This window comes from Rutilus rutilus, assembly GCF_951802725.1.
Source record: "Rutilus rutilus genome assembly, chromosome: 1".
NCBI classification, from domain to species: Eukaryota; Metazoa; Chordata; class Actinopteri; order Cypriniformes; family Leuciscidae; genus Rutilus; species Rutilus rutilus.
This window is the reverse complement of record NC_140209.1, coordinates 55,656,030-55,762,061: the sequence shown is the minus strand read 5'-3', so window position 1 is coordinate 55,762,061 and position 106,032 is coordinate 55,656,030. Positions and strand designations below refer to the sequence as shown.

Below are 106,032 nucleotides of genomic sequence, written 5' to 3'. Positions count from 1 at the left end.
GTGTTGGTGTAAATAATTTATACCAACTATTAAACCAAACACGTGACCAATCAACTTGTCTTGTGCCCTGTAGCTTATTGGTTGTGTTTGTGGTGTATTGTTGTCATTTGAAAACATTTTTGTTGTCCAAAAAGGACAGAACAATCAGTGTTTAAGATTATAAGAGACATGCATATACATCTTTAAAAAACACAAAAACTATAACCAGTATAAATCATAAAAAAATTATCTTCTGTTGAAACTGTGATTCCTATGCTATATGATGCAACTCATGCAGTCAAAATCGATGTCATGTATTTGTGTGGGGTGGGGTGTTTGGACAAGTGAGTGAATTCAATTCCCCATGTCTCCAGGCCATATTCCATCCAGTAGAGCTTGTCCATTATCAACAGAGATGAGAAAACTAATGTAATGTGGTATCTGACTAATATAATTTTTTAATACTAAGCTCTTAGCATCAACAACAATAAAACAAAGAAGCCTCTGGAAACATGCCTAAAAGAGCAGGTAAGTTTGAAATTACTTCATAACATGCAGCGGCTAATCTTTGTGAAAAAGAAATGTGCTTTATAACAGTACTTGCAGATTATATAATATTATTTAAAGAGTCTGTACTTTCATGTCTATGTATCTTAATTCATTTAAGTACACTTTTAAAAAGTGAACTGTGTAAAAATGTCAAATTAAAAAACTTAAATCATTTGTTGTTAACATTTTGTCATGCTTTAGAAAAGTTCAATTATTTTGATATGTTGATTAACATACTAAAGCACATGAAATGTACTTGATTATAGTTTTAACTGTAGAGTGTTATTTGATATTGCATTTGAAGTTAATATATTTTAAATGTACTTAAAATGTATGTATAATTACAAATATATTTAAATTCGACATAAACAATTTCAAAAGAAATGACATGAAAGTATATTTTAGTTTACCATAAATGCTTGTCAGTACATTCAGCATAACTTTAACCATATTTTAAAGACAATAGAAGTAATTATGAAATTATAGAAGTAATTATGAAATTACATATAAAGATGTTAGATGTACAAGTCAGTGGGTTCAACTAACTGCATTTCATATACATTTATAATACTTTTAATTTAATTGTAAATAGCATGCAATTAATTTTTAATCTGAAAACATTAAATTATTTATCATTAAATTATAATATTTCTGTATTAAGTTCTGCTTTTAAAAGTATGTTAATGTTACATTTTTTCACAAGGGTATTCTGACTCTAAATGCATCTAGATAAATATGAATTTTGAACACATGCACTGCATATTTTTTTTTTTTTTTTGTTATTTAATCAAGAAGTCTAATTTAGTGTTATATTATTACAAAATATACATGTATAACAAAACAGAACAATATTATTTAAAAATTATTATTATAAACTATTCAACTTGTTGGTAACATCACTTTATAATACTGTATGGAAAAATATAAATTCTGTCATTATTTACTCGCCCTCATATTGTTCCAAACCTGAATTATTTTCTGTCTTCTATTGAACACAAAGGGAGATGTTTCATGCTGCTCCACACCTCGAAAAAGTTTCAAATAATACAAGAAAAAGACCCATAAGAGTAGCCCAGTGTGCGCTATACTCCAAATCTTCTGAAGTCATATACAGATATTTTGTTAATAAACCAAAATGATAATAGAAATGTACAGAAAATATTCCCTTCAACTGCAGCTCTCAAATGCCATTCTGCATTTGAACTGGAGTGTTGTGTACTGTTATTGCCAAACATATTCAAACCAGATTTTTTTTAAATCTGGCTCTGGGGGTGTCAGGCGTTGCGGGAGTAAATCCAAAAGGAGAAATGCACAATGCAGAATGAACAATAAACACAGTATTTAATGATCCAGGAAGCACAATACAAAGACACAACAAACATAACTTTAACAAAAAACGGAGGAGAACACAGGACTTAAATACACAGAGTATGATGATTAACAGAATGGAGAACAGCTGAGGCTTTAATCAAAAACCATAGTAACAAATGAGATCTCAGGCAGTGACAATGACAAAGAAACTAAACAAGACATTGAAACCATGAATGACAGTAGCTCCCCCTCCCGGAAGGCATGTCCTCGCACTGATGAAAGTTCCAACTGTTGATGGAGGAAGGGTGGGGGGATTAGAAGAGGACGAGGATCTGACTGAGGAAGACACCACAGAGACAACGATCCTAGGAACTAGGGATTGAAAGAGGTGGGAGAAGCCAGGGCAGAGGTAGGGTGATAATCAAAACCCCAGCCAGGACGAGGGCCCACAGCAGAGTTGACGGAGGGAGGAGCCATGGTGGAGATTTGGCCATCGACACCAGAGGGATGATCGACGGAGGTTGAGCCGAAGGATGTGGAAACCTGGGCACAGACGTAGAGCCAGTGACAAGCATCCGAGGTGAAGCCAGGGTGCCAGAGGACTAAGGTGGAGCTGGAGGGAAGGCGGAGCCTGATGGGGCTGAAGGAGTGGAGGGATGAAGCATATCTGAAGACCTGTAAGTCCATGGCACAGGCAGAGCGGTGTCTTACCAAGACGGAGCTGGAGAGACGTGAGAGCCCAGTGGTGCCGCAAGGACGATGGTCCCCGATGGAGCCGAGGGATGGAGGAGCCAAGGTGAGCGGACAGGTTGACGGGCCAGGTAAAGTGACGGGATAGACGGCTGGAGATCCTTTTGATTAGGCAGAGCTGGAGACTGGAAGACCCGAGGCAAATCCACTCAGCAGAGTGGCGTCAGGGAAGGAGCAGAGGGATTGAAGGGAAACAGCCAAGGTGGGGCCAAGGAACTGGCTGACTTTGGAAGAGGAGGCAGGAGAGGGAGACTGGGTGGGATCTCTGGAGACACAGGAGACTTGAAGCTGGGCGGGACCAGTGGTGACAGGAGACTTCAGAGATAATCCTCTTCCAAATCCTCATACACATTTACAGAGGCAAGCTGCATCGCACTTTCAGCAGCAGGAGTGTGGGCGGGGCTTTCCTCCATTCCTCCTACTCCACTAGCACTCCCACTAGGACGGACTGTGTTGGACGCTCAGTCCATTCTTCTGGCTCATTCATCGTGGCAGGCCCTGGCTCCACGTCTGCGATGGGCTCAGGTTTTCTCTCTGTGCAGAATGGGGTAGCGGGCTGGCTGGGCTCTGGATCTGGAGGGGGGCTGATGTCGTCCTCAGTGGGACAGATGAATGCTAATCCATTATTCACCAGCACCTTCTCCACAAACTCTCGAAATTCTCTCGAGGACCAATACCAGCCAGGCATACCTTAAACTGCTAATTTAGGCTGGTTAGAAAAAGAAAAAGAAAAACACACATGGAGCAGTTGGGGAAGGTGGTAAGACAAACCAGGTAAAGAAAGTCACTGGTATAGTCCTTGAGATTCTTGTTTCCTTACTCTAGAGAGAGCAGCTTGAAGGCCAGCAAGTCCAATCCTTATATAAATCCTTAAATCCTTATTTCAGTCTCGTGTTCTGTCAGGCATTGCAGTAGTAAATCCAAAAGGAGAAATGCACAACACAGAATGAACAATAAACAGTATTTAATAATCCAGGAAGCGTGATACAAAAACACAACAAACATAGCTTTAACATGAGACAAAGAACAGAGAACACAGGGCTTAAATACACAGAGGATGATGATTAACAGAATGGAGAACAGGCGAGGATTAATCAAAAACCATAGTAACAAACGAGAACTCCGGCAGTGACAACGACAAAGAAACTAAACAAGACATTGAAACTGAACATGAACGTGACATGGGGAAGATTTTCAGTGAATAATGACTTAAATTTCAGCCAGACTTCAGAAGAAAGAAGAAGACTTGGAATATAGCGCACAAGACATATGGACATTCTTTTATGGTGTTTTCATCCTTCTTGACATGGTGTTTTTGAGTTCCACTGAAAAGAAAATAAAGCAAATGGGTTTGAGACAACATGAGGGTGAGTTAATAAAGACACCATTTTCATTTTTAGTTCAGATAACTTGTGTTCAGATAACTGTGTTTTTTTCCCCCCTAGTGTTTGGTGATGTGGAACTAAGGATATTGGTTATCGGGAGCAGTGGTACATCTCAGTTCCTTCTCACCAACTTCATTTTGGGAAGGGAGGTGTTCTCCGAGAATGTTTATAGCATTACAAGCAGCCAGAAAAATGTGGGAGAGTTTGTAGGAAGACGGGTTGCAGTAGTCAACGGACCGAACATGTACAACAAAGACCTGTCCAAGACCAAGATGAGGAAAGAGCTGAGAAGATCGATGTGTTTGTCGTCTCCTGGACCTCATGCCGTACTCATCGCATTCGACCTGGAGAAGATCTCCCCTAATGACATGAAGACTCCCAAGCTGGTTACAAATAAATTTGGGCAGAATGTTCTAAATTACACAATGGTCCTCTTGGTTTACGACGGGCATCTGAGAGACAGAGCGCTTAACGAAAAAGTCTTGCGAACCGACTGGCACCTGTGTGAGCTTGTGGAGCAGTGCAACGGCCGCTATCACGTCTTCAGTAAGAACTGGAGGAACCAAGCTGGGAACAGGGAGCTCCTACATAAGATCGAGCGGATGCTGCAGGCAGTGGGTGGACACCATTACATTAACCGATCTTACAAGAGGGCAGAGGACAGCATCAGAACTGAGGAGAGAAAGCTACGCAAGAAGAGACACTCTGAGATCAAGAGGACGTGCCGGGAACTGGAGGAGCAGTTTCGGGGGGATGAGCTGCGCTGGCAGATGGACAACTACAATGCGAGTGTTGGGGCAGAAATTAGGGACAAGGCCGAACTGCAGAATAGCCGGCTCAGGACTACACTGGCTGTGGGACTAGGACTGGGGTTTGTTGCTGGAGCAGCCATGGGAATGATTGTGGGCTCTGTGGAAGGGCCAGCAGGAATGGTAGTGGGAGGGGCAGTGGGAGGGGTTGTGGGCGGGGCATCGGGTGCCGCTGCACAGCTGGCCATTCAACACTTGGATGACAGAGTGGGATCCCAAACAGCCAACTTTAATGCAGCTTTTATTAACCGCTTCTTTCGGGCACCTCCGGTCTGAAAACAGAAAGATGAAGTTTGAGTGTCTGGAACTGCAAAAAGAATCCCTGCATCTAAATATGCCTACTTCCTTACTATATTCACCTTATTCCGGAAGTAGCACTGGGTGGCGCCATCCGCGTAATCTCACTTCCTGGTTTAGCTACTTAGCGCTTTGTTTGCCCTGGTCCAATCTGTTATCTGTCTTGATATAAGTAGATAGACTATAATATTATAGCCAAATGCGTTGGCCTATGGTTATTAACAACTGCTGCAACGTACTAAAGTACATTTCACTTGAAGCTTTTGAAACAATGCCACAATCAAATTATTGAATAGCTGTGTCTTTCTAATAGCTATTACTTAGTTATGAAGATGTGCACAAACACTACTACATGTAAAGTTTGAAACATTATTACACCACAGTTTGTTTGCTTAATCACCAGATACATTTGCAGTGTATAGCCAACAGATGAGAAAAAAATAGCCACGAACTGGTGTAGAAAGTAGAGCCTCAACTAGATGAACAAGAGGGTAACGTTAGCTTAGCTAACTGCTAGCTGCAATTTCTTATGGTTTGATCTCTAACACAAGTAATGGCTGTAAAATAAATCCAGCGACTGAATTCTAGAGGACCATAGCTTTCAAACAAGGTATAGCATGTGTATGTGTCCTGTAGTGAGACCATTACAACGTTAGTTTGTGGCTAATGTAGGCTAAACACTACACATCGGCCGGGCTGCGATCAAACAGTGCATTGCTGTGCTGTTGGTACACACGTACATAGCACATTTGGCACAAATTAACTTATCTTATGTGACATTTTATCAGTGAGACTTCTCTGCAGTTCTCCTCGAAATTGAATGAGGGTCCGCTAAACCGGAAGGTGGTTTACAACGGAAGTACTGGACAGAAGTAAAAGTGGGCGGGGCGGAATAAGGTGAATAGTATGCAGATAACAGTATGTGAGATGTCGGAATTCATTGTATTCATAAATTATAGGTGAAAAGTACCCGGATGACCTACTAGTTAAGCAGAGATTCTGAAGTGTGTATCTGATGGTTACTTTACTATCCCATGAGGAGTTGTGAATAGAGTGCAACGGCCAGGTTTAGGAAGTAAAAGCTCCATTTATTTTCACCATAGGGTAATTGATTTTTTACAATAACTTTTAAACCTTTAATGACAGATTTGTTGTGACCTCAGAGGTTGTTAATTGGTGGTATAAGCATTTGTTCAAGCCATCTGTTCACATTATTTCAGCTTATTTTTTGAATAATTGTTTTTAACAGCAGAATTCGTGGTGGGAGAAAATTCCACCAATCAGAGTCGCGGCAAGCAAATCGCACAAAAAGTTTGCAGGGAACACCCACTAACCCACTTTATGGCAGTGAAGCAAGGCAGTGAGGTCGGAAGTAGTGACAGATTTGTCTTCCATATTGTGACAAACAATATTGTTAGCCTAGAAATCTAGATGCACCCTAGCGGCAGCAAATTTAATTTGCAGCCAGTGTCGTCTAGCAACTCTCCGTTGGCCGTCAGGCCAATCACATCGTGTATAGAGTCGGTGGGCGGGTTTAACATAATGACGGCAGAATTGTGACAGTTCTGCGTGAATTCCCTGCTACTTGAAAACAAAGAAGAGCTGCTGCTGCTGGCAAACAGCGGTGCTTCGAATTGGCTTTGGCCGTGACTCTGGAAGACTTGGAGTTAAGCTTTTCTTTGAGAAAAGAACAAAGAACAGCACTAAAGTCATTCTTAAAAAAAAGAAGATGTATTCGGAGTTTTGCCGACCGGATACGGCAAAAGTTTAATCTATCAACTAAGTTAGCTCCGCTGGTGGGAAAACACGCTGGTTGGTTTTAGTGCTTTTCTTTTGCATGCAGAGGGAATTTGAAAGACAACCGTTTATCCCGTCCCTCGGATTGAGCCCTGCCAATGGGGTGTTCCCAGACCCAACATCTTTATGTGGGTCTGGCTTGTCAGGCTAACGTACTAGCTAATTGATCATTGATCGTTAACACCCAGCCCTATCGGCAGAGGTAACACAATTAAAATGGGACTTGTTTTCAGTACTTGTATATTGGGTGTAAACAATGAAGACAATAAAACAGCAGATATAAAATAACATATGTATTCAGATATGTGTCACAAACAAATGACACATAAATAAACAACACAATATATGTAAAGAGTACTTAGACTATTCAAAGTATAGAGTCCGTTGGTTCCATACCAAAAAACAGTCCTGAGGAAACTCAGTGTATAGATTTATGTATATGTATATGTGTATGTCCACCAGTGTATAAAAAATCCAAAGTGCAAGTGCTAGTTCTGGAAGGGTAGGTGTCCACAAAGAGTCCTTCACAATCCAAGCAGTAGATGATCATCGACCTGAGTCCCATTTAGGTGTCAGGCCTTGATAGTCCTTCTTCTTCTTGCTTAGTGGTTTAAGGCATCTAAAAAGTTGCATTACTGCCAAAGGCCTTAATATTAGGCCATGCTGCACCTTTTATACTTAGCGTGTGAGAGGCTGCTTCCAACTTCCTGTCATGTGCTTGTGCACAAGAGTCCCATTCCTTAAAGACACACTAGGGCTGGGCGATATATCGGATGACATTGTTATGCGCATCTCGTCAGTAAAGCCGGTTCCTTGATTAGTAGTAAATCGCCATCTCCTGCTTTCAGATGGAGCGGCATTTACTACAGAGAGCCGTAGTTCACTGACAAGCTGAGCCATATCGCATTAATTATCACGGACGTCTCGCCTGCGATAATTAATGCGATATGGCTCAGCTTGTCAGTGAACTACAGCAGTCCAGACAATCACAGGGCACGGGGACACAGGCAAATAGGAAAATCCAAGAACAGGCAGAGATCAAAACCATGAACAAGGGACCTACAGACAGAAAGCTCAGAATCACAGTAGTAACACTAAACAAGACTTTGCAATGAATGATTGAGATAACCAGGCTTATATAGGGTGAGGTAATGAACTAATGAGCTAATGAGACACAACTGTTATGGTTGACTAGTCCGGGTAGTGGGTTATGGGTAATGTAGTCTGAGATGGTGTATCAATAGTTTGGGGTGGAGTGCCCTCTGGTGGCTATCAAGGGCACTTCAGCTGGTGATCGTGACAACACTTCTGGATATGCAGTAACAGTACATAGCTACTTTAGTGGTCATTTGACTGTATAATGTTGCGTCAAGTAGAATAAAATATTAAATAATTATAAAAATATAATATTTTTAATTACATATGTTATAAAAATTTGAATTGGTCAATTGTATTGAATTGTACATTCTGGATTGTCTTTTGTGGATTATCCTCCTTTTGCTTTGCTTTTTGCTGATGATTATGTTGTCCAACACTTTTCTGTTTTTAATAAAGCTACCTTGCATTTATTGCTGTGTGTTTCAAGACAGTAGCAGATATGTTTAAGGCAGTATTTTGAATTAATATTTTGAATCGAACAATTTTTTTTACATTTTTAAAGTTTTATAAACAAATTTGCTATTTCACTCAAAGTAGGGGCCAGGGGTGTGTCTAGGGGGAGGCTGGGGTAGGCAGTGCCTCCCCTAGGATAAGCCCTGGCTCCCCTGAAAAATTATCTGTCCATCTGATGATAAATTAGCTAAGAAAAATGTTCACTATTTTGCTAATCGCTAATTCTGATCTAAGGTGATGTCTTGTGTTCTCCTTCAGATCAAGGTTCATAAGGGACCATTCAGTATTAATGGAATGGACCAACTGAGGAAAATAGGGGAGGGTCATGTCTTTTTATTCTTTGTTGAGGGGAAGGTCATCCAATTTTTTAGTCTAGGGGGAGGGTCACCCAACTTTTGTATTCATGAAAACAGCAACATTTCGAAGTGGCTTGTTTTGTGCATATTTTTCCATCGCTAGCAGATGGGTCTGACCCAACAAAAATCCAGTTTGGCGCTGTTTGACAGTGCGCGCGTGCTTCAGGCGTACGCGCTCAGAAAAAGTGCATCATGTCAGAACAGAACGAAAATTAAATGTTTACCCGGTAAAGCTTTAAAGCACGAGCAAATAATAAGTGCAGTGTCCTGTGAGTGTAACTCTACTGCTGCATTAACATGTGATGTGAATGTACGTCGAGTTTTACAGTATTGGGACTGAGGTGCCAGAACTGAAGCTGAAAGAATGTGCGCTGTTGCACGATACTACAATATTTTAGTTTCCATGCAGTGGAGTGTGATGTGTAAGATGAGAAAGCAGAGGATAACGCCTGTTTCACACATAGGCCTACACCATCTGCAGTGCGTATGCGGTACAGGAGCAGCACGTGCTTTAGTGCTTTCACATGCTGCGTTTGCAGTGCGTAACTGATCCATGGCTGTACCACAAACACATACTCATCATTTTTATTTCAAATCCAGAAGTTATCAGCAACTTTTATAAAAAAAAAAAAAAGGTTTTGTCAGCATTGCGATTCTCTTTGTACACATACACTCTTTAATAGACGTATTCACGTTTAAACACAATTTAAACAACGTATTATTCAATGCCTTACTTATATATATATTTATATATTAAGTTGCTCAAGCAAGTGGTAAAATATTTAACCATGTACTTATATTAAAATCGCAAACATTTTAAATTAAAACTTAAAATTGATAAAAACAGCCGACTCTCATGCCTTTTCTTTTGCATTTAAATTTTAATACAATAAATCTTGCATGTCACAAAGAACTTCTTTTTCCACCTCCACGAATGAGACGAGTGTTGTTCATTATGTCGCCTCGATGAGGTAAATTGTAGTTTTCCTTGCTTTACCCCGGTCTTAAAGTAAAAAGGTGACTTTGAACTTTAAAGTCCCCACCCCCCCCCCCCCCCCCCCCCCCAAACATGACATCCTGGTAACCCCTCTGGTAGGGTCTTTTACTTTAAGTGACGCTACAGTGACGCAACTTCAAAGGCAGCACTCCTCATATAATTGCGAAATACATAGTAGGCCTACTATAGGACTACAGTATAGCCTACTTTCATTTTTACACGTTGTGTCGCGTACTTTTCTCCAAACAACTTTTTTGTCGCACATTCATCAAGTTGTAGGCTACTTTGGTGAAAACATGGGTATGTACAAATCTATTTTGCATTTGTTACAGAAGAAATTGTTTGAGGAAACGTATCATGCAAAAACGAAAGTATTCACTAAGGGACTGTTCTAACACGAGAACACACATTTTGATTAGTAAATAATTGTTATGGATATTGGCTGCGAATGAACAAGCGCGTTTAATGCTGCACTTTATAGGGCTCGTCTGAGATTAATCTTGTGACAGCTGTTATGTTAAATACTAAATGTATTAAGGAGAGTGACAACTCTGAATATAATATTTTGAACCCAAGGCCACCGGAATAGTAACAATAGCATTTTTTTTTAATTAGTAGTAATTTTCAAAATAAAGTATTGAAAGGCGCTTTTGACAAAACCTATATATATTTCAAAACCCAAAAAATCTTCAAAACGAAAGCTGTGGAAAAAGCAGGCAGGCGGTCTGACCAATCAGATAAGGAGCCCGCCCTAAAGGGACATTATGGTGTGGTGTGGGAAAAACAATATGAGATGTGAGGAAACATAATAAGTCAATGCTTTTGCGTTGTCTCGCAATTTGCTCTAGTATTTTGTTGATCAAAGAGGTGTTGTTATAAGCATTTGTTTATGGAGGCTGGGTCGGATTTAAAAAAAAAAAAAAGTTATACATATTTAAAAAAATAATCTCTATGATTCCACTGTATCCTAAATACACCGCGCTGGGGTACATAAATAGGTAATAAACCAGAATTAGGAAATAGGCCTACCACGTAATAAAATTGCATCTGTATGCATAATATTTGTTGCTTTTTTTAGTGGGATGCTGCTGGGTTGGTGTGCCATGGACATGATCTTCAGAGGTAAGTTTCAGAGGTTATTGTCTTTCTTTTTATATATATATATATATATATATATATATATATATATATATATATATATATATATATATAAGTTATTATATACATGCTTTGGTATGGTTGCTACTTTTAGATCTTGTGTTGTTGTAATTCTGTAGTAAATATAAAACTTAAAGGGATAGTTCACCCGAAATTTTAATTCTGTCATCACTTATTCATATTCACAGTCACGTATGTCGTACCAAATCTATAACTTTCTTTCTCCTGCATAACACAAAAGATATTCTGAAGAATGTTGGTAACCAAACAGTGTTATTTTAGTGTCATTCAGATAGTATTATAGTTTTTATGAATATTTTGAATTTAGAAGATCTTGACCAAAAATTGATGCACCTCTTTATGGAAATAAATGTTTTGATGCTTTTCCATCAAGAGGTGCATGCATGTTTGGTTAAGGTCTGAACTCAGAGGTGCCAATTCATCTGTGAAAATGATTATTCATGCTCCCTCACAACCATTATTTCCCAATTTGAGCCTGATCATGATGGTCATCCTGGAATATGACCATGTTGTGTCTTCTTACATTGTTAAGGAAATGAAAAGCTACAATGTTCATCCGTTAGTGTTCCATCAGTTAATTAGAATAATTATTCTCAAACATACAACATGCTAGAAACAAAAAAAATCACTGCAATAATGATCCAATCATAGACTCTTAAGCATTTGCCTAAATTTAAATCCAAACAGTGACTTTTTTAATCAATATACAGTATATATTTTAGCAACTTGCTGAAAATATCTTCTTTTGTGGTTAGTTATTTTAGTTATTTTATCTATGTATAAATATTATTTGTCTTTCAAAATGTATTTTTCTTTAATAGATTAGCATATCCTGAATTTGTGAACCCCTGTCAGTGCTACTCTTAAAATGGCTGGAGTCAAAGGGAAACCTCGGAGAAGAGGGAGCTCTGAACATGAAAGACCTAACCGTGAGTTCATGAACAAATCAGAACATTTGATAAATTACGGTTAATATGATAAATAATTTTTTATTTTTATTTTTTAACTTCACCTCACAGTGAGCAGTGAAACACCATTGAGGATGCTGGTCTTTGGCAGCTCAAGTCGTGATCAGATCTCACTGACACACTCTGTGTTGGGGCCAGACGTCTTTACGGCAGATGAAGTCAATATTTCAGCAACCAAGAAAAGTTCAGGGGTTGTGCAGGAGAGAAACATAACCCTGGTCAACACACCAAATCTTCAAGACAACGACTTGCCGGAGAGTGTGCTTCATAAGGAGCTCAGGAAGGCGGTTTGTTTCTCTTCTCCAGGTCCTCATGCTGTAGTGATTGTTCTAGACCCTTTTAATTTGACCTCTGACACTATGAACATACTGAAGCCTGTGGTGCACTACTTTGGAGATCGTGTCTTGAAGCACACATTGATTGTTTTATATCATGAGAGAGATCTGGCAATTCTGTCCATAGAGGATGAGGTTAAGAAGAACAAGAGCTTTAGAGAGCTTGCTGAGAAATGTGTCCAGAACTACCTCTTCTTCAATGAAGCAAAAAACCAGACTGAAGGCAGCCAGAAGCAAGCATTGTTTGCCAAGGTAGATGATATGGTCTCGGAGCATGGCATGTTTTCAAACCTGGAATTTAAGGATGCAGAAAAAAGAATTCAGATAGAGGAGCGTTTCCTCAGAAAATCAAAGGAGAAGGAGATCAGTGAGATGTTTAAGGTGCTGGAGAACGAACATTCAGGGGAGGCACTTGTCAGTGAGGTTATGAAGTATGAAGAAAAGATACAGTTGGAGTGCAGAGAGAAAGCAGAGCTGGCTGTCGCAGACAAGCTTGGCTTCACTGTCAGAGTTGTTGATTATGCTGTTGCAGTTGGAAAAGGAGCATTTGTAGGCGCACTTCTTGGATTTGCGATAGGACCTGAAGGTATGGCAGTTGGAGCTGCTATTGGCGCTGCTCTAGGTGGTGTACTTGGAGGTGCAGCTAATGCAGCGTGGAGCTACATTTACAATTCCTTTGGAGATGCCCACAAAGGGACTGCATAGTGCACAGAGTCAGCCTCTGACACCGCTGGATCTTCTACAGACTGTATATGGCTTTTCACACTGGACTTAACCCTGGGTTATTGTCGTTCTAAACCCCACTTTTAACCCTGGGTACAGGAGCGCTTCACTTGTAATTCAAAAGCGGGTTGGCACCAAGTTATACCCGGAGTTATGAAACCCTGCTTCGGAGCAGGATTAGAGGGTACTGCTTTACAATGGTTCATTTCATATCTTAAAAACAGGTAATTTTCTGTATCGTTGGGTGAGTTTTCCTCTTCTTCAGCTCCTATTATTAGTGGTGTACCTCAGGTCTCCATTCTGGGCCCTCTTCTCTTTAACTGATATATGCATCCGCTGGGAAATATTATTAGAGAGCACAATATCTTGTTTCATTTATATGCTGATGATACCAGTTGTACATACCGTTGAAAGCTGGCGATTCCATTCAACCGTTGTTGGACTGTCTTGATGATGTTAATGGTTAACCACTTTCTCTAACTTAATGAGGACAAAACAGAAATAATTGTCTTGGGTCCCCCGAGATTGAGAGATGGTTTCATTAATGAGCTTGGCCATCATTTCCCCTCAATTTCTTCCCAGGTCAGGAACCTTGGTATCATCCTGGACTCAGAATTATGCTTAAGCAAATTAATTCGGTTGTTAAGAATAGTTTTTATCAAATACAGATTTGATTTTCTAAATTTAAATCATTTTTGTCTTTCTAAGATTTGGAGAAGGTTATTAATGCTTTTATCACAAGATTATTGCAATTCATTGTACTTGGGTCTTCCTCTGTCATCTGCTGTTGACCAGGGCAAAGAAATAGGACCATGTCACCCCTATTTTAGCATCGCTCCAATGGCTCCTGGTTAATTTTAGGATCCAGTTTAAAATTTTGTTGTTTGTTTTTAAAGCTCTTAATGATCATTAACAATGTAGAATTTACAGACTGTGAGCAGAAGAGTTATATACAGATAAAAAAATTGTTTTTGAAGGAGAGAAGGGTGGATGTTTGATGGATGTCTTGAGGAAGAGCATTCCACAACCTCGGAGCCACAATGCTAAAAGAGTCCCATGGTTACCAGACTATTGAAACCAACTTAAAATGACACAGCCCCACCTAAGATATTTTTCACCAGCCGCTGGTGTTTTTTCACTGCTGTATACAGAGTCGGCAATATGAAAAATGAGGATTTGGAACAATGCTAGAGGCTTTATGACCAGTCAGTGGCACTGACACCGCAATCATGCAAATAAGAACTTTAACCCAGGGTTTAGGAATGTATAGAGTTTGAAATGTCAGCTTATGAAACCCAGGAATAATTGTTAACCCTGCTCACTTAAAAATGTTGGGTTAAAAATAACCCAACTATGGGTTGGTATTGCACCTTCCCAACTGTGGGTTATTTTAACCCAATGCATTGGGTTAAACTCCAGTTGGGTTAAAATAACCCAACAATTGATTTGAGTTATTTATGACCTTATTTTAATAAATAAAATACACATTGTTTTCAAATACAGATTGTTTATTTGTATAAAACAATACATATGTATACAAATATATTTTTAAATTACAAACTATATATTGGGGAGTCTAGCATTAATTGTGTACATAAATTCAAAATACACAAGTGCATACAAAACACATAGTAAATTCAAAACCTATGCAAATATGTACACATTCACATTCAAAGTACACATTCAAAACCTATACAAAAATGTACATAGAGTACAAACAATTGTACAGCATACAGCACACAAAAATGAACACTAAATTTAAAACTACACATTAATAATAAACCTATAAGTTTAATTATGAGCAGTGTGAAATGTAAAGCAAGATAACCCAGGACTCCATTTAAACATAGTAGCCTATGACGCAGGGTTAATTATTTTATGTGTGAAAAGCTTTAGACGTCGTCTTGACGTAAAGAAAATATGTTTTTAATCTGATACAATGAGTGATTTTGAGTCAGTGATCCTGAGTTCTAGTGGTCCACAAATGCTTTAAACTGCAGCACAAAACCCTCCCACACCCAAGCTAGTTTGACTGTGTTATGATGATAGGGGAATAGAATGTAACATTCAGATATTAAATTGCACTATAGATGTGAGTGGGTGAGCAGAAGCAACCATGACGTGTAGATATATGTGGCAAAAGACATTAGGTTTTATTTATGTAAAGCTGAAGCCACTAGACTGAGACGCAGCATTGAGCTATTTACAGTATTTATCATAGACAACATTTTTTTTTTTTATGGTAAATCAAAGAACAAATATTTTCCTTTAATCCGTAATCCTTCTATCCTGTCTACCAAAAGAAAAATGTAGAAAACAAAGAAATTCTTCGGTGTACACGTCGCCCTAAATAATCTACTCTATATCTAGCTAAGGAAAACACAAAAGTACAAGGGGTGGCACACACTCCTTACCTAATGCGCATAACAGACACTACTGTCTATGTCGTGCAACCAGTTGTAACTTTCTATTTCAGGTTGGATCTCTAGTTCCCAGCATGCTGTTCTGTTTGACGCTAAAAAGAGTTGATGTTGAAGTTTTTGTGGTTACCATTGTGCTGAAGAGTAGTGCTGTGATTAGGTTGTGTTTGACTGCCTGAAGGTATGCCCTGCATTGACATATGAGCAATAACTGTTCTAATATTCCATGACAAGTCATATCTTACTTATTCAGTAAATTTACATGCTAAGTATGTTATAATCTCCATGTTCTTTTCTAGCTGTTGAATTTAACTAATTGCCTGGTCCACAACTCAATTACTTGGAACAAACTTTTTCTTTTTGAGTAATTAACTTGATGTTTATGATAAATTAAGTTCCTCAAACTCAACATAATTTCATAAAAAAAAAAAAATAATTGAGTTTTTTTTTTTTAAGTGTAGAAAAACATTTGCAATTATACTGAGTTCAGAACAGAGAAAAATATTAGAGCTATTTATAAATCAACTGTGTTCAATCAGTTCTGAATGGTCTGATATTGTCAGTCAATCAGTAAACCAATAAAAGTGTTATGACCCAATAATCTTTACTGCTGCCAAATGGCCATATCTGATTGTGACGTGTATATATAGCCATTATTTTGTAATCAAACCGGAAATCATGTTTGCTGCATGGTCTTTAGCGATAATAATGCATTTATGTCAAAATGTAATAAGGATTTATGCTGTGAAATGACACAGTGAGAAATTTACACTGTGTAAATACATATTTTTGATACATAAACTATAAGTAGAGACTGAATATATGAGATGTTGTTTATTTCTTTTGTTACTTTTTACTGAAATATTTTTTACAAAGTTGTACATTTGATATTTTGTCTAAATAATAATAAGAATAAAATCTACTGCAACACTTTAAAGCTGTCTGATTGCATAATGTGGATGACTCAGTGTAAAGTCCAAGGCTCCTCCCCTTGCTGAAAACACACCTGTGTACTTTATGATCCAGTTCACTCTATGAAACTCACCGTAAGAGACGTGAACAACTCTCTTCATACGCTGAAGTACAGGTAAGATCCAATGAGATTACTGTAACCTTTGCCTTGTACCATTAAATGTTAGCTCACAATGTAAAGAGCAACAGCTACAATACAGATTTAGAAAAAATATCCAACTGTGTGATAAATATTTTAATGATGTAAATATAATAGAGTTCCAGTTTGAACTGTGCAGTTCATTCTTAATTTCAACCAATTACTAAATGGTTTTAGCTACTGAGAAACATGTCTGAAAATCTGTCCTGAAACCTGCTAGATAAATATTTTGTCCTGATGACGACAGGGGTTTCTGGTTGAACTTGTTCTTCCCCATACCACACTGTGTTGACTCTGTATAGAGGCCAGTGAAGATCCCAATTACACTGAATGGAATGCCACACAGACTCATTATATACGCGCTTGCAAATATTTACAATAGCTGAAGCTTTGCTCTTTACATGATAGTCAATGCAGAAAGTCAAGTTATAGAGGACAGCAGAATGTGTTTTTACCCTGGTATTTTGTGTTAAATGAGTCTGATTGCTTATTGACAATAATTTTCTGATCTCTGAACTTAGCTAAAGTTTTCGTTCATTAGATCATCACCAGGCCCTTAAGTACTGGGATAAAACAGGCTATACAGATGTCCTATTTGGCCACACTTTAAATGAGGTGTCTTTAGTGCTATGTACTTGTAATAATTATAGTAAAATGTAGGCTAATTATTGTGAATAAATGAGGAATATGCACTCATTTCCGAGTACATTCAGCATCTGGCTCATATTCGCGATCTCAAACATATTCTCAAAACTATAATTTTCAACATCTTCAAAATCAAAATTTTGATCGCTGACAGCTTCTTCACCAGATCAAGGTGAAGAACGGCCCTATTCATTTTTTTACACAAATGGGAAAACAGGCATTCTTTTATAATTTTTTTCTTGTTATGTTGTTTATAATAAATTGATTGAGGAATAATAAGAAGGTTGATGTCTAACTTTAAAAAATGAATGCGGTGGAGGGTAGTTATAATGACATCCCGGGTCACTAAAGACCCTCTTTTTATAATTAAATGTGATTTGCAATACAGAATTGTGATCTTTCAGGGATGGAATCTAGCATGAGTCTCCTGTCCGAGAAGCACTTCTTGTGCTCTCTGTGCGAGGACATGTTCAGCAGCCCAGTGACAACACCCTGTGGCCACAGCTTCTGTAAAATGTGCCTGCGCACGTACTGGAGCCGCAGCGGGACAGAAGAGTGTCCGCTCTGTAGGAGGGCCTTTGGCTCCAGACCACGTATCAGTGTGAACCGCATACTGGCGGACGTCACCGAGAACTACAGGAAGACACGTATGGCTGCTAAATCAAAGTTTTTCAGTATGGATGAACTTCAAGATGAACCTGTGAGTGCATCATTTAAATCATTTTAAATGATACCGCATTCCTAAAAACTACTTAACATTTTTGTGGTTTTGTTCTTCACTCGTGTACTGCAAACAGAAGAATGCAGGAGAGGTGGATCAAATGATTCAGGAAAGAGTTCAAAAGATTGAGAAACTTCAGAATTCCTTAAAGGTCCTAAAGGTACGTGACACGGCGTTTAAAAACATGATAACAATAAATGAAGAGCAACTGTGTGAAACTGGCTTGCTAATCTCATTTTTTGAACCCGATTTATTACAATTATTTCTAAAAGAAAAACTGTTCTTTCTCTAAACAGAGCTCATGTCTCCGAGAGGTTCAGGAAAGTCAGAGGGTGTTTTCTTCTCTGTTGAGCGCCTTAGAGAACGGCCATAAACTGGTAGTGACAGCAGTGGAGCAGAAACAAAGAGAGGCGGAGAAAAGGGTTGAACGACTTGTAAAAGACCTGGAGAAAGAAATCCTTGAACTGGACAATGGACACGCCAACCCAGAGCTCTTGAATGACAAGGAGCGTCTTAAAAAGGTAATCACATTTCTTGTTTTGTTTGCTAGCAGTATTCTTTCTTTTTGCTTTGTGTTCATTTGTCTAGTCTTTATGTTATGTCATTATGTTAATAGCAAAGGAATTGTTCTCCCCCAAAAAAATGTAGTAAACATTTACTCACCCTCATGTTGTTCCAAAACCATACTCAAGTATTTATACAAGTATTTATACAAGTACAAGTTTTTCAGTAGAACATGAATTTTTTTTGAAGACTCTTTATTCTGCTTGCCACACAACTACAGTTTAATGATCACGTCTGCTCCAAAAATAACCACAAAAAGTCATGCAATAGCTAAAAGCGAAGAACAGACGGCAATTTACGCTGTTCTTATCATTAAATCTTCCCCTCTGCCATAACTCTCATGTCTCGTTCTCCATCCCATAAACTGTCACATCGCATTTGGTTGTGTAATCAGCACTTTGATTTACAGTGAATCATGTATCAAATATCAGTCTGAGCCTCTCACAAATCTCACGGCTTCAGGAGGCTTGGAATATAATGCATGAGTCATAGTACATGTACTAACGTAATTAAGAAACCATCAAAGCAATGGCTCACACATAGTTTAATGCTTTAATGTAAAGTGCAGTAGTCTAATAGTCTCTTGGCCCTTCCTCAATCTAACCACAGGCTCTACTCTTCAGATAAGAGGACAACATAACAGAAACCCCTACAAAATCCCAACAAAACAGAACATTATAAACTAACAGATCTCCTCCAAAAACACACAAAAAGGGTTTTGTTTAGTTTTGTTTTAGTTTAGTTAAGTTTTTTTGTTTGTTTGCCTGTGTTCCCGATCCTTATTAGTTTCCATGGTTTATGATTTTCTGAATTATTTTTTAGAGTGTTGGTATATGAACCTTGAACTTTCATTTTATGGAAAAGAGCATTGTGAAATTCATCAAAAGTTTTCCTTATTGTTACAAGGAAAAAAAAATGGATTTGAAACAACATGAGGGTAATGGCAATTTTCATTTTGGGTGAACTATTCCTTTTAACATTGCATAGTAAAGAATAATTGATCTATTTTCATCTACAGAGCTTCAGTCATATACCGCGAGCAATGAGAGACTGGTCTAAAGTCACACTGGAGACTGATCCTTGTGTTGGCGTCACCAGCCAGGCTGTGGTTGACTTCATGGATAAGGTCATGGTGGAAGCTAAAAGACTTTCTAAAGCTGGTATGATTGAAATAACACTGATTTTGCCTGTTAGTACTAAACATTTTTCTCACAGCTTCTTCCATTTATCAAGCTTATGTTTTTTTTTTTTTTTTGCAGTTAGAAATTTTAAAGGTGAACTAAGTAACTTTTTTACCTTAACTGAACAGCTTCGGAGTCATTGGAATGGTTATATTACTTATTTCGGGTTGAATGGTGGTCGTTTCGCACCCCCCTGGTGCCCGTGAGTGGAAAATCCACACTTGCAACTTTGAGCCGCCGCGTCAGGAAGTCTCGCGTGATATCAGGTCTCGCGATGTAAACAACTGCTTTACGGCCAAAAGAAATCTGCTAAAATGCTGTCATTATTGCGCTCCCTCACGCTGTCCGAACCTGAATGAAGAAGACGTTTTAAAGAATATCCCATCTGCTTTGATGTCGTTGATCTACTAGCCTCTGGTGTCTGAGAATCACCAACGAGTTTTTACAACAGTGTTGTCAAATATCTATTCCGAAGCTGTGGGGGGAGCTCTAGAGAGAAACCTGCGAGCAAAAAGCGAGAATACAGCGAAGAAATCCCGAAGCTACTGAGTGCTGCTTTAAACTTCCATATTTTTGGGTCAAAAGCTGTATAATTTCAGCTTTTGCTTCTTAAAATGGCCAATAACTATAGAAGCCTGTTTCTGCCACGGAATAAAAAAATTCATAACATAAAATAATACTTTATATCGCACAATTCTAACTTTTTGTTCCGCAATTGCGAGTTTATATCTCACAAATCAGACCTTTTTTTCAGAATTGTGAGTTATAAACTTGGAATAGCGGGAATTAAAGTCAGAATTGTGAGATATAAACTCGCAATTACAAGAAAAAAAGTCAGAATTGTGATATATAAACTGACGTTTTTTCCTCAGAATTGTGAGATACAAAGTCGTAATTGTAAGTTATAAAGTCTGAACTGTTTAAGATAACTTGCTAAACTGTGACCTTTGAATGCAGCTAAGAATGTAATACTTTAGCAAGCTAGCAACATTTGTTTATGCCATTTATGATTCATGTGCAATTAATTACTTTTCAGAACTGAAGAGGCTGCAGAAGTACTCAGGTGTGTTTTCATTGATGTTTTTATAGAATTAGTTTCCTGTCATTACGAGTTTCTCTGGAAAGCCAATCGTCTGTCTTCCTTTTCAGTCGATGTTAATATGAATCCCCGGACAGCTCATGCTTACCTCTACATCTCTGAGGACCGAAAGGAGGTTAGACACGCCAATAAGCGACAAGAAGTCCCAGAGAACCCCAAGAGGTTTGACCGGGTGGCCAATGTAATGTCCAAGGAAGCCTTCAGCTATGGAAGACACCTTTGGGAAGTGGAGGTTGGAGACAAGACTGACTGGGATTTGGGCGTAGCCAGACAATCTGTCAACAGAAAGGGAAAATTCACAATAAGTCCAGCCAATGGCTTCTGGACGCTTAGCTTAAAGAATGGCACCCAGTATGTTGCTAACACAGTCCCACCAACTTCCTTTAGCCTCAGTCACAAGCCCAAAAGAGTGTCTATTTACCTGGACTTTGAGGGGGGACGCGTGTCTTTCTATTGTTTGGATACCGGGACTCATATCTACACTTTCAAAGATACTTTCACAGATAAGCTCCACCCCATCTTCAGCCCGGGACGACCCCATGGGGAAAAGAACACTGCTCCCCTTATCATCAGCAGCAGCTGTTGCAGCATCTGAAACAATATGCCAGCCATTACAGCTTTCACTTCCTTTACCACTGCCGTTATAGGGTGCAATTATTATAATTATTATCACACATATTCCTTTTTATTTATTACATGGTGCTTCTTAAAGCCTTATTTTAATTGCAGACATGAAGGATACCTCAAACTGTGCAAGTTTTTCATGAGAGTTGGATAATTTTTTCTAGGTGATCAAATTCACGCTTGACCTGCTGGACAATATAACAAGCAAAAAAACAAACAAAAACAAGAACAAACAAAAAAAACAATCCCATTGACTTGCAATAAAAGAGGGACTGAAGACTGGAATATCACTGAGACCTGGGGTAATAAGTACCTTGTATATCCTAGCAAAAATAAGTGCTCTTAATATTACTGAACGTGCACTTATATTGTACGTAAAATCTTAAAAGTATATTTTTTTAAACTACTTGCAGATATTATAATATTAACAAAATAAAAGGCCACAGCATAGTATGAGCACACTTTCAAGACTTTTAAAAATGTTTTACTTTGTAATAATGTCAAAAAGCATAGCAATGCCCTGCAACACCGTAGCACGTTTTGTGCGGGCAAGTACCACTGAGATGTTCTCTGTAAAATGTAAAAAAAAATTATGTAATTTATATAAGTTACAATAATCAAATGAAGTTGATGCATTTCTTTAAATGAACAAAATGGTTTGATCCAAACTTTTGAAAACATAAAAGTTTCTATAATTCAAAATGTGCAATAGCTACAATTGTACTTTCTTATTTATTTATTCCTTAAATGTTATTTATAACTTCACACATATTCCATTGTCACATAGACATGAAAGTAAGACGTTAACATACTTGTACTCGCTCTGTGAACTTTTATGAAAGTGAAATGAATGAAAGGTAGTAAGAAACGATAAAGTTTGCTTCAAGGAACAAGAAGGCGAAGGATGAAAAAGAGGACTAGATGGACGGGTTGGGGATCGAGGAGCGCGAGGGCGAGAGAACAGCGAGTCATTGTGCTGGTACACCAGGCACTGGGAGACACACTCAAGACACATTAACGCATTCACACGCTGACACGAACGCGCACATAAGCGCATGCTTCTGCCCACCGCTACACAGACCCGAGCTGGCATCCCAGAGGGCAGCACTTCACTCTCAAACATACAACCCAAGTGACATTAACCCAGGCTGAGCCTCTCCAGAGGTCTGAATCTGTAGGTTTCACCTCCATCGCAGGTTTATGGCATTTCAGGTCAAGCTCTGTTTCCAGATCGAAGGAACCCAACACAAGAAGATAGAGGATTAGCAGATGAGTGGCTGTGGAAGGAGTTCAACTTCAGGGACTTCATTGTTGTCACTCAGGTAACAACAATTTCAGTCATTTATCATGGCAATCAGAAGTTAATGGTTCAGTAAATAACTTGAAATGTTACTAAAAGGCTATTTTCTTAAACAGCATTTGAGTGTTTTTTGAGGTTTATCATTGAGACCAAGTGCTTATGCAGCACGGCATTCAGATTGGACATAAACAGACTCAAGTCTGCTTGGCCCACTCTGAACGTTTCAAAGAAAGCTTCTTGTGTCCAGAGGCTCCTCATGTTTTTCTGAGATAATCCACTCACCCCACCAGGCGTAGCTCTACACCCACCACAGTGTGAAAAGGACCCATTCTCTCCGATGTACATTGAATCCAGTAATGCTCACTGTACATAACAGTCCCTAAATATTTATGTGTAAAACCACATGAATATTTAAAGGAATGTTCTGGATTACAAGTTAAGATGCATAAACAGCATTTGTGGCACAGTAACAATTTCGTCTGAAAATTATATTAAAAAAAAAAAAAAAAAATTCTATTGAAATTCCAGCTAGTAAACCATCAAATAAACACCATTTTAAAGGTAATGCCACAAGTTACTCTACACAGTTTTAGCTCTGATTTTCCCTCGCCGACAGTTTGCTGTCTGTATTTTCAAAAACACACAATCTGAGAGATTCGCAGATGTCTGAGAGGCATTTAGCAGGTTAAATATTTAGATATGCCTGCTATTCTGCTCCTGCAGAGTGAAATGCGTTTTGACAGCAGAAGACATCAGTGATGACAGACAGTTGTGTTGTGTTAAAAGAACAGCAATCTTTGAAAGTCATATAGTGTGTGGGCGGCAGCAGACATTACGCTTGTTAGCATGTGACTAGTTTGATGTAATCACGTCATAACGTCATAACCACATAACACCACTAAACCAGATTAACGACACACGCATTTAATACAAGAAAAAGGAAGCTGTTTACCTGGAATTCTACTCACAGGGACAATACCCAAAAAGTTCACCTAGTAAAGTAGTTCCACTTCAAGGTCGATTTAGATAGCTTGCATAATGACATGTTTATTGAGTAATTCATAAGTATCTTAGCAAAAAACTGAGCACATTTCTGATGGAATGCTGAATGTTTACTCATTTACATATTACTGTAACAGAAATATTTGCTTGTTTTAAAACAAATTGAGAGACCAATTGAAATGATCTTCTGTTATAATTGACAATACTCTCTCAGAAAGTAAATTGTACCTTTAGTGGTGCAATAGCTTGACAATAGTACCCTCAAAGGGACATCGTTGTACCTCATTTACCCCTAAACAGAACATACCACTATGAGTACTTATATCCACCTTTTAGGGGTTGATAGTGTACAAAGTCCCTTTGAGGTACAGTGTCAAGCGATCACACCTGAACCAGATAATCAAGATCTTCAAGATCAAGTGTGTGTATGTGTAGGTTGGAGTAAAGGGCGTGCCGAAAGGTCTTTGCAATTGGTCTCGAAAAGCTGCCTGTTGGGGAGTAGGGTAGGGTTAGGGGTTAGTTTCTTGTTGTAGCATTGTGTTCCTTTTTGGCACGCCTCTACCTTTTGGCAAGCCCATAACTCCAATCAGCAGCTATCCCAGTCTCTTCCAGATTACTAGAAACTTTCAGGCTGGTGCGTTTTGGCAGGCTGGAACTAAATTTTGCAGGACATTGGCCCCCCAGGAGCAGGATTGGACACCCCCGGTTCAAGAAAGGGGTTTCCAGTCCTGCAAATGTGAGGGGCACTTTTCTGAAATTTAGCTCCAAAACACCTGCCTGGAAGTTTCTAGTCATCCCAAAGACCTTGATTGTCTGTTTCTGGTGTGCTTGTTTGGGGATAGAGCTAAACTCCGCTGTAAACACCCTCCAGGAGCAGGAATGGGCATGCCTGCTTTAAGACCATGAATGTTTAGAAATGATTTTGAAGAATCCATGTCAAGACTGCTACTTCTATCAGCACGTGTTCTCAGAGTTTGGCTCCTGTAAACAGTAACTTACTGTAACTTATACCCTTTCCTCTGTTCCAATCTTTAGGTCCACTTGCCAGTCTACTACGCTGTTTCTTTATTGGAACTCACTTACGAAGAAAGGGAAAGGACTTTATTTTTGCCCTTCTCGCTGACCTTGAAGTGTATCGAAGGATTCTGTCTGTCCCCATCCATTGGACTCTTCCAAGTGATCATTCTTGGAAAAGATTCATCATGGCAACCACCGGCATGCAGCTGCTCGGCCTGGTCCTGTCCATCATCGGCTGGGTTGGTGGGTTCTTGGTGTGCATCCTTCCCATGTGGAGGGTCACTGCCTTTATTGGGAACAACATTGTTACGGCGCAGATCACATGGGAGGGCCTGTGGATGAATTGCATCTGGCAGAGCACAGGAGAGATTCAGTGCAAGGTGTATGACAGCCTGCTGGCTCTTCCGAGTGACATGAAGGCCGCCCGGGGTCTTTTGGTTCTCGCTTTGCTCATCTGCACCCTGTCGCTCACGCTGGGTGTCCTGGGTATCAAGTGCACCCAGTGCGTGGGCCTCCCAAGCCTCAAGGCGCGTTTGGCCCGCGTGTCTGGCGTGCTCTTTGTCATCGCAGGGTTCCTCATCCTCGTACCCGTCTGCTGGACGGCCCATTCCATCATTAAGGATTTCTATGACCCCTATGTGGCGGCCCCTCACAAACGTGAGCTCGGCCCCGCACTCTACCTGGGCTGGGGGGGTTCGGCTTTGCTGTTGATCGGTGGATCGCTCCTCTACGCAGGGTCCAATCCGCCCGGGATTCCCTCCTCTCCTACGTTTAGCAGCGGCGACAGCAGCCCACGCCGAGCGGGTGGAGCTGGCCAGGTCAAGGGTTATGTTTAATGACCAGCAGCGACACGCCGGCCCCAGAAAGCCTTCTCTGCTAGAGTTTCCCATTGTGATAGATTCAAGTTAATTCTCATCTATTTTTTATCATTCAGAATATTTCTGTAGTATGATGGAGGTAGTGAATAGAAATGTGAAATCAAGTTTCCTTGCCACATCTAATGTCCACTTATAAGTCTGTCTTTTTCTGTATTTGTCGGTTATGTTATTCAATAATAAAACTTTAAATCCTTTATGATGTCTCCTCTGAATTCTTTGGATGTCCGTCTGTTCAAGAAGATGCTGATGATTCCACTTAGTATCTGACATTCTGTGTAACGCAGACACGTTTACTCATGTTATACAATAAGATGGATATAGCTCACACAAAAATGAAAATTCTCTTATCATGATAACTCACTCTGATGTCATTCCAAACACATATTACTTTCTTTCAGCTTTAAAACACAAATTAATGAAACATATCTGTCTCTCCATTGAAAGCTCAACCGTGCTTGCCTTAGAACAAACCTTAGTGGATCTCACACATCAAGCAAAGTACATTTGAGATTGTATGTATGCTTTGATCAATATTAATATGTAAATAAAAGCCTATTAAATCTGTTCATCATATAAAGCGTTCTTGCCTCTTCAGGAGACTTGTATTAAACCGCTTGATTCATATGGATAACTTTTGTGATGTCTTTAAGAACTTTATAAGGAATGGAATTTCAATGGAGAGACAGAAATCTCTCCAGTTTCATTAAAATATCTTCATTTGTGTTTTGAAGATGAACAAAAACTTATGAGTTTGGAATGACATGAGGGTGAGTAAATGATGACATTTTTCATTTTTGGGTGTACTATCCCTTTAAGGTGTTAATATTATTTAATGGAATACCATACATACAATCTTAGAGGTGTCACTTTAAATAGTTGTTAAAGGGATTATTTTTTTTTTTTTACAAAATTGTTCCAACCATGTGTGATTTTCTTTCTTCACAAAATAGATATTCTGAAATAGATATTTTTGTCCAAACAACATTAGAGTGGACTATAAAAATTCTATCAATATTGTGTTGAATATCTCGGGTAACTGATAGGATATGTTCATAATTTAATGATAGCAAATCAGATGTACCAAAATAGTTCAAATTAAATTAACCCTTATTTTACAAGGATTAACCCTTATTTTACAACTGTTAATCGGCCAAAGAAGATAATCTAAAACTAGGCCTGACTGATATATTGGTCTTTTAAAACAGAAGCTCCCTTTGATAACAACGGAAGGCAAAGTAACAGCTGGAATCAACCAATCACCTTTTGATTTTGCTCATTTAATGAATTCAAGACTGAAATACAGAATGCAGATTCTCATTTAATCTGCTTAAAACAATACATAAATCTTACATGGGTCTTTTTAAGGTCATTAAGTTAAAGATCATTCACAAAGTTTGGGAGAGAATATCTGATACACATTTATGTAATCTACAATTGCATTTAAATCTCATGTAAACAGTCCAGCTGATGAAGACATTCTCGGCTCATGTTGTCTTGACTCTCTGATGGGGGCTGCTCTGCGTCTATAGACCACAGTACAATACCACTGTATGCTGCAGCACAGCATTTACAATAGCTGCATTGTTTACTGCGCCAGGTAGTGACTCATGTATGACCTAATGCTACGAGTGAAAATCCTGGGTTGTAAAATATAGAAAAGTGCTTATTGTTGTCTTGACTGCTAGAGAATAAGGGATGGAGAAGCCTATGGGGTGGTTGGCACAGGGGCTTATTTTTTATACATGGGACAACATGTCTGCCAGGGTGACATAAGTTGTGCCCCAGTTGACCAACTATACATGTACTTATACTACGCATTCTCACTGTAGGCTGTTCTTCCATCAAGTGTATGAAAGTTATTGAAAATATGAAGGTCATTTTGTCATCCAGCATCAGTCTGATCGCTCCTGCACTGCTACATAAGTAAAGCTGTGACAGTTGAGTGCATGAAGTGTTCAACATTCTTGTTGGAATGTTCAGAACACTCACACTATTACAAAATGGCTTAGAATAGTGCATAAGTACACAAATTGGGACACACCTGTTACATTCAGGGCAGGTCAGGGCATTGTCACATTCAGGTAGGCCTAGCTCTTTCACAGTACTTTACAGAGGGTTGGGGTAACAGTTGGTTTCATGCAGCAAATGCACTGCATCATATAACAAAAATGACTGGCACACTGAAATGTTCTGCTTATTCTCAGTTACCTTTATGACCAATAAAACATTCATTTGTTGTAGCTATTGTGATAGAATGGGTAGAATGGGCAAAATAATAATAAAATATGGTACAATTTCTCTCTCTCTCTCTCTCTCTCTCTCTCTCTCTCTCTCTCTCTCTCTCTCTCTCTCTCTCTCTCTCTCTCTCTCTCTCTCTCTCACACACACACACACACAGAAAACCAGATGCAGTCCATGGCAGACGACAGACACGGAGGATATGTTTATTATTACATCTTTTATTATAAATACTAATGTCATTTAAGAACAAAGCAGAGCCTTTGTTCTCACTCTGGCTATACAGGGAGTGACTATGTTGCTGTAACTTGGACTTTTATTTGACATTCGCGTCTTTCTTGTGCGCATGCGCGTGTTACCCGGCAGTGAAACTCGCTTATTCACACAGGTGAACAACAGCAAAACAGACTCAGAGATCGTCCCGATATCAGAGATTAGACATGGGCAAAGGCGGCGGAACATTTGAGAGACTGTTGGGTATGTATTATATTTGATGTTTTCGGTGTTAATTCTGACTGACAGACCGATGAGTCTGCTAATGCTAACGCTAGCCCAGCTTCAGTAGTCACGGTAATGTTAGCTCTAAACATCTATTGTCTTTATTTTTCCCATCGAACATTCAAACACCAGTGACACGAACTTAAACATGGCATTGCGACTATCCTTTTCAGTTCAGTTCAACTTTATTGTGTTGTTATTGTCTTAAAGAAATCAATTAAGTTATCTTATGTAAGCTAGTTAGCAGCGCACCGGAGCTAAAGCTATTTTCGGGCCTCTATTTCACAAGCTACAAAAATCATTAAATAACAAATCATGTGTGTGTTTTTCCATTTATGTACTCTGTCGTGTGTGTCTGATGTCATTGGCAGTGAATTTTGTTTGTCATTGACAAAATTCGCTGCTGACAAGGCAATTATACCGCACATTTAATTTGGCATATTGTAATTGCGTTTCAAATAAATGTTTATGTTTTCAGTTGCTCACACCTTTTGGAAAAGTGTCATTTGAGGATTTTGGAAGGTGTGAGTTAGTGTATTCCCGTTAGTCACGGTTGGTTCTTCCTGTTTTCTCATGTAGTCGAGAGAGAGCGAGAGAGAGAGAAATGTTTTGGTCCACTTAACTTGTACACAGATTCACCACAAAACAGTAACTTCCTATTTCACACATCAGCTCCATTTCCAAGACTTCACAAAGATCTATCTATCTATCTATCTATCTATCTATCTATCTATCTGTCTCTATATATACATATATCTATCTATATATTGTAAATGTGAAACATTGATTAAATTGTGTAACGTTACATTTCTGATTTTGAATTAGGCAACATGTAAAATCATTTTACAGTGAGATATCGAACAACAACAAAATAATCAAAGTTTTCTTTCTTTTTTGTGTGAATATTGTGTAATTTGTATTTTAAATATGTAGGTAAATGCTGTTTGTATTGTTATATTATTGGTGCCTATATATGAAGAACATTAAATATTGTTATTCCTTGTGTTCATTTAGTGAATAAAAAGAATAAACATAATTTTTTATAGCGCCTATCAAAGTTGCACCTCGAAGTGCTTTAAAAGAATAATAACAAAAAAAAAACATTTAAATACTTGATGAAAACATGCTATCAAATAAATGTAAGCACATAATATAAAAGATAATCGCATAAAATTAAGCAAACCCAAAAAGTAAAAAAAAAAAACATGCGTCTATTATTTATAATCCAATTTTATCTTAATGTGTAAGGTCACTCACTGTGCAGGACCACGATTGTTATTTGCAAAAGTTAATTTTAACGTATTCTATAATGTATTCCAGATACAGCAAATAATTTTTTTTTAACTTTATGTATTTGATTATTCTTTCTTACCAGGTACTTCAAAAAGTCTAGTCACAATCAATCACAACAATGTATACAATTATAGATGATTCACAAATAATCACAATAGTTTAGAAAACATCATGCGATAAAATTTTTTATTGGAGCCTGTACTCCGTCGATTCTTGCACCCAACAACACAACATTTTAAGGTCCTTATGTAGCCAAATCTGTGCTGGTTTGTATTGGCCTCCAGTTTTCCCTTTGTTTTGCCTTCAGCCAACGCCGTGACGTAATTGTGACGTCGGCGCAAAAAGGGTCTATACTGTCCTGAACGTGGTCTTTTCCTTTTCCTTTTTTTTGTTTTCAGTAAACAGACCTTGAGAGAATTGATTCTGATCAGACATGTGATCCTCCAATCCTTTACAGATAAGGCTACCAGCCAGCTGCTGCTGGAGACCGACTGGGAGTCCATTCTGCAGATATGTGACCTCATTCGGCAAGGCGATACGCAGTAAGAGCATAAAACATTTGGCCATGTTTGCATATCAGTGTAAAAGCACGAGTCATAAATATTTTCTTGACTTCCTTATATACTGTTTTGTCATTTCCCACCACCAGGGCAAAATATGCAATTGGTGCCATCAAGAAAAAACTCAATGACAAAAATCCACATGTAGCGCTCTATGCTCTTGAGGTAAGTGTCAGTCATCTTCATTAGGCTATATGTTGAACACTCTAGACCAGGGGCTTTCAAACTGGACGCAAAAAATAAATTGAGAAACAAAAGTTAAAAAGTTTAAAGATAAATTGTAAAAATACAAATAAATAAAAGGATTACTAAATGGATAGATGATAAATACATTAAAGTGCCCCTATTATGCTATTTTAAAGGTCTCCTACAACAGGTTTCATGCATCCAAGGTTTAAAAGCACTTTAATTTTCTCATAATATACATTGCAGCATCACCTCTTTTCAGAAGATTCAGCCTCTCTGAACTAGGGCTGTAGCTATTGATTATTTTAGTAATCGAGTATTCTACAGGTTATTCCATCGAGTAATCGGATAAAAAAATTGTGGTAAAAAATAGATCCAAGTTAACAGCAGCCTTTAAAATGACTTAAAATACAAATATATAATAACAAGCAATAATAATTGGATCAAAGTAATTATATGGGTTTTATTGAACAACACTGTTAAAATACACCCATGTAAAATAAATGATATAAACTAATATAAACATAATTTATGTACATAAATAACAAATGCCTGTTGTTACTCTAAGGCATTATCAAATCCTTGTTTAATATTGGCCAAACAACATTTAATTCAAATGTCAACTTAACCTTTAATATTTGGCCACTTCTGTACGATAGAAATGCTACAGCCACTGTAATTTCTTGAACAAGAACATGTGCACATCAAAACATGCAAACTCGGAACGAGAGTTTAAACTTTTATTTTGAAATCGCGATGAAACCGAGAAGCAGTTTGAGAAACGCGAGACGCGCTCCACGAATATAAATGATAACAGAAACACAATGAAACACAAACTGCGTCCGACTTGCGTTCCCAAATGCACGTTATTGGAAACCTAAACAAACAGCACTGCAGAGACTGAGTTTGCTTGGAGCAGCGTTTACTGTGACCGGAGCTGAGGTAATTTTAACATGTAATCTGCACTCATGTAATTAAAGCGTCGTGCAAAAAAAAAACAGAGGATATATTTATTTAACTGAATCACAGCCTTTGTGATTTCACAATAGCACTATTCTAAGTGCTTAATAGCAAAAGCACTATGATTGTGAATGGTTTTAAATATATCACGTTGTCTTAGAAAACTGTGTAATTCTGCGGTTCGTGGATTCTCGTCTGTGGAATGCGCCACTTCCGGTATTTTGCCGATTACTCGACACGGGTAAATTGCAATTGAGGATTTTTTTTAAATCGAGTACTTGACTTTAATCGAGGAATCGTTACAGCCCTACTCTGAACCCCTTCTTTCTGTGAGCCTACTCTGCTCTGATTGGTCAGATGACCCAGTCTGTTGTGATTGGTCTACTGCTTAAGGCTCGAAATTTCGTCACGCGGACTGCCAAAGTATACTTTGGGCTTTAGAGCGCCTGTTGGAAACCATTCACAACAGACGGGGCCATCTGACCAATCGGAGCAGAGTAGACCAATCACAACAGACTGGGTAACCTGACCAATCAGAGCAGAGTAGACCAACCACAACAGACTGGGTCACCTGACCAATCAGAGCAGAGTAGACCAATCACAATAGACTGGGTCACCTGACCAATCAGAGCGGAGTTGACCAATCAGAGCGGAGTTGACCAATCACAAAAGACTGGATCACTTGACCAATCAGAGCAGAGTAGACCAATCACAAAAGACTGGGTCATCTGACCAATCAGAGCAGAGGAGGCTTGCTGAAAGAAGGGGATTAGAAAGACTAGCCGTTTCTCAATATGCGTTCTTGTCTGTACTTGTGTTCTTGTGAACTTGTGAAACGTCATCAGTCGCTGCCCAAGTACTGTTCCAATTCAAAGTTCACATCTAGCCAAGTCCAGTTCAAATCCCCGGATGTGTTCTTGATCCGCCCCTTTTACCGAGGATGCATCGAGAGGTGACTTGTGCGGACTTGAGACAGCCAGGTATCCCAGAATGCATCTCACACCAACCAGCAAGCGTCAATAGCGGAGGAGAAACCCCGCGTAATTTAAAAACACTGCTGTAATTGTGTCACGAAATGTAGTTTTAAGAGTATTTCAGGCGAGAATGTAGTTGTTTAAAGCTCAAATCTTTAGTTTATTTATATAGATAGCGCCTATTTGAAAATTTGATCTGACGTTTTCGGAGTTGTGAGAACCAGGCAATCGGACACTCGGTGTTCATGTACCCCGCCGAGATCAGCCTTTCCTCGGCTAGTTCTGCTGACGTTTGCCGCTGGCTCGGATATCTCTAGTCTAGTGGTTTAACATGAGATATAAATCGTCTTTTGTATATCAAACGGACGATTTATTTATTTATTTATTTTATTTTGTCTCATTAATCTATAATTTGTTCCCTGGCAAAACGTTAAGCTGAGGGTAAAGTGAAGTTTCATAGCTTTATTTAGTCTATTTAACTTTAACGTTGTAGCGAGAGCTGACTTTTATGTTTTACTGAATCGTTTGCTTTATTATTGTATAGCTTCTTATACCTTTTAGGCTACTTATACTTTTATAATGGCTATTATTGATCATTAAAACTGACATTTAACAAAAAAGGTTAAGTCATTTTATTTTATATATTTAAAACATAAAATATTTTATTATACATGCTGCCTACATTCTCTTCACTGTATGTACATATATAATAAAATAAAATGACACAACCCTGTTAGTTTTAATGATCAATATTATAATGTTTTTTATTTATCATATTTTTTTTAAATGAAAACAAAAAGAGTCAGGGTTGTGCTTTATGTTTCGTGTTGTTATAAATATGCAGTGAAGATAATCAATTGCGTTGCCTGAGCCACATTTGTGTGGCTATTATGTTTAAGATTTTTTTAAATGAAAATGAAAAGAGGCAGAGTGGTGGTTTATAACATATTTTGTTTTATTTGTAGCCTAGATATACATAAAGAGATAACCGTAGTAGCCAGAGCGAGCTGAGTGACGCGATCAAGTACGTCGCTGTTCCATTTCAGAATTATCAGACTTGCGTCCTCCCGTCCTCGGGAGTTCGTTCTCCTGAGTCGAACTTGTCAAGTCCGAACTACCAAGGACTCTTTGCGTACTTGGTATTGAGAAACGGCTACTGAATCTTCAAACAAACTGTTTTCAGACACTGTGAGAAATTAGGTCATGCTGCAATGTACTGTATATTATGAGAAAACGAAAGTGTTTTTTGACCTTGGATGCATGTAAGCCTATTGTAGGAGACTCGTATTGTAGGAGACCTGGAAACCTTTAAAATAGCATAAGAGTAGCACTTTAAAGTTGGGTACATGCATAGTAAATACAAGAGATTATAAAAATAAAAGTTTTGTATTGTGCCCCCGATCAGTCAAGGTCATGTGTGTAAGTCAGCATTTGCTTGTCACCAGGTCCTGGAGTCAGTGGTGAAGAACTGTGGCCAGACGATTCATGATGAAGTGGCCTGTAAGCAGACCATGGAAGAGCTGAAGGAGCTGTTCAAGGTGATTGCTGCTAAACTCAGCCTGTCTGTCCTGTAGACTGTTGCTTTAAGAGTCTTTGGCTCCGCCTTTATGATCTTTCCAACTGGGTCAGACCCAGTGACTCATGCTAAACTGTACTTCCTGATTGTGTCATCGTCATCACATGTTTATTTTACTGAGGGGAGTTCCAGCAGAAATCAGAAACTAAACACATTTGGAGTTCTTTTGTTGATTTTCTGTGAGATTGACAACTCCAGAGAAGGATTTGAGGTGGCTTAATAGAGGCTTGATATTTTGTTGTTCTCGTGTGTGTTTTTTATGGAACTTTTAGGCAACCTTTGAGTTCAGAGCTCAGAGCTTGTTTTGTAAGCCATCACTGAGAGAATGTGACTCTTCTGTGTTTTAGAAACAACCTGAACCGAACGTGAAGAACAAGATCCTTTATCTGATCCAGGCCTGGTCCCACGCCTTCCGCAACGAGCCCAAGTACAAAGTCGTCCAGGATACCTATCAGATCATGAAGGTGGAAGGTAAGATTCATAAACTAAAGGGACCTCACACATACAGCGATTTGCAGTAACCAAAATTATGTGATATTTTATACACTACTGCAAGTTATAAACAAACACTTGCCAATGCAAAATAAATAGCAAAAACACTTGATTAGTTTTTAAATTAGAGTGTCCGTAAAATAAGATTTTGAATGGTGATCGACCGATATTGACTTCACTCTCCGTCTCGTGCATAGTCGTGTCCGCACAGCTTTCATAGCACCGTGGATGGAAGTTCGACACATGCGCAGTGCAATTGATTTACAGGACACAAAAATTGGGCTCTCCCTGGAACCTCCAATGACTAAAATGGTCACGCAGACAGTCACATATGCAAGTTTGTGAAATTAGATGCTTATTAGATATTCAAAGACTTGTTTTAATGATTTTAATGTGTTTTTTGCTGATTGCTGATGGTAGATTTGGAACTATTGTAGCTTTTGCCATTATTACTAATAATAGAAAAAACAAATGCTTTAATAGCTTTAAGTGGACCGTTTGCGTTCTTTGTTTAACAGCTCTGTCTAATAAAAGTATTAGACAAATGATAAACGGAGACAATAAACTAATACAGATGGAGAATGGGAGCTCGGATGCTCAGGCACTGGCATTCTCAGCGCTTTCAAAATAAAAGTCCCACTTCCGACACATTGGCCGTACAGAAAAACATATCTTCCAGCCAGTATCGATAATTAAAAACTGCCAAATATTGTCTGATATATTGGCCTTGATGATATATCGGTCGACCACTGGGTTTGAGCATTTGTGCTGCCTACCAACAATGAAAGGGGATCCAACTGTACAAACACCTGCTACGACAACAATACACAATGCTAAAAAAGCTGTGTGTGTGAATGTGGCATCACAACAACAATAGTTGCTTAATGACTGCTCTGACACTTTTTAAAGAAATACAATCACTTCTGTTTGACCAGGTCATGTCTTCCCAGAGTTCAAGGAGAGTGATGCCATGTTTGCAGCAGAGAGGGTGAGAATAACTGTTGAGTAAAGCGAATACGTTCTGCACACTCTCTGGTGTTTGGTTTGTCATCAGTTTGTCATGTTTTTTTGTTTTTTTTAGGCCCCTGATTGGGTGGATGCAGAGGAATGTCACAGATGTAGGGTTCAGTTTGGTGTTATGACCCGAAAGGTACAAACCGTTCCTTTGATAATCTACCATACTGAGCTATATAATGTTTATGAAGTAGCCTATATCAGTGTTTCTCAAAAGATGTCCTGAGGACCCTCACCACTTCACATTTTGTATGTCTCCCTCATCTAACACACTTGATTCAACTCATCAGCTCATACGTACAGACTGCAAGACTGACCAATCGCCCCCTATTCCCTTAAATAGGACACTATTTGAGGGGACAGCCATTTTTAGTGGTGTCTGAAACCATGCTGTACGTTATCGAGTGTACTCATTCATTCCCACAATATCGAGTCTACAACCGGTGTACACTCAACGGCTAGAGAATACCCATAATGCATTGTGACTGTCATGTCGAATGAATTCCCACATCTCGCCCACAGCTGAATCATCCATCCATCCATTTTCCAAACTGCTGGTCCAACGTGGGTACAGCATAATATCATACTGGTATAAATTCCTTTTTAAATGATTATTGTTTAATTAAGGTTTATACATGCTAGTTTCCATGACAGAGTTCAAGATAATTTTTTGTTTACTACTTGAGCTGCCAGTTTGCTAACTTTCAAATGATTTTTAAACTGCAAGCCAAAACTATGCAAAAGTCCAAATTCACTCACTCTGAGTATATTAGAATCTGACTATATTAGTGGAGTAATGTAGGGAATTTAGGGGGCAATTTCGAACACCGCTTCGAGTTGGGCGCCTGATGTGGGAGACATCCAAAATGTGCAGTGATGGGGTGGGATCCAGGACAGGTTTGAGAAGCACTGGCCCGTATAAGCTGATCTCATGATGTATAATGGCTGGTGGCTTTTCATTCAGCACCACTGCAGGGCATGTGGGCAGATTTTCTGTGGGAAGTGCTCTTCGAAGTACTCTACCATTCCCAAGTTTGGCATTGAGAAGGAGGTGCGAGTGTGTGAGCCCTGCTTTGAGATTCTCAACAAGTGAGTATATGTGAAGACTGATATCTATAACTTGCTATGTTTCCATTCAATGTTGGGAATTTAATTTATGCGCAAAATTGGAATAACGCATAAAACATTTGCGACTAAAGCAGCGTTTCCATACCTTGTGTTTAAGAAAACAAAATCGTCGCTTCCTGGGTATTTGGCGCACAATATCTGTAATAAATATGGGAATTTGCTGCAATACGGGGAAGCCATTGAGGCTCTTTTTCCTACTTCATAAATGACTTGCAGAGCGCGCAGATGAAACGCAGACACGGTCATGTTATCTTGTATTCGGATGCTTTATGTTTGGGAACGCAATCGTGTGAGATGCTTCCCGGAGGGAATTAAAGCAAATCATTCATGACAGACTTCGGCTCAGGCATTTCAGAACGATCAAACCAACATTTGAGATGCTGTGATGCGATTGGTCTGCTGGTTAGTCCAGTTAGTCCAATGGGTTTGTTGTAGCGCATCGAGAGATTTATTCAGTAAATGTTTTTCCATCATAGTTTATGCGCATGTCTTCTTAATGGCTAAAAAAAATTAACCTCATAGAATTTACTCACATCTTGACGTTTCCATCCAGCGTTTTTTTTATTATTTTTTTTTATGTAATATCCCCAAATACTTATTAAAATAGGTGGATAGAAACACAGCTACTGTGCTGTTCATTTAGTTTTTTGCTGTCATGATGCCTATAAGTCAATTGTGAGTCGAGTATCATGCTTGGGGTGGGGAGCATCTGACACTCTACCATTCAAAATAGGGCTGAACGATTAAATTGCTTTTGCGATAATATCGCAATATGACGTCACTGTCTGAATCGGTGTATAATAGTGATGGGAAGATCTTTGAATCTCGTTCATTTAAATGAACGAATCTTTTTTCAAGTCATTTCGTTCATTTCAGCAGAATATAGTTAAAATGTTACATGTTAATTGCCAATTTCTTCAACACATCTACTTACGCAACGTTGATCACATTTTGAATAAGAGAAAAAGTAGAATGCAACCAAGGCCAAATTATGAGAAACACAAAATGGTTTATTCATTGCTTAGCTGGGTCTTCAGGCTGTGCAGTGTTAGTTTACCTCAGCTCCCGATCTGAGTCATTCGTTCTTTTGTCACGTCACATCCCCATAAGCTGAGCTATGCAGTGTGTACCGGACACAGAAATGATTAGCTCACTTCTCGAGTCTTTGGGTTCAAGACTCGAGTCGTTTGTTCTTTTGTCACGTAACTATATGTTGTTGTTATATGTAGGTATTTGCTTTATCAAAGTGGTTTTCCCCATCATACAGATACATTTTAAAGCATTAACCAACTCTTTACCACATTTTCAGTTTTATGGAAAAGAACTATCATGACAGAAAATCGCAAATTTATAAATTGTAAGAAATAAAAAAAAAACCTGCAATATGAGCAATATATAATGTATCACATAACTAAGAGTTAAGAAAAAACTGATTACGCACTTGTTTGTAACAAAAAAAAAGGGGAATTATTAACTAATTTCTGTATCCAATACAGCTGTCACGTGACAAAGGAACAAATGACTCAGACATGAAGACTGAGGTGAACTAATCATTTCTGTTTCCTGTACAGAACCTATAGGATGTCAACACTGAACGAATAACTCTCTGAGACAACTCGAGTCATAATAAAGATTTGTTCAAAATGAAGTAATCGTTCATGATCAACCCATCACTAGTGTATGACGACTCGTTTACTCTGAGCACCTCTGAAATGAGAACGCATTTGAGAACTCATCTGAAATGAGTGTGCTTTACCCCATTTAGCAAGAGTGGCAAGTAATACATTTAGTAAGAATTAGCCTTAATTATCCACAGTATTTTCAGGTTATTTAAATGACAATTGTGTAGTAAATTATCTACGAAATCATTTTGTTTAGATTGGAGTGAGGTGAAACCAGAACAAAGCAAGTTGTTGATAACTAGCTGCTAATTTTATTCAATTGTATATGGTAGAAAATGAGACTATTAGTTCAAATAAACTTTTTAATGCTATTTGTTTATTGCTACTTTTTAATATTGATATTATTATATACCAAAATAATTATCAAAGAAGGATATTATTGGTGTCTATAATTGCATAGCTTATATACAGTTTGGAAGAGTTTGTAAACTGAATAATTCTCAGCCACAGTCCGGAAGAAAATGAGGGGCCAAAAAAAATGAGTGAGCAACCAAGTGTAAACAGTGAGGAACAAAAGAAACAAACATCAAGGTAAGAGATCATACATAATATGAGATATCAAAATAAGATAAGAAAAAATCACAAACTGTTTCTTTGCTTTTATTTTAAATTTATTGTCAGTATTGGGCTCGCAGATCACGTGGGTAGGGCTACTTTTAACTGTGTGTGTGGATGATCATGTCAAAGACCATTTTGGCCCAGGAAAAACCCTGTAACATATCGGCCTGGCCTACAGGAAAGAACAGTTTATGTTTAATCTATTTAATCTATCTAATATTGTGTTGGTCATACCATACAATGATTTATTGCTTGTCTTTGTTGGATAATACAGAAGATAAAGAACTTTTAAAATAATTAAATCAGTCGCAATTAGACTTCCCAAAATCGTTCAGCCCTAATTCAAAAGTTTGGGGACAGGAAGTTTGTTTATTAATACTTTTATTCAGCAAGGATATATTAAATTGATCAAAAGTGACAGTTGCTGCCTATGCAGAGTGTCCCATATTAGTGACTCATGACCCATCTCAGTTAGGTTGTAGCTTATGTAGGCATTGGATAGAAAGGTAGCTCACTAGGTTTTTGAATGTTGCTAATCCCCCCCCCCCCCCCCCCCCCTACTTTTTGTAATTTCTATCTATTGTGTTGTAATATAATCTTTTTGTATTGTACAATTATCTTTGAGTTGTCCCTCATGTTCATAAGCCTGCTGACTTCCAGAGATTGACCAGGTTGATTGTGTCTCCTAAACCCTCCTCTTCACCAGCCACCCGTCCCTCTCTCCCCCTCCTAGAAAAGCTGAAGGGAAGGCCGCCAGCGCTGGGCAGTCCGAGCTTCCCCCTGAGTACCTGACCAGCCCTCTGTCCCAGCAGTCTCAGGTAGTGCCCACCGAAGCAGTAAGTAGTTACATTTCATAGAGGGCTCACGCTCATGGGCGTCACAATTATGAAGCATGCCACCAAAATGTATTGACACGGGCAATGAAACAAAAGTTTAATCATCATCATCATCATCAGTTTATTTGGAACTTAAATGCAAAGCAATTTTGAGGCTCATGAGTGAGAGCACATATTACTGTCGAGTTTGTGTGCTTACTGTCAATCCCACTCCAATCAGTAATGAACGCAACATTTAAAGGTGAAGTGTATCATTTCTGTGCCACTAGTTTGACCAAACAGACTGTTTTCAGAATAGCTTGTTTATTTGCCATTATAATTACAACACTGCTAAAGAGTTTGGAGTCGGTAAGATTTTATAAAATGTTTTTGAGTCCAGCAGGCGTAATGATATGACGCGGCGCCTGAAAATAGGTCTAATAGGTTAGACAAACTTAGTCCCGGTCACGTTGGAAGTTACCGAGCTGGGGACTATTTTCAGGCGCTGCGTCATATCATTACACCTGCTGGACTCATGGTACGGCAGCACAGTTACTTGATTATTACGCAGGAATGAGAGTATAGTTCCTAGCCATATCAGCCTAGAAAATCGCAACTTTACATTTTCCGTCGGTCTTAGTACACGATGTAACTACAGAAGAGTCAAGTTTTAAATAGGAAAAATATCGAAACTCTTTGGTCATTTTTTTGAGAGAGATGCTAATGGTCCTGTCCGATTCAATGATCTATGCTAAGCTATGCTAAAAGTGGTACCGCCAGACCCGGAGATCGGCTGAATGGATTCGAAAACGGTAAAACTCAACTGTTTAACTCTGGGGGAGTTGTAAAATGAGCCTATTTCCAAAAAAAGTGGAGTATCCTTTTAATATGTGCTGCGCGCTTTCCTCTCGATAACAAATAAACACACAACTAAAATGACAGCGGTGAGAAAACGGCACTTAAAGTGTCTGTGATTGGCTACAATGATCAACAATGACATCTTGGATCCGATCTTGGATAGATGGATCCGCTGATAGACAGCACTTTCAAACACTTCCGTGTGTATCTGTGTAAGCGCTCGGTGAAGAGCGTAAAGATGTCATTGTTGATCATTGTAGCCAATCACAGACAATTTTGTTAAGTGCATCAACACAATGGCCAACCAGAGGTGTTTAAGAATCTGTTCAGCAGTGCTCAAAATGCTAGAGGGAAATGCTGGTATTGTCACATTTTGTGCTGAGGAAACAAACACTTATGGCGCATGTGTCCGAACGCGACGCTGAAAAGGCAGAGGTGAAGGAACCGCGCTGAAATGAGGTTTGAATTCTCCGCTGTAATACGATCTCATGCGTAATACAGCGCAGTGATTGGGTTAAAAGAGTTCATTCTCATGAATAATGTGGAGAAGTGCTCAGAACCGGCTGAAGTTGAATCGTGCCTCTCCAGCCCCAGCAGCCAATCACACACTCCGGATGAACGCTTCTACCTCAGATTCTGTGACAAAGTTAACCATAGAAGATTTCCACGAGAAAGAAGGTGGAGCCTCAGAGCTACACTCTCCTATTACATCATTGCCACTGACCAATGGTAGTTCGAAGGGGCAAACTTTTCTGAAAAGGCAAACTGTTTCGAACTCCCTGATTTGATCGATGTTTGGTGCTTGACGTCACATCAGTTGGTTCTTCGATTTCTCTTGCAGTATATCTGGGCCTTAAATATCTTTACTGTCATTTTTGATCAATTTAATGCGTCCTTGCTGAATGAAAGTATTCATTTCTTTAAAAAAATCTTACTGACTTAAAACTTTTATTGGTGAATTTTCACACCAATTAAGCAGTTTCACACCAAAGGTAGAGCCAATGTTTTGTCAGGCAAACAGACAGATTGCAGTTTCACTTGGTACCGTTAATAGTGTAGAAATTACACTCTTCACCTTTAATATAGATGTACAGTATATCAGTGATTATATCAGTATCAGTGTTGGTGTTTTTATTTAATAATTTTTTTGAACTTGTCCGAATCGGTGGAAGGCAGTATTAATTAAACCACTTATTAATTACTAAGTATTGATCATTTCAATTTAAACTGTAAACTGTATTATTTTTTTTTATAATGTTCTCATACCCCCCTGGCCAATATTAAAATGTTATTAAAAAAAAAGCCAAAATGTCTATATGTGTGCCTTGCTAATATTTAAATGAAAATAAATTTGAATGAAAATGTGTCCTGCCCCCTCTCCTCTCCTGCCTGTTGTTTCGTCCTGACCACCTCTTGCTGCTCTGCTCCTCAGATGCCTCCGAAAAGAGACGAGGCCGCGCTGCAGGAGGAAGAGGAGCTGCAGCTGGCCATCGCACTGTCTCAGAGCGAAGCGGAGGAGAAGGAGAGGATGGTGAGACGGCTACAAGCTAACGCCGCTGTCAGCAGAAATGAAGGGGCACGTGATGATTGTGTTTGTGTGTGTTTGTTTACAGAGACAGAAGAACCCTTACTCTGCTTACCCCAAAGCAGATCCCACCCCTGTGACTTCCTCCGCCCCTCCTGTCAGCACTCTCTACTCCTCACCTGTGGTAAAAGACCTTCATTTAAGTAATGAATTGAAGATAACATTTATCTTAAGTGGCTAAATTGTTCCCCTTTTTACATTTCAGAACTCATCGGCTCCATCAGCCGAAGACGTGGATCCAGAGGTAAAAACAATAATTTAAAGAAATAGTTACACTTACATGTATTCATTTTGGAGACACTTTTAACCAAAGTAACTTACAATTGAGGAGTACAAGCGATTTTAGGCAATAAACACGAAAAATTTATAGTTAATCCAAAAGCAAAAATCCTCATTTATTTATCCTCATATCAAGACTATGAATGTGTATTAGTAAAGTAAATATGCTGAAGTTATAAACTACCGTTCAAAAGTTTGAGGATATGGAAGCTTGTTTCCGCCACTGAATAAAAAATAAAAAAAGTAATTGCGACATTTTTATGTCACAATTGACTTTTCTTACAATTGCAAGATACAAACTCACAATTGCGAGTTATAACGTCCAATTCTAAGGGGGAAAAAATACTGCCTTTTTTTTCTAAGAATTGTGACTTTTTATCTCAAATTTCTGGAAAAAATTTCTAGCAATTTGTGACTTTCTGACTTTATAACTCACAGTTGTGAGAAATAATTCAATTGTGAGATAAAAAGTCGCAATTATTTGAAAAAAAGTATTTTTTCCTTAGAATTGGACTTTATAACTCGCAATTGCAAGTTTATATTTCACAATTCTGAGAAAAGTCGTCAGAATTGCGAGATTTTTTTTTTGCAATTATCTTTTAAATTGTTTTATTCCGTGGCGGAAATAAGCTTCCATACTCTAAAATACAGTAATATTGTGAAATATTATTTTCAGCTGGCCCGTTACCTGAACAGAACTTACTGGGAGAAGAAACAGGAAGAGGTTCGCAAGAGTCCCACCCCCTCCGCTCCTGCTCCTGTTTCATTGGCTGAGCCCGTGCCAATCAGCCAACCAGTGGAAAGCCACGCTCCAGTCCAACCCATCAACATAGTGGAGGTACTTGGAGCTCTAAAATGAATAGTCACTGTTTAACATAACTCATGTTCTCCGCTGAATGTCTCGCGTCTGCTTCTTCAGCAGCAGTATCAGAATGGAGAATCTGAGGAGAACCATGAGCAGTTCCTGAAGGCCTTGCAGAATGCCGTCACCACTTTCCTTAACCGCATGAAGAGCAACCACATGCGTGGCCGCAGCATCACCAATGACAGCTCCGTGCTCTCTCTCTTCCAGTCCATCAACAACATGCACCCACAGCTGCTGGAAATACTCAACCAGCTGGATGAAAAGAGAAGTGAGTCATGTGCGCGTATTTGTGCTTCAGGCCCGTTTCCACCTGGTATCAACATTCATGAACAGTGCTAAATATAGGTGCAAATTGGTCTCCAAAACACGTGATCTGGTCCAAGGCTGCATTTACTATTCAATAAAACCGTTAATTATTGAGAATGAAAATAATCTAAATATGGTTTCATTACCAGTGAGTGAGGTCTTTCGCCTGTGCACCGAAAACGTAAACAACTCCACATTTGATTTTTTTACTGTTAAATTCAATTTACATTTTGTAAAATGGGACAATCATTTGGATCAACACAATATTTAGATAGGTTGGTTGGTTGGTAGGTAAGTAGTTAGTTAATTAAGTAGGTAGTAGTGTCTATTTTGATACGTATCGAGACTGAAATATCTCAAGCAGTTCCAATACTCCTTTTCTGCAGTTTCGATACACAGATACCAGCTGTGCTTTCTCGCTCTCTCTTCTCTCAGACGGCAAATTGACACACACCGCCTCTCACTCACTCACTCACTCACTCACTCGTCTCATTCACTTTGGTTGAATAGTGCTTGTATTGCGCATGATTTGAGTCATTCCCTCAGGTTTCACTCGCACACCAAAAGCACACGCACCTCTGATGTATATAAGATGTTGCGCACATAAAGCTGCCTCTCAAACAGCTCGCTAGATCCAAAGTGGTTCTTGCGTGGCTTATTGTGCTTAAATGGTCTAATACATACAAAATTATGTCAAAATGCCCATCTTGCCAAATATTTAGGTGAACATAGGTTTGGAACGTAAATAGTTGAGAGAAAACACATGCTGTGTAACAGTATGTTGGATCTTTTTTTTTCCATTTTTTTTTTCAATGTAGTTCAATGACTCAAATAAATGTGCTATTGTAAGCTATAAAAAAAAATAATCAAAAAATCAAAAAATGATGAGATAATAACAAATTTTCTATATGGCAGTTTTCCCCATGGTATAAAAAATGGTATAAAATATTGATATTTTTCAAGGTATCTTTTCGAAGTTGGAAATTCCAGTATTGTGACATCACTAATAGGTATTTGTTTTGTTTTGTTAGTAGGTGGGTTCATTGATAAACATTACTAAAGGTTTTAGATTAACTGTTTTTTTAGATTACAATTAAAGGGATAGTTCACCCAAAAATGAAAATTCTGTCAGTAATTACTCACCCTCATGTTGTTCCAACCCCGTAAGACCTTCGTTCATCTTCGGAACACAAATTAAGATATTTTTGATTAAATCTGAGAGCTGGATCACTCCTCCATAGGCTTCTAAGGGATTGAAACTTGCTGGCCCAGAAAAGTAATTAAAGACATCGTTAATATAGTCCAAGTGACTCCAGTGGCTCAATCTTAAGTTTATAAAGCGACGAGAATACGTTTTGTGCGCAAAAAAAACACAAAAATAACGACTTTATTCCACTATTCATTTCCTTCTCTCTGGGTCTTTTCACGTAGTATAACTGCGCAGCGCTTCTGTGTTGTACGTCACACGCATCACACACATGACCAGCGTCGGCCAATAGTGAGCCTACGTGTGACGTACAACACAGAAGCGCTGCGCAGTGGACTATATTACATGGACTATATTAACGATCTCTTTAATTACTTTTCTGGGCCAGCAAGTTTCATTCCCTTAGAAGCCTATGGAGGAGTGATCCAGCTCTCAGATTTAATCAAAAATATCTTAATTTGTGTTACGAAGATGAACGAAGGTCTTACGGGGTTGGAACAACATGAGGGTGAGTAATTACTGACAGAATTTTCATTTTTGGGTGAACTAACCCTTTAACTAATTATTTTTTTAGTTGTCAGTATCCATGATACATTATGCACAAACTAATGTTGACTAGTTAGATGGATTATTTAAATATTTTACATATTTACTAAAATAATTAGAAATAAATTAGAAAATGAAACAACTTAAGTAATGATCAAAACAAATGTTTTATTATTATATTTTCAGAAATATAATATAAGTTAGAAACTTGCACTGTAGATAACTTTTTCAAAATGACACAAAATGAGCTTTTACTGGTGTATTGCAGCTTGGTGGTTTGGTGATTTTAAAGTATCGTGAATTCTAAGGTCTTGAGATGCTGAATGTTGTCTTCTCTCTCTCTCTCTCTCTCTCTCTCTCTCTCTGTCAGTGTACTATGAGGGTCTTCAGGACAAGCTGGCGCAGGTGCGTGACGCGCGGGCGGCACTGAACGCTCTGAGAGAGGAGCACCGGGAGAAGCTGCGACGGGCTGCCGAGGAGGCTGAAAGACAGAGACAAATCCAGCTCGCCCAGAAACTGGAGATCATGAGGCAGAAGAAACAGGCAAGTTGCTTTTCTGTTTACCGTTGAATCACGTGACGAGGGGGGGAAACTGACTGCGATTGGTTGCTGCAGGAGTATCTGGAGATGCAAAGGCAGCTGGCGATTCAGCGCCTGCAGGAGCAGGAGAAGGAGAGACAGATGCGCCTGGAGCAGCAGAAACACACCATTCAGATGAGAGCACAGATGCCTGCCTTCTCTCTGCCTTACTCACAGGTGCGCACTGCTGCATCCACACTTTTGACACAGTCAGCCTGCCGTAGTGTGCAGAGGAATTAATGATAATAATAAAAGTTAACAAGTAAATACATCATTTGTATATCTTTGTAGATATCTGAAAGTTTGCTCTAACTGAGAATTGTATTTGAGTTGCTTGAAGGGCTGGCCAATATTAAAATCAGTATATTTGTAGACATTTTTGATTATTTGATATCTCTAATAATAGATATATTTTGAAATGTCTTATAAAAAGTAAAATAATATTTTTAAATTATATAAAAAAAAATACTAAATGAACTCAAGGAATGATATTAAATCATATTCAAATGAATCAGACTTACCAAATCTTTTTCGCTATTAAAGTTTAAATGAGAGACAGTTGAAACATCTCAGTCTTAACCATCACAGTTTCAAATTCAAGGTCAAGGTCAAAGTTTTATTATAAAGCACATTTACAAGCAGTCACTACTGCCCCAAAGTGCTGTACAGATACAGGTAACAGCATAAGATAGAAAGCATAACAATTAACCAAAAATAAAGAAGAAAAAAAAACTTCTAAAACAGAATATACCAAAAAAATTTATAAAAAAAATATATTAGTTACATGTTCATTAGTTACATGTTACAAGTTACATGACAAAGACGCATCAGGAAACTAGTTAACGCCTCTTACAAGCCTTTTTTTTTTTTTTTTTTTATAAACTATAAATCTGTTGGTTAATCCTTTAATTGATCGAATGAAAAATCTAAAACTTAATCCATTATTTAAAAAAAATATATATTCCACAGCCTGGCCAATGTTGTGCTCCAGTCAGTGTGAAAATGGAGGGTAATGAAAACAAATATATTTCATGTATCTGTGTAGGCTGTGCTGTACATTTTTTGCAAAAAAATCATAGTATAAATATATTGTAAAAAAAAAAAAAACTTTTTTGTTCAAAAATAACAATGTAAATAATGGGTCAATACACCAATCCTTAGTTTCAAAATGTGTTTTTGTCTTGCCCTGATTCACTATGGTCCCCTGATAATAACACTTATAAGTGTTTATAATATTAAGTTAAAATCACTAAATTACAAATAATGATCAATCAAAACAAAAGCACTAATGGTAACTTGTAGGAGGAATGCAGACATTCACTCATCTGAACATAGCAATTATTAAATTTTATACCCTATTACAAAAGTCCCTTTACAATTGCAGCTTTCGTAAAAGTACAGATGTGTGTGTTACACGTAGAATTATAAACCTGCATTTAACCTCCAACAAGTATTTTAGAAAAATGTATATTTTAGTCAGAGCTAGTGCTCTGTCATCCCTGCTTCAGTCTTTAAAGCTTAACGGAGACCCGCTTGCTGTCAGGACAATCCTTTCTGCGAAATGGAAATAATCACTTGCCTTAAAATGCACAGACACAATTAATTCATAATTAAATTCTTAGGTGATCATTGTGATCCTCACTGATTTTATCGATTAGTTGTTGCAGCCTTGTTTGTAATGTTCTGTTTGCAGATGCAGTCGCTGCCTCCTAACGTTGCCGGAGGGGTGGGGTATCCCCCCGCTGGCCCTCCCAGTTATCCGGGGACGTTCAGTCCTGCTGGTTCAGTGGAGGGGTCGCCCATGCATGGAGTCTACATGAACCAGCCCGGACAGACGTCTGCTGGTGGCCCGTACCAGGCCATGCCTGCAGGTCACCCAAACATCCTCTACCTTTTGTTAATAATTCAACTAGATAAGCTTCTAATGTGGTACAATTCTTTTTTTCAAATTTATTAATAGATTCTCTACCCACTGTTTTTTTTAGATCCCAACATGGTGAACGCTTACATGTATCAGCCTGCTGGCACCAGCGGACAGCCGGTCGCCCCTGGACAAGCCCCTCCCACAACCACCCCTGCCTACACTAACTACCAGCCCACACCCACGCAGGGCTACCAGGTCAGGACATCCCGTTCAGAATCAAAGCCTTACATTTACCTAATATGGGGTTAAAACACTGATTTTAAACGATTCTCACTTCAGTGAACCGATATTGATTCTTAAAAGCCAATTATCAATCTTTTATTCTGTTGTTTTCAGTTGATGTGTGAACAAAACTTTACTAAACACTATTTGTAACGCACTCCCCATCCAATAAATCCCCAATATGTTTTGTGGTTTGTCACTTTTGAAATGAAACAGTCATAGTTTTCAATTCATATCAATTGTATTAGGAAATTCAAACAATAAGTGCTGTTTCGGCGCTCTTAATGTGATCGCTGTGGCATCTCAGTTCAAGCACCACGTGAGCTTATCATCTCTTCTGCTTTAGTATTGTTACAGTACAAAATAAACATGAATGAATGAACATCAGAAGGTATATTGAAATATACAGTACAACTATCATGTCACATGCAATTGTTCAATGAGTGTTTTACCGTGGAAAGATAAAACCGCTTGTAAAGTCACGTAACGTTACATTTACCTCAGAAAAGCCATTCACTGTGTCCGTAAACTCGATAATTAGCTAGAAAAATGACCTCTAGAGAAGAGCATTTTTATAAATAAATGCATTTTGTCTCATTTTTACGTAAGCTGTTCTTCGATATTTAATGTATGTTTGAATAAATCTGTGATAAACATGTTTAAATGTTTATTTCAAAAACGAATTGGTGTAGAAACCTTTATGTCATTAAAAGATTATTATCACAACTTTATTTTAAAAACGGCCTTGTGTAATTTAAATGTATACATGTCCGTTGTTATTTTAACCTCTAAATATTATAGTAATGTACCAACTGACACAGTGTTCCCCATATAGTTAATGGTATTATTTTTCCTTCAGGAATAATTGACGTACTGTACCTGATATATACCGTATATCCAAATGAATCAAGATCAGAATTGAATGGAATTGCAACCTTAATCGAAATCGAGTTATGAAAAGTATGTCTATTCCCAGCACTACCAAAACACAATGTTTAATGTTGGGCATGAATGTTTTCATGTTGTTTCTCTAGAACGTGGTGTCCCAAGCTCAGAGTTTGCCCCCTATGTCCCAGGCTCCCCCCACCAATGGTATTGCCTACATGGGCTACCAGCCATACAACATGCAGGTATGCTTTACTATATCAGAGCACATTCGTGGCTTGCATTTAACCTGTATGTCTCAGATCTCATGTCCTTCTCAAAAACCATACAGGATGTAAAGTTTGATTGCTGTTGCATTCTGTTGCAGAATATGATGAACGCTCTTCCAGGACAAGACCCCAACATGCCCCCCCAACAACCCTACATGCCTGGGCAGCAGCCTATGTACCAGCAGGTCAGAAATTTTATGGATAAACATTTCATTGTGTGGAATAGCATACTCGCATACTACTCTCTTACCATTTTGACAGTGTATTTTTGACACATCTTAGACATGCTATACCTTATGGTAGTGTTGTCAAAGTCAGTACTGAAATTTTTTAAATATGATGATACCATTATTTCCCTCTAGCATTTTGAGCGCTGTTGAATGGATTCTTAAACACCTCTGATTGGCCGTTGCGTTCACATGCTCAACATATATGTCTGATTGGCCATTGTGTTCACGCGCGCAACATATATGTCTCTGATTGGCCATTGTGTTCACGCGCGCAACATATATGTCTCTGATTGGCCATTCAGAGACACGCTCAACATATATGTCTCTGATTGGCCATTGTGTTCACACGCTCAACATATATGTCTCTGATTGGCCATTGTGTTCACATACTCAACATATATGTCTCTGATTGGCCATTCAGAGACACGCTCAACATATATGTCTCTGATTGGCCATTGTGTTCACATACTCAACATATATGTCTCTGATTGGCCATTCAGAGACACGCTCAACATATATGTCTCTGATTGGCCATTGTGTTCACATACTCAACATATATGTCTCTGATTGGCCATTCAGAGACACGCTCAACATATATGTCAATGATTGGCCATTGTGTTCACACGCTCAACATATATGTCAATGATTGGCCATTGTGTTCACATACTCAACATATATGTCTCTGATTGGCCATTCAGAGACACGCTCAACATATATGTCAGTGATTGGCCATTGTGTTCACATACTCAACATATATGTCAATGATTGGCCATTGTGTTCACACGCTCAACATATGTCTCTGATTGGCCATTGTGTTCACACGCTCAACATATATGTCTCTGATTGGCCATTCAGAGACACGCTCAACATATATGTCAATGATTGGCCAATGCGTTCACGCGCTCAACCTATATGTCTATGATTGGCTACAACGATCAACGCTTCAAATACATGTTGTCTTCACCGAGCGCTTACACAGATACACATGGGAGCGTTTGAAAGCAGGCGTCTATCAGCAGATCCGTCTGTCAGTGAATATATTAGGGATCTGCTGATAGACGCCTGCTTTCCAACACTCCCGTGTGTATCTGTGTAAGCGCTCGGTGAAGAGCGTAAAGATGTCATTGTTGATCATTGTAGCCAATCAGAGACACATGTTGAGTGTATGAACACAATGGCCAACCAGAGGTGTTTAAGAATCTGTTCAGCAGTGCTCAAAATGCTAGAGGGAAATGCTGGTATCGTCACATTTAAAAAAATTCAGTACCAAAATAATCAGTATACACACAACTGTTTACACTGTCAACTGTTTGTTGATGTTTTTGAACAGATGGCTCCCCCTGGTGGTCCGCAGCAGCAATCCCAACAGCAGCACCCGCAGGCTCCTCCGGGCAGTGCAGAGGCTCAGCTCATTTCATTCGACTGATAGCTCATCATATGCCTTCACCCACCAGATCCAGTACACTACATCCAACCCTCCCGCACCCTGCCGGTTCTGGGGTCATTATCCTCCACCTGCTCTCGCTTCACAATGCTCCACAAGTGTTGAAGGTGTACAAATACAGTAAAAGCATCTGGCTGTCTTAGTCCCTCTCCCTTCCCTGTCTCTTTAAATGGAGGAGGAGAGGCTACAGATGGAGCTGGTGGGGAACCTTTGTCTCTCAGCATCTCTCACAAAACTCAATGTCTGGGTCACATTTTACACCCAAAACAAAAGAACCCCCCCCCCCCCATAAAGAAAACCAAGCCCTTTTTAGTTCTTTTTTGGGGTATTGTGACAGTAGTTACAACAATTAAACTTGTCTTCTCACCCCATTCTTATTGTCGTAATGCACAAAATTGGTGTATTATTTCAACTGTAAAGTAGTTCTACACAATGGTAATATTTGTTATTCTGCCTTTATACTGATTTCAGTTTTTAAAAAGAAAAAAAGAAATTTATTTAATTGTCATGAAAATAATGCATACAATTCTTAATGGTCCTAAATTATAAAAAAAAGGCTTCTTTATTGTTTATGGAAGCCCATTTCCACCACATAAGATGCTCATGCTTTGGAAAAATCATAATTATGACATGAAAATTTGAATTATGAGATGCTAAGTCATAATTGTGAGATTAAAATTCACAAATTTAATGTTTAAGGTTGAAATGTTGAAAATCAAAATGATGAGACTACGTATTGTAAATATGACTATACGCATAATTTAGAGTTAATTTCTCTATCTCATCTCAGATTTCAATATTATGAGTCATAATTGGGTTAAAAAGTTGAAATTATGATGCTTAAAAGTTATAATTGTGACAATCTTTTTACGTCAATTGAGACTTTTTCCTCATAATTATCACTTCATTTCTCGATCGCATTTTAAAAGTCGTTTATTTTGAATCATAATTGAGTTAAGTTGAAATTAGGATGTTAAAAAGTTAATTGACAAATTAAATTTGACTTTTTACATCAAATTTGTATCTCATAATTATGACTTAGTATCTCATAATTTTTTAATGTCATAATTATGATTTACCAAAGCATGATTCTTTTCTTTCTCACGTAGCAGAAATGAGCTTCCATAAAGCCGTGACCTGGACATGTTTGTGAGATTCACCCTACTGCTAACTTTCCTCTCTCTAGATTTTTTCAAATGTAGGTTTTCCTAATAAAAACGAGTTTATGCGAAGTTAGTCATTCGTACTATAGAGAGAGAAACACGGTATGATTTAAAAAAAGACGACATAACCATCCTTTGTCTCATATTTTCTTAAAATGTGTTTGCATGAGTGAATATGTAACAGCCATTTGTTTTCTTCAATTTCGAGACTTGCTGGCTTTAGCAGAGGTCACTGAGGCGTCACACACCATTTTCCAGCACCGATCTGCTCTGAAAAGATCACGTGACATTCCAGTGCTGGTTTCCGTGTCTGCAGTTCTAGAAATATTTCAGAAGCTCTGAGTTTAGGATCAGTGTTGTGGAATCCTTGCTAATGATTCATGCGGTAGATGGTGCACACATTGGCTTCTGTCATATAATTAACCGCCAATGAGATGTCAACTTTACTGCCATTTGCATATCACCAATGGAATAGATCCAGATAAACAGGCTGGTGTTTCCAAGTACTGCATGCAAGTTTGCCAGACATCTATGCTCGATGTGGATCAGCCAGGGGTTCAGAACCGGACGAATCAGTCGATCTCAAAAGCCGCAGTTTCATTACCAATTAATCGCAGTGTAGGATTGAGCATCAAATCAATGGCAGACAAAGGAAGTCTGGTTTTAACAGTGGTTATGGATGGTTTTGAGGAGAGATGGACAGCTTTTGGATGATTTGAACGGTGCATGTTTGTAACAAACACACACAACCGGTGACTTCTGTAACCCATTTAATATCATCTTTGTTTCCATACTGATCCGCCTCATCTTAAAAAGAAGTAATTTTAAAATCATATTTAATAAATATCTTGTTCTTTTATTGGTCATACATTAGTGGAAATGTTTCTTTTCTTGTCTCTGAAAGTATGTGCACAATAAAACAATGTAAATCTGTCCGGTTTGTGTGTTTTACAGTACTGGCAGAATGTGAATATAATGTGAACGGATGGGAAGTGGCTGTTTTATCCTGGAAACTGGGTCCGTTTTCTGAATGAACGGATTTACAGTCTTCTGAAGACAAGGCATTTGTTGCTCTCAGGCATCTCAATCTGTTGAATAATGAAGCAAATGACAGGTTATTCATATTCTGTCTTTAGACTTTTTCAATCAACAGGAATCAGTGAATCGCATGACACCTGTCAAGAACGCCCTTCTCATGTTTCTAATATCACCTTGAGAAATTATATTTAGCTTAAAGTCCCCCTGTAGTCAATAAACTCATCTTTGATCACCAAAATGACAAATTTAAATGTTTTTTCCTTGGAAAAAAAGAAAAAAATGTCATGCCTTAAAATAGCTTGAACGTAACTCCACGCCCTCGCCTTATTTAGTCATGCGGTTCTATGAATATGCAAATATTCCCCGCCTCCACTCACTCACACCAGCTCAGAGATCCACCACATAGACATATAAACAACATTAAAAGCTTGATTTAAGGGGGACTTTAATGAAGTATGAATGAAAAATGTATTTAAGACTATTAAGATTTAGTGTGTTGTGACATTATTTTCATCATAATTTAGCAAATAAAACCCTCCACCCCCTAAATCCTCATTACTGTTTAACACCGACATGAAATAAATGTGTATGTTATGTTAGTATTATATTGCAATGTGAATAATAAAAGAAAATCATCACTGAGAATGAGGATTACAGAAAAAAAACACATTCAAATGCATTATGATTAGCCTATTACTTAATTGTTGTATGGTTCAAAATCAAAATGGCGTCTTCTTTTTGACTTTAGGTTCAGTTCATTATTTGGTTTCTTGGTTGTACTAGAATAGGTTAACATGCTTTAATGTTCATATACTGTACATTTTTGCAACACTTTTATTCCCAGATAGTCTGAAACTCTCATTTCTACGAAGCCCCGCCTTCTGAAAAGCCCATAGTGCTCTGATTGGCCAGAAGACCCAGTGTGTTGCGATTGGCCAAAAACATCAAGCTTTTGTCAGAAATGTAACGCCCCTCTCCATAATCATTAGCTTCAACTTCCGAGGCTTCAGAAGCAATTGCAAACACGAATGATTAATAAAGTCGTTGGTTTTTCAGATTTGGGAAAATGTCCCTTTCTTGGAGACTATGAGCTTTGTCACTGTGCAGATCTTATACATGTACGAGCATACACTTTACACACTAAAAGAAAAGGAAAACATTAAAAAGCATCATATGACCCCTTTAAGGCTTCAGAAATGAGATTGAGCGTCCCTCACCATTCGTTCCATCCTCATCCCATTACTGAAGGCCAGCTGTCGGAGCACGTCGATGTCTGGAAGACCCCACTCCGGATTCCTGCTGACAGCGGGTGTAAAACAGGGGAAGGTTTGTAAGCAGTGCACCTGAAACACCTGTCTGCATGTTTCATCTAATACCTCGATAAATAGGCTACCAGTATACTGAATCTTGAAATAAAGAGGAAAAAGGAGTCTGGGTGTGAAAACCCACATCTGGCGTAACGTCTGGTCCAGTTGTTCATTGCAGATGGGAGTGATGGTGCCATTGATCGCGTACGGCTGAGAGACATGATTCATTACACAAGGTTATGATGTTTATACTGAGATTTGTCTTGTATTAAAAGTGATTATAACTATAAGTTGTTTATCAAAAATATATTGGACAACATGTAGAAATGAGATTAACTTACTCCGTAAGTCATTAGAAGGCCATTCTGTTTCAGTATCTGCCCAGATCCTTTAAACACACCCTGTGGATTACATTAATGTCACCATGAAATAAAATTTGACAGTTCTTGTTTTTCTATGGAATATTGCAGTATTTATGAATGATTTATCCATGCACATCTTTTTTTTTATTTTTTTATTAATGTGCCTCATAATCTTTAAACAAAAGCAATAATTCTTCTCTGATGACGTGTTTACTGGTGTGAGGGCGGGGCAACCTGTCACTCACATGAGATCAGCCAATAGACCTTATGTAGCCCCGCCCCTTTTCCAACGCTGCGCTCGTTGTTTTTTGTCTTCCGGTCTGTATTTTCACAGCGATCTTGCGTATTTATGAATGAACGGCTCGTTTTAAAATCTTCCCGGTCCACTGACATTTGTTAAGACATCTGCTTTAAACATTACAATCCTCATGATAACTTTCGTTAACTCTACAATAAGTAAATCCACTTCACCAGATAATTACTCCTCGACAGCGATCCCCATAGAGGATATACAGAGCGACCACAAAAACGGAAGTTCAAAGCATAGACAGACAGTATATGGTTCAAAGACGATATTCTAAAGATGGCTACGCGCTTGTTTCTCTGGCACATAAGGTCTATAGCAAACCTCAACCATCCAATCAATTCCCCATGGACAAAATCAAGTCTACATTTATTCTTGTTTGAGAAGACGTTAGGTACGAGAGGTTGTGCATGTATCATGAATAAGTCACGGCTGAAGGGGGTTGTTAGGCACGATCGAACCGTTTTGTTAAACGGTTACCACACAATACAAATATTAAAGCCAAAAAATATGTATCAATGCAACTTTCATGAAGTAAAATCACTAAAAACCTTCCTTCTGCTGGAAAAAAATAGTCCCTGACCGTAAACAGCAACAGAAGTTAAATTTTTTTCGCCGTTAGATGGCGGCAAAGACTGTCTTTATGAGTGAGTCAGTCAGTAGAAAATACTTTTATATTGAAAGGACCGAAACAACTTGTGGAGAAGCAAGACGCGACTGACAAATGACTAACGTATCAGGGCACGGGAAAACCCCCTTAACTGTTAAAAGGACAAGATATCGCAGTGGCATTTCAAAACGATTTTTTATTACGAATATAGGACTGACCTGAAGGCAAATGCTATATCTAATGTAAATGCAGGTACACTAGCTTACTCGATCTCTCACAACACTCTATAAGCTTTAAGGAACAATCTCAATGAGAACAAACATATGTTTAAGTTGCTAAGTGGTTGCTAGGTGTGTTGTGGAGTAATACATAGAACCGTTGGGTGAAGCGGTTGTGCTTTATCCTGAAAAAAACTGAATTGTGATTTAAAACACTGAAGACTGGAGTAGGCCTAATGATGCTTTGCATCACAGAAATAACATTTTAAAATATATTAAAATAGAAAAGTTACTTGAAATTGCAATAATACTTCACAATATTACTGTTTTTATTGTATTTTTGATCAAATAAATGCAGCCTTGGTGAACATAAGAGACTTCTTTCAAAAATATTCTTAAAACATCATATCAACCCCAAACTTCTGAACAGTAGTGTACTTGTAATATAATTACATATTATTCACGTTTTGTAGGATATTTGATAAGTGTAATCATGATGAAGAAGGCTGCAGCATCCAGAGTTTCAAGACCCTGTTTAGGGGAAATTCACATGTAGGCTGTACCCGTGTAAAAGCAGATGAGTGTGTGTACTGTATATACACTCACCTAAAGGATTATTAGGAACACCTGTTCAATTTCTCATTAATGCAATTATCTAATCAACCAATCACATGGCAGTTGCTTCAATGCATTTAGGGGTGTGGTCCTGGTCAAGACAATCTCCTGATCTCCAAACTGAATGTCCGAATGGGTAAGAAAGGTGATTTAAGCAATTTTGAGCGTGGCATGGTTGTTGGTGCCAGACGGGCCGGTCTGAGTATTTCACAATCTGCTCAGTTACTGGGATTTTCACGCACAACCATTTCTAGGGTTTACAAAGAATGGTGTGAAAAGGGAAAAACATCCAGTATGCGGCAGTCCTGTGGGCGAAAATGCCTTGTTGATGCTAGAGGTCAGAGGAGAATGGGCCGACTGATTCAAGCTGATAGAAGAGCAACTTTGACTGAAATAACCACTCGTTACAACCGAGGTATGCAGCAAAGCATTAGTGAAGCCACAACACGCACAACCTTGAGGCGGATGGGCTACAACAGCAGAAGACCCCACCGGGTACCACTCATCTCCACTACAAATAGGAAAAAGAGGCTACAATTTGCACGAGCTCACCAAAATTGGACAGTTGAAGACTGGATAAATGTTGCCTGGTCTGATGAGTCTCGATTTCTGTTGAGACATTCAGGTGGTAGTGTCAGAATTTGGCGTAAACAGAATGAGAACATGGATCCATCATGCCTTGTTACCACTGTGCAGGCTGGTGGTGGTGGTGTAATGGTGTGGGGGATGTTTTCTTGGCACACTTTAGGCCCCTTAGTGCCAATTGGGCATCGTTTAAATGCCACGGCCTACCTGAGCATTGTTTCTGACCATGTCCATCCCTTTATGACCACCATGTACCCATCCTCTGATGGCTTCTTCCAGCAGGATAATGCACCATGTCACAAAGCTCGAATCATTTCAAATTGGTTTCTTGAACATGACAATGAGTTCACTGTACTAAAATGGCCCCCACAGTCACCAGATACCCAAGTCAACCCAATAGAGTATCTTTGGGATGTGGTGGAACGGGAGCTTCGTGCCCTGGATGTGCATCCCACAAATCTCCATCAACTGCAAGATGCTATCCTATCAATATGGGCCAACATTTCTAAAGAATGCTTTCAGCACCTTGTTGAATCAATGCCACGTAGAATTAAGGCAGTTCTGAAGGCGAAAGGGGGTCAAACACAGTATTAGTATGGTGTTCCTAATAATCCTTTAGGTGAGTGTATGTGTGTCATACCTCTGCAGTGCTGAAGGGGCTGTACTGGAGCAGGTTGATCGCTATGATAATGTCACAGGAGCTTCGTGGCAGTCCTGCCCATTTCTCCCAGGGTTCACTGGCATCCAGATGCACCGGCTCCAGTGCTGTTTTTACTTTAGTGGCCTCAATGTAAGCTCTGATACTGCAGCAGAGTAACGTTACGCTCAAAACCCAGATCATTAATACACACTTGAAAATAAAGGCTCCAAAACTGGATTTTTACAGTGGTGTCATAGATAGAAAAACTTTTTTGGTTCCTCAAAAACCTTTCAGTGAACTATTTTCTTAGTGTCTTAGTGTGAAGAACATTTTAAAGTCCCCATGTGGTGAATGAATGTCCAGCTTTTAATGTTTAAAAGTCTATGTGGTGTGTGTATGTCTATATGTCTATGTGGTTCACTTTAAGACAAACCATGTGTATATAAGTCAACACCATTGCTGAGTATTTTCTCCTTAAAACTGCAGTGAACCAAAGACAGTCTCAAAAACGCGGTTCGAAATTCGCTGGTGTATCTGAAGTCACAAACTACCTTGTAACCAATCAGATCAACGTGTGATCGTCAACGAGTGGATCCCTGAGCTGGTGCAAGTGAGTGGAGGCGGGGCTAATTTGCATATTCATTTAACCATGTATACTAAATGAGGCAAGGGTGTAGAGTTATGTTCAAGCTCTTTTAAGGCATTACGATTTTCTTCCGAGGAAAAAAAGTTTAAATATGTCATTTTGATGACTACAGGGGGACTTTAAAAATCTAAAGAACCTTTTTCCACTATAAAGAACCTTTTGTGGAATGGAAATATTCATGGGACCATAAATGCCAATAAAGAACCTTTATTTTTAAGAGTGTATATAAGAGTTATGACATTTATAATAGCAGTGTGCCCGTGTACCTGTTTCGGGATTCCTCCTTGATGTCTGACGGCTGCCATGTGACAAAGGGCATTTCTTGAGCGAAGTGCACCACATGCTGGCCCGTGCCGGATCCTAACTCAAGGCCGAACAGCTCACGATGAGACTGATCCTCCAGAATCTCCCACAGTACTGACAGCAAGCTGTCCTGACTCCGCTCGGCCGCCGGCGAGAGCAGCATGATCTGCAGCAGAAAGGAATATTAAACTTATACTTTTGCTGAATGTTTTTTATATAGAGTAAGTGGTTGAATGACGCCATTGCCGCAAGGCTGTGGCGATAAATACAGACCAGTTTGCAAAATCACCACAAAGGCGCAAAGGGACGTTTGGCACCATTGATCAGTAAGGCTTTCATTTGTAAATGAAGATTAAAGTCACCATGAAACCAAAATGGCCGATTCTTATTTATTTATTTATATTATATTATAAATGATTTACCCATGCACATTTCTTTTTAAATTCATGTGTCCTCATAATCTTTAATCAAAATAACTTCACCTTCTCTTCTCTGATGATGTGTTTACTGGCGTAAGGGCGGGGCAACATGTCAATCACATGAGATCCACCAATAGCAAACCACAACCATCCAATCAATTCCCCATGGACAAAATCAAGCCCCGCCCTTCATTTGTTCTTGTCCGAGAAGCCGTTTCACTCACACGTCACAATAGGGAAGAAAACACTATAGCAATTTCCGTTTCATGCTGACTTTAAAGTAATGGAAAAAATACTACTACTAATAATATAGCATTATAACATTGAATCTCGATTTATCATAGGTAGCTAAGATTCCAGCAACTGCTACAGTGAAACATTACAGTGACGGCAGTGCTTGAATTTGAAAAAAATGCATTTTTTGTAGTCTGTATTTTAAATTACTGCACATTATGCCATAAAATGAAAATGATTGGGACATTATGTGACAATCTAATACATGGATATATTTTCACATGCGTGAAATCACATTATTTAATGCCACAAATAAAACGTGTTATAATTAATCTATGCATTTCGACAAGTTACGCACTTTGATATTCATTATTTTTCCTTTTTTGACACATCTATTCCATATAGCCCTACACATGACATGCCAAAAATATAGGCTAATTTCCATGAATTTAAAAATTGTTGGCCACTTTTAATTAAATCGTTCCTTCATTAGCTTCTATTTGTAGGAAAAGAATTCAGAGACACATGATAAAGATGTTGTTGATACTCACACTGTGCTGTAGTTCAATCGGAGCAGTGGAAGAGCTCAGTGATGGACAGCAGATTGATCAGGAGATTACACGGGTAAGAAGCTTGTCTGCTCCTCCCCTTTAAGATCTGTATAACCAAACGCCTCAACATTTATACAATAAGGAAATAAACTGAGAATGCAAATAACATTTATAGCCAACCTTTAAATAGCCTAACCTTTTTGTTGAGCTAGATTCCATCAAATTCCATCATTAGTTAATTATTTGTTTTTATAGGTTAATCCATCTCAATTTGATTTGCGAATGTTTGCCAATGTAATTTAAAACTATAGTTTTTTGTTATTAATATTTTTATTTTTATTTTACTTATTTAAGCATTCATGGTGGCAATTTTGGTCACATCAGGATGGCCGGAGCTCCTTGAATCAAAAACTGACATATAGAGCACTTTACATGTACACATATAAAACATTTAGCACATTCTTGTTCCTTAAACGTAGAACTTAGTCCAAATAGAATGATCAAGATCATTAAAAGTTCCATAATGTCAGTTTATAATGGGAAGGATTAGAGTCTCAGTCATATTTTTTTTTAAGCGAGCATCTATAGTGTGTATACATGCAGAACATTTCAGAATTTTTATTTTAATATTATATTTTTTATTTAAAAAATATATATATTTATTTTATAAGGGCAGGAAAATGCATTTTTAACATTTCTCCTCATTTTCAGGTTGATTATATCTGGTGGATGAATTTGTCAGATAGCCCTATATATGAACTTTCAATCAATCAAATCAATGAATCAATCATTATATTTATTTATGGTTTATTATGTAATTTAGCATCTTAAATGTTTTAAAACGTTTTCAATTAAAAATTAGGCTAATATAAGGTGATGTCTTCTCTAGAGAGAATGTTTCTCATAGAGTCAAAAGAGGCCCGGCCATGATCCATAAAAAAATTCAAGTTAACATTAAATAAAATTAGATACGAATTGTGAGTGGCATAAATAGGCTAATATTTCAAGGATTTGTTTTAGAAACCTTTATCTAGCCTAATTTGTGTAATGCATCAATTCAGAGAGAAATTAATGACCCATGTCTGTAGGTTTTTATCACGGTATTTATTTATTTTATATTTCTTGCCCATTGTTTCCAGATTATATTTTAGTTTACATAAAATCATTTAATTAAAGGGATAGTTCATCCCAAAACGAAAATTCTGTCATCGTTTTCCCACATTGTTCTAAACCTGTTTGTGTTTCTTATTTTGAAAAATGTCAGTTACCAAACAGTTGCTGCTCCATTGACTTCCATAGTATGAAAAAAATTAATAAAATACTATGGAAGTCAATGTGGACCAAAAACAGTCTGGTAACCAACATTCTTCAACATATCTCTTGTTCAACAAAACAAAGAAACGCATACATGTTTAGAACAACTTGAGGGTGAGTAAATGAGGACAGAATTTTCATTTTTGGATGAACTCTCCCTTTATGAAAAAGGTTTTGTGAAAGGAGGGTTTTAAATAAAGTTTACCCCTCCATCGCAATGCATTGTGGGTAGGTCAGGAAGCGCCGGTGGAGGACGCCATGTGCTTCTGTTAGAGGAGGACCGACAGCCAGTCAGTCTCAGTCACACACTCACACACACTGTTCGGTCGTTCACGGAATCGGGTCATGATGTATTGCAGCAGACACTGCGTCCGGATCGCGCTGCGGGCCGCGGCAAACACACACCGGTAAGAGACAGAGACTCAACTAAACCCCCTGCGCCCCTCAAGGGCAGAGGACTGACACATACTACAAGCATCGCTGTCAATAAAACACACACACACAGATATTATTAAGATCATAACTGTGTGATGTGCTTAGATGAGCTGCATCTTTATTATTCTGCGTCAGATCTGATGCATTTATCGCTGACCGTCAGAAGTGAGGGAGTGTAGTTTAATTCATGCACTGCTTTGATGTTGCATCTAATAACTACACAAGAATGACCCCAGCGTATAATGTCACGTGACCTCTGTTAATGAATCACAAGTGTATAAGTTCCTCTTATGCATGTCTAGTAGTGGTCATTCAACCGATATGTATATAAATCTGGGCTTGCTGTTCATTTACAGCTGGAAGCTATTTTGAAATTATTGAAACACAGGTGTGATGTAAAATTGGTACTTTTTTTAAATTATATTTAGTTATTGGGTCTCTAGTCATATGCAAGTAAATGTATGTGACATTGACCGTGGGAACTGCTCTGTACTAAAGGTCAGCAGTGGGTACACTAGCACCCTTAAGCTAAGAAACCATTAATAATAGTAGTTACAAAACCTTACTGAGGTTTCGCTTGAGGGGTTTTATCCCACACTTTATTTAATTGATGCTCTCGATCCTCAAAAATCATAATCATCAAGTTTATGCAGCTGTTGACTCAAATTTCTAAGCTCGCTGGTAATATATTGTGTAATAAAAAATGCAAAACATTTTCACTAGTTGTCCCAGACTTTTGGATCCCGCTGTATATTTATAATGCAATTCAATGAAAACAAATGTTGAGTTTCAATTATACAATATTTACTTAATCATAAAATAAATTTTTAAAACCAATATTGTGTATCCATTATAGTAGTCAGGCCTATATTAAATATAATATATAATATTATAATTTTAAAGTTTCTGAAATAGTCTCTTTTGCTCATCAAGGCTGCATTTGTTTGATCAGAAATGCAGTAAAAACAGGAATATTGTCAAATATTATTACAATTTAAAATAATTGTTTTCTACTTTAATATATTTTAAAATGTAATTTATTCCTGTGATCAGAGCTGGATTTTCAGCATCATTACTCCAGTCTTCAGTGTCACATGATCCTTCAGAAATCATTCTAATATGATGATTTGATGCTCAGAAAACATTTCTGATTATTATCAATGTTGAAAACGTGCAATATTTTAGTGGAAACAATGATATATATATATATTTTTTTTTCAGGATTCTTTGAATTGAAAGTTCAAAAGAACAGATTAATATTAAGTAGGCTTGTTAAATGATGTCTTTCTTTAGAAAATAATATTGACCCAAACTTCTGAATGGTAAAATCATACTAATCACTAGTAAAGACATTATTCGGAGTAATAACTGTGTTACAGCCACACATTTATTTTTTTATTTTTTTGCTCTATATGGTGTTGCTGCTTTTTATACGCTCATGATTGTTGTGTGAATGGACACATTTCACAGACACAAGCTACAGACGACAGCGCTGTGTGCCCTGCGAACGCTCAAGACCAGTCCTGTCAGTGCGTCTGGTGCCATTACAACACCTCCTCTTGATGGGGCACCCAAGCAATACTCGCCCAAAATCCAACAGCTCGTCAGTGACATCGCCAACCTCACGCTCATAGAAGTGTCCGACCTCAACGAGTTACTAAAGGTACAGCGCACTGTGTGTGTGTGTGTGAACATTGTTTAATGCAGGAAATAAAATACAGTAGAAATAGCTAGTTAAAAATAGTCAAATTGTTTCCCACTAAATGAACAGAAGGATGAATGATATTTAATCATTTTAATTAATGTACACAGTCATATTTTATATTATATGACACACACACAATACACAATGTTTGCCTACATTTATTTTAACTGGGAATACTGTGAACGATGACACAAAAAGTAGTGCACTTAACTGTACTGGATGTGCACTTTATTTTTACTTTATTATTATAATATTAATGAAAAAGGCCACTTGAGTGTACTTAAAAAGTGCACACTTTCATGACTGGTCATTAACATACTTGAACCTTTAAAAATGCACATTGTAAATAGTCTAATTAAAAGTACATTTTAAATCATTATTTTTAATAATATTTTGTCGTGTTTCAAAGTGCACTTATTTTGATAAGTTGAATAACATACTAAAGCAAATGTAATATACTTGATTATAATTGTAACTATACAGTGTTATTCAGTATAACTGATTTCTGTAATAAGTTTTTTTTTTATGTAAAGTATATGGGCTGTTTGAACTGATTCACAGAAAAGAATCAAAGTTTGAACTCTTTAATAATTGCGAGACAAGAAGGGATTGCAATATTAGTCTTATTAGAGACATCATCTTTTGTAGACTTAATGGTCAAATAAAATTCTTCACTATGTTCATGATGTTGCTGAATTTAAAATCGCCTGCAAAATCATTGTGAATATTGACTCGATTGCCCAGCTTTAATCTTATTCTTAAGCTGAATACACTGACGTATATGTATTTTTGTCCCCATCAGAAAACGCTGAACATTCAGGATGTTGGAATGATGGCAATGGGCTCAATGGCAGCAATGCCTTCTGCAGCTGAGGTAAAGATATACTCCCATGTCCTGTGAATTAATATTTTCTTGTTGTGTGTGTGGAGTCAACTGTAACATACAGTATTTTTGATAAGCTATAGACCATATTCAGAGCAGCGCCATGACAGGTATGAACGTGAGGCTGTGAGGGATAGACTTGCTGTGTTTCCAGTGGCATCCGCTATAAAAAGCTGTATAAAGCTCCTTGATTGCTTACAATTTTCCACAGCTTATATTGGCGGGAGTTTTTTGTCAACTGAAATTTCGTGGAAAGATGTTTTTCCAATGTTTCATGAGCAGAACAATCCAAAAACACATTAATTAACAGTACAGCCCATTGAAGAGAGGCATGTCTGTCCCTCACAGCCTCGCTTTCATTACCATTAAAAATCAAAGATGGCGCTGCTGTGAATAAGGTCTATCTAACATTTAATTAACCTTGCCTGGACAGAAGGTAGTTTTAAACGCATGAAATGACAACATGGAGAATGGGTTTTGTCTTTAGAGGTCTTGACTTTCTCAACTTTCTCTGTTTTATGATTTTAAATGCCATTAAAAAGAAGTGTAATACACAGAAAAAATGAATTAGCTGTATCCCACATTTGTTGTGCAATTCTGTTATTATTTAAAAATTTCACTCTCTATTACCCATTCTGGTGTAGTGTTGTTTTTTTTTTGTTTTTTTTTTAAGTTTTGTTTCTTATTTGTAAATTATGTTCATGTAATTTTAACCATTACTGCTTAAAGATTGTATATTGCACAAATCAAGGTTTTAAGCTGCGTTTAGATGCATCCCAATTTTTGGTAAAATGGTTGCAAAAATGTTTAAACCCTTAGAAAATGTATAAAAAATAAAACATCTCATATTTTTACTGACCATTTGTTTGAAAAAGACCTCCATTTTAAGAGTTTAAAATCATATTTTGTCCTTTTTGTGGAAAAAGTGCCTTGTAACAGTTTTGTTAGTGAGTTTTTTTCCCCTCTAATGTTTTAACTGAATTTGCAGGCGGTAGAGGAGGACGCAGCACCTGCAAAGAAAGAGAAAACACATTTTACAGTCAAACTGACAGAACTAAAGGCGGCTGATAAAGTCAAACTGATTAAAGAAGTGAAGAACTGCATGGAGGGAATAAATCTTGTACAGGTACGGTGTTTTTACATGAACTCACATGTGAATGACATGGGAATGTTTTTTTATAGGCCTCTGTGGCAGAAAAATATTGAAATGGCTCAATATTGGCAGCAGGGTTAGTGTGAGTGCAAGACTTTGGGAAAATGGCCTGGTGTCAAGAAGGGCACCAAAGAAGCCTGAACTTCTGCAGGAAGTATTGGACAGCAGAAGACTGGTGCAAAGTTATTCTCTCTGAAGAAGCCCCGTTCCCTTCCCACTGCTTGGGACATCTGGAGAAGAAAAGGTGAACGCTGCCATGGGTCCTGTGTCGTGCCACACTTCTGCCCAAAAACACTGCCAGGAATAAAGAATGGTATCAAAACGTCCCGCAAGAACAACTGGGTCATTCCTTGTCAACTCAACCAGAGGTCCCCGGCTAAATCTTTTTGATTTTGATCTTTTTTTTTTCTGGTGGAAGAAATGCATAAATGAAGAAGAAAGCCAAAATATTACATTTCATGAATGTATATTTAGTGAGTAATTCACTGTTTTGTAGAGGGGGTCAAAATGACAAATTTCACCTGAGATTTGGAGCCAAATTACACGGGGTAAAAATCTGAGCCGGGGAAGTTTCTGAAATTTGGTTGATTTTGACAATGAATGACCCAACAACTTCAGCGATGCAGGAGCAATTTAATGATGATCAGTGCATTTTCCAGTTTGATGGAGCACCATGACACAAGGTTAAGAGTGATGATGAAATGACTTGGAGATCATTACATTGAAAGTTTGGATCCGTGGTCAGGCAACTGTCCGGATCTTAATCCCATAGAGAACCTGCGGTCAATCCTCAAAAGGCGAGTGCATAAGCAGAAGCCCACAAATTGTGATAAACAATATCACAATTTGCTCTTCCATATGTGAAAGCACTTAGAGTACTTAAATGTAACTATTATTATTATTATTATGATTATAAACTATATTTGCCTTCAGTCAGGATTTGGCCCAGAAGCTGATATCCAGTATGCAAGAGTCAATCGCAGAGGTTATGAAGAAGGGTCAATGCTACATATATTGACACTTCGCATTTATTGAATGTATTTTTGCAAATGAAAGCCTTTAAAACTTATAAAACGTATCTACATATACTGAAGCAGCATACAGAATTCATGCCACTGTCAATATTCTTTGTCCATGGCTCTGGTGTGTGTTTTTATTATGTGAAAAGGTTTCAGACAGTAATGCATTTCACTACTGTAGATTCTGCAACCCATTAATGAGATTTAGGGCTTGGATCATGATGTAATGTCCTTCATTACTATTTTTTCTCTCCCAATCACAGGCTAAGAAGCTTGTGGAGTCCCTACCTCAGGAGATCCGGGTTAACGTGTTTAAAGACGAGGCAGAGAAACTGAAAGCAGCACTTGAAGCAGCAGGAGGCACTGTGGTGCTGGAGTGAATATCTGCGCTGGCTCTTTACTTCTTCAGTCGTTACCTGTCAGTCATTGTTTTGTTTGTTTTTTATATATATAAAAAAAGATTAAAGGAATTTGAAGAAAACAAATAATGCCTTTAAAATGACCACTTGGTCCACAAGAGACTGGATGGTGAACTCTGACTGAACTCTGACAGGCTCTGAGCCTGCAAACACACCACCCCGTCAATGACTCGTCCATTTGTCGTTTAGCTACACACATGCTGTCCTGGGCTGGTCTGTCTCTCTGAAGCTGTCTCTCTCAGGATACTGAGCTGCCCTGACAAAGGGATGTGATGGCTGTTTCTTGTGGTTAAATAAACATGTTATACTGTACTGTGTATTGTAATCAATACATCATAAAATACTTTTTTTTTTTTAAGTGTACCAAGTTCTTTTTTTTTTTTTTATTCCACTGCTCGCGTCTCACATTTATCTGGGCAAAATGTTTATCATGCGTTCTGTGTGAATGCCCCTTAAACATTCTCCTGTGTTCAACAGAATAAAATACAGGTTGGGCACCAGATGAGTCAATAAATGAGGACAATTTTCATTTTAGTGTGGACTGTCCAGTTATGCATGTGATAATGTGTTAAACATTTTATTTCAATTTTGGTAGTGTTGAGAGTGAGCTTAATTTCAATTCAGTATTGAGTGCGCTGGCTGAAGCAGTGAAATCTGAATGATCTACAGATATATGACTAGTGAAAACATTCTCTACATCAAGGAACTAATATTAAAGATGAAGGTCTTGCTAGTTAAGTGTACAATATCAGGGTTTACGGTCACTGAGGGGTGGTTGCTGGCACAGACAAAAACGAATGAATTTCCACTGAACAGTCTTTTATTAAATGAACAGAACACTCAGCATATCACAAGAACCAGTATAAGAAGCAAACCACACTAAATGTAAATTCAAATGAGAACTCAGGGCTATATACTATATGGACAAAAGTTTTGGGACGCACCTCTTTAATTATTGAATAAAGGTGTTTCAATCTGAATCATTGCCACAGGTGTATAAAATCAAGCTCCTACATTTACAAAAATTTAAGATGTTCTGAAGAGCTCAGTGATTCAAGCATACTGTGATCAGATGCCATCTTTGCAATAAGTCAGTTTGTGAAATTTAATCTGTCAGATAGTCCACGGTCAACTGTAAGTGTTAGTATTAGTAGGGATGTGCCGAATGAGGCTTCTGAAGCATTGAGGCTTTTACAACAAACTGCGTTGGTGCTTTTGACAGAGTTCTCTACTTCACCATCTGGTAGTCAATAAAAATTCCTACACCAACTGTGTAACACCAATTTTTATAATCTTGTCAACGCAGTGCAGCAGCAGTCAGACCTAGAGCAGGCTATCTAGCGTGCTCATTGGCTGCCCTGCGGCAACTGCAGCAGCCTACCACTGAGCCTGGCGTGACGTCGCGCCCTCACGCATCACGGCCCGTCAGAAGGGGCGTGGTTAAGCGCATAAAAGGAAGGCTCGGAGGCTGGTTCACTGGTTTTCGTCAATGAAGCGAATGAGCTCGTGGTGCGAGCACGGTGGGTTACGCAATACTCATTCCCTCATCTAGAGAGAACAGAGGTTACGTTAGGTAACCGATTACGTTCTCTTACGAGAGAATGCCGGGCAGCCAACAGAATGGCTAGCGCATGTACATAAGCACACAGTAGGGAGTGCAGAGCGGCGCAGCTCAACCAGGAGAGCTAAATCGAACAGCAGTAGCCTGCGCACGAGAATGTGGGCAGGGCATACGCGCGACTTAGACTGATAAAAGTTTAGCCTGCAGGGCGGGAACTTCCAGGTTGTAAAACCTAACAAATGTGGAGGGGGAGGCCCAGCCCGCCGCCGTACAAATGTCATGAATGGAAATCCCGCTGGACCAAGCCTACGACGAGGCCATGCCTCTAGTGGAGTGAGCTCTGATGCCTAATGGGCACTGCAGGTCTTTAGATGCGTAAGCAGCCGCAATAGCGTCCACTATCCATCTGGACAGGCTGTGTTTCGAGGCGGCGAGACCCTTGGTGCGCCCACCAAACAAAACGAAAAGCTGCTCCGAGCGCCTGACAGCGGCGGAGCGCGTGATGTAATTTCTCAGTGCTCTGACAGGGCAGAGGAGGTTATTATCGACCTTGCTGCCGGATGCCGGCAAAGCTGAGAGAGAAATGACTTGCGCTCTGAAGGGAGTGCCCATCACTTTGGGGACATAACCATGCCTCGGTTTGAGAATGACTTTAGAGTCATTAGGTCCGAACTCAAGGCACGCGGCGTTAACTGATAACGCGTGTAGGTCACCCACACGTTTGACTGAAGACAGGGCTATCAGAAAAAACGGTCTTGAGCGTGAGATATTTGAAATCCACGGTTTCTATCGGTTCAAAGGGATGCGCTTTCAGGGCCTCTAGGACCAGGGAAAGATCCCAGATAGGAACCGACGGGGGCCGCGGGGGATTCATCCTCCTGGCTCCTCTAAGGAAGCGGATGATGAACTCGTTCCTTCCTAATGCGCGGCCGCGCGCCGAGTCGGCGAACGCTGAAATTGCCGCAACATACACTTTGAGCGTGGAGGGGGACCTGCCCATGTCCAACAGCTCTTGAAAGAAGCAAAGCACCTGCGAAACCCCACATGTATGTGGATCCAAATCTTTGGCGGAGCACCACTTATCAAACACAGACCATTTAGAAGCGTAGAGCCGTCTCGTAGAGGGAGCTCTGGACTGTGTGATCGTGTTCACAACCCCTTTTGGCAGGTCAACGGGTATTCGTTGATTATCCATGCATGCAGAGACCAGCGCTCTGGATGAGGATGCCAGATCGAGCCGCGGGCTTGAGAGAGAAGGTCTCTCCTCACCGGGATCGGCCATGGGGCTGTATCTGCCAGCCGCATTAATTCCGGGAACCACGTTTGATTCTCCCAGTGCGGGGCAATGAGGAGCACCGAGTGGCGCGCTTCCCTGATTCTCCCGATGACCTGTGGCATCAGAGAGACCGGGGGGAAAGCGTACAGCGGGCCGCTGGGCCAGGTTTGGGCCAGCGCATCCTCGCTCTTTGAAAAGAACCTTTGGCAGTGAGCGTTGTCTTTTGACGCAAAAAGGTCGACTTTCGCTTTGCCGAAAAGGCGCCACAGCAGCTGGACTGTCTGGGGATGCAAAGACCATTCCCCCGGGCAGGCCCGGATTGGCTAATCGGGAGCACCGGGAGAATTCCCGGTGGGCCAGTCTGTTTTATTGGCCAGGAGGGCCGGTGTCCAGTCATAGCGCAGCCCCACTATTTTTTTTTATTATTATTTTCTCGCAGCCCAACAAAAAAAATGAAGTCACTTTGTTAGAGATGTGCTAACAAAAAATAAGAGATACAAAACGAGGATAATAGCCTATAGGCGCAAAGGCGGCGCTGAAAAGGCCAGAATAATAAAACATCTCTAGAAACTGAAGCGGCCAAATAGCCTACGAGTCAGGGCCGTACCGACCATTGAGGTCTCCGAGGTCCGCTGCAATGGTGCTGCAATGATTCGCATATCGCGACGATAACCGACCTCATCATCTGAGCTGCTTCAGCACTCAAACACCGCTCGTCGGCAATGGCAAAATGTTTGAGATGACCGATCAAAGCAAGCGGGATTTATGTTCACAGAAGCGCGAGCCGCGGCCGCGCGCGAATCCCAACGCGACGCTTCACGAGATGGTGCAAGTGGTTAAACTAAACAGCTGTTTTACAATAGAAATTTTAAACGACCGACATAAATAATCACTTTGCAAAGACTGTATCAATCTAAGCTCAGCTTCAGGAAGGGGAGATTTACAGGTAAAGATAAAGAGACTGAGAGAAGAAGAACGAGAGATGGAGATGAGAGAGGAGAGCAGGTAGAGCAATAGCCTATTACATACTGTGCCAATAATGAGAATAACTTTATTACAATGGATTCCTATTTAACACAGATGTTCTTTGCCAATGACAGTGGAAAAATAATATGCCCCCGAACCCCCTTGCAAGATCACTTTTGGGACCTCTGTATTTATAAAACCCTGTTTACTGATATTGCACTGAATAGAAAATTATATTTTTGAAAAATACAATGAATTACAAGGCTGTACAGAACAGTGCACTATTGCAGACTTAGGCTCAATCACAGTTCACCCCTTGCCCTTGCCCTTGCCCCTACCCCTTGTCCCTTAACCCCTCCGTTTTGCGCGTTCCCGTGAAGGGGTAGGGTTGTCTGGATTCTCTTTTGGTTGGAGGGGCAGCACTAGGGGTAGGGGGAAGGGCCAGATAGCCCTTGAAAGATTGGGCCTTATATACTGAGGGTTTAATTACATTATTTTAGTCAGTCGGGAACTAAAGTGGGCCGGTCTAAGGCATGAAACTCCAGGGCTGAAAATGAGTCCCAATCCGGCCCTGCCCCCGGGGGAACATTGTCTCTGGACAGTCTGTCTGGACCATCGTTCAGGTGACCGGGCACGGCTCTCAGCGAGCGCAGTGAGTGCTGAGCCCAAACGAGGAGGCGTTCTGCCAGGGCGCAGAGCATTTTGGATCTGACGCCGCCCTGACGGTTCACATAGGACACCACTGACATATTGTCCGTGCGGACTAGTACATGGTGATCCCACAGGTGTGGGATGAAGTGCTTCAGCGCATTCTCGACCGCCAGCATCTCTAGACAGTTTATATGAAGGGGAATCTCCTGGTCTGACCACAGGCCATAGACCGGTCTGCCCTCGAAAAGCGCCCCCCAACCTAGGTTGGAGGCATCTGTCGAGACAACTTTTCGGTACGAGACAACTCCCATTGTCACCCCCGTGTGGTACCATTCGGCCGCCAGCCAGGGTTGCAGGGCTGAGACACAGCTCTGATTCACACTGACACGCAGGCCGCCGGCAGTCCAGGCTCGGTGAGGCACTCGCGCTTTCAGCCAGCGTTGTAGCGGGCGCATGCGCAGTAGGCCCAGCTGGAGCACAGCTGCAGCTGAGGCCATATGGTCCAACATTTTCTGAAATGTTCTCAGCGGAACCCGGCTGCCTGTGTGGAAAGACGCAGCGAGATGTCGAATGCGGCGCGCGCGCTGCGTTGACAATCTGGCCGTCATAGCCACCGAGTCCAGTTCTATTTCATGCGCAGTAGGCCCAGCTGGAGCACAGCTGCAGCTGAGGCCATATGGTCCAACATTTTCTGAAATGTTCTCAGCGGAACCCGGCTGCCTGTGTGGAAAGACGCAGCGAGATGTCGAATGCGGCGCGCGCGCTGCGTTGACAATCTGGCCGTCATAGCCACCGAGTCCAGTTCTATTCCCAGAAAGGAAATTAACTGACTGGGCAGTAATGAGCTCTTGGTCAAGTTGACCGCGAGACCCAGGCTTTTCCAGATGGCTGAGAAGCGCTGTTCTGTGAGACATGAGCTCTGTCTCTGACTGCGCTAGTATCAGCCAATCGTCCAGATAGTTCAATATCCGCATCCCCTGCCTTCTCAGGGGAGCGAGAGCCGTGTCCATGCACTTCGTGAATGTACGAGGTGCCAAAGACAGGCCGAACAGCAGTACGGTGTATTGATATACCTGACTGTCGAAGGCGAATCTCAAGAATGGCCTGTGACGGGGTATAATCTGGATCTGAAAATACGCGTCTTTCAGATCGAGAGAGATAAACCAGTCCTTCGGGCGAATTTGCGCGAGGATTTGTCTGGTTGTGATCATTTTGAACGGCCGTCTCATGAGAGCTTTGTTCAAATATCTCAGATCTAAAATAGGTCTTAGAGCTCCGTCCTTCTTGGGTACGAGGAAATAACGTACTACTGGCTGGACAGCACACTACGGCTCGGTCTCTATGGACGGAGAACATTTTGTGGCTAGAAACCCGTGGCGCGAGACCGGCGAGGGGGTTAACGTGTTCATTGGTAAGTGCTCGTGAGCGGGCGCAGGGCTTACATACGCAACACGGCCAGTGTTTGGGAGCTTTAAAAGATCTGAACCCCGGGACAACAGTGTAACAGAGCGGGCAGTGGGTAGGTGTGGGCACGGGTTTGTGGGCACATTTCCTACACTTAACACTCGAGCAGCGTGTGCCCGCTTTATGAGAGTGCGCTCTGTGGGAGGTACCGGGGGGATCGTGCTTGTGTGTAGGGGTGAACACAGGGATGTGGGCACATTTTCTACACTCATAACACCGTCGGCATGAGCCGGATAACCAGATATTACACTCTTTTTGAGATTTCTCTGGGTCGCCGTGAAAACGGCGTTTGTGTGCAGGCGAGCGAGTTGTGTAACTGACTCGTTGGCTGCGGTGTACACTGCTGCAGTAGCCTCTTCTAAGGGGACTGACAGAGGTGGGCGCTTTGATGGTGGTCCGGCCGCAGCGGGACTCAGCCATCTTTTCCTCCCTGCGGTTGCTAGGAGGACTTCGCGGGCTCGGGCTTCAGCGCTATCTTGGGCCGGGGTCCCCGGGGGGGAGGCGGTCTGTGACGGCTGGTCGAGCGCGATCTAGTGCGGCCGCCCTGGCGTCGCTGCGAAGACGGAGACTGAGCAGAGCGCTGTGACGAGCTGCGTGCAGGAGGCTGATTCTGAGAGCGGTCTGCAGCTGAGCTCGAGCGGCGGGGCAGGAAGAGATTCATAGCCTGCGACGCCTTCTGTACCTCCGAAAAGCGGTCCACAATCCCCTTACCGCTGGGCCGAAGAGACTGGAGGGGGAGAGCGGTGACGGTGAGCGAAGCCATGGATCTCCCGATGGCTTGTGCTGCGGATTTTGTAGCGCGGAGCGAGAGATCCGTCGCGCTGCGCAGATCCGTCAGGACGGCGTGGTCCGGGCCTTTCTCATCCATTTCGCGGAGGAGATCGGCTTGAAGGATCTGGAGCACAGCCATAGAATGCAGGGCGGAAGCAGCCTGGCCGGCGGCGGCGAAAGCGCGGCCGACGAGAGCTAATGTGGTCCTGCAGGCTTTGGACGGCAGGGCAGACTTTGAGCGCCATCTGGCGGATGGCGGGCAAAGGTACGTTGCGACAGCCTCTTCAACCGGGGGAATTTGAGTATATCCCTTCTCAACGGCCCTGTCCACTTGAGAGAGGGTCGAGGAGACCGGAGAGCGGAGTCTAGCGGAGAAGGGGGCGCTCCAAGACTTCGAGAGCTCGGTGTGAAGCTCAGGCAGGAAGGGTGCTGACCTAGAGGCAGGCGCTTGGCGGCGGCTAGGCAGAAAACACCCGTCGAGTCTGTTGGGCGCGGGCACCTTCGGTGGGGACCACTCGAGGCCCAGTTGGTCGACCGCTTTAGTGAGGAGGCGGAGAAGCTCCGCGTCGACATTAGCGCGGGACCTGCTAGACTCCTGTGTCGAAGAGGAGGCGGAGCGGTGAGACCCAGACCACTCTTCGCTGTCCGAAGCGAGGAGAGAGCAGCTGTCGCCGATAGCAGCGTCATCCGCTTCATCCCCTGAGGCGACGGCAGTGCGGGCGAGAGCCGGCAGCTGCGCGTCCGAAAAGGGGGGCGGACAAGGAGAGAGCGAGGCTCGCGGGAAGGGATCCGGCGAGCACTCAGCTGCTGCATCGGGCTCCGGTGGCCTCTGAGAGCGGCGCTTCTTCTTGCGCGGCCCGGTGGAGGCAGGCGGAGAGACAGCGGGAGCGTCGAACGAGGCGAGTCGAGCCCGCAGGGTCGACATCGGCAGTTCTTCGCAGAATTCGCAACCCCCGGAAGAGAGCGCGAGGTAGGGCTGGGCGATATATCGCATACGATTGTTATGCGCATCTCGTCAGTAAAGCCGGTTCCTTGATTAGTAGTAAATCGCCATCACCTGCTTTCAGATGGAGCGGCATTTACAACACAGTGCCGTAGTTAACTGACAAGCTGAGCCATATCGCATTAATTATCGCAGGCGATACGTCCGCCCGCTGTAAATGCCGCTCCATCTGAAAGCAGGTGATGGCGATTTACTACTAATCAAGGAACCGGCTTTACTGACGAGATGCGCATAACAATCGCACGCGATATATCGCCCAGCCCTAGCGCGAAGGCTGCGTGGTCTCGGCCCAGGCAGAGAGCGCAAATCAAATGGCAGTCCCTGTCGCTGAGCGGGTCTCTGCACGAGCCGCAGGAAATGCGAGGCATTTTGAAACAAACGCCTCGCGCTCTTTTAGAGAAGTGTGTCGCGGCGGCGAGCACACAGTAGCAAGTAGCAAAAAGGATACTATCGCCGGATTGCGGAGCAGGCACGGATGGCTGAAGGCAGCCGGCTTCCTCACACTCTATCCTCGGCTTGCTGGTCGCTTGATTCGACGGCGGCTTCTCTCAGAGTCCAGCGATGCGGAGAGCTTCGCTGAAGAGACGAAAATCAGTGAACCAGCCTCCGAGCCTTCCTTTTATGCGCTTAACCACGCCCCTTCTGACGGGCCGTGACGCGTGAGGGCGCCAAGCGCCCTCATTGGGCGTGACGTCACGCCAGGCTCAGTGGTAGGCTGCTGCAGTTGCCGCAGGGCAGCCAATGAGCACACTAGATAGCCTGCTCTAGGTCTGACTGCTGCTGCACTGCGTTGCAACTTGCAAGATTATAAAAATTAAGGATAATTTTTTGGCTTCATATCTCGAGAAAAGATGACTTTACCCGTAGCATAAGCAACTTACGCAATACGAGAGAACCTCTCCTAGAGAACAATGGGTAGCTTTGTAAACAAATGAGAGCATAATTAGTAACCAAGGAAACCAAAACTAAACAGAGAGGAGAGGGGGTGCCCTGCCACTGATCTCTATATGTAAATATAAATATTATAGATAACACTGACATAACACTTTTATAGATCAGAATTTTCACCCCTACCAATGTCACAACTCTGCAACTCGTGTCATCTAGCATTTAGTTTCTCATTCGTTAATACAACTTTGCCCCGTCATTCATGTGCTCAGAACGATATTTTCTACTTCACTTGAAGGGCACATAAACAGCAGGAAAGTGGCTCACCTTTGAGCAGGAATGAGGAATTAAACTGCTTTACAGACACGCCTGCTTCACACGTCACTCAAACACAGAAGCAGGAAACTATTTCAACTCCTCAGTTCAGGAAACAGAAACTTAAGTGTTGTTGAGCTGTTGTGTGTTTGTGTCTCTCTGTATTCATGCAGTAAAATGGCAGAAGCCAGAATTTCAGTGGATCAGAATGAGTTCATGTGTCCAGTGTGTCTGGATCTCCTGAAGGATCCAGTGACTATCCTCTGTGGACACAGTTACTGTAAGATCTGTATTACAGACTGCTGGGATCAGGAGGATGAGAAGAGAGTCTACAGCTGCCCTCAGTGCAGACAGACCTTCAGTCCAAGACCTGCTTTAGCTAAAAACACCATTCTGGCTGAACTGGTGGAGAAACTGAAGAAGACTAAACTTCCTGCTGACTGTTACGCTGGAGCTGGAGACATGGAGTGTGACGTCTGTACTGGAAGAAAATACAAAGCCGTCAAGTCCTGTCTGGTGTGTCAGGAATCTTACTGTCAAACTCATTTTGACCGTCATGAGGAATATCACTCTCGTAAACCACACAAAGTGATTGATGCCACTGGACGACTGCAGGACATGATCTGCCGTAAACATGATAAAGAGCTAGAAATGTTCTGTATCACTGATGAAGTGTGCATTTGTGTGCGGTGTAAAGAGTATGAACATAAAAACCACAAAACTGTATCAACTGCAGCACAGAGGACAGAGAAACAGGTATGAGCTGAGAGGGATTGATCACACAGAAATGAAAGTGCTTTCTTCATTTACTCACCGTAATGCCAAACCGGTTTGAAGAAGATATTTTGAAGAATTTCTCATCTATTTTAGCCTAAACATTGAAAGTAAGTCAAGTCAAGTCAAGTTTATTTATATAGCACTTTTCACAATATAGATTGTATCAAAGCAGCTTCACAGTATTAAATTAAAATAATACATCAATGTTTGTTTCTAGTGGAAAACGTCCACGTTTGGTAATGCTGATCAATAGTATTGTTACAAAAGTACAAAAGTTTCAAGCTCCAAACAGGAGAAAAAGTTAAAATTTAAACAACTCCAGTGCTTTAAAAAAGTAGTGCGCTTAATTGTATTGAATGCGCACCTGTAGTGTACTTCAGATCTTAAAACTACATTTTTAATCCTGTACTTGCAGATAATATAATATTCATGAAATAAAAGGCTACGTAAATGCACTTAAAGAGAGCACATGAAAGTACACTTATAAAAAGTTATAATATCAAATTATACTATATAATATAATTTTTTACTTTAAAGGACATTTTAATAATATTTAATATTTCAGTTTAATGAGCTTTTGTCGTGCTTTTAGAAGTGCACTTATTTTGATGTGTGGACTGACATACTGAAGCTCATGTAAAGTTCTTGATTATAATGTTAACTGTAGTGTGTTGTTGGATATCATATTTAAAGTTACTATATTTTAAATTTACTAAAGTGCAACTTCATCATTACAATTGTGCAAATGCAAATATATTTAAATACATTTACCATAAATGTTTGTCAGTAAACTTTAAAGTAAACAGTAATCTTTAACCATAAGTCAAAGTCCTACTTAAGAGGCTCAAAAAGTTAACCTATTAATATAAATTTAATCTGTAACACATTTTCATTTAATTGTAAATATCATGCAGTGTCTGAAAACATTACATTCAGTTTACACTTAAGTTGTTCTTTTAAACTATATTATTTCCATAAGTATGCTAAAGTCAAGTGTATGTTTTTTCTAAACTAGGAGCCTAATTTTGATTCACAAATCAAATCATTGATCAACTCAAGTATACGGAGCATAAAAATGAAATATGGTGACATCAGAAACATCAAACTTCACTGGTGCTTGTGTCATGACATCATGATGTTTAGTCATGTGACTTGGACATGCAAGAACCAGTGAGGTTTGATGTTATTTATACATCACCATATTTATGGCTGAGACATTCTTCAAAATAACCTTACCATGCTGGATCTTTAACCACTCCATCAATTCTGGATTTATGTACTTTAATTTTATTTTGTGATAGTAGTTATCCGTGCCATTTGTTATTATTGGTTTGTCCTCCAGAAACAGCTGAAGAAGACGCAGATGAAGATCCGTCAGAGAATCCAGCAGAGACAGAAAGATCTTCATCAGCTGAGAGAGGCTGTGGAGTCTCATAAGGTGAGTCTGGAGAAGAAGAGAAGTGTGAGACGTCTCAGTTTGGACTCACTGAACTCACTGTGTGATTGTGATGTGTGTGTAACAGCGCTCTGCACACACAGCAGTGGAGGACAGTGAGAAGATCTTCACTGAGATCATCCGCTCCATTGAGAGAAGCCGCTCTGAGGCGACACAGCGGATCAGAGATCAGGAAAAGACTGCAGTGAGTCGAGCTGAAGGACGACTGGAGCGACTGGAGCAGGAGATCAATGATCTGAGGAGGAGAGACGCTGAGCTGGAGCAGCTTTCACACACACACCATCACATCCAGTTCCTGCAGGTAACAGAGATCTAGAAGAACTGGATCATAGTGGACTTGAGCAAGAGACTCACAGAGAAACATTTAATGAGAGCAGAATGAGACTAACTTAAGCAGGGCAACAAAAAAAGCACTCTAAATTTCAGGTATTTGCTTTTAATAAAAACATTTAACTAAACCACATTCATTTAACTGCAAATAACATGGAATTAAGTTTCTGAAAACATTACATCCAATCTGCTCTCATATGTTTTAAAGTACATTCTTTCTGTTATTATTACGGTACTCTTTAAAAGTGGTCTTTCTTTTTCACAAGGAGTGTAAGTGACAAATACTGGAGTTTGTAAAATTACAGTTTTTTTCAATTGTTTACACGCAATTTTGAAAACCGGGTTCTTTTTTTCAAAACAGAATAACAATTATCCAAACACCACACTCAATTTGCATAATTCCTAGATTGTTTGCAAAATGACACACTTCAGTCAAAACATACACACTTCAGTCAAAACATATACACATATTTGTGAAAATGCTATTAGTTTTCATTTGACCAACACAGTCCTCAATGATCAGACACTATTGCAGCCAGTTACACACAGCTGTGATAAATATAAAACACATTTGTAAAAAAACTAATTTTAGGAAATAGCATGTGCTAGATTTTTGGCCAGACATTGTTATGTAATGGATAATTTAGATGACAAAAATAAATAAATAGTGACATACCCACAACATTCTTCATGATTAGTTGAGAATGTACACAAATAGGCCTACTATAAATTTACAAAGCACTGCACAACACTGATGCTGTGACTGAATATTTCAAGTATTTATTTCAATACTTACACAGTATTTCTTACCATAATCAGTTACAGTAATCAACCAACAATGAAATCAATGAAACAAATAAAATCTGTAGACAAATAAAAATTACTGCATGAAGTACATACACTTTGACTCTGAAGAAAAACTACTGTAAAAGCAACAAGAATACTGTAACTATTCATCATCTCTCCGTCTGGCTGGATCAGGCCATAAGATTTCATCCACATCACAGGCTATGTCTTCAATGGCATAAGTCCTTCCCTACCTCTTCCTCTACCTAGGCCTCTTCCTCTACCTCCTTCTCCTCTTCCTCTACCTCCTTCTCCTCTTCCTCTACCTCCTTCATCTCCTCTTTGAGCTCCCCCTCTTATTCTCACTCTTCTTTTTCTTCTAGCTCCTTCCATCTTCGTTGAAGACAGGTGAATTCACCTGCTACCTTTTATAGCACACCTGAGTGCTGCGTTTTCAAATTAGCACATGTGTGCTTCCAAACCTGGTGGTTGTGTTTATCCAATTCGTTCATTAGTGTGGTCATTGGCAATCCGGTGCTTTGTAATGACAAGGAAGTAACCTCACAATCCTTATCTGTGTCTAAGGTGTGAAAATGTGTGTAGAGTTTTACAAATCACTGTGTGTAATGTTTTGCAAAAAGGGTGAAGCAGACATTGTGTGTAATGTTGTGCAAATCTGTGGAGGTGTTTTGCTCCTTGGAGTAGAATTTTGCAAATTGTGTGGAAATTTTTATTTTAGTGTGTAAACAATCGTAAAAAACTGTAATGTCATAATGAATATGAAAAGAATGTGCTGATTGTGTGAAAGTGCTGGATTGAAGTGAGTCACTGAAGAGAAGTGAAGTCAACAAGAGCCGCTCAGATCTGATATAGTGCAGGTTATTGGCTGAAGTGTGGAGATGATGAGTTTTGATTTCTGTTTTCTGTAGAGTTTCCAGTCTCTCTCAGCACCTCCTGAATCTACAGACGAACCCGACGTTTCCTTCAGTTCTCTCTCCTCTTTTGATGGCGTGAGAGAATCTGTCCGTCAGCTGAGAGACAAACTGGAGGATTTCTGCAAAGAGGAGCTCAAGAAGATCTCTGATAGAGGTAAAGTCCTGCGCCTCGTTTATACAGACGTGTGGAGAATGATCCGAAATGTGAACGTACAGCAGTTTCTGAAATGTTCATATGATTTATAAAACATCCATACGTACAAATAATTTTCCTACATGCATCCCACTTTATAAATCACAGTTCATCTTTAATTCAAGTGCATCAACTCTACAGAACAGCCACAAACATCACTTGATGGTTTAGAAGTAATATATACATATTTGACGTAGGATTAAATCCATTGTAATTTAGGATTGAATCCGATACGTGTGTTTTATAAATGAGGCATCTGGAGATTCTTCTGTTCTCAGAAATGAGTCCTGCATCATCTAATATCAGATTAGAAACGTCTTAGAAATGAATGTATTTTATCTTGTCATTTCTCTTCACACTGTTCATGTCTGTTTATTTCCACAGTCACATTCACCAACATGAATCCCAAGACCATGCAGGAACGACTTCCTACAATGTAAGTCACTGAGAAACAAGCAGAAAAACTCACTGAATGTGTTCACGTTCTTCCTGTAGAAGGAGAAAAAAATAATGATTAAAGAATTTTATAATTAAATGATGATTTGCACAGGATATCTGATCAGCTGTAATGAAACACTGATGATACATTGAACATTGAGTCATGAAGAGTTCAGAGATATTAAAAGATCAGACAGATTCATAATTCCTGTTTCTGATGTGTTTTCTCTTATCAGATTCCATCAGCTGACTCTGGATCTGAACACAGTGAATGAATACCTCAGTCTGTCTGAGAGGAACAGAGTGATTACTTACACTGACACACAACAGTCGTATCCTGATCATCCAGACAGATTTGATCACTGGTGGCAGGGGTTGTGTAGAGAGAGTGTGTGTGGACGCTGTTACTGGGAGATTGAGTGCAGTGGACGTGTGTTTATATCAGTATCATATAAGAGCATCAGAAGGAAGGGATCGGGTAATGAGAGTGGATTTGGACATAATAATCAGTCCTGGAGTTTGTTCTGCTCTTCCTCCAGTTACTCATTCATACACAATAACATAGACACTGATCTCCCTGTAAAGTCCATCAGCAGAAGAATAGGAGTGTATGTGGATCACAGTGCAGGAACTCTGTCCTTCTACAGCGTCTCTGACACAATGAGCCTCATCCACACAGTCCAGACCACATTCACTCAGCCGCTCTATCCTGGGTTTTGGGTTAATATTGGATCATCAGTAAAACTGTGTTGATGTTTCAGAATAGACTGTAGTAGAGAGACTTTACCCATAATACTTTGAGCTGATAAATCAGTAACAGTGAGATGTTTTTGATTCTCTTAATTTTATCTTACGGTTTCACATGATTTTTGTAAACCTCAAGATGTGAGTAAACAAGATGCAACAATGTTAGAATTGCATCATCTACTATCTTATTAAAATAATAAGTGAACTGAAAATGATTGAATAAGTGTTGAGTAGCATTACATTCATTTATCAAGCCTTTCAAAGCATTTAGACACCAGAGAGGTTAATGAGATTGGTAGGTAGCCATCAAGCTCTTGTGGGTTTGTTGATCTTAGGAACAGGTGTAATAGTTGAAGTTGAAGAACGTGCTGATCTAAAGATGTTTGGAACAGCAAAGTAAAATCTGGGGACAATTAAGGCCTAATCTACCTTAACTTGTCTTTTGATTTCCCACAATGTCTTTGATATTTGGGTCGAAGATTAACAATGTTATGATCCGATCATGCCAATGGAGGCAACGTGGAGGCAGAGAAAGTACCTTTAATGTTGCCATAACACTTGTCCAATGTCTTATTTTTCCTACCAGTTCACATACATAACCCTTGCTTACATACTGGTAGTAAGTCCTCAAACAGTTGTGCAGGTAACATTGAGAACAACTCTCTCTCTCTCTCTCTAAATAATAAGACTAAAATAAATTGTGTTAGACTAGGGGTTTTCAAATCGGGGTCCGGGGACCTGACCACAAGAGTGACAGGGTCTGTGGTCAAATAAATAAAGAAATAAGACTAAAATAAATATATAAATTTCAATAAAATAAATAATACATTAAAAAAAATGTCATTAAAATAATGACAAATATTAGTTAGTTATTAATCTATTGAAAATATTAAAATAAATTTAAGTAATAAATAATATAAATAAATAAAAAATACATTAAAAAAAAATACATCTAACAGTATACATTAGTGAGTTGAAAATATACACTACTGGTCAAAAGTTTTAGATCGGTAAGATTTTTTTATGTTTTTAAAAGAAGTCTCTTCTGCTCACCAAGGCTGCATTTATTTGATAAAAAAAAAAAAAAAAAAAACAGGATTATTGTGAAATATTATATTTTAAAATTTTATTAATTCCTCTAATATGATGATTTTATGCTCAAAAAACATTCATTATTATTTTCAATGTTGAAAACAATTATTTATTTTATTGATTTATTTATTTTTCTTTCCCCCCAAAATAAAATAAAAATTCTTACTGAACCCAAACTTTTGAAGGGTATAGTGTTTAATGTTACAAAAGCTTTCCATTTCAGATAAATGCTGTTCTTTTGAACTTTCTATTCATCATTAGCCTAGAAATCTAGACGCACCCTAGCGGCAGCAAAATTATTTTGCAGCCAGGGTGGGTCTCTCTCTATAGAGCTGGTAAGTCCCGCCCCTTCCGTAAAACCCCGCTGGACCTCAAAGTTGAAAAACCGTCAATGCAAGTGAATGGGAGAAAATAATTATTTTCTGGTCCCGTTTGAATTGTGCCATGAATGTGAACATATGTTGTCTGTGAATTTTTTATATAATCTTTCATGTTACAAGTTTTACAGTATATGGTATGATTCGTCGGCTAGCAGTTGTGGAAAAGACATAACGAGAAAGACTACATGTCGCCTATGTGACGTCACCCCATAAAGTTGACTTACCCGTGGTTTTCACCAACCTCAACGATTTTGTCCTCTCCCTGAAAGAAGGCGGTGAAGTGCACCAAAGACACAGTCATGTTTAGCGGGATCCGTGAGCTAGAGCCGTGTGCTAGTGGTGGTGACGTTTCAAACGCGTCGAAAGCAGCGAAGAGTTGTAGTCCACAAAGTGCTCTCACACAAAGTCTAACCGTATCAAACTTCTACCCGCTAAATTGTAGCATTCTTTACACGAAAAGTTCTATAAAAAATTCACAGACAACATATGTTCACATTCATGGCAAAATTCAAACGGGACCAGAAAATAATTATTTTCTCCCATTCACTTGCATTGACGGTTTTTCAACTTTGAGGTCCAGGGGGATTAGCGGAAGGGCCGGGACTTACCAGCTCTATAGACCTTTTTGCTGCAAAAACCTAAATTGGGTCAGGCCAATCACGTTGTGTATAGAGTAGGCGGGGGCGGGCTTAACATATGACGACAGAGTTGCGACGGCTCCCTGCCACTTGAAAACAAAGAATGGCTGCTGTGGATGGAGAACAACGGTCTTTCGAATCGGCTTTGGCCGCAACTCTGGAGGACTTGGAGTTAAGTTTTTCTTTGAGAAAAGAACAAAGAACGGCACTTAAGTCATTCTTAAAAAAAGAAAGATGTGTTCGTAGTTTTGTCGGCCAGATTTAAAAGTTGAATCTATCAACTTAAAGGCCCGTTCACACCAAGCACGATTACTATAAAGATAACGATAAAGATAACTATATATGCGTCCACACCAACGACCGATAACGGTCTTTTTATTCTAAGCACGCGCGCGCCCGCCCCATTTTAAATGCGCGAGACCTTTAAATTAGAATGGATTCTGATTGCCTGTCAGTGTTTTATCGTTTGACAGCTGGAAGAAAATCGTTCTGAAAGTGATCCCAACGATATCGTTCCTCATATCTTTATCGTTATAGTTGTGGTGTGAACTCTGTTATTCTTTAATATGGAGAACGATTTTTAGAATTATATCTTTATCGTTATCTTTATAGTTATCGTGCTTGGTGTGAACGGGCCTTAAGCTCCGCTGTTGGGAAAACGCTCTGGTTGGTTGAAGCGCTGTCCTATTGTGTGCAGAGGGAATTTGAAAGACAGCCGTTTATCCCGCCCATCAGATTGACCGTGTCTATGGTGAGTTGCCAGACTAAACATCTTGATGTACGTCTGGCTTGCCAGGCTAATTCATCATAGCATCATGAAATAAAAATGTAAAAAACGGTTTTCAACATTGCTAATAATCATAAATGTTTCTTGAGCATCAAATCATCATATTAGAATGATTTCTGAAGGATTATGTGACACTGAAGGCTAGAGTAATGATGCTGAAAATTCAGCTTTGATCACAGGAATAAATTACATTTAACTATTTATTCACATAGAAAACAGCTGTTTTAAATTGTAATAATATTTCACAATATGACTGTTTTTGTTTGTATTTTTAATCAAATAAATGCAGCCTTGGTGAGCAGAAGAGACTTCTTTGAAAAACATTCAAAATCTTACCGATCTAAAACTTTTGACCGGTAGTGTATATAATAAATGTAACGTAATAGAAAGTAATTTTTAGACTTATAATATACATTTTAGGATGGGGGTCCCTCACGTGAGGGTGATCATATTTGGGGTCCATGACTAAAAGATAATAAACAACTTGTGTCACACAACAACTTTTCACACTGTCCCTGATTACATATGTTGTTTTTATTGTTTTTTTTACACAACTGTACAGTCAGGGCTAGAGTGAGCTCTGAAGTTGTTAATCAATGCTGTTTCTGACCTCACTTTATTAATCAATGTCTTTGCTGCTGACCTTCAATGATCCAATTCAACCATACTAATAAGCTTTAGATAAACTTCTCATTTGTATTTAATTTTTTCAACGTAATGCATTACTTTTTTCAATAAAAAAAGTAACTAAGTAATGTAATTAGTTACTTTTTTTAGAGAGTAATGCAATATTGTAACATTACTTTTAAAAGTAACTTTCCCCAGCTCGGAATATAATAGAATCATCCCTATCATATTTTAAATCTGAATACATCAATGCAAGTCAAAGGGATATTTTAAAACTTCAGTACTAAAAATGTTATATAATATAATGAAAACCAAAAATAGATAGAACAGCTAATTCTGAAGTAATCTACAAAATGTTTGAAAAGTGTTAACATTTACCTGCTATATGCAAAGACACTCTTTTTTTTTTTTTTTTTTTTACCCAGAGCAATTCTAGGCTACGTGACACCAGAATAATAGAGTTGACCCTGCGGCTGATAGGCACAGGTATCTGTGTTGGTTTCCAGGGCATTGCTATACATGGTTGCTAATGTGATCTGGAGGATCTAGGGCAAAAAAAAAAAAAAAATCCCCTAAAAGTAGCTCAACTGGTAAAAGTATAGCACTAGCAACACACAGGTCATGGTTTAATTCCCAGGGAACACATAAACTAATTATGCTAAGTTTATGCTAAATGAAGTCGGGTATGATTGTTCTATACAATATCAGTATATAAACTGTAGATGAAGGGGGGGGGAAATTAATAGCACCGTTGAACTACAAATACTAGAATTTGATCAAACTGTATCAAAGCTTCTGTGATCCATTTCACATGATATATGCCCTCTGAAACACAGACAACACCCTCAAGGAAAAATACACTAATCCTTTATTAACAGTGAATATATCATGAAATATTTAACAAGCATAAATGTATTGAATGAATAAATGAATGATTAATTAATAGCTTTGTGCATGATTATTAATCAGTGTTAACTACCCAAAAAGCCGTCCTTTGTCTTGTAGAGGGCACATTCAATATAAAGATGGCAGATTATGACTATACATATATATATACAGTATATATATATGTTAGTATTTGAGGTCACCTAATCCATCAGTCAAAAAAAGAAAGAAATCCTCAGTAATGCTCAATAAATTGATGTTTCAGTGCAAGTAAAAATGATCAAATTTTAAAACCACTGACAGAAATACTGCACAAAATCTATACTTTACAAAATACATCAGAACATATTTAAGAATGAAAAATTAATTGCTGCAAATTTTCTTCAGGTACAAAATTATATAGACTACAGCTAAAGTCAATGTAAACAAGATAATGTGTTAATAAAGACAAAAAAAAAATCTCATATAAATTATTTTTTTCTTAATTTGCTCAGGGCACATTTCTTTAATTTTTTCAAGAAGTCATGCAGGATGATTTGGTCTTTAGCAACAGGTTTGTCATTGCAGATCTGAAAGACAGTAAACGTCACATTGTTTAAAACCCCTTCCCAGTCACCCCCAATTTTGGCAAGTGCTGCATACATGAAATGCCCAAAATAAAAAGGTTACTGCTCATAAGTAATTCTGAATAGAAACATAACACACATACATTTAGAAAGCCAACACTTGAGAGTTTATAGTTCAAGACTCAAAATTAACCAGACTGTTATTAATATTGAGATATATAAGCTCAAACATATTTTGAACTAAAATAATCTGGGATCACCAGTGATCCCTGACTGGTAAGGGGTTAACTCTGGTAGGATGAAGGTAGGATGGAGGTATTGAACGGAAAAGACATCATGTTTCAGAGTTCAACTTACCCCATTGTGCACATTATACATATGTAAATCCCTTATTAGTGTCCTATCAATACGGAAATCATCATATTTAGTAAGCACAGAAACCTTCTTCAGTTCTTGCTCAGCCTGGCAGAACTTACGCTGCAAAGATATTGAAATCACAGGTAAGACCAGGGCTCAAATCCTTTCAATTCAAATGTTAGCATTATAAAAGCTGCAAAAGTATTTTATATTCGTTACATACTCATAAATGTCGATACTCATTCAGTCGTTACATACTCATAAATGTTCCCACATAAGAGACAAGCAAAAGTCCACACAAACAATTTTCACAAACCCAAAAAAGCTTATTAGGCTCTGACCATGAAAGAAATATGCTGGATAGCTGTTAATGTTAGTGTTGTGACTCAATGAAAATGTATCTCACCTCAGAGCACGTGCCATCCATGTTCAGATTTTCCAGTAAGATTTCTTTCCCCTAGAAATAACAGGTAAAATGAATATTGCCATCATGCTCTGCTCAGTATCTAAAAGTATAGAGAGTTTTGGCTTATAGTATACTAAAGTTAAATCTTATAGGCTACCTCAGGCTCTGTGAGACTGTTCAGTGCGGCGTCCAGCTTACGAGAAAGCTCTCCCAATAAAGTCTTTTCTTCGTTCACATAAGTCTTTTCTTCTTTCACAGACGTCTTTTCTTCTTTCACAGATGTCTTTTCTTCGTTCACATAAGTCTTTTCTTCTTTCACAGGAGTCTTTTCTTCTTTCACAGACGTCTTTTCTTCGTTCACATAAGTCTTTTCTTCTTTCACAGGAGTCTTTTCTTCTTTCACAGACGTCTTTTCTTCGTTCACATAAGTCTTTTCTTGTTTCACAGAAGTCTTTTCTTGTTTCACAGGAGCACCGGAGATGGCTTCAATATGGAAATCATCATATTTAATAAGCCCAGAAAACTTCTTCGGTTCTTGCTCAGCCTGGCAGAACTTATGCTGCATAGATATTGGAATCACATGTAAGATCAGGGCTCAAATCCTTTCAATTCAAATGTTAGCATTATAAAAGCTGAAATTTTAAATTACTTGTAAATTAGCTCAAAATAATGCACACCCGAGGTTCGCGTCGTGACCGCATTACCACCTCGGGTGTGCATTATTTTTCTAATAATTCAACGGCCTGAAGTCAATTATTCCACTTATAGGCCCTACTACAGTTACCACACCTCGAAATTGGTCAGATTATGTATTTCAAGACGTTTGTAAAGTTTTTGTCATTAAAACGCTCTTGTATGTAGGCCTAGGTATAATTTCTTACGCATCTAATCCCATGCCTCCGTTGCTAATTCCAAAACGTCATTTTAGAGTTAGTAACGGAGGTTTGAGCCACTGATAGCAGACTGCTGGACACACGTCTAGCTGACACATTCTCTGACTGTTTTCATCGACTGCAGCAGATTTTAAACACCGACTTTGAACACAGACTGAACGCGCTGAACACGAGTTTGGCCATGATCAGTCATAAGAATCAAATTACATTCATAACCGGCTACCGGCCTTAAAGTGTGTCCCCGGCTTTATGCAGTTATTAATGCAGTTATTAGAGAGAGATGTTGCAAAAATGAGACAGAAAAGCATGTGCGTCAATATTATTATTTATTTATTAATTCAATTCGTTTTAATTCGTTCATTCTTTTTTTTTTAGCCTATTCAGTTTTCAGTTAAAGTTTTAGATCGTTAAGATTTTTTTATGTTTTTAAAAGAAGTCTCTTCTGCTCACCAAGGCTGCATTTATTTGATAAAAAGCAATAAAAAAACAGTATTATTGTGAAATATTATGAAAATTTTAAATGACTGTTTTCTATTTTAATATATTTTAAAATGTAATTTATTCATCAGATGAAAGCTGAATTTTCAACATCATTACTCCAGTCTTCAGTGTCACATGATCCTTCAGAAATCATTCTAATATGCTGATTTTATGCTCAAAAAACATTCATTATTATTTTCAATGTTGAAAACAGTTGTGTACAATTTTTTTTTCAAAATTCTTTGATGAATAGAAAGTTCAAAAGAACAGCATTTATTTAAAATAGAATATTTTCTAACATCATAAATGTCTTTACTGTAACTTTTGATCAGTTTAACTCATCCTTGATGAATAAAGGTATTGATTTATTTTATTTCTTTCCCCCAAAAATAAAATTAAAATTCTTACTGACCCCAAACTTTTGAAGGGTATAGTGTTTAATGTTACAAAAGCTTTCCATTTCAGATAAATGCTGTTCTTTTGAAATTTCTATTCATCATAGCATCATGAAATAAAAATGTAAAAAACTGTTTTCAACATTGATAATAATCATAAATGTTTCTTGAGCATCAAATCATCATATTCGAATGATTTCTGAAGGATCATGTGACACTGAAGGCTAGAGTAATGATGCTGAAAATTCAGCTTTGATCACAGGAATAAATTACACTTAACTATATATTCACATAGAAAACAGCTGTTTTAAATTGTAATAATATTTCACAATATGACTGTTTTTGTTTGTATTTTTAATCAAATAAATGCAGCCTTTGTGAGCAGAAGATACTTCTTTTAAAAACATTAAAAATCTTACCGATCTAAAACTTTTGACCGGTAGTGTATACTTTATTTATTAAAATTAAACTGCATGTTTCCATTGATTGTGAAGCTAGACACTGAAAATTGCAGATCAAGCGCATGGGGCTAAATGTTTTATTTCCTATTTTCTGTTATTACAGTTAACTACGCGAAGTGATATGGAACTGTAATGCGGTCAAGACCTGCCTGGAACTACTTTAGCCGTGCGTTTCCCTGAAAATAATGCACACCTTAGAACGTTCGTCAACCAATCAGATTCAAGCATTCAACGTCCCTGTAGTATAAATATTAATAATAAATCATAACAATCGTAATAATTAATTATGAATATTTGGATCAGTTAATTGAATTAATTTAATGTAGTAAAAATAATATTGCAATCAATCAACCTGTTCATCCTGTGAACACTCAGTGTTAATTGTTTTATTAATTCTAAGAAATTTTCATTTCCGGGGGAGGAAAATGTCTCTTACTGTACAGTGGCTACGTGATCTAATGAGAATACGTGTGTATTTTTACGTAAAGTGTAATTCTACCATACGTACATTTACTTACGTTTTATACACACAGAAACGTATAATACTGACGTATTTACAGCACTAAAACGTATAATATTTACGTATTAACAGCACAAAAACGTAAATTATTTACGTATGAACAACTCTACCTACGTACATATTTGTACGTATTCTTATTTATGCATATTAAAATCGTGGCATTAATGTTTTGACTCTATTGCATTCAAATGTCTTATCAATTACGTTTTCAGTCGCATTTAATGCAGTTTACTCAAGAAATAGGCCAATAACCATTCGCTCTTCGTGCCTTCTGCTGCAAACTCGTTTCGGAGGATTAGCCTATATGCAGTTACACAAGAATACACTTTAAAACCTTAAAAATACCTTATTTAACCGATTAACCATTTTGTAATAGGCTATTTAGTTTATTTACAGTGACACACAAAATGCGTTTTCTCCAATAGAACAATAATACACCAAAACCCAACATAAATTCACAAAAGACAAATTTTATTAGCTTGATATTATAATCCAAATCTTTAGAATCCATGCGTTTGCAAGAAAGAGATGGAGATCCAAATTCAGCCCTTTATCCAGTGAGTGATCTTCATCTCCATTTCACAGGCTATCAAAGCAGCGCAGTCCGTAACTGTCAAATCCCGCGCTCGTGATGAATTCAAATTCAAAAATTGCGCCCTCAAGAAGCGTTACGACATGTTTTACGGCAGTGATATCAAACGCTCATTGGCTCTCGTCACAGATTGCGACATGCCGTATTTCAGTCAGTAAACTACATTTGAAATGGAGAAGCGCGCGCGCCTTCACACAGAGCGAAGCCGGATTAACATTTTCATGGATTAATAACTTAAATTCTGCTCTGTACCTCATTCAAAACTATTATACTGAAAGAGAGGACTGTGACTGCAACACATCGTCATGTGAACGACTTTTGGTACCGGTTTTGACATTTTTTGCAATAAATAAATTATTGTGATTAACTTACACGTATGTTGTAATTTTTCTTCATAATTGTAGCCTATGTAGTTTTAAGAAATTGTGATGGGTAGGTTTAGGGGTAGGAGTAGGATTAGCTGCTAAAAAAATATTTTAATGCTATAATAAAATTGCCATTTCCCTACACATCTCTGTACATTTTGTCCTTTTTATATTCTGTATAAAATGGGTAACGTTATGTTTAGGTTTGGGAGTGGGGTTAAGGGATCTTCCATTTATCCATAAAACGGTAAAAGGTAAATTATACAGATATCTTAATGATATGAAAGATTCGTAAATATTTTACGTTTTGTAGCTGTAAAAAAACGTAATAAATGTTACGTTTAATTGTTGCAGATACGTCCATATCATACGTTTCAGCATCTATCCAAACGTACGTTTTCTATCTTTGAAATGATGAGACCAGGCTGAGTACCACTAAGAGCCTGTAGTCAAAATCTAAATCGTAAAATAAACTTCGTTGCAAGCAGAGAATCAGAACCAAATAGGTATTGTGCACAAGTTTTATTAACTAAATCACAAACATAACTAATCTAAGCATACACATTCGCACAATCACACATACTTGGATAAAATAGAAAGTGACAGGATGAAACGATGAATAGGGAATGAAGCGATGGAAAAGATTAATTAACTATGAAAAGAACCATCAGCATATTATTTTCAGAGCGCGTCATTAAATGCATACTTGCATGACCTTTGCAGTGAAAGCATTTCGTGAAGTTCCTGAAGAAGGATTTTGATGGTTCCATGAGTTTCAAACAATTTCTTCTGTATTGAAAGAAGAAATGGTGATTAACTTGTTTGACTCTGTTCTGGTTGAAGGTTTTCTCTCTCTCCATGAGCACAAGGCTGGAGTGCAGATTGTGGCTGGGCTAGAGAAGCCACGCAGAGCAACCAGGAGAAGGGAGGAAGTCGGGATGGTTGTCCATTCAGTCATAGTTTTCTTCTGAGTTGGAATGAAGAAATTACAGTCTGACACTGTTGGGAGAGTGAAGGCATAGCAGGCGGTGGTCACAGCCTGCAGACACCCATGAGCCCTGGTGGGGGTCCCCACAGACATCAACCCGAATAAGCAGCAGTAGAAGCCAGAAGAAGAAGAGCGAGGGTCACAGTAAATTTGTCTCTAATAAAGCCTCAGAAAAGTCCCACCTCTCCAGGTTTGCTTGACCAATAAGAAGGGTGTAATTTCCAAGCGGGAAAATTCCTCGGTTGGTGATTTATGGATCTTTGTTTCAAGCATTCTCATTTGCATGTGCAGCTGGATTGGTTGCTGATGAAGAAACTATGAAAGATTCTTGTAATACTAATATGTTGTGCAGCTACCAGTAATGCGCGGGTTGATCCAAAGTGAGGTTACCCGCGGTTACGAGTCATCCAAAAATATTTTTAATGATATTGGGGTCGCGGACGGTCGGGTCAAATTTTAAAGGAGTGTCTTGCAACATGTTATCTACTACTAACATGTAGGCTACAAGTTCAAATAAAGTTTTGACAAGAGTTTTTATAAAAAAGTTAAACCTCGCATATTTCAGCTAATTAGCTACATTGGAAAGGCCGCCACCAGATAAAGGTACATTATCTGCACGATCACCTCGAACGAAGCGGCAGTTGGGGTAATGCCTCTGGTGCTCTGATACTGCCCGATCTCCCGGTTCCCAGTTGCTAAGCTGGCCTCCACAACTGAAGCAAGCCACTCTGTCGCCCTGGCCAAGGTAGTAGAAACCACTTTTGGTAAGTTTTGGTAAGAGTCCAATTCTGAAAGGTGTCAAGGCGTTCCTGTTCCCGACGCATGCCAGGATTGTGACAAGCCGAAGGTCGCTGGTGATACATATCCTCAACTCCATGGGAGGAAATGGGACTGGAAAGGGCCAGGTTGCTGAATGCCATGTTTAAGTAACCCACCTGCTCCTCCATTTGGCCTGAAACGGATGCCGTGGTGGTCGATGTTACGGCTGTCACAGGGGCGGAAAGCTGTAGGATGGCTATGCTGCGAAGCGGGGGAAAAGGCAGAGTGAAACTCTGTAAACTCTCGGGTAAACTCTGGATGAAGACATAAAAATGTGACGACTCAAGCCCTTCTCTCTGCCGGACATCCCATGACTAGTGTCTAGTCGTCCATGACAGAGCACATAATCTTATTAAACTTATTAAATACCCTCTATGATGCAGGACCCGATGCTAAGAGCAAAATCACATTTTTTTCAACACCACAAAATGTCCTTTTTTTCTGTTCTGTACACAGCGGGTAAATTAGTTGTATCATTTGACAATATCACCACACAATTTCAGGTATTCACATCTTGGAAATGGTTGCCACCTCGGGAATACAGTAATTAAAAAGTAGAAAACAAATATTTAAATATTTAATCTTTTAAATCATGTAGAATTTTTAATTATTCTAAATATTATTATTATGTATACTATTTTTATGAGCTCAGACATTTTTTTAACCAGAAATTTTTATTTCAACATTATACTTTTGAGTATACATTGAAGTAGTGAAGAAAATGATAGACCGGCATTACGTACATAAAGTAAAACAACATTTACAGATGGTCTAACCAGAATAGAAAATCTCTGCAGGCTATCATGTTTTGCTCTAGGATATAGTTGACCAGACTTTCAACTATTTCACCAACGTCAGTTTTTGCATTTTTTGACACCAGTGACACACAGAGATCCGTTACAAATGTCCATATAGCGAGTATCTCGGTGATTTCGAATTCATCAGAACATTCACCCAACACATCCAGAACTTTTCTGAGGATCATCTCATCTGAGATACACCCACAGTAGAAGTACATTGGTAATAAAATATGCTTAATTATACTTTTAAGAAATATGCTAAACACAAGCATACTTTTAATATATTTCTAAAAAGTACACAATAAGTACATTGGTAATAAATGTATGCTTAATTATACTTTTACAAAATATGCTAAACACAAGCATACTTTTAATATATTTCTAACAAATGCACTAGCAGTACATTGGTAATAAAAATATGCTTAATTATACTTTTAAGAAATAGGCTAAACACAATATTTGTGTGAAGTTTTAGTGTATTTAAAGAAAACATACTTATGTTGCTCTTACTTAAAGTACATTTTATGTGTAACTTGTGTAAGAACATAGCAAAATGATTAAGCTTTTAGTGTGTTTAAAGTACTTTAAACACTTAGGCCTAGTGCAATATATTTGTAATATTTATGTATTTATCATTTTAATATTTTCGATTTTTTTTGTATAAAGTACCAATTTCTAATGTATTATAAACATTTGTCAAGTTTATTAAGCATTGCAATATAAGCACTTAAAATTAATGTTGTTCACTTTTACTTGTTTGTAGGCTATACTTGTAAAGGGCTAGGCTGTTGTCCATTACAAGATATGTTTTTACTACTGAAATTCCCACAAGGATATGAACATCATATCTATCTATAAATTACAGAAACGTCTGTCTGTCTGTATGTCCGTCTGTCTGTCTGTCTGTCTGTGTGTGTGTGTGTTAACCACATATCTCTCGAACCGTTGGTCCGATGGATTTCAAATTCGACAGGTGTCTTGCCACGGGCACGAGTAAGTGCAGTGCCAAGTTTGACGTTGTTTGGATGAGAAATGCAAAAGATATCGTTAAATATATCATTTTTAAAAGGTTGTGGTTTAAAAATAAACATTCTGACACTAGAGAGTTGTATCGGTCAAAGAAGCCCCGAGAAGGTTGTGGTTTAAAAATAAACATTCTGACAATCTGTCAGCTACACTGTTTACTTCTGAATATTATAGTTTGGTTCCAAAACGTGATAAATCCATTTTGATAAATTTGAGTAAAAATGTGTTTTCTTTACCAAGAAAGTGGCAAGATGAAAACCACTATTTTCTGTTTCAAACTTTCACATAGCATCTTTAGGTTATAATATCATAAAAAATTCAAATCCAGATTTGGATTTTCAAAGATTTATTATAAAAACTGATTATTTTTTCCCCAAAAATGCAATAAATTCATGACACTTTTTTCTTCAAAATGCTATCATATTGAAACTGTTGAAATCAGCCATCACTAAGAAATATCTCCTGAACTTTTTTGACGGCGATCAGCTCACAAAAACTGATTTTGCACGGGCACTTTGCACTGATCCCTGAATCGCGACGTGCTTATTCATTTGTGGATGTAAACTGATCTATAAGTCAGCTATGCTGTTTGCTTCTGAATATTATATTTAATTCTGGTGCGCTTAACGTTATCGCTATACTGTGTAATAGTAGCCTATGCTATTCACCAACTAAACATATCCTATTCAATGCATTCACAGTCTCTTTCACAGGCATCATTTGTAGTTGCCTATTCACAAACTGTTTGCTCAAAAGCAGCGTTTTCTCGGAGTTCACTGTGTGCTTTCTACCATGCACAAATAAAAATGTCACTGAACTTTTGCTGTGTAATTGTAACAATTACTAAAAACACACACACAAGAACTGATTTTGCACGGGCATTTTGCACTAGTTATTTTAATTGCATATAGATACATTTTGCAAAGATGTTTAAATGTTGTCCAAAAATATGTTGTAGGCTACTTGTTTAAATTTGAAAAATACGAATAACACACGTGACTAATCCTGATTGGTTCCAGAGCCGTTGAACGGCTGTGATTGGTTCTTGCTGTGCATATGTTCCTTGAATGTGATTAGATTTAGAAGTCTAAATTTAAACTGGAGCGATTGTGTTTCTTTAGAGGACTTGGAGGAAACCACGCGATTCATATGGATTAGGTGATGTTTTTTTGCCATTAACTTTCTTAAATGTTTTGCAACTGCTTAAGGTTGAGTGATCATGACAGCATTTAGATTTTTTTTTATCTAACGTTAATAGTGTTGTTTTTATTTTTTCCCCCATCTTCAAGTTTGCAAGACGTGTGACATTTGGAACCTCATTATGTTGTGATTCTAGGTTTGTATTACATACGTTGTCTTTGCCAGGCGTATTTTTACTCAGTGTAACAGCACGTCTTTTTCAGTTCAGCTACATTCAATTTGACCAATCAGAGTCAAGCTTTTCAAGTCGAAGTCGAATCAGACTCGAAGAGATGAATACTGCTATCAGAAGTTACTGGTAAGTTTTAGTTGCTGTTTGCATAAATAAATAGCTCACGGTTTTTTTCTTTTTCTTTTTTTTCTAGTTGGATAGGTCTCATGCATTTGCTAATATGACGTGTACGTGTGCTGATACTGATTTCTAGCAACTCCAGCACTGGGTATATAGTCAAAGTCTAAAGTCTTTGATAAATGTATTTAAAATCTATGTGGAGAGATTTGTATCTGTCTTAAAACAACTATAAAACATTGTCCAATGCATCTGCAAAAAGCAGAATTAGTTATTATAACATGTAGCCTACAACATGACATTCATTTTATTTGTATTTGCAAAATGAAGCTGTGTATTTATTTCTTAATACCTGAACATTTTGGCTTTATTGTTATTTTGTAAATGATTTGAAAAGTTTTTAAAAAACTGACCAGCCAATTATGGAAGTGTGATTGGTGTTTATATTTGTTCAAGCTTGACAACCTTATTGCCTTTTTGATAACTTTCTATGGCTGCGTTTACACTTTTTGACATTAAAGGGATAGCCTAGTTCACTTTGAAATTAAATTTTGGTATGTTTTAGCTTACCTCAAGGGCATCCAAGATGTAGGTGTCTTTTTTTCCGCAGTAGTTTCAATTTTGATATTTTTAGGTCAAACCGTTCTTGTCTGTCAGTCATATAATGCAGGTCTATGGTCACTGTCTCAAAGAGCATGCACAAAGTCCAAATTAAAACAATTCCCCATCGTCCAAATTAAACAATTCCCCATCGTAAGTACACATTGATGGCCTAAGACACGAAACGAGCGGTTTGTGTGAGAAAACGAACAGTATTTATATCGTTTTTAGCTCTTATACACAGCCACGTCCAAGTGATCTGAGGGCGCGCTTGATCTGTTGGTTTTCTCACACAAACCGCTCGTTTCGTGTCTTAGGCCATCAATGTGTACTTACGATGGGGAATTGTTTAATCTTCTTTGAGACCGTGACCATAGACCTGCATTATATGACTGACAGACAAAAACGGTTTGACCTAAAAATATCAAAATTGAAACTACTGCGGAAAAAAAGACACCTACATCTTGGATGCCCTTGAGGTAAGCTAAAACATACCAAAATTTAATTTCAAAGTGAACTATCCCTTTAACATGCGACCTGTATCCGGAATTTGTCCACTTACACATTTAAAAGGCAGTGTAAACGCGCTTCTTTATTTGCAATCAATTTCCAATCAGTACATACTTCCATAATTGGCTGGTCAGATTTTTGCAAACTTTTCAAAGATGGTTTACAAAATCTTATTATAGATTAGGCTAAAGATGATAGATTAATTATAATGATAGAATGATGATAGATGATACTCTATTATTAATAGAGTTAAAGATGTTTAATTTGTATCATCTTTTCTCTTAATCTGGTGTCCTGCTTCAGACCTAATTTAAATTTATGCAGGAAACAGAAATCCGATCAGTTATCCAGATCCAGAGGCTACTTAATGTGAACAAATGTAAACGCGCCATGCCTGACTGATATATAAATATGTATATATGTATGTAAATCTCTCTCTTTTTTTAAATATTAATATTTGTTGTTTTTCAGACCAGCTGCTATAGAAGAAAAACTCAAATCTGAGTGCAGTGATAAGCAAAGAGTAGAGTAGTAAGTATGGTTTAATCTCATATCACCTGTTATAGAGATTTTTGAATCAGGCTTATTGAAAGGCGATTCGGTCAGTCTTGGTAGGAAAATGTTAGCAAAATGTCCATTTCAGGTGTCTAATTTGTGCTCATTCATATAAAAACCTGTTTATTTAATTGATTTTTGGGAAAGCTGCAAGTCATTTGTCCTGGCTTACAATATTTTACCCAACTTCTAATTTCCTTAAATCTTTTTAACAGAGGTGAAGTGTATGTGTTTCTGTACATCACTTTTTTTTGCTCTCAAAGTCAAAGGGGGCTGACTAAAACATTAATGCTAAAAATAAAGATTAGCATTTGTTGTACATTATAATTATTATACTTGTTGGCTGGGTATACTTTTTCAGTTAAACAGTTAAATTGCCCTTTTTTGCTGTGATACAGTGACATACCATGTAGACTTCACAGTTGTTCAAGATATATTTTATTAACTCCTTTTCTGAATTACATTAACATTTTATATTGAATGTCTACTGTTAAAATATATGAACTAAGCATTACATGCCATGTTAAAGAATTCCATTTTTACCAGGCGAAAAAGACTTACAATTAAATGTATTAAATATGTACTTAAGTATGTTTTTAGTACAAAACAAATGTACTTTAATGCATTTATAATACATTTAACAGTACGTCTTTTTCACCTTGTATGTACAACAGAGGGAAATTTCAAAACATCATACTGTGTTGTAATAAAAAACGTCTAGGTTACGACCTCTGTTCCCTGAGAACAGGGAATGAGACACTGCATCGATGATGCTATGGGGAACACCCTCCATGTGAACTGGTGTTTGAAAAGCTGTACAATCACGGCAATAGAATTTAACTGCCGACAGCCTGTGACACTACTAGTGCGACTCAGAAGTATTAAAGAGGCGCCTAGAGAACATCGTTCCCCAATAGCATCATTGAAGCAGTGCAAGTTCCCTTTTGAAAGGGAACAGTTACTTTTTTTTTTAAACAGAGGTTAATTTTGCTTTAATATAAAAATAAACTCCTCTTTTTCCCCTTTCACAGACACTGTGATCAAACAATTTCCAACACGTCTGAGGTGCGAGCACTGATTCGAAGGAAATGCAACAATGAGGCAAACTCAAAGACCAATCACTCCAATTCACTTAAAGGATGAAGATGGTTTGAGTTGTAACAGTACTGTAACTGTTTGCAGCTATTAATGACTGCACTTTATTGACTGTAGTTAGGTTTATTGACTCAAGTTAGGTTTTTTGTTGTTGTTTATAATACCTCTGCAGATCACTGTATTTTATGGTAATGTTTTTTTTTTTTTTACAGTTTACATATACTGCTGTACTGATGTACACTGGGTGTAGTACGTTAAAGTGTGTGTGTGTGTGTGTGTGTGTGTGTGTGTTTTATACAAATTTTTTTTACTGTGTTTTACGGAATGATCATTTTTCACTGTATTTGTAATACATTAAAATATATTATTTTCATACTGAATGGTTTTATAAAAATGTATTTTTATTATACTACTAGTGGCTCTTATAGTGTTCTTCTAATACATTATTAATAAGCTGATATTATATTTAAAATATACTAGGAACACATTAATGTGAAGCTAAAAATATACTTAAGCTGTAGTTCTAAAACATATTTAAAGTGTATTAAAAATATAATTTAAAGAAGTGCTATTAAATTACACTAAATGTACTTAAAATAGGTCCATTTTAACAATTAAGTATATTAAAATATATTACTATTACCTTAAAATTGAACTTAAATACATATTAAAGTACACTAAGTATATTTGAAGTTGTCTCAAAATAACACATTTAATACTTAATACTGTACACTTAAAATACATTAAATATATCAAAATAAGCACAATTTAAATATATTTCCTTTTCACCTGGGCAGAAGCACCGGAGACGAATACAGCGAAAGTGAGCAGTAGTATAGTCTTCATCATTTTGTCTGTCTGCTTGGATTTCTCAAGACTTTGGTTGTTTGAAGGTCAGAGCTGATTCCCTCTCTGCTGTAACGCTCTGTGTATACTCTCAAAAAGGCAAGACTTGGATATGTAGCTATTGGCTGATTATGGCGCGCTCACTGAATATCTTGATTGAGATGTGGTTGATAATGTTTTTCATGGAACTGACACTGAAAAACTGCCAAGAAAGATCATAATGATTTTGAGTAACAGGCCTCAGTTCTGAAGGCCACATTTTCACCATGTTTGCTTGTGCAAATAAGTTTCATTATTGCAAAATCAAATGATCAATACTGATAGCTTTTGCTGCAAATCTCCACGTGTCCGTACTTGCAATCGGTCATACACAACAGCATCAAATGTCCGATGAATAAAAACTTTTAAAATAGAATTTTAACATGTTGGTCTGCTGAACTCAAATGTTAAAGACAATGTTAAAACATTATAACATAAAAAAAAAAAGAATATTCAAGTTGCATTTAAAATGTATATTTAAACCAAATAACAAAAATAAATTCTCAAAACTATTACGTTAATTACCTTATACATTTTTAGTGAATGTATGAAGTAATTTCCCCTCATGGCCTACAGATAAAACAGTTAATTAATTCCTTACAGTATATGTATTGTTTTATCATTTAAAACCTAATATTTTGTTGCTTGTGCTTCATTGCTTTAAAATAAGTGCAACTTGGTTTAATATTTTGATAAATATATATATTTTTTTTAAGCATTCAAATTAGGGCTGGGAAAAAATGTTACTTTCTGCAATTAATAAAGCCAAGGTCAAAATTGTTGTCACCCTTGGCAAATATGTTCAAAAATGTCAGTAAAAATAAAACCTTTTTATCTTTCATAAAAAAATAAAACCTTGCAAAAAACATGTTGGCCACAATTATTGGCACCCTAGAAATTCTTATGAGTAAAATATCTCAGAAATATATTTCCATTAATATTTCCATTTGTTTGTTTTTAGCCCATCAATATGACTAGGAACATAAAATTGTCCATCCGTGACTTCTTGTTCCACAGGAGTATAAATATGAGGAAAATCAAAAGCCAAATTCCCTTAATCATCCATCGCAATGAATAAAACTAAAGAATATAGTTCTGATGTGCTGCAAAAGATTGTTGAGCTTCACAGAATAGAAAGTAGCTGTAAGAAATTAGTGTTACGTTCCCCCTTTAGTCCTAGGGGATTTAAAGAGGGAGTAACAAATGATGTAACAAAAATAAATAAATAAACAAACGTGAGAAACCTTTCTCTCTATCCCAGCTCTAATTACTTTTCACATTTATATCCAAAAGGCTACACAACATCCACTGATCTACACCTTGACACAAAAGGAAACTGAAAGAGCATATGGGTGTTTCTGCAACTACGGGCACTTTTAAGTCCCAGGAGTGAAATTTTTGATTTTTGTTAAAATTTGTAATTTGATGTTTCATAAATATAAACGTAGTGTCAATACACACCTTGACATAAAAAAATGATGAATAAATAATATGATTTAATGTAAAATTATGAAGCATTTATAGGTCCAAACACCATTTTTGCTCATGTCCCACACCCGTGGTTTCAATGTTGAGATACTTAAAATTAGCTCATTCTTTTACAATATGACATTATTTCAAATGGAATTGTTTAATATACAGATTCATTTACAGCATCTTAAAATTCTTTGTATTATTTACTGATCATTTTTATGATTTTTTTAACTAAATGTGCCTGTCCCACACTTTTGAGTCCTTACCGCAACAATGAAAAAAAGCTTTTATTATGAAATTTTATTGAACACAAACAAGTCTAGTTTCTATGGAAACAGAAATTATCACATGAGCACATTGCTGACAGACTGGACCACCACACTACCTCACTCACAAGATACCAAAAAAATAAGGTAAACATCATCTTTTCTGCTCTAGTATTTATTGTGCGTCCTTACCATTCAGCTTAATAATTGTGTATTTATAACTACATTTTAAAAATAAATGTATATTACTGTTGAATTCACATATATTAAGATGTTAAGAGTCAAAACTAATGTGGTAGGCCTTGCTAGCTGCCAATTAGCTAAAATATTAGCAAAAATGTCAGGTAAAGACTTTTTGTTGCGGTAGAGACAAATTCAAGGTTTACTGTATATTAAATTACAAATATTTAGTATATTATTAGTATTTAAGTATATATTAGTATTTATATTAGTATATATATATATAAACATGCCATTTTTTACATCAAAAATTAAATTTTGTCCTTACCGACACAAGATGTCATTACCGCAGCACTGCTCTATTTTCATTTTTTTTCACATTTTCATTTGCAAAAAAAATATTTTTACACTTAAGTTGAGATGATTAACACATTGAAATGGCACCATCTGTCATAAAAAGTTAATTATGTTATCTTTTGTGTGTATGGAAACAATTGACATCTAAGGTTACTGTAATTTTTTTACATGGCATAGAAAAAAACATGAAATTCCCTATTTTGTATACTATTTTTTTATATCAGTATTTACAAAACTGCATCAAATTTGAAAAAGCTATTTAAATATATTACATTTTTTATAGAAATTACTAAAGAAAAATGTATAAAATGAACGTTATTGTAACATTGCGGTAAGGACACTTTTTAAGAAGATGACCCGAAAAACATAAAAAATAAACATGTTCCAGATTAAAATCTTAACAAATACATTCTATTTTGTGTAAATCTTTATATGTATTACAGACTGTGATGGTTAAAATTGAAATTCATAGAGGTTTATTATTTTTTAAATAGGATAGTCAAAAGTGCCCGTAGTTGCAGAAACACCCATATATGCTTAATGAGTTTTTCCCTTTATTAAAGGTTTAACCAATATATTTATAAAACAAACAAAGATCAACAAACAGGCAAACAAAGTTAAATAATAACCAGATCGTCAGGAGAGAGCCATGCCAAAATAAACAAAACAGGGCTTCCTAAAGTTTAAACCAAGATAAATTCCCTAACAAAAGAAATTCAATTAAAGACAGTTATCTTACCTCTCTCCGACTAACGAGAAATAAACAGGAAAAAAGGTGCCCATCTCCCTACATGGTTTACTAATTTAAACTCACACAGTCTAAATGGTTGTTGTACTCAGACAACAGATTTCACAACAGAATATCAATTTTCTTTTCAACAGCAGTTAACACACCACCGTTTATGATATATAGCTGAAGAGGGATTCCTTCTGATCACAGTTTCTTTGCTGCTTTACACAGGCTGCCAACAGAAAGCCACGCTCCTGCTAATTAGCATCAGCTGTGGATGATTTGGAGTGCGAGAAAACAATAAGGGAGAAAACAATAGGCTTGTTTGAGATGAGCAAAATCTGCGCAAAACCGATCACCGGTGATCAGCGCGAGATGCATGCCGGTTAGAAATGTGTCCGAGTGCGGTCCGCCTTGCTCTGATGTCATGCTGACGGCTGACATATATCAAAAATCTCTCGCGATCGCAAGGCGCACGTGTCGGATTCTGCAGTCGAGCGCAGTTTATTTATTTATTTATTTATTGTTTATTTGAATAGGGACAGATACAAAATAAACATAGATTATTACATAAAGAACAATCTGATGCATGTATCACAGTGTTTATAGCCATGGCTAATTCGCAACACCTGTCCCTAGAAGAGCTTTTTACAGTCAAGATAATGAATAAATAAAAAATAAAAAATTACAGCGAATACAATGAAATGTCCAGAAACCAGTTAGCACCAAGAGTGATAAGTATAATAAATAAACACATTCACTGGAACTCACACAGATGCAAACCTCATATACACCCAGCTACACATCTCATATGACATGATCACACTGCTGCTGCTGTATGAACCAGGCTTTTGTTAGTTTTTTAAAGGTGGACAGTTTAGTTAAAGTCTTAATATTTGCCGGAAGACAGTTCCACAGATTGGCTCCTTTCACAGAAAAAAACATTTTGGGCAAAAGATGTTTTACAAAATGGAACTTTACAGTCTCCACATGTGGCCGCTCTTGTTGATCTGGAGGTTTCCAGCCTGTTCACGAATTTACAAAGTGGCTCAGGTGCAAGTCCAGTCAGACATTTAAAAAACAACTTTATGTGTCTAAGATTAACAAAATTAACAAAATTTAAAAGTTTATGTTTACTCAAAATGTAACAGTGATGGAATCGAAGGGGCTTTTTATCTAAAATTTTTAAGGCACGGTTATAAAGCCTCTCAACAGGCTTTAGGGTAGTTTGGCTAGTCTGGGACCAAACAGTGGTGCAGTACGACACCGACTGCGCTGATCAAAAGCATGATGGGAAACGACTTGCTGACGACACAGCTTAATGCTCATTGGTTTAAACAACTGTGATGTATTGTTCTCTTTTAAAATGTTTGATTTTAAAACTCTAATATCATGTTTTATGTGTATATGTTATGTGTGAATATCCCCAAACTATCTGACAGTGCGATCTCTTTGGGTTATGCAATTCAATTTTTATAAAAAAATAAAAAATAAATAAAAACACATACATGTCAGGTATTAAAGAAAAATTTTTTTAATAAACATGTATTTGGAATGGAATTAAATAAGTACTTTGGGTGTCCTGTTCATTTTATTTATTTTCATATAAAAGCAACAGAACTTGAATTACATCCAGTTTATTAGCAACACTGTGCACGAGCGTGAATCCCACGATATCCATCTTTGATCTCACAGGTGTCAGATCCACTACGAGAAGAGAGAACTGTCCGGCTTGCCTGCACTTTTTTCACTCCTCCCCTCACTGCAGCCGCCTACTCTCGCATACATTTCAGGCGAGGCAAGGCGCATCTCAAACAAGCCTATTGACAAATATCTTGTAAAATATGCTGCTGCTCCCATACACAAAGTACGCGTGATCGCGAATTCGAAATGAAAAGCTACACACTCTATCAATTAGGGTTAGAAGAACTGTTCCCAAACACACACACACACATATACAGTATATATATATATATATATACACACACACACTCATATACTGAGTGTGGGGGCCATTTTAGTACAGTGAACTCATTGTCATGTTCAAGAAACCAATTTGAAATGATTCGAGCTTTGTGACATGGTGCATTATCCTGCTGGAAGTAGCCATCAGAGGATGGGTACATGGTGGTCATGGTCAGAAACAATGCTCAGGTAGGCCGTGGCATTTAAACGATGCCCAATTGGCACTAAGGGGCCTAAAGTGTGCCAAGAAAACATCCCCCACACCATTACACGTGCAAATTGTAGCCTCTTTTTCCTATTTGTAGTGGAGATGAGTGGTACCCGGTGAGGTCAGTAGTACTTATCCTACACCATGTGTCAAAATGATTGATGACTTCCGGTCCCGCCCCCAGATAAGACATCTGGTCACCGCCCTTCCGGTTGACCGTTGAGCTGTCCCGCCCTTTCTGGTGTGTATAGATATGGATATGGATTGTCATATTGACCGTTCGATCATGTGTTTTGACAGTTTTATCTACCGGTGTCTTTCCGGCATATGTTGTTGTTATGGTTTGCCCTATCGTCCTAGCTAGTCGTAGATCATGTGGTTTTGACAGAAAGTTTGAAGACTGTGTCACACAATCATTATCTCTTGTGCGCGCGTCCTCTGACATTCCTGAGGTGACAGTGAAAGTGAGAAGAAAAGACTGAAAGTGTGTCACACAATCATTGGAAAAAACAAATATACAAGCAGTTAAATGTTTATAGAGCGCTGAAGAAAAACAACGTACAGCTTATGAAAAATCAGTGTGTTATCTATCGCACAAAAGAATAAAATGAATAAGGATTTTACTAAATACTAAAACCTATCACAAAAAAAGAGTTGAAAACATTCTGTTCTTTTAAAGTATAAAATAATTTAACTAAGGTTGAAAAACATTCTATTCTTTTAAAAGTATATAAATTAATTGCTTATAATATAATATAAAATCGCAGAGTGGTTCTCTCTTACAGTACCACCTGACGGTCTCTGACTCCTAGGGTTGTATTCAGTGATCACGATGAGACATTGTGTTAGGGCTAAAATCATAAGGTTTAAAAATGTTTTAAATGTAATATATTATTAAAAGTCGTAATAATGTTTTTAAATTCAATACATTATTAAAACTGGTAAAACAAAAACACTGTTTTTTCCTGAATTAGCTCACCAGAGCACTCAGAGTGGCGCGCGCGTCTATGTGTGTGTGTGTGTGTGTGTGTGTGTGTCGGCAGGAAGAGGGGGGCGAGCGTGCCTGCGTCTATGCGCGCGTTCTCTCTGGCTGAGTTCAGACCCCCCTCGCATTCCAGAGCAGTGAAAGTGAGAATGGGGTTTCCTAAATATCACACTAACTAACATTGAAAAACATACTAAATATAATATATGATATTAAGACAGCTATTTCAGTCAAAAAATATAAAAAAATCATAGGATGATGACTTCATAGGATGAACGCTGTGCTCTCACAGTTTGTATGCTGACTTGGCGTTCATACAAGTCACTTGTATACAAGTCAACAGTCATTTGTTTAAAAACACTGATGCTGGTAATTTTTGCGGGCCGTCTGACAGGT

General features: G+C 38.4%; 9 protein-coding genes across 20 annotated transcripts; 7 read left to right on the top strand and 2 right to left on the bottom strand.

The window, feature by feature from the left end:
- Window positions 1-491: 491 nt before the first annotated feature.
- Window positions 492-5,059, top strand: LOC311275607 (GTPase IMAP family member 7; the record flags this gene model as incomplete). Its single annotated transcript, XM_084384742.1, has 2 exons — window positions 492-507; window positions 4,035-5,059. The coding sequence occupies 2 exons, from the start codon at window positions 492-494 to the stop codon at window positions 5,057-5,059; spliced, it is 1,041 nt and encodes a 346-aa protein (XP_084240868.1).
- Window positions 5,060-9,988: 4,929 nt separating this feature from the next.
- Window positions 9,989-14,544, top strand: LOC311288716 (GTPase IMAP family member 7). The gene is made up of 4 exons (XM_084406244.1): window positions 9,989-10,141; window positions 10,920-10,963; window positions 11,842-11,949; window positions 12,040-14,544. Exons 3-4 carry the CDS (start codon window positions 11,889-11,891, stop codon window positions 13,026-13,028), a joined length of 1,050 nt encoding a protein of 349 aa, XP_084262370.1. The 5' UTR covers window positions 9,989-10,141; window positions 10,920-10,963; window positions 11,842-11,888; the 3' UTR covers window positions 13,029-14,544.
- Window positions 14,545-16,494: 1,950 nt separating this feature from the next.
- On the top strand, window positions 16,495-21,617 carry btr02 (bloodthirsty-related gene family, member 2). The gene is made up of 7 exons (XM_084423728.1): window positions 16,495-16,553; window positions 17,627-17,922; window positions 18,020-18,103; window positions 18,240-18,464; window positions 19,526-19,667; window positions 20,725-20,751; window positions 20,838-21,617. Exons 2-7 carry the CDS (start codon window positions 17,629-17,631, stop codon window positions 21,380-21,382), a joined length of 1,317 nt encoding a protein of 438 aa, XP_084279854.1. The 5' UTR covers window positions 16,495-16,553; window positions 17,627-17,628; the 3' UTR covers window positions 21,383-21,617.
- A 303-nt stretch (window positions 21,618-21,920) lies between these two features.
- cldnk (claudin k) lies at window positions 21,921-25,802 on the top strand. Its single transcript, XM_084424156.1, has 2 exons — window positions 21,921-22,733; window positions 24,749-25,802. The coding sequence occupies exon 2, from the start codon at window positions 24,916-24,918 to the stop codon at window positions 25,564-25,566; it is 651 nt and encodes a 216-aa protein (XP_084280282.1). The 5' UTR covers window positions 21,921-22,733; window positions 24,749-24,915; the 3' UTR covers window positions 25,567-25,802.
- A 2,214-nt stretch (window positions 25,803-28,016) lies between these two features.
- On the top strand, window positions 28,017-51,066 carry hgs (hepatocyte growth factor-regulated tyrosine kinase substrate). 11 transcript variants are annotated; one of them, XM_084422803.1, is made up of 22 exons: window positions 28,162-28,323; window positions 30,095-30,179; window positions 30,287-30,362; window positions 33,763-33,855; window positions 34,241-34,364; window positions 35,321-35,373; window positions 35,467-35,535; window positions 36,364-36,488; window positions 38,660-38,740; window positions 39,501-39,603; window positions 41,873-41,971; window positions 42,054-42,149; window positions 42,231-42,269; window positions 42,981-43,142; window positions 43,224-43,437; window positions 45,599-45,771; window positions 45,844-45,984; window positions 47,501-47,678; window positions 47,793-47,926; window positions 48,988-49,083; window positions 49,206-49,292; window positions 50,668-51,066. In XM_084422803.1, exons 1-22 carry the CDS (start codon window positions 28,287-28,289, stop codon window positions 50,761-50,763), a joined length of 2,361 nt encoding a protein of 786 aa, XP_084278929.1. In that variant the 5' UTR covers window positions 28,162-28,286; the 3' UTR covers window positions 50,764-51,066. The 11 variants fall into 11 exon arrangements, with proteins under 11 accessions (XP_084278932.1, XP_084278929.1, XP_084278931.1 ...); XM_084422805.1 differs by having other exon boundaries at window positions 28,166-28,323; window positions 39,501-39,585; XM_084422800.1 differs by having other exon boundaries at window positions 28,166-28,323; window positions 39,474-39,603.
- A 1,632-nt stretch (window positions 51,067-52,698) lies between these two features.
- Window positions 52,699-59,805, bottom strand: LOC311300144 (methyltransferase-like 26 B). 2 transcript variants are annotated; one of them, XM_084424277.1, is made up of 7 exons: window positions 59,777-59,805; window positions 58,536-58,738; window positions 57,624-57,786; window positions 54,631-54,690; window positions 54,432-54,499; window positions 54,200-54,278; window positions 52,699-53,032 (listed from the first exon to the last, which is right to left on the bottom strand). In XM_084424277.1, exons 2-7 carry the CDS (start codon window positions 58,733-58,735, stop codon window positions 52,985-52,987), a joined length of 618 nt encoding a protein of 205 aa, XP_084280403.1. In that variant the 5' UTR covers window positions 58,736-58,738; window positions 59,777-59,805; the 3' UTR covers window positions 52,699-52,984. The 2 variants fall into 2 exon arrangements, with proteins under 2 accessions (XP_084280403.1, XP_084280404.1); XM_084424278.1 differs by having other exon boundaries at window positions 52,704-53,032; window positions 54,200-54,281; window positions 54,376-54,499; window positions 59,777-59,803.
- Window positions 59,806-61,307: 1,502 nt separating this feature from the next.
- mrpl12 (mitochondrial ribosomal protein L12) lies at window positions 61,308-67,209 on the top strand. The gene is made up of 5 exons (XM_084435327.1): window positions 61,308-61,497; window positions 62,996-63,188; window positions 64,033-64,104; window positions 65,102-65,239; window positions 66,549-67,209. Exons 1-5 carry the CDS (start codon window positions 61,436-61,438, stop codon window positions 66,663-66,665), a joined length of 582 nt encoding a protein of 193 aa, XP_084291453.1. The 5' UTR covers window positions 61,308-61,435; the 3' UTR covers window positions 66,666-67,209.
- Window positions 67,210-75,706: 8,497 nt separating this feature from the next.
- On the top strand, window positions 75,707-81,479 carry LOC311305373 (tripartite motif-containing protein 16-like). Its single transcript, XM_084433034.1, has 6 exons — window positions 75,707-76,355; window positions 77,719-77,814; window positions 77,900-78,133; window positions 79,878-80,037; window positions 80,461-80,512; window positions 80,751-81,479. Exons 1-6 carry the CDS (start codon window positions 75,777-75,779, stop codon window positions 81,265-81,267), a joined length of 1,638 nt encoding a protein of 545 aa, XP_084289160.1. The 5' UTR covers window positions 75,707-75,776; the 3' UTR covers window positions 81,268-81,479.
- A 4,156-nt stretch (window positions 81,480-85,635) lies between these two features.
- Window positions 85,636-99,436, bottom strand: LOC311304830 (uncharacterized protein; the record flags this gene model as incomplete). Its single annotated transcript, XM_084432139.1, has 5 exons — window positions 85,636-86,239; window positions 86,594-86,713; window positions 87,000-87,050; window positions 87,157-87,558; window positions 99,377-99,436. The coding sequence occupies 5 exons, from the start codon at window positions 99,434-99,436 to the stop codon at window positions 86,141-86,143; spliced, it is 732 nt and encodes a 243-aa protein (XP_084288265.1). The 3' UTR covers window positions 85,636-86,140.
- Window positions 99,437-106,032: the final 6,596 nt, after the last annotated feature.

Coding starts and splice junctions, on each gene's coding strand:
- cldnk (XM_084424156.1), top strand. CDS start 24,916: ATGGCAACCACCGGCATGCAGCTGCTCGGCCTGGTCCTGTCCATCATC.
- LOC311300144 (XM_084424277.1), bottom strand. CDS start 58,735: ATGCTGCTCTCGCCGGCGGCCGAGCGGAGTCAGGACAGCTTGCTGTCA. Junction 54,691..57,623: donor GCCCCTTCAGCACTGCAGAG/GTATGACACACA, acceptor TGTAATCCACAG/GGTGTGTTTAAAGGATCTGG. Junction 54,500..54,630: donor GCCTTCTAATGACTTACGGA/GTAAGTTAATCT, acceptor CATGTCTCTCAG/CCGTACGCGATCAATGGCAC.
- mrpl12 (XM_084435327.1), top strand. CDS start 61,436: ATGATGTATTGCAGCAGACACTGCGTCCGGATCGCGCTGCGGGCCGCG. Junction 61,498..62,995: donor GCCGCGGCAAACACACACCG/GTAAGAGACAGA, acceptor CACATTTCACAG/ACACAAGCTACAGACGACAG. Junction 65,240..66,548: donor AGGGAATAAATCTTGTACAG/GTACGGTGTTTT, acceptor TCCCAATCACAG/GCTAAGAAGCTTGTGGAGTC.
- hgs (XM_084422797.1), top strand. CDS start 28,287: ATGGGCAAAGGCGGCGGAACATTTGAGAGACTGTTGG. Junction 28,324..30,094: donor AACATTTGAGAGACTGTTGG/GTATGTATTATA, acceptor AATCCTTTACAG/ATAAGGCTACCAGCCAGCTG. Junction 30,180..30,286: donor ATTCGGCAAGGCGATACGCA/GTAAGAGCATAA, acceptor TCCCACCACCAG/GGCAAAATATGCAATTGGTG.
- btr02 (XM_084423728.1), top strand. CDS start 17,629: ATGGAATCTAGCATGAGTCTCCTGTCCGAGAAGCACTTCTTGTGCTCT. Junction 17,923..18,019: donor ATGAACTTCAAGATGAACCT/GTGAGTGCATCA, acceptor TACTGCAAACAG/AAGAATGCAGGAGAGGTGGA. Junction 19,668..20,724: donor TAAAAGACTTTCTAAAGCTG/GTATGATTGAAA, acceptor ATTACTTTTCAG/AACTGAAGAGGCTGCAGAAG.
- LOC311288716 (XM_084406244.1), top strand. CDS start 11,889: ATGGCTGGAGTCAAAGGGAAACCTCGGAGAAGAGGGAGCTCTGAACAT. Junction 11,950..12,039: donor TGAACATGAAAGACCTAACC/GTGAGTTCATGA, acceptor TTCACCTCACAG/TGAGCAGTGAAACACCATTG.
- LOC311305373 (XM_084433034.1), top strand. CDS start 75,777: ATGGCAGAAGCCAGAATTTCAGTGGATCAGAATGAGTTCATGTGTCCA. Junction 76,356..77,718: donor CACAGAGGACAGAGAAACAG/GTATGAGCTGAG, acceptor TTTGTCCTCCAG/AAACAGCTGAAGAAGACGCA. Junction 80,513..80,750: donor CAGGAACGACTTCCTACAAT/GTAAGTCACTGA, acceptor TTCTCTTATCAG/ATTCCATCAGCTGACTCTGG.